Source organism: Tursiops truncatus, chromosome 11 (genome assembly GCF_011762595.2).
Source record: "Tursiops truncatus isolate mTurTru1 chromosome 11, mTurTru1.mat.Y, whole genome shotgun sequence".
NCBI lineage: Eukaryota > Metazoa > Chordata > Mammalia > Artiodactyla > Delphinidae > Tursiops > Tursiops truncatus.
Window position 1 is genome coordinate 77,239,021 of NC_047044.1, and position 144,179 is coordinate 77,383,199.

The 144,179-nt window shown below is 38.1% G+C and overlaps 1 protein-coding gene and 1 pseudogene across 4 annotated transcripts; both read left to right on the top strand.

Moving 5' to 3' along the window:
- The first annotated feature begins 1,142 nt into the window (after nt 1–1,142).
- IPO8 (importin 8) lies at nt 1,143–71,760 on the top strand. Of its 4 annotated transcripts, XM_073788877.1 has the most exons (26): nt 1,143–1,415; nt 6,961–7,042; nt 12,088–12,244; nt 15,249–15,407; nt 16,397–16,553; nt 21,531–21,620; nt 23,116–23,210; nt 23,653–23,737; nt 26,045–26,179; nt 28,041–28,140; nt 30,428–30,504; nt 30,796–30,912; nt 32,079–32,168; nt 33,477–33,642; nt 34,693–34,853; nt 35,673–35,798; nt 37,740–37,806; nt 41,015–41,140; nt 41,744–41,841; nt 46,683–46,778; nt 56,790–57,010; nt 59,345–59,550; nt 65,924–66,127; nt 68,561–68,677; nt 69,764–69,900; nt 71,394–71,760. In XM_073788877.1, the coding sequence occupies exons 1-25, from the start codon at nt 1,332–1,334 to the stop codon at nt 69,859–69,861; spliced, it is 3,114 nt and encodes a 1,037-aa protein (XP_073644978.1). In that variant the 5' UTR covers nt 1,143–1,331; the 3' UTR covers nt 69,862–69,900; nt 71,394–71,760. The 4 variants fall into 4 exon arrangements, with proteins under 4 accessions (XP_073644978.1, XP_019791300.1, XP_019791308.1 ...); XM_019935741.3 differs by having other exon boundaries at nt 69,764–71,760; XM_019935749.3 differs by having other exon boundaries at nt 6,990–7,042; nt 69,764–71,760.
- A 20,927-nt stretch (nt 71,761–92,687) lies between these two features.
- LOC117314326 (homeobox protein NANOG pseudogene) lies at nt 92,688–100,861 on the top strand (annotated as a pseudogene).
- Nucleotides 100,862–144,179: the final 43,318 nt, after the last annotated feature.

Sequence of the window (144,179 nt, forward strand, 5' to 3'; positions counted from 1 at the left end):
GTTAGCTGAACCAATCTGTCTTAATTACGTGCTCCAGGAAAGATCACACGCCTTCAGATGTATTTTGCCCACAGTCATCTTCTTTACAAATGTAATTAAACTCTCTTTTTCTGGGTTAACTTCAGGAACAACTAGCTCCTTAATATTTTTATGCCATTGAAATTTTGGGGCCATATACGGCCACAGTGGGTGGAGACAGTATACCTTTTCTTGCATTTCACTACTTTTCTGAGAAGATCTGGAAGTATTTCAGAAACCCTCAGGCATAGAGTTAGTTTCTCTGATCTGGAACAGTTACTTTCTAAGTATATTTTTTCTGTTTACATTTGTCTCTTCTATCACATTGTAAGTTCCTTCATAGTAACCTGCATTGAATTCATTTTGTTATAATGTGGTGCCTAAGTATCGTAGTACTCTGGCCCCAAAATTCATGTTTAAAAAACGTTCAGTGAGGGACTTCCCTGGCGGTGCAGTCGTTAAGAATCCGCCTGCCAGTGCAGGGGACACAGGTTCGAGCCCTGGTCCGGGAGGATCCCACAGGCCATGGAGCAACTAAGCCCCCAGCGCCACAACTAATGAGCCTAAGCTCTAGAGCCCGCGTGCCGAGAGCCCACCCAACGCAGCCAAAAATAAATAAATAAGAAAAAACAAAAAAAAACCCGTTCAGTGAATGAATGAGTGAATGAATGAATGATGGCTCCCACAGACTGAGGGAGCCTTGTTCTTCTGTGGGCTAGATGATCTCAAGGTCCCAACAAGTCTGCCCTGAAACAGGCTCAGTTGTAATGCCCAAAGAGTGCTCAGACTAACAAAAAGTGCCACGCCATCCATATATGCTTAATTTGGATGTAGCTGTAAAGAGACCTAGCTAGCTCGTTTCCGGATCTCCGAAGAGGCGGTAGGCTCTTTTCCGTATGGTAGCAAGACTGTCGCCTACCGGAGCCAGTGAAACCGGTTTCCCTCCGGGAAAGAAGCCGAGACTACTTTCCGTACAGCAGCATGGTGGCCGCCAGCGGGGGCGGCCATAGCATCACGCCCGGGGAGAAGAGGCCGCCGTAAAGGAGGCGCCGCTTCCTCTTCTTACTTCTCCCGCCTCCCACCGGCTGTCGTAAAAGGGTGAATGGAGAGCGAGTTGTTGGGGGTAGAAAGGGAGGACAGGGGGCGCGGAGTCAGAGTGGCGCAGCAAGTGGCTGCAGGTGGCGACGGTGGCGGGGGGTGGGGAGTGAGGTAGTGCAAGGGTCGCGGAGGAGGAGGCTGAGAGGGTCAAAAGAAAAACTAAAGCTGCAGTCTGGCCTACTGGCCCGGGGGCCCCCGAGCCCCCGCCCGGGGAGATGGACCTCAACCGGATCATCCAGGCGCTGAAAGGCACCATCGACCCGAAGCTGCGGATTGCAGCTGAGAATGAACTCAACCAGGTAAGGAGCAGGCCTGCGGCGCCCCCCGCCGGCTCGCCGGACTCTCCCTCCTCGGCGCCCCTGATCTCCACCCCCACCCGGGCCCCGGGCCCCAGACCCCGACGCGTCTTTCGGCCGGTTCCACCCTCGCCCCAGCCCCCGCCCCGGGGTCCAGTGGCGCCGCACTCTCCGGATCTTTTCTCAACGGCTCACGCACCTGTTGGCCACCTTTGCATCTTTTCATGTCGTTTTCCTTCCCCAGTGCAGTTTGTTCAGCCTGCCTGGTCCGCAAAAAGAAGCTTTAGCAAGCTTTGCTAGTGTTTTCGGGATGTGATTTCTTTTCCTTAAGTACGCTGACTTGGTGGGAAAATTCACTTAAAATTCAAATCTGAGTTCAGCTTTTCTGCACACCCAGCTCTTTTTAGGTGTTGCTGTGGGAAACCCTGCCCATCGCCTGCTTCTGTGGGGTTGGCAGGACCGTTTAGACACTGATTGGCAGAGTTTTGTTGGAGCGTTGGAGAAATGCTGTCGGGAGAGTGCTCTGGGAAGAACAGGCAATTTTTATGGTGTTAGTGCTTTGCGAAAGACTCGCCGAGTAGTAAGTGTAGGGACTTCTTATAAACGGTAAAATGTGTGAGGCTTTCTTTCATTCCCCATTCTCTATTCTTACTAACTAGCCTTGACCATGTTCCAGCGATACTACCGACATTTCCAAATTTAATGATCCCAAACTCTAGCTTGTATTTTACTCCTCACCTGTAAGAATGAATCGGAGACCTCTCACTAAAAAGTACGAATTAAGGTCCACCCCCGGGATAGATTGACAGCTGTCTGAGGTTGCAGTAATCCTTAAAATGTAAAAGAATATACCTAAATTAGTGGTTCTCAAAGTGTTGCTCAGGATGAGCAACATGAACATCGTTTGGGAACTTGTTAGAAATGCAAATTATGGGGCTTCACTCTAGACTTAAAGAATTAGAAACTCTGGGGATGGGGCCCAGTTATGTTTTAATTAGCTAGCTAGGTGATTCTGTGCTTCCTAAAGTGTGAGAACGACTGTCCTAAGTAAATGTTTCTGTAGGAGTTCACTTAGGTTTTCCCTGGTTGGAGTTGACTTTAAAGTGCAAATATCCATTGTGAATCTCTGACAGGGATTATTTTAATGGGAAATCTGGGTGGAGTAAGTGTGAATCCAGGATTTCCAAGAGATAAGAGGGAGAGTGAAAACACTGACTCTGGAGGGAAGGTTGAGTTGAACTGAAGCCCAAAGAGAATGCATTGGTGCTTCAAAGAGAAAAGGATTCTCACTCAGAATAGGGGAAAATTAAAGTCAGTACCTGTCCCAGGCTTTGCAGGGTAAAAGTACTATATGTTGCTTGGCTAGAAGAGTAGTAATCCAGGCATTGGTTAGGAGGAACAAAGCAAGAGCTGAACTTGCAATCTACCAGTATGAACAGGCGAGTTAGCCTCTTTCTCTTCACAATGAGGCCAGATGTTATACTGATAGTGTTGACAGGGATTATGTCTTTGCTATCATGTTGTACTACCCTGCCTCTGTTAGCCTACCCTTGCTTTGTTTCTGAGTCATCAGTATATAAGTGCAGTTGAATTTATAGAAGTGGAAAAGGTAGGTAGGAAAGCCTACAGAACTGCAAGAGACATTTAGGATCCAATTCTACCCTTTTCTTCGTGGTATTTCAATCCAAATCCATTCCAACCTCACTCTGCCCTGCCCCATATCCACCCAACTAATCACAGACCACAATTTCCTCTGCAACTTCTAAAAGTAGCTTATTGCTATGTCACTCATTTAGCATTTATATTTAGTATAATGCTTTGGATTGTAATATGCTCTAAGTATTTTTTTGAATTGTAAGTAGAAGACCAAAGTATAATGTCATATAACCTTTTAATAAAACATGGTTTTAATGTCGGATTTTGTATGTTTATCCTTTACCACCACTGTAACCTCCTTTTTTGTTGAATAAACAGGTGGGTAATCTACCATAAATGATTACGGTCCAGCTCATTTAATATTTTAGTCTAGGTCCCCCCACGATAAATGTTCTCTGCATAGGAAATAGGGGCAGTTTCTATAGTGTACTGATTGATTTGTCAGTTGCCATTTAGAAGAGTAAGCAGTTTCAAAACATAATGGCCTGTGTTCCAAAGGATAAATTCTTTTGCACCTAGATTTTTTTTTTTTTTCGGTACACGGGCCTCTCACTGCTGTGGCCTCTACCGTTGCGGGAGCACAGGCTCCGGACGCGCAGGCTCAGCGACCATGGCTCACGGGCCCAGGTGCTCCATGGCATGTGGGATCTTCCCGGACCGGGGCACTAACCCGTGTCCGCTGCATCAGCAGGCGGACTCTCAACCACTGTGCCACCAGGGAAGCCCCAAAGGATAAATTCTTATTTGGAACTATATTTTTCTGTAGCCAACATCTTTCTGTTACCAGTGACTGGCTCCTTGACTGCTATATCCAATATTGTTTCTCTGGAAAAATGTGTTTTCAGTTTTATTGAAGGATATTAAGAATGGATCCTGTACACATTCATCATTGTCTTTAAACCCAGCAGTCCCTTTAGCAGCAGCATAGGGAAGTAGGAATGGGTAGATATCTTTTTCCAGTAACTCATCCAGAAAGATGTCTTCTTTTAATAAATCATGGCCTCAAAAGGGAAATCAAGATATTTACTTTCATTGCCACACTTTGGAATCTCTCCTTTTCCATGCATCTGTATGTATCATTTTTATTGCCCTTTAAGAGAGTTTGCTTCTGTGAATAACATATTTATCGGGTTATTTGCAGGCACTACTACAAGACTCTGCTCTCATGGACCTTACCTTCTAGTGGGGGATACAGAAAAGTAAATAATACAATTTTAGGTTATAAGTGCTATAGAGAGTAAAGCCCTAGAGAGAGCGTTGGAATGTATAAGTAGGGTGATCAGTCTCTGAAGAATGGCATTGAGCAGAGACCTAGATATTGTGAAGAAGTGAACCAGATGAACTGGGAGAGGAAGAAAGGGAAGAGCAAATTCAGTAAAGGCCTTCAACTTGGTGTGTTGGAGGACTGGAAAAGTTAATGTTGAGGGAGCAACGAGGCAGAGTGGGAAAACATCAGGTTTTGCTTTAAATGAATTCTCATAAAATGCAGAATTTAGCTAAGCAAGAAAGCTTTATTTTCAGAAAACTTCACAGGTATGAACCAAAATCCTCAAGAAATCATTGAGAGATAGTATTATTATTATCTTTTAGAAACTTGAAGCCCAGGGTAGAAAATTGGATAAATATTTGCAAGGAAAGTAGTATGAGAATATATCTGAATTTACCACTGAATGTTTTAGCTGGTCAGATTAATGTTGATTGAATCAAGGCTGAAAGAAGACAAAAAGTTGCAGAAGTTCTGTGAAATGTCAAACAGTTGTAAAAAGAGGAGTTCCAAAATGTGTACAGTGGCAACAGTGTTGAAATAAAGTCTCCACTATAACTACTTCCAAATAAGTAGTATTAATCTAAGTGTAAAGGTTATTTTGTACTTATGTATAATAAGTAAACTATGTAGATTAGAACTAAACAATATATATGTTTCAATCATTGATTCACTACAGGATCTTACAGTATCTCAAAAGTTATAAACGTGAGTTATTTTACAAGAATATAAATGTAGAAGGTGAGACTGAGCTAAATCTGTTTTAATTTTGACTCCTGTAAACTGCTATTAAAAGAAATCTGTTTTCTTAAAAACTACTTTAAATTTCTGGTGGTTTCAATTTACTTTATATACAACAGATTTAAGATTTTGAGGTTTATACAGGATGAAAGGAAGAGCAATTATAAGATAATTTAAAATTTTACTGAAGGATATGGAAAGACTTGGAAAGCATAATGTTCCTGGATGGAAAGAAGCAATGTTTTAAAGATGCCAGTTTTCTCCAAACTTTTGGTCATTTATCTTTTTTTTTTCCCATATGTATTTATTTGGTTGCACCGGGTCTTAGGTGTGGCAGGCGGGCTCCTTAGTTGCGGCACACAGGCTCCTTAGTTGTGGCATGTGAACTCTTAGTTGCGACATGCGTGTGGGATCTAATTCTCTGACCAGGGATCGAACCCCGGCCCCCTGCATTAGGAGCGTGGAGTCTTAACCACTGTGCCACCAGGGAAATCCCTGAACATTTATCTTAATAAATGCTATTACATATAATAGGAAAGGTGATAAATTTAAAAAATGGAGTGGTATGCATAAACCTAGTGGTGTACTGAAAGGGATGCACCATAGATCCAGGCTCCTGGGAGGAGGTAAGCAGAAAAGACTCTGCGTCATGGTCTGGCTTTAGCCTCACTGAGTATGAGTCTTTTCTGGGGATGTCAGTCGGCAAGGCCGAGTGTAAGCTCTGGGAATGTGGCAGGCCTGTACTAGACAGGTACTAGGTCCAGGTACTAGACATCTGGAGGGTATATGATCAGAAGGAATAGGCTGCTCTCTTTTTTTTTTTTTTTTTGCTTCTAAAGTTACCATGGCCAAACTCAGGAATAGGTCAAAATAGAACATGTCTATGGGGAGAAATGGCCCAGGCAGCAGGCAGTTCATCAGCACAGGCTCACTTGGGCATTGTTAAATTTAAAAGCTGCTCTGGCAGGGAAGAGATATGGGAACATATATATATGTATAACTGATTCACTTTGTTATAAAGCAGAAACTAACACATCATTGTAAAGCAATTATACTCCAATAAAGATGTAAAAACAAACAAAAAAAGATGGCTAGAACATAATCAGTACTCAATAAAATTTGTTGAACAGATAAAAAAAAAAAAAAAAGATGCTCTGGCAACAGAGAGCAGCTGGTGACGACAGCTCTCAACACTGTCTTGTGAAGCACACTGTTCCAGTCTGGACTGGTTCCTCTCTATAGCTCATGCACAGCCATTGTCCATTTTCTGTGTTGGATCTCTTGTTTTCTGTAGCCCATGTTTTCCTGTTTGTCAAAAATACCGTAAACAAAATTGAAGCACAAATAAGCTGGAAACAAACACTTGCAATGTATAAGTCAAATAAAAATTTGAGATTAAATTCATAAAATAGCTCCTAGAATTTATTAAGAATAAAACAAATATTCCATTTACAGAAGGGTGAGGGGATAAAGGAATTTGTAGAAGAAAACAAATAGCCAACAAACAGGAAAAAAAATTCAAGCTAGAATAAATGTAATTTAAAATATGAATAAGGTTTAAAAGTTTTGAAGGAATGATATATTAGATATATAAACACACATATTCTACTCTTGGGAGTGTAAATTCCTGCACCCTTTCCGGAGAGCATTTTGACAATATATGTCCAAAAAACATAAAATTGTTCTTACTCATTTATTCATCAATTTATTCTAAGTAAATTTTTCTGACTTGGAGTATTTTAGTAATCTTCATTTGGCTTTGGAGAGTTTCTCTCACTGTAAAAGTTTTTCTTTTATTTGGACAGTAATGTATTCAGAAACAGAGTGCTAACAGTTATTCATTTATATTGCCCTATTTTTTAATAAAATATTTCTTTGTAATTTCAGTCTTACAAGATTATCAATTTTGCCCCCAGTTTACTTCGGATTATAGTCTCTGACCATGTGGAATTCCCAGTACGCCAGGCAGGTGAGTTGTTTTTTTTTTAATCCTTTATAAGTTTATTTATGCGTAAAAGTAGGACTAGTGTTTTATTTCATTTCTAAATATCTGCTTTCTTTGAAAACATAGGAAACACACATGAAGTATTTCTAATGGCTTAAAATCTCACTCTCTTTTTCCCTGGAAATTTAGAGGTCCATACTGAGCTCTTAAATCTACCATAGCTTTTTCTTTCCTCTTCTCCCTTCTAGCTTCTAGCTACAGTTCCTTTTCTCTGTAACCTTGCCATTTTTCCCTCTTAGCTTTCCCAGTTTTAATAGCTTTATCTCCCTAATTTTTAATGATTCCTGGTGGCCTTGCCTTTGGGCCCACAGATTAAGACCATGAATTTGTATATATTAATGTGGTTCCATTCATGCATCAGATCATGGAGATAAGGTTTGCACAGGTGTTCTTAACCACATGACTGGGGAGCAGGACTTTTGTTATAAACATGAAACTTACTTTTGAGTCTGTGGGATCTTAGGGTAGTTCCCTGATGTGTATTATTCTTCTTTTTGCTTTTTTAATGAACTGGTAGTTAGAACCCAGAAGGTTAAAAAATGGAGAAAGTCTTAGAGTGTAATGAGTCCTGGAAAGAGAATAATTTCATGATAAAAGGGGTAAAATGATAATACCTAATTTAAAAATATGTAATTGAAGAGACTTAAAGAATTATGTAAGTGATATGTACTAATAAATAATTTAGGCAATATAGAAAAATAGAAACAAAAATGTAGAAAAAAATTACCTGACATTGATCACTCAGAAATGACCATCATTAACATTGGGTGAACGTTAGTCTTTGCATGTGTTCAGGTAGAAGGATAGATGAACAATATAGAAATGGGATTATACTATACATACTGATAAAAGTATTTAGTTTTACTTGAACATAACAGAATAAAAATGTAGGGATCATTAAGTTTTGGAAAAATATGATTTTCTAAATGATCCATTTGTGGTTAAGAAAAACCTATGGAAAAACATTCACGGTGGAATTATTTTTTATTTTAATAAGGTTTATAAGACTTCTATGTAAGTTTTTTGAAACCACAATTCTCAATTTAATCTTTGTTTTATAAAATAGGGCTGTTTTGAAACCACATTTTGCTAAGTGAAACCTATTTTAATAACCTAAGTGTTTATAGGGCTATTGTGAATTTCCCATAAAGCTTTGCAGAAACATTTTTAAAGATGTTAAAGCAATTTATTAAATTAATATGTCTTCTTTATATGACATATAAACATTACAAAAATACAGTTTATATTATTAGATTCCTCTTAATCCCACCCCCAAAGATACCTACCGTCAACTTTGGTGCATGGTTCTCTAATTCTTTTTTTTCTGTAGATAGGTTGGTTTTAAAAAGTAACAAAAATCTGTTTGTATTACACATGCTATTTTATAGTTTCCTTTTTTTTCATTTAACCTAATACCCTTGGGGCATCATTCCATGTCAGTACATATACTTCATTCTTTGTAACAGTTATTCAATATTTCGTTGAATTAGAACTGCCATAGTTTATTTAAGCAATCTGATATTAGTGGACATTTCCTTTATTGTCCCTTTTTGTGGGTTTTTTTTTTTTTGGTACGCGGGCCTCTCACTGTGTGGTCTCTCCTGTTGTGGAGCACAGGCTCCGGACGCGCAGACTCAGCGGCCATGGCTCACGGGCCCAGCCGCTCTGCGGCATGTGGGATCTTCCCGGACCGGGGCACAAACCTGTGTCCTCTGCATCGGCAGGCGGACTCTCAACCACTGCGCCACCAGGGAAGCCCCTTTTTTGTGGTTTTTGATAGAGGCAATGCTGAAATGAACATCCTTGGACACATATCTCTGGATGCTCGTGTGGATAGTTTCACAGAATAAATTTTAACAAATGGAAGTACTAGGTCAATGATATTAACAATATTAACATTTAGAATTTTGAATCTTATCACCAAGTTGCATTTACTTGCTTTTTCTATCAACAGTGCATTAGAATGCTGGGTTCCCCATGTCCTCACCAACTGTATACAACTTTAAATCTTGATAACTTAGGTAATTAAGTTTTGATATAAAATGTAAATAGCATTTAAAGGCAATTTTTTTCTTCATAGTTTATGTAGATTTCAAATCTGTTAGCCACATGACAGGGTTTGTCTTGGTGGTTGATCATGTCCTAATTTATTAGGACAACTTTCTACTTCAGAGCATCCATTTTATTAGACAGTCTGAAATATACTGTGCAGACTTCTACATTATCATCTAAATTTAAGTGCCATTAATAAATTTTCTGTTCTATTTAATCTGTTATTAAAATACAAAAGCTCCAAGAATCTGATGGTGACACCCAGACAGATAATTTATCATTTTAGCATGACATTTAAAGAAGAATGATATGATCTTTGATTAAAAAATATCAGCCTGTATAAAAAATTATGCTAATATTAAGTGGAAATACTTAGTTCTGCAAAATATTCAGTGCTTGATTATTTTGTTTGTGGGAAATTCTAAAATATTCTTGCTATTATCAAGCAAGCTCATTAGTGAATGTCCTTTATTACCTTACTGTGAAGAAATAGGAAATAAATGTAATATGTTGATATTGGCAAGCCAAACAAAATAAATTTGGATGTTTGCTCCACTGTTTTCCTTTTGATTGGTAAGCTTAATAGCATTATTAAGGTTAACCTCAGTGTTCCAGAATACAAAACCTAGAAATAAGCAGAAAGTTGCCTCTGATCAGTCCAGAAGCACTTCAAGAAGCTCTTCTGTTAAAACTAATGTGTCTTATTTGTAGGATACTCAGAATCTATTTAATCTTGTTTCAGATATATAATATATACACTTTGTTACTTTATTTCCTAGCCTTTAACAGATTAAAGTAATAACAAGGGAGAGAAGGAGAGAGGGGCTACCAAATTACTATGAAAAATGGAAAAGCTTAAAAACATCAACTTAGAAAAGCACAGCATTCTGCTTCACAGAGTTTAATGGCATCCTTTCCCCTTTGAGGTTATGGAACCCAGTTGATCTGTGTAGTGGTGGCTCTGGGTCCAGAGGATAGAGTGTGTGTGATGATTTATTGTGTTTGAGAAGGGGAGAAGCGTTTGTATGTTTTAAAACTAATTTCAAACTTAAGATGCTTGAAATTGTGAGTGGATTCTGCAGAAAAGCAAATTTTAATACTTAATTTCTTCATGAATGAATTAAGATATTTGTATTTTCTTAGCTCTGGCAGATGTTAGATACTTGAATTAAATGATTAAAGGGAGATTTTTAGATTACTGGTACAGTTTCAGTTATTTTTGGTATATTTCCTTCATTATCTTTAGTAATCCATGATTATCTATGAGAGTAATTAATATTCTCTTTTCAAATTATTCATTAAGTTCAATTTTATTTTAACTAATTGCAGATTTATTCCAACATATACAAATTTGTCAGTGTGCCTTTTATATAGGCCATCTCTTGTGGTGTCCCATAATAAAAATATTTTTTAGTTATAAAATTAATAGCATTTAATGACTGAATTATGAGTAAGTCCATGATTTTACCATGTCTGTATCTTTGCTGTCTGAAAGTTGTTTTTTATTTTCAAGACTAGTTCTATAGGGATTAAAACGGTGTGTATAATATATTGATTTTTTGATTTTTCTTTTTGCAAAGATTAATCTCATGAAATCGGTCTGAACTGCTGACAGGTTGGACCATATTCTTAGATCATTTATTCATTTTTTTCAACAGTTTATGTATTTTTATTGCTGATGACTATAATATTAAAAAATAAATATACTGGGATAAACGATGGTACTTAGTCCAGAGACTGTGTGGTCTGAATTAAAAAAAGACAAAAACCCAAACTCTCTCACATATAGACACATTTTCTCTCTCCCTCCCTCCCTCTCTCCCTCCCTCCCTCCCTCCCTTTCACTCTCTCAAATAATTTTTGTTTTTATCCTAAAAAATGGAAATCCTAGGTGAAATTGTCTTTTTCAGACCTGTGTTGAATCAAAACTAATGAAAGAAGACCTTGTAGGATGTCAGGTTTATAATTTCATTGGGTTTCTGTTGTATTACAGCCAATGTAGAACATATTGGTTTATTCTCTGTGGTATAATGCTTTTACGAGCCAATTTAGTTTATGTTAAAATTGAGATGAAGGGAGGATTGGGTGGAGGGGAGAAGGGAGAGGAGAAACTTAAGGGAAGAAAGTTATAATGCTTTGCAGATCACCTTTCTTTATTCATATATATTATGTATATGTAAGAATATGACACTATAAGTAAGTATTAATTTACATTCAGTGCTCAGCTGGGATGGTTAGAAAACTTAACACCCCCTATCAAAATTCTGTAGCAGTATGTTAGCTTCTTTTAGAAGTCTTTTGTTAAATGTTGATGATTAAAAAGAATAGGAACAGAATCATTAATTATGTGTTTTGATAGAAATAAACAGGTAAGAAATTTCCTGAGATTTTTAAAAAATATTTGAAAGCTGATGTCCTTTTCTTTATTGTTATATTTACAAGTGGCAAATATTTCAAAAGGGTTAGATAAAAATTACCAATACTATAGGTATTTCAAAATAGTAGTGTGGGATAATAGCCAGTGAAAAGAAAACAACAAAAAAAGCAATCTCCATGAAGGACTGTAGAATTTCATGTGTTGTCAGTTCAGTATGAGGCATTATGAACAGTATGACTCTTATGGTCTCAAAGTACTTAGTAGAGTTTCATTTAGACCATCTTGTGTTTAGTCTAAGGATGCATACTTGAGTTCCTGGATCATTTTTCTGTCATGTAAACTCTGGAAGCTTGATTTAATGAGATGTTTTCTGCTTAGACTTGCTTTAGTAGCTAAAGAGAAACTTTCAATTCTTATCCATTTTCCCTTCCCCTCTTGGCTATTTATAACTGTAAGATTTTCCATTTTTGCTGCGTATCATGTTTAGCATTGAAGGGTTTAGCCTTTCATGCTCTGTAAAGCTGAATGAAAGCCATCTTTTTGATACTGCTACTTCAGCATTTTTTTTTCTCTGACTTAGCTGCCATTTACTTGAAGAACATGGTGACCCAGTACTGGCCGGACCGAGAACCTCCACCAGGAGAAGCAATATTTCCATTTAACATTCATGAAAACGATCGCCAGCAAATACGTGATAATATTGTGGAAGGAATAATTCGGTCTCCAGATTTAGTGAGGTACATTATACTGTTTCTATATGCTTAGTAGGAAGCCCAAAATATATGAATGGGGGAGGTTGGATTTAATCATCAGCCTCAAGTTTGTTTTTTAAAAGAGATAAAGTAATGAAGATGGGCACTCAAAGAATACAGTTTTAGTTGTTTGTTTCTGCATTTGTAATTCTTTGCCTCAAAATATTTTGGAAAAAATATTTAGTTTCTATAAGTTGTCACAAAAAGAGTGGAGGCAAAAATCTAACGAAAATTGTTGTATAGATCCTGTGAATAACCTATGTTCTTAGTTATGAGCTCTTGACTTTTTACTATCTGCTTTTCTTTTCCCTGATACATGGTAATTGACTTCTGGGGGTTTTAACCTACCAGTTTTTGTAACACTTTACCTATCTTTTTGTTTGTTTTTATGAACTGAGCTTCTTTTCCTTTGAAGAAGACAGGATAGAGAAAATATAAACTAGAAGAATTGTCTCTGGTTTTTCAAATTTAGATTAGATGCTATAAAGCAGCACTGTCCAATAGAACTTTCTGCAGTGATGGAAATGTTTTATATCCACACTGTCTGATATTTAGCCATGTGGCATAGAAGCCAACTGAGTACTTGAAATGTGGCTAGTGTAACTGAGGAACCGAATTTTTAATTTAATTTTGATTAAATTATGGTGTGTGCATGTAGCTGGTACCTGCCCTTAGTGGATAGCAGAGGTGTAGGTCAAAAAAATTATGCAATCTTAAAAGAGGAGAAACAAATTCTTTTCACCATGAGCAAGTGATTAGGTTGCTTTTGAAAATGTGGGAGGGAAATAGATGAAATTCAGGTAGGGGAATGAAATCACTTAACTTCAAGAGATTAGATGTAACCTATCCCTGAGTGTATAATGTACATTGGCATAAGCAGAAGAAAGGGAAGAAAGTGTGAGGATAACAGTGAGGAAGGTGGACAAACATTGAACACCTCTTTGTGCAGTTGTTTGGGTAAGAAGAGAAAATAGGGGTATTGATGAAAGAAAATCATCATTCTCATTGGTTGCCCAAATGCCATCTGGCACTGGCTTCCCTGTGGTACCATCATGTGTCCATTTCTTGTCAAAATCTTTACATTTTCAAATCTCTCTGAATCTTGCAAGCAATGCTTCTACACTTTAATATATGAAAGGATGGCTGTTCATAAACATCCTTTGCTTGGCTTGGAATTGAGAAAGAATTAAGAGGGTCAACCTAGGGGCTTCCCTGGTGGCGCAGTGGTTGAGAGTCCGCCTGCCGATGCAGGGGACACGGGTTCGTGCCCCGGTCCGGGAAGATCCCACATGCCGCGGAGTGGCTGGGCCCGTGAGCCATGGCCGCTGAGCCTGCGCGTCCAGAGCCTGTGCTCCGCAATGGGAGAGGCCACAACTGAGAGGCCCGCGTACTGCAAAAAAAAAAAAAAAAAAAAAGAGGGTCAACCTGAAGATGAAATTAAAAAAATGAAAAGTTTCAGTTTTATTGAATACAAATATGACCTATTTGTTGTTTAGAACAGCTGCTGGTGGCACAAGAGGTTATCTTTATCTTTATTATGAGACAGTTCTTTGTGGCTTTGCTTCTTTTATGTCCTGAAGGCTTAACTGTAACTACTCTTTTTTTCTTTTTGGTGCGCGGGCCTCTCACTGTTGTGGCCTCCCTCGTTGCGGAGCACAGGCTCCAGACGCGCAGGCTCAGCAGCCATGGCTCACGGGCCCAGCCGCTCCGCGGCATGTGGGATCTTCCCGGACCGGGGCACGAACCTGCGTCCCCTGCATTGGCAGGCAGACTCTTAACCACTGCGCCACCAGGGAAGCCCTGTAACTACTCTTAAAGAAATATTCTCAAAGTTTATTTAAGAGTATTGCAAAGGATCTTTTGCAATTATATTTGGAAAAGATCCTTTGCAAGGAAAAGGCATTATTTGTTTGTTTCATTTCAGTGAGATCAAGTTATTGGCTGTTGAACTGAACACATATCTTTTTCTTGGCACTGTGGAATCCTAATTTAGCTAGATTCACTCTCCATCCATTTGCAAGTGACCATGTAAGGACATACTAATAGTTGGTAGAAGAGAAATTTTTTTCGCCTCACTTTCTTTTCAATACCAATTATAGTTGTATCCAATTGAGGAAGTGATTACTGACCTAAGTGTTATGAGATCACATCTTTCATAGCTTCACTTTGCAGTTTCATTAAAGAGGTTTCTTCTTCTTTTTTTAATGTCTTTCCTGTTGCTTTTTTCTTTGTTTCTTTGGAAATAGTTCTTAGCATTCCTCTTCAGGAATTACCAGCTAATGCTTGTTACTTCATACAAAAATTAGGATCTCAGGAAGCTGTGATAGGTGCAAAATACTGTGTGACTGGGAACAGATGATGAATGGTTCCAGGCTTTGGCTCACAGAGATGTTTCCCAGTGTTATGTAGGCCTCCATTTTACTTACTTTGACCATTTTTAGGCTAAGTTTGTCCAGTTGAAATGATAAAATACTTTTTTGGTTTTGTCTCCTCGTTAGGATATAATAACCAAAATACAAAATATAACAAGCTGGGAAATTTTACAGAGCTGGGCTGGATTCATTGTCTTTTTCTTGGAAAATTTTTTATGAATTTATTTTAAGTTTTTTTTTTTATGGTGTGGACCATTTTTAAAGTCTTTACTGAATTTGCTACAATATTGCCTCTGTTTTACGTTTTGGTGTTTTGGCCACAGGGCATGTGGGATCTTAGCTCCCCGACCAGGGATCAAACCCACAACCCCTGCATTGGAAGGTGAAGTCTTAACCACTGGACCACCAGGGAAGTCCCTGAATTTATTTTTAAATTCTTTATAGGACTTTATAGGTTTTTCTTTATAGGACTGCTCTTTTTCCCTCCACCCCAGATAAATATCTATATAATGTAAGTAAATAGGAATCAGAGTGTTTTTATGTACAATATTAGAGGTCTTTGAAGCCTGATATTTATAACTACTTAGATTTTGGACTTTTTTCCCCCCACTTTATAGAGTCCAGTTAACAATGTGTCTCCGTGCCATCATTAAATACGATTTCCCTGGTCACTGGCCAGCGGTAGTCGACAAGATAGACTATTACTTGCAATCACAGAGCAGTGGAAGCTGGCTTGGCAGTTTATTATGTCTGTATCAACTGGTGAAGACATATGAGTAAGTTGATTTCTATTGGCTGAAGATACCAGCCCCCTGTTACTTAGGAGAATTACATTGCATAGAGGGGTCTGCTATGGGTGTTCTACAGAATCAGGTTAGATTGGGAAATGTTGGATTAAACATAGTTAAACATGTTTATTTACTACAGTTTTTCAAAGAATCTTTAATCTGCTAATGTACTAATCTCTAAGTTAGTGCTTCTCAAACTTATTTGTTAGTTTCAGAGGACCATTTATTAACAGTTTTCCTTGGAAATTTTGATGGAGAGGTACCTTAACATTTATATTTAAGTAAGCACATCATTAAGTAAACCAAACATTTACCTTTTTGGATGCAAGGTAGAAAATGTTCAAGTTTCTTTGCTAGTGACTTTCTTTTCTATAAAAGTTGCTTGGGAGGTGTGGGACTAGTGTCACATTTAATAGCATTGCTTTCTAGCTTCTAAGGGGATTGCTGCTTCTGCATGCAAAGTCCTGTAGTCTTCCTTCTAAAATGATTTTTAGAGTATATTTTAGATTTATACCTGTTAAAATGACCTAAGAGCACCTAAATTTGTAAACTGTTTTAACTTCTCAAAGTAGGGTGGTAGATGGACAAATGTTTTTCCACCACATCATTTGTTATATAATAGGAATGTCTATTTGAACTGTTTATCAACTTGTATTTTATAGCAAGAATTGTGGTATGTGAAAATTAATTTAAGTACTAGAAAAATTCATGTAGGAAAGTTGCAAAACTGTTTTGGATTTTTTTGAACTAGTCTAAATCTTTCTAGAAAGATTTTAGGTATTCTGCCTAAAACAGGGATATGCTTTTTCAAAGTTCCTTTCAAGTTTATTCTAGCAATCCAAACAGAAAATGTAAGCTAGTGTTTGGAATGTTACAGCTTTATATAGTTTAAAAATATTATTTTTCATTCATTGTTTATAGCTCTTTTGTGGGGGGGGAGAAATTATTGTTCTCTCTTTTTGTCTTTGCTCATGTAGATATAAGAAAGCAGAGGAAAGAGAACCTCTTATAGCAGCAATGCAAATATTTCTGCCTCGTATTCAGCAACAAATCATGCAGCTCCTTTCTGATTCCTCACATTATTCTGTATTAATACAGAAGCAGATCCTGAAAATCTTTTATGCACTTGTGCAGGTAAGTTTCTATAGCAGAAGACAAATACTGTATTTCTGCCTGATACATAGAAAGTGCTCAGTAAGTGTCAGTTATTGTTAAAAATTACATATTGTATATTCTCACATGTATTTCTTTAAAAAAATCCTTATGAGAGAACAGACTTTGAGAGGTCAACTTAATTGTCCAAGGTTATCTGAGCGGCAGAGCTGAGATTCAGTGTCCATATGCCTTTCACCCCCAGTGTCTGAAGTCTGGGTATGGAAGAAACAAGGTAGTTAACTTCCCTGAAACCTGATAATTTGACTAATCTGTCCATAACATTCTGCCTGTAGATTAGTTATGATTATAGGAGAAGAGGAAGGAAAAGAAGAGAGTTCCTTTTTTTTTTTTTTTTTTTGCGGTACGTGGGCTTCTCACTGTTGTGGCCACTCCCGTTGCGGAGCACAGGCTCCTGACGTGCAGGCTCAGCAGCCATGGCTCACGGACACAGCCGCTCCGCGGCATGTGGGATCTCCCCGGACTGGGGCACGAACCCGTGTCCCCTGCATCGGCAGGCGGACTCTCAACCACTGCGCCACCAGGGAAGCCCTGAGAGTTCCTTTTTTTAATTGGGAAATCATATTGATGGTAGTTTCTTTGCATTTGACCCATTTAAAGCTAACAAACAAGATTGAGTGCCTCATTTACCTTCATTTAAAATACTTCCTTTTTCTTACCTGAAAGCTATAAAGAACATTAATATGGAATGTTTTAAATAAAAAAATATTTAAAATTTAATCCTCAAAAGACTTGGGTAAGTTATTTCAATCTGGGTGGAGAAGAATAATTGTTGTCAGTTTAAACTGTTTGATGTTGAATGGATTAAGGCTTTATTTCATGCTTTCTAGTTAAATTAGTCACGGCAAGAGGGTAGTTTCATCAGGCTGGAGAGCCAAGATAGTTTGGTTTTGTTCTTGGCTTCTCTCTGACTTAAGTATTTTCATACTGTTCTAGAATATTTCACTTGAATAAAGATTTATATTTTTAGCCTCATCTTTTAAACTTTTAATAGAGATAGTCCAAGGCAGATTTTCCTTGTTTTTCAGCTTAGCCTTTTTTGGGGGAGAGAGAAAGGGAAAGGAGGCACATCTGAGAAAAGAGAAGAAACTAGACTACTAGGAAAACATTCCTTCATCCTCTTTTTTCTTTTTTTAAAAGTAATAAGGTAGGAAGATGTATGGTGCTTTTGTTTTTGTTTTTCTGTTCAGAAATCTTCCTCAGGAGAATCACTTTTTGGCAAATATTTTTTATTCAGTGAGATGTTTTGCCATTAGATATAGTAATATCCCATTTATTCGGAGCCAGACTTCCCTTTCCCCATTGGGAGAAGCATAGCCAGGAATCAGTAAGTGAGACAGAGGCTGACGAAATAGTTTTCTTAAAACCTCTACTTCTACTTGGTTTGCTAAGAGAACAAAAATCTAAAATTTTTTTTCTCAACATGTATGTGCTAAAAACCTAAAAAACCAGAAAAAAAACCCTCATCATTTTAAACCAGTTTAGTAATCTATTATGTGCTAATACAGTAATATTCTTTAGTGGGAAATCCTGGAAGCAAAAATTTAGAAGGCTTTAGGAGGCACAGTTACAGTGTTTATGGAAGTAAAAAGTGATTGTCTAACAATTTGGGATGAGGCAGAAAAATTTATGTTTTAGAAAGTATGACGCAATGAAATTGATTTTGTCTAAGCATTTATTAAATATTGTGTACAGGACTGTTGAATATTCCATACATATTTCAGAACTCGTTTGTCCAGAAGTGAACTCATTGTTACTTTCCCCCAGCCCTTAGCCTGCTCCTCCTATGTTCCCCATCGTAAAGCCAACTGACTCCCCACTGCATTTAGAACAAAGTGTTAACTTTTTCCCATGGCCTATAAAACCCTTCATCTCTTGCCTCATCTTATACCATACTTAGCTTTAGCTTTGTTCTTTGCACTCCAGCCATATGGAAATTCTTTCAGCTTCATGAGCAGGTCATGTCCTCTGTCACTTCTGAGCCTTTAAGGCACTGTGTTTCTGCCTGGAGCATTCTCCTTTCCCTTTATGCCCTGGTCAATTTGTGCTCCTCCAGGTCTTGGCTTGCATATCACTTCTTCCAGGAAGTTGTCTCTGATAGTAGCAGGCTGCATTAGGTGGTCCTCACGGGTGCCCTTATCAACATTATACTGCTTTTATCTGTACTATTTATCATACCATATTGTAATTCCTTGTTTAAATGTGTTCCCCCTCACCCCCCCCCCCAACTAGACTGTGAGCTTTACTTAACATTATGTCCTTAGTGTGTAGTAGGTTTTGGACTGCATGGATGCAGAGGTGCTATGCCTCATCTCCTGTAGCTCAAGGTGTAGTAGGGGTGGGGTTGCACACTGTAATACAGTGGACTGTGATTTCATGCCACAGTGTAGAGGAAAGTAATTGAAAAAATGTTTCTTGGATGTTTCATGATGTAAAGATTTTCATTAAAGTCATTAAAATGAGTTTCCACCACAAAAAAAGATAATTATGGGAGGAGAAATTAAGGAAACACCCCTATTTACAATTGCATCAAAAAGAGTAAAATACCTAGGAATAAACTTAACCAAGGAGGTAAAAAACCTATACTCTGAAAACTATAAAACATTGATGAAGGAATTTAAAAACAATACAAAGAAATGGAAAGATATTCTGTGTTCTTGGATTGGAATAATTAATATTGTAAAAATGTTCATACTACCTAAAGCAATCTATAGATTTAATGCAATCTCTATCAAAATACTGATGACATTTTTCATAGAACTAGAACAAATAATTTACAAAAGACCCTGATTTCCCAAAGCAATCTTGAGAAAAAAGAACAAACCTGGAGGTATCATGCTCCCTGACTTCAGACTGTACTACAGAGACACAGTAATCAAAACAGCATGGTACTGGCACAAAAACAAGCATATAGATCAATGGAACGGAACAGAGAGCTCAGAAATACACCCACACACCTATGGTCAATTAATCCATGACAAAGGAGGCAAGAATATACAATGGAGAAAAGACAGGCTCTTCAGTAAGTGGTGCTGGGAAAACTGGACAGCTACATGTAAGTGAATGAGATTAGAACATTTCCTCACACCATATACAAAAATAAACTGAAAATGGATTAAGACTTGGAAACCATAAAACTCCTAGAAGAGAAAATAGGGAGAAAACTCTTTGACATAAATCATAGCAATTGTGTTTTGATCTGTCTCCTAAGGCAAGGAAATAAAAGCAGAAATAAACAAGTGGGACCTAATTAAACTTAAAAGCTTTTGCACAGCAGAGGAAATCATTGACAAAACGAAAAAGACAACCTACTAAATGGGAGAAAATATTTGCAAAGGATATGACTAATAAGGGGTTAATATCCAAAATATATAAACAGCTCATACAACTCAATATCAAAAAAACAACCCAATTAAAAAATGGGCAGGAGAATTGAATAGACATTTATCCAAAGAAGACATACAGGTGGCCAACAGGCACATGAAAAGATGCTGAACATCACTAATTATCAGAGAAATGCAAATCAAAACCACTGGATACCACCTCATACTGGTCAGAATAGCTATCATCAAAAAGTCTACAAATAACAAATGTTGGCAAGGATGTGGAGAAAAGGGAATCCTTGTACATGTTGGTGGGAATGTAAATTGGTACAGCCATTATGGAAAGCAGTATGGAGGTTCCTGAAAAAACTAAAAACAGAACCACCACATGATCTAGCAATTCTCCTGCTGGGTGTATATCTGGAAAAAAATGAAAACACTAATTTGAAAAGATACATGCACCCCAGTGTTCATAGTGGTATTATTTACAGTAGACAAAATAAGGGAGCAACCTAAGTGTCCATTGATAGATGAATAGATAAAGAGGTGGTGTGTGTATCTACATATACACAATGGAATATTACTCAGCCATAAAAAAGAATGAAATTCTGCCATTTGCAACAATGTGGATGGACTTAGTGAAATAAGTCAGACAAAGAAAGACAAATACTCTTATCACTTATATGTGCAATCTAAAAAAATAAAACAAACGAATGTATATAACAAAACAGAAACAGATTTATAGTTATAGAGAACAAACTAATGGTTAACAGTGAGGAGAGGGAGGTGGGGAGGGTTGAGATAGGGGTATGGGATTAGGAGACACTAACTACTATGTATAAAATAAATAAGTAACAAGTATGTATTGTACAGCACAGGGAAATATAGCCATTATTTTGTAATAACTTTGAATGGAGTATAGTCTATAAAAATGCTGAATCACTCATATGCCCGAAACTAATATAATATTTTAAATGAAGTATACTTCAGAAATAAAAAGATAATTTTATGAGGTAATGGAAGTATTGACTAACCTTATTGTGATAGTAATTTCATAATGTATATGTGTATCAAATCGTCTTGTTCTATACCTTAAACATACATAGTATTATATATCAATTATATCTCAGTAAAGCTGGAAAAATGAAAAGTTTGACACACAAAGGGGTAAATGGTAAAAAATCACTTATCTAGAATCTCATGTTGAACAAATGATGCCTTATTGTATTATTATAATTTTTTACTTAAAAAAGTAGCTTAGGGACTTCCATGGCAGTCCAGTGGTTAAGGCTCCACACTCTGAATACAGGGGGCACAGGTTCGATCCCTGGTCAAGGAACTAAGACCCCTTGTGCTGCACAGTGCGGCCAAAAAAAAAAAAAAGCCTAGAGAAATAATTCATGGCATGTATATTTTCTAGATTTAAAAAATTTAATTTACATACATATGTTTGTAGAGCTGTTTTAAGTTAAATTTTAGGTTGAACCACCTGAAATTACTAATTTCACGGTCAGGTGTTAACCGTTTCATATATTTCAACCTTTCAATATAGATAAATTGCTGATTTTTTAGAGGGGAGGAATTATTGTCTGATGTTGTTGTCCTTTGTTTTCAGTATGCATTGCCTCTTCAGCTGGTGAATAACCAAACCATGACAGCGTGGATGGAGATCTTCCGAACTATTATTGACAGGACTGTTCCACCTGTAAGAAAGGGCTTCTGTTCCTAAGAAGAATGGGGAAAACTTGGGTTTGGGTTATTTGTGGTAGATTGATTTATTATACCAGCCTGCTATTTAGAGAAAAAAAAATTACTACTGTAATAAAAGTAATTAATGATACATACTCATTTTTAGAAAGTTCAGATAAAATTAATAAAATAATAACTAATCCTACTAAAAATAACCATTTTTAAAACTTGGTATTTATTCCTCTTGTCTTTTCTTCTCTACATTTATATACAACCATATTTTTTTTCTTTCTACAAAAAATATTGCAGAATCTTTATAGGAAGAAGTGATTAAAAAGGGTATGCTGACAAAATCTTATTAAAAAGTAATTTAAAAGGGTATACAGAAAAAGGAGCATTAATGAAATTTGTTAGGAGGAGCAATCATATTTTATATTTGTAAAAATGGTATAGATAGGTAGTTTTGAAGTTCATTTTTCACTTAAAATCTATTGTAAATATTTTGTATGATTATGAAGTTTTTTACATTGTGTCATTTTTGTTGAATGCTTCATTTGCTAGATATTTAGGTTGTTTTAGTTTTTTAGTGTTTTAACTATAAGGATGTAGTTAAATTTTTATGCACATACATGATTATTTTGTTTGGATAACCTCTTAGCAGTGTTTAAGGCTTTGACAGATCTTTAATTAATTAGTTAATCAATTAATTGAAGTATAGATATACAATATTAGTTTCAGATGTACAGCGTAGTGATTCAGTATTTTTATAGGTTATACTCCATTAAAAGTTATTAGAATGTAATAGCTATAATTCCCTGTGCAAGACTTTGACAGACCTTGCAAATGGCTTTCCAGAAACAGTGCACTGGCTTATACTTTAATAAGCAGTGACTGAGAATGTCTGTTTTGTTAAATTCTAAGTTTGCCGGTTTGATAGGTGAAAGATGGTGTCTCATTTTTATCTGTAGTTACAGTGATACTATATTTCATCTATCAGATTAACTCAAATAATCAAATTAACTAAATTAAAATATATCAAATGTTTAAAATTTTGAGCTTGTCTCCAAATGTGCAGTATTCCTTCCTTTGCCCATATCTTGGGACAAATGATGTTGAGGTTTAGTTTATACACATAAATGCACAGAACTTAGTGAACAGTTCAGTGAATTCTGACAAACATACGCTTGTGTTACTATCACCCAGATCAAGATATAGAAATTTTCTGGCATCTCAGAGAGTTTCCTTGAGGGATATGGTGTTTTGTGTTTTCTTTTCTACTTATTTGGGCCTTTTAATGATAGAAGATAAAACAACAGCACTGGTTGGTTGAAATTTGCTTTGCTTGTTTAATTCCTACCTAGCAATCTATAAAGTAAGAATTTGCATTTGTTTGGCAGTCTGAATTCACATTTAATTTTACTTAATTTGTATCAATATTTATTCTGCCTTTGTTAGTCACACAAACCTTTTCATTATGTGGGAATTTTATCTGGGTGTTTTTGTCCTCCTAGGAGACTCTGCAGATTGACGAGGATGATAGACCAGAACTAGTCTGGTGGAAGTGTAAGAAGTGGGCATTACACATTGTAGCTCGTCTCTTTGAACGGTAATTCTGGTTATTAGATTTACAATCTATGGTTGGTATTTCAGTATTGGATATAATAAAATTGAATAGGTCCCTTGATGCTCTACAGTATATGATTATTTTTCTTTAGAGCAGCAGAGGGCAAAAAGTCACCCTCTGCTTTGTTTTAAAGCAGGCTTAACTGTGATCACTGGCTTTGAGATCATAGTAAGGTGAACAGTCTTCTCTGGATCTTTCTATTCTCTGTAAAAAGGATCGAGAAATGATATTTCTGTCTGAAATTTTAAGTATGGCCTGGAGTCTAAGTACAGCTTGTCATAATTTCATTTTGGGGCTTGTGAAAAAAAGGTAAAATGTTAGTTTCTGTCCCAATAGAATACATCTTTCAACAAGTATTTAAACTGGTGAGCATGCTTTGTTTCTAAAATTTGCAGTATTTAAACATTTCTCTTTGTATTTTAAGATATGGAAGCCCAGGAAATGTCACAAAAGAATACTTTGAATTTTCCGAATTCTTTTTGAAAACTTATGCAGTGGGAATTCAGCAGGTAATAAACTTACATTTTTTAAATAGAAGGGTGGTTACTACTGAAAGTAGTTAAGTCACTTCTATCCATTTAATAGTAGTTTACAAACATGTTAATACATATTTATAGGGGATGAAATGGCAGCTCTGGGAATCTAATACAGTGCAGTCAGTTTTAGAACCAAGTGTCCTAGGGTAGCTACTGCAAGAATGTCCCTTCTAGACTCCTAGATGCTGGACTGAAACCTTTCAAGTCTGTTGATTGATACTTGTGTAGCAGTTGCCAGTATTAGATCAGGTTCTTCAGTTAACTTCCTGATCTCACATGAGTTTCTTACCCTCTATTTGTTGGAGCCCCACCTCTTTGTTCTAAGCTTTTATATCAGAAGATTTAGGTAATAGGAATTGATCTATTTCAAGAGGAGTTGAGCTCAGAAGTTAAGACTTTCAGCTGAGAAGTTACACATATTTGTGGAAGTTTGGGAACCATTCTGTACAGTGAAAATTAGGAGTTCTTGAGAAATACTCCAAGTTGATATTAATATTTACAAACTACAAAGGATAGATGGGCGTGAAGACTATCTGTATTGCCATTTGAATCATGAAATTTTTGTTTTCTATTTCAACAAGTGAAATTCAGTAGTGATTGAGCATTGGCTGTGTCAGGGCTATATTAAGGAAGCAAAGATTAATCAGACATAGTAAAAGGCTTTCATGATACAAAGGGTGTTTCTAGATTTTTATAAATCTATGCAGATTAGTCTTCTTTACTGTCAGTGATAGAAAGTTCAAGCCTGTCATCTTAGATGGAATACTTCCTTTTATGGATTATCATTTTGACTAGTATCATTTTTTGGATTATCATTTCTAAAAATTACCTTGCAACAATTCAGGAAAGCTATGGCTATAATTTTCTCACAGATTATTTTGTTGGCCCATGAGAAAGTCTGTGGGGAAAATTGGTGAGTGATGAATAAAATTATATATTCAGCCATTCATTTTGGATACTAGGATAATCAGGGAGCTGGTTAGCTCTGTCTTCTGCTCTTTCCACTGCTGTTAAACCCCAGTAAGCATCCTAAAGTTGATGCCCTCTTCTGGTGTGTTCAGTAGAGGTTTTCCAGTGTCACATAAACATGTATGTACACACACATTTAAATTTCATGCTGTTGCATCCATGTCATAAACTGTTTGAACCTTGGTCATTTAAAGTATATATTCCTGATATTTTAAAACTTTTTTTTTTTTAATCAAAAACTGTTCTCTTCTTTACTATTGTGTCTCATCTGCGACCACCTCCACTTTGTGTGAACAGCAACTGTATTAGGAAGAACTGTGTTTAGTAGCATCCATTTTTAGCCTGCATTGCAGAAGGAGTTTCTAGGTGATAGTAGGACTTCTGACAAATTTTATAAACCTGAACTTTATATAACTTGAGCTGAATTCATGTTCTGAATTTATAAATTCTGTACATGTTTTAAAAGAACCCCTTTTACTTATTCAGCAGTTCAGTGATAAGCTTGCTGTAGTGAAGGGCTCTGGAGATCAGGAATTGGAAGACTTGGACTGTGTTGTAGTGCAGCCTCTGACTGCGTGTCCTTGGGTCCTCACAGCTGCTTTGGGCATGGTTTTTTCCTTAGAAACAATCTTTTTTTAAAAATCAATATTAAAAAAAATAACTTCTCAGTTTTGTGGTATTTCTACAAAGACTTTCCGTGGTCTGAGATTATAAAATAAAAATTTTCCACACTCTTTTTTAGTTACTATGTGGTTTCATTTTTTGTTGCTGTTGAAATATTTCCCTATCTGGAATTTATTTAGGTGTGAAGTTTAGTTAGGGAGCCACCTTAATTTTTTTCAGAGGGCTAGTCAGCTGTCCCAATACTGTTTTTTGGATAACTTACCGTTTCTCTTCCAGTTGAAATGCACCTTTATCAAATATTAAAATATGTTTATGGTGTCTCTTGCTATATGGATGTTTTCAGTGTTCACTTAGTCAAATCTGTTACTATTTGACAGGAGTCTTAATTTATTTGAAGAGCTAGTATGTGGAAGAGCGTATAGACTTATTTTGAGTAGTTCCACAGGTTAGAAGCAGGATAAATGGCTGAAAATCACAGTGAGACACCCTTCAGTTCAGTATTGCAAGGACCTATCTAAGAATTAAAACAGCTTGTGTGCTGTCTCACAAAATATTTACTTTCTAAAAATCTGTTAATTTTTATCTCTTGACTTCTGCGTTGGTTTTATGTCATGCCTAAAATGCGCATCCTGTTAACTTTAAAATTGTTTATGTTTTCCTATGTTTTCTCTTCCTATTTTCCTGTAGGTACTACTAAAAATTTTAGACCAGTATAGGCAGAAAGAGTATATAGCTCCCCGTGTTCTTCAGCAAGCATTCAACTATCTCAACCAAGGCGTTGTTCATTCTGTAACCTGGAAGCAGATGAAGCCGCACATACAGGTTAGTGTCAGGGAGCAGCTCTCGGAAATCATTCTCTGGTTAAATTTTCTGGACAGGGTAAGTGTTAACTAATCCCATATTTTATATTTAATATGTTTTTGTTTCCATTAATAATTTCGAATGAATGCAGTCTTATATCTGATATGAAGGACCTGGAAATTTAAGTATTTGAGAAGAGTGAAGTTTTCAAGCTGTGTGAATTGGAAGACTTGGATTTAGTTAATCTTGCTTGGAATCTTATTTAGCCTCTGTTTCTCCTCTGTTAGGTCAGATAATATTTTTCTCCCCTTCTTACCTAAAGGTTGCTAGGATCAAATGAGGTATTTTGTAGGATAGCATTTTGAAAACAGTCCCCAGGGCTCTACTAAGTTAGTGTTATTTTGCAGGAAATGCAGCCTGATACATGACCATTTTCTTTTGTGGGTATGAGCAAACAAGGTTTTTATTTCTTTTTGGATTGTTAAATACTATAAAAGAGTTAAAGTTTTCAGTTTTTATATCAATTGTGTACTTAAAGGTAGAATCAGCATTTTATTAAAGAATAAATCAGAATGAAAAATTATGGACCATTAATAAATAAATTAATATTTACATACAGATAATTTTGGGTAATTCAAAGATGTTAGGAACGGGATTTTTTCCTCTCAAACTATGAATTCTTAAATTCTGTAATCTCTAAGATGGTATCTAAAAAGTAAAGCAATTCTTTTACTTTGTCTTTGGTGTCTAGGATAGAATTTGTTTAGTGTTATCTTATTATAGGTCTTACAGATATTAGATCTTTTGCATTGTTTTCTGTGGACATTTTAATAATGTTTGCCTAATTCCCTTGATCAAATAGTGATTGGTTCTTTGCAATTAATAAAGATACAGATTTCATTTTATTTTACTGTGTGCCTGTAAAGTAAGGGTGAACTGTGATAGCATTTTTTTCTACTTGATGCCTTTGGCCTTATTTTTACATGGCTGTAATGTAGGAGTAAGAAAACTCTGATTATTAGGCTGAATTTTTTTCTCTTAGAATTACTTAATTTGGAAGAAGTGATAAGAGATAATTTTGTTCTTACATATGTAATTGTTAGAGCACGGAAGGGCTTGGTAGAGCATTAGCGGCAGTGAACATAGAGGCTGTTAGATGTGATTTTTTTTTTCCCCCCACTGAAGCCTGCGCTTGTAGGGTAGGAAATTAAGTTGTTGAAAATGGAAAAAGAAGAAAATGTTAATGTTGTTGAAATATTGACATTTAGGATCAAAATGGAAATGTAAAAATGTTCACAATAAGTAATATAATAGTAAATATAACCTTGGTTTGATATTTATTTCTCTTAAAGAATCAAGGTATGTTTAGGTATGTTTAATATTGATAGTAAAACTTTTATCCCCGCTCTTGCTTCAAAGAATAGCATTCATCTCTTTCTCTGTACCTTTAATCAATTGTGATTTAAAAACAATCTTATGGGCTTCCCTGGTGGCGCAGTGGTTGAGAGTCCGCCTGCCGATGCAGGGGACACGGGTTCGTGCCCCGGTCTGGGAAGATCCCACATGCCACGGAGCGGCTGGGCCCGTGAGCCATGGCCGCTGAGCCTGCGCGTCCGGAGCCTGTGCTCCGCAGCGGGAGAGGCCCGCGTACCACAAAAAACAAAAACAAAAAACAATCTTATGTTTAACTTCTTCTGCCCCCACCTCTACCCCTTACCCCCAAGGCTTTTGCTTTCCTTCTTTCACTTTAGCCAACGCAAACTTGACAGAAAGATTAATATAACAGTTTGGAAAACTAACTTCAGGAAGGCTTTCATTATTTGTGTTCCCCAAATGTGAATAGTCTATACCCATTTGTTGTTTTGTTTTTTTCTTTTGTTAGAATATCTCTGAAGATGTGATTTTTTCTGTGATGTGTTATAAAGATGAAGATGAAGAGCTGTGGCAGGAAGATCCATATGAGTATATAAGGATGAAATTTGGTAATGGAGATGATTTTAGTCCTCATCAGTTCCTGGCTACGTAAAGTAATAGAACTAAATTTATACTTTTAAGCAGATTTTACTACTTTGTTAAATTCCCAGAGTTCTGCTTTTCACGATAAACTCAAACTCGTGAGAGTTTGATGTTCTGTCGAACCGATGGACTTGAGATGAAAAGCTGCTTTATTTGTCCATCCCTCTCATGGGTGCTGAAGCAGTCATGGAACCATCTATGTATAACTCTTTCTGTTGTGATGCTGATCTGCAGGGACCATTCCTTTCTGTGCCTTTTGGGATACCTATTTGTAGATTGGGTTGTTCTCAGTCTGGGAGATCCTTTGCATTTCTGCATATTTTAGGAGCACCTCAATTTAGTTTGCATCCTTAACCTAGGGACTGAGTATTCCACAGGGGAATGAGATTACTTCTGATGACCCCACTGTGTGGCCCAGTTCTCTGTGGATCCTTTTAGCCTTGGATCTTCCAGGAAGCTGTTGAATTGTGTAGGTTGCCTCAGTTCATTCCCTTTTGTCACCAGTTTGAATTAAGCACTTCCTGGAGTACTCAGGCACTTAGCATAGGAAGATGTTATTTGTGTACCTCTGTTCCTCCCATGGTGAAGAAGCTATCTGAGGGCAGGGACTTTATCTTACTTGCTTTATTTTGTATTCTCCACCCCTTCTACACCCCTACATTCCTCTGCAAGTTCTTGGCCCTAGTCTGCCTTCAGTGAATGTTGAAACAAATAATTGATAAGACTCGCACTGCCCAAGGCATGCTGAAGGTACTGTGACCACAGTGCTTTCCCCTTGTCGGGCCATATGTCTCTAGTTACTTGAGTTAAGCCTACTAATATAGATGCTAGATTATTGGGCTATGTTGTTTTCACAGTGCTTTGTGTTTAGATTCTTTGATTCAGTAAGTGAGGAAGCACCTCTTTCCTTTGGAGACAAAGTACAGGAAAAGCAAGTGAATGAGAAACAATATTTACCACTGCTTTATCCTTCCATTCTATCATTTCTATTTGAAAATCATTGTACATATGCATGATTTATTAATTCCCCTTCCTAATGCTTTTGTTTTCCTAGTTTGCTTTGACAGAGCAGAATGATTAACTGGTCTTTCTTCTGTCTTTTTTAAGGCATTTTTTTAGTGTCTAGCTTTTCTATGTTACCTGTTTTATAATGTGCAGTGTATTTGTTTAACTTTCAGAAGGCTACCATTATTTTACTTATTCTTCATATCAAATAAGAAAGTATCTCAGTTTTTAGAAAATATAATAGTTAAGAGCTGTGTGTGTTGATTGATAGAATTTACATTTTATTGATTAAGAGAGAATATGGATAATTCAAGACTAGCTAAAGTGCCTTTTTTCCTTAATCATTTCCTTCTGTAGAATGCAGTGGGTATTACTTAATATGTGTATTTTACTTTTAGATAACTACTGGGGAGAACAATTACGTTATTAGTTTTCTTTTTATATTTTTGTCATGTGCAGTTATTTATGTTAACAAAATACCCCTGTCTAAATGTATTGACTGATATTAATAATGGTGTTTTTAGATTTGGTAAAAACTGAAGGAGCTCAGGCTTTGATGTTAAGACAGCCTGGATGTGAATGCTGGCCTGGTTGCTTACTCACTGTGTGACTGTGGGCAAATTACTTAACCTATCTGAGATGGAGTGTTTTCAGCTATAATATCTTGTGTGTGTATGGGTGTCTCTATGTGTATTATCAGTTTGTTTGTTTCTCTTACTACGTAAGCTCCATGAGAACCATTTTTGTTTGATATTTGTATCCCCAGAGCTTAGAACAGTGCCTGGCACATAGTAATCACTAAATAAATTTTTATTGTTTTTTGATAGAGGTAAAGCATTTTTCCTATCCTCAGTGAAACAGATATGCCTAATATGTATTGTTTGTTTTAATGTGATTATTTAAAAGGACAACCTTTTAAATAACTAAGTATTTTAATAAACATTTGATATTTATTAGAATAAACATATTTAAATATGTGTTTATTTTAATAAATATCAAATAAAATTTAAATATTTAATAACATTTAATTTAAATATTTAATAACTATTTAAAATATTTTAAAAACATTTAAAATAAATATTGTGCATGAGAGCAGTGATGATATATCTTTAGCTTTTTTGTGCTATAAACCAGTGTTATATGTTGACTGTTTTATTTCTTGGTTTTGGAATAGTGGTCAATAAGGTTTAAAATCTATAATAAGTAGTTGTATTTTTGCTAACATGGTTTAAACTTTTAAAATCTTAGATATTTTCGAAGATTATGCTTCTCCCACCACAGCAGCCCAGACTCTCTTATATACTGCTGCAAAGAAAAGAAAAGAGGTATATAGTTATTCTTTTTAAATACAAAACTGAAGGGTGGCCTGTGTTCATTTGACACTCTAATGAATGCCCCTAGTATTTGAAAAATTATGTTAGTAGTTATAATCTGTTACTTTAAAAATATTTTTCTATCCTTGTAAGGGAAAAGGAATATTTTGTTTTCTTACTTATAATTGCTTGATAGCACACAATAAAATGGCTTTATTTTTGAAAATTTGTACATCATATTTAATACAATAGTAAGGCAGTAAAAGTTCATATAGACTAAAATGGTTTCTTCTGTTTCTTTAGGTGTTGCCAAAAATGATGGCATTCTGTTATCAAATCCTAACAGATCCGAACTTTGACCCTAGGAAGAAAGATGGAGCCCTGCATGTGATTGGTTCCCTAGCTGATATTTTATTGAAGGTTAAGCTACTCAAATTTAATTTACTTAATAACACTGTGTAGCAGAGGCAAATGAGAGAATATGAAAGTTATGGATAATTTAAAACTGGTGACTTTCTGCATAATTGAATTGACTAAATATTTTTCTTTCCTTAATTAAAAAAATGACTTTTTTTGATAGTTCCATTTTTATTTATTTATTTATTTTTAACATCTTTATTGATGTATAATTGCTTTACAATGCTGTGTTAGTTTCTGCTGTATAACAAAGTGAATCAGCTATATGTATACATATATCCCCATATCCCCTCCCTCTTGCATCTCCCTCCCACCCTCCTTATCCCACCCCTCTAGGAGGTCACAGAGCCACTGAGCTGATCTCCCTGTGCTATGCGGCTGCTTCCCACTAGCTATCTATTTTATATTTGGTAGTGTATATATGTCAGTGCTACTCTCTCACTTTGTCTCAGCTTACCCTTCCCCCTCCCTGTGTCCTCAAGTCCATTCTCTATGTCTGCGTCTTTATTCCTGTCCTGGCCCTAGATTCTTCAGAACCATTTTTTTTTTTTTAGATTCCATATATATGTGTTAGCATGTGGTATTTGTTTTTCTCTTTCTGTCTTACGTCACTCTGTATGACAGAATCTAGGTCCATCTACCTCACTACGAATAACTCAATTTCATTTCTTTTTATGGCTGAGTAATATTCCATTGTGTATATGTGCCACATCTTCTTTATCCATTCATCTGTCGATGGACACTTAGGTTGCTTCCATATCCTGGTTATTGTAAATAGTGCTGCAGTGAACATTGTGGTACATGTTTCTTTTTGAATTATGGTTTTCTCAGGGTATATGCCCAGTAGTGGGATTGCTGGGTCATATGGTAGTTCTAAAAAAAAATGACTTTTTAATCATCACTTTTAAAATATGAAAATGTTGCTGTATAAAAAAAAATGATACAAAACGACTTGTGTTATTTATTTCTAGAAAGATCACTCAATATCAAATTATATCTAAAGTACTATTTCTGTCTTGTTTTAAAACATGCAATATGTAGGTAAAATTTTACAAAATTGTAAATAGAAGTATATTGTGTAAGTCAGAACAAACGTATTTTATTAGGAAGTGATTTTTACATATGAAAAAGACATTGGTAAGTTAAACTTAATTTCTGTTTCCTAACAGAAGAGTTTATTCAAGGACCAAATGGAATTATTGTTGCAGAATCACGTATTTCCATTATTATTATCTAACCTGGGATACCTTCGAGCCAGAGTAAGTTTTCCATATTTCCATTATAGTATCTCGAAATCTTCATTTGTAAGTTAATTATTGAACTAAATATTTTTGAATAAGTTGACCTTTTACCACATACTGAGGCGAAATGAAGGCAATTAGAATGTCTTTTATGGTCACATAAGCTGAATAAAGAGCAAACTAGTGAATAAAGGAATTTATAGATTTTAATTCCAGCTGTTTGTTTCCCCTAGCCTCACTTGCTGCATATGCAAAACATTCAGTGAGAGGGATGATGTTACAGCAATGGTACAGTGTAAATTCATAAGCTGATTAGTGTCCAAACACTAATGGAAATTATATTTTGGCTAAAAACTTGATTATGATTTCCAGTATAATAGTTAGATATGCCTTAATAAAATGGAGAAAATAATAATCCGTGTAAATTTATTTGTGTTCTAAGTGTATATTATTTATAGAAATAATATATTTTATGGAGAAATAAAAATAGAACTTTAAGAGCCTAGTACTTATTTTTATAACTGTATCAACCCAACAAAATGTCTTGCTAAAACCAATATATGTTAAAATGCCTTGTACACTCTAAAGCATTTTATAAACAGAAGATAATAGTCACTAGGGAAATACTTGTGTGAATGTAGCTTAGCGATGTGGACGGCACACAAGTATTTTTATAAGTAGACTGTTATTTCTGCAGACTCTGTGAATTGTATTTCTCTTGTTCAGTCTTTAGTCATTCAAATTAATTACTGTCAGTTGTGTTTTATGCACATAGAGAATTTTAAAAAATAATATGATTCTGTGGTCTAATAGTTTAAACTTTGGTAATTTATGCAAAGTTAAATTTCTTCGTGTCTTGTGTGAGTGAAAAAATCAAGTTTGTTAAGCCAGTTAGTGTAAGGGAAAATAATATTTCATTCATTTGTTGTTAAGACCAGTAAGTGAATATCAGCATTGGTTGGTTCATAGTGCTTTTGCATATAAATAATAAATAAGTTATGAATCATAATATTTATTAAAAGCATTGACATGATTTCTTTTTTCAGAGACACTTAAATTTGGCTCTGTTTTCTTTTTCCTGTGAATAATGATATTGCATAAAGGTAATTTAGAAGTAATAAAACTGCCTTTATTATAAGAAGTCTGGGAAATCCAGAAGTTAGCAACTAAGGCTAATATGCTTCTCTCCAAAAACAAATAAATAAACAAATAGCACTTGGTAGAATTAATGATATTTTACTTAGTAAGAAGTTCTTATATGTGTGACATTATTACATAATGCCATAATCCTAATAGTTTCCTACTAACTTTTTTCTTGTAACATAGTCCTGTTGGGTACTTCATGCATTCAGTTCTTTGAAATTTCATAATGAGCTCAACCTAAGAAATGCAGTTGATCTAGCAAAGAAGAGCCTGATTGAAGATAAGGAGATGCCTGTCAAGGTTGAAGCTGCCCTTGCTCTTCAGTCATTAATTTCTAACCAGACACAAGGTAAAGACAAAATTTTTAAATTTAAAAAATTTAAAATAAAAACACACCTTTTAGAGGGTGTATTTAATTTATCCTTTTGACATGGTCTTCTCAAGTAGTTTTGTTCACTTCCTACCCTAACAAAGATGAGTCCCTAAGTCTTAAGGTTCAGGGTTTGGATTTTTGAGCTTTTGCCCCCTCAGAATTTTATAGGAGTTTATTCTTGCCACTTTTAGGAGTGTCTGTTGACTGTGGTTTCCAGAAAAATTTTAGATTAGAAAAGAAGTTGATGATTGGTAGATGGGGAATCAAGACACCTGGGGGTCTAGTTTTGATTGTGCTACCACCTTGCCATGTAGACCTGGGCAAGGCCCATGATCTGTTAAGACTTAGATGCTGTATGTTTAAATTTAGGGGGATTGGACTAGATGGCTTTAAGATTCCTTTCAACTCTAGGATTCTATGATTCCGCTAGTTCTGAAAGTAGCAAGTAGCATTTCTAGTGAGTGATAACACATATCTCATTTGTTTGTTTAGAAGAATGTTCTATTCAAAATTCAAATAAACCTTTGAAAGTAAATTCGGCTTTATGAAGAACATGAATCTTTACCTCTATTCAACAGTGTTCCAGTGGAAGGACAGTATTGCATAAGCACATGTGGGGAGAAGGGTGATTAGAGATGGGGTGGGGGAGGGAACAGGCACATCAGTGTTGGGCATAGTCTTTATGTACATGATTTTTTATACTTGTGTCATGATAACATATTCGTGTTTGATAAGTCATGCTGATGACAGAGCACATGTGTAATTAGAATTTCTCAGTGGGTGCTATTGGCATTTTGGGCAGGACAGTTCTTTACTGTGCTGAACTGATTATCCCTATGTTACTCATGGGAAAATTGATACATTGGTGAATATTATTTTGGTACAGCTTTGTAACTTACTCACTGTGAAGCAAATATGTTATCTAGAAGCTATTACTCTGTGTTATTTACCTTGTGACCAAGTTACTTTCCTTCACCACTTGTCAATGGCTAATTTTTTTACTGAGTTTGTTTTTTATTGCATTAGCTAAGGAATATATGAAGCCACACGTGAGGCCTATTATGCAGGAGCTGTTGCACATTGTTAGAGAGACAGAAAATGATGATGTTACTAATGTTATCCAGAAGATGATATGTGAATACAGTCAAGAGGTAGCCTCAATTGCTGTTGATATGACTCAACACTTGGTAAGACTGGGCAAAGTTTTATGTTAGTTGGTATAAAGGCTTTGAATAATCTAAATAAATTAAACTCCAAAATCTGGAGTTCAGTTTACATGTAATTGAAATGCTAATATAAAAATATTTGCTCTGATAATTCTGACAGTTAATAATTTCTATATATACTTTTAAGTTTTCCTAGATTTTGGATTTATTTATTTAATGACAACCAGAAGTTAATTATTTGCTATCTGATTATAATAGCTAATATATATTCCACTTTAGTGACTAGATAAGGGAAAAATGCCCATGTTTAAAACATGACAGATTCTATCATTGATTCACAAAGTGCATATCTTAAAGTTTGAGCAATGCTGACATTTGGATGTGTGACACTCCCCCTTTTTTTTTTTTTAAAGAATTTATGTATTTATTATTTATTTTTGGCTGTGTTGGGTCTTCATTGCTGCACATGGGCTTTCTCTAGCTGCAGCGAGTGGGGGCTACTCTTTGTTGTGGTGCGCAGGCTTCTCATTGCGGTGGCTTCTCTTGTTGCGGAGCATGGGCTCTAGGTGCGTGGGCTTCAGTAGTTGTGGCACACGGGACTCAGTAGTTGTGGCTAGGGGGCTGTAGAGTGCAGGCTCAGTAGTTGTGGCGCACGGGCTTAGTTGCTCTGCGGCAGGTGGGGTCTTCCTGGACCAGGGCTCGAACCCATGTCCCCTGCATTGGCAGGTGGATTCTTAACCACTACACCACCAGGGAAGCCCGACACTGCCCTTTTGCTAACTTATAGAGAAGGGCGGGTATAGCAGTACTAATTGTTGAATGTGTTTGCTATTTTCATAGGCTGAGATATTTGGCAAAGTTCTTCAAAGTGATGAATATGAAGAAGTCGAAGACAAAACCGTAATGGCTATGGGAATTTTACATACCATTGATACTATCTTGACAGTTGTAGAAGATCATAAAGAGGTAGGATTTCTTTGTGTTTTATTATGTCATTATAGTAACTGAAATTTATATGATCACTGGTGATGAATTTTAAAGTCTTAACCTTTAAATTGCTATTTATGTTGCTGGATTTTAAAAATTACCCTCAAATTTTAAAGAAAAGTATTAAAATGATTGAAGGGAAATATTACATGTGGTTTTAAAGTATGTAGTATATCTCTTTGTGCTAACCTTAGTTCAGTTCATCACATCTGCTATGTGCCGGGCTAGGTTTAGGGGGATATCAAATTGAATAAGACATGAGCCCTGCTTTTTGGAATCCATAGTCTGGTCTTCTTGGCAGAGAGAGACTACCATTCAATCATGGTGGCAAATTTTAAATAATGGAACAAAATGCTTATGTAACAGATATCTGAGAATGGAAGGGAAGAAGAGCTTAAAACATCATCTTTCCTAAACTGAGTTCCAGAACAATATTGGGATAAGAATTTGTGTAAACATTTGTTAAGTGCTCTCATATCCGTTAGCTGATAGAATGTTACTGTGTCACCCTGCCATACAGTGCGTAATGGTAGTGTCCTTTCGCAGAAGCGGAAAACAAGGTTCAGGTAGTATCAAGAGTCTGAATCATGTTCATAGAGCTAGTAAGTTGTAGATTTGGGGTTGCAGTCAGTTGATATATCCTGATAATATGTCAGTTAATCCCTACCTAAAACCTGCTGCTCTCTTCCCCAAGTATTATATATTATATAGCCTCTACTTGACTGAGATTAGATTTGTGTTCATTACTGCTGTGAGCACGGTTGACTCGTTTGGCAATGATGGCAGCTCTCATTTTGTACAGTGGGACTTAGGAAGCAGGTGCTGGTTCTTTAAATAGCATTGTTAAACCCTGTGGCTGTTGACTTATCCTGTGTTTATCACATACCAATGGACACTTACCAGGTTCTTAAAAATGGTTCAGTTTTCTTCTCCTGGGCAGGGCTTCCTTTGCCCAAAAGGCTTAGTGTGAATTTTTTTTTCCATATTCATTATTGTTTTGTTGTGTCCTTGTTGAAACAGTATGGGCCTATCAGTAAAAGTGAGATTTCCAAGTTAAGTTACATGTATACTTAAGGATTATTCTTTCACTTTATATGTAGAACTTATATTTTAAATTTGAAGAGAACTTAGACATCGCCTTGTCAAGTTTTCCCAAATATGTGTGTGTGGAGGATGGGCAGTAGTAGAATGAGCAGCAGGGTTAGTTTGAAGACAAAACAGCATTTTATCTTTTTGTTTTAATTTTTAAATTCTTGATATTAATTTTATTTTGAATTTCACATAAAGTTAAAGGAGCATGTGACCTTATTGTGATTATCAAGGGAGGCATGGGTTAAAATTGAGATGCACTAATCAAATCCAGCTTCCTTAACCTGCAGATGAAAAAACTTAAAGCCTTCAGCTAAATGGCTTTACCAAGGTCATAGGTAACTAGAGGCAAAACAAGGACTGGAATCTTGGTCTCCTGACTACCAGTCTTACGATTTTGAACTTTGACTTACTGAAAGCAAACTTTGAAAACAAGATTTCCTTAAAAGGAATATTTACACGTGTACAAATACTTAATGTATGAAGAGCAGAATTATAAATCTGGAACAGATGCTTAGTATTTTTATGGCTTAAGCCTTCACATTGAAATCCTAGATATATTAGGAATTAATTTTGGTATAAAATATGAGATAAGGAAGTAATTTAATTTGTAATTTTATTATGAATTTAACTGCCACTTCTATCATGAGTCTACTTTTCAGAATTTCCTGGTTATTCTTGCATGTTTAATTTTTCACGTGAAGTTTAGAATTCTCAATTTCTCTTCTCAGAAAAGTCCTGTTGGTATTTTTATTGGGATAATATTAAAGTTATAGATTAAATTAAGAGTTATGATGAATTTTAAACTAAATGTTTAAAATTTGTCTTTAGGTTACTCAGCAGTTAGAGAATATCTGTCTACGGATCATTGATCTTGTTTTACAGAAACATGTAATTGGTAAGTTCAAACATAGAATAAAAAGGTAAATCGGGACTCTTTAAATTTGATGAAAAATGCATTTTAGCCCTTCAAATTCAACAAGATGGACAGTTTTGAGAAAGAGAGACTTGCATTCTGTTCAATTTGTAGATATACTTTCTGATTATAGGCATCCAGATTTTCATTTAGAGGTAGGCTTAACATAGCCAGTTAAGAATTTTTGGTCTTGGAGTTTTTAAAGAACAGAGTATTTAAAGTTTTTTAGAAAGGAGGAACTGGGATGAGGTTCAGGTGAGGTTACTTTAATCTGGGATTGAAAAATGTGAAATGATAGACATATATCCTATCAGAAGTGTGAATTAATTGTTGTTCTCTTATCTGTTACGGTGCCTGACTGCTGAGTAGAATCAGTAGCTAATGCTGGATGTTATACACTGATTGGAATTTGTAGAGGAGACAATTTTTTCATAGTATCCAAGCATTTTGAAGATGCCAGCCCCAAATCTTGTGGGCATGAGGGAAATGCAACCTGTATAGTGTATAGATAGAAAGATGGAACAAAAGCATGCTACTGCCTAAGAGCAGTTGTTTCCAAACTTTTTATCATTCACACCATTAGTAAAAAATTGAGCCTGTACTTCTAATGTATGTGAATAAAATTTGAATACCTATTTATAGGCAATATACATGTTACTATACTACATTTACATACATAAAAATAGAAATGTAAAAACATGAGATTAAATATAAATATATATGTATATATTCACTACGTGTTCTAATAACATTCTTCTCCCATCTCAGTGGATTATCCTGCACCCTGCCAAGGGTACTCCTTAGTTTTGAAATAGTTGCTGTAAAGCAGTAGTTCTAAGACTTCGGTGTGCATAAGAATCACTGAGGATCTAGTTAAAATGAAGATTCCTGGACCATAATTCCAGAGATTCTGATACACTCAAAAAGAGTATATTCACTTATGTCCTTATTCATGGAAGAGATTGTAACTGAAAATTCTCCATTAAAAAAATTTTTTTTAAGGACTTCAAACGTGAATTTTTAAATTGACTTACAGTATTATAATAGTTTCAGGATTACAATGTAGTAATTTGATATTTTTATAGAATATGCTACATACAAAGTTATAAAATATTGACCGTATGCCCTGTGCTGTGCATTACATGCTTGTAACTTATTTATTTCAGGTGAAGGGGATTAAGAGATACAGATTACTAGGTATAAAATAAATAAGTTACAAGGATGTAATCTCCATTTAAATTTAAAGTAAAGTAATCTTGAGGAAAAAACTGTAAAGTAAAGCAAAGGGAAGTAGTTTATACCAACCTTCTGTAATCTGCCTACACCAAATATTTAATTTGAGCAATTACAACATCAGGATGTTAAAAAAAGGAAAGGGGCCTATTTCTTGGGTGTGGTGGGCAGAGGAGAAAGCCATGGTTTCAGCTGCCTGTCTCCTCTAATCTCATCCCTAGTCCCAGGGTGATAGCTGATCTCTCTTATGTTTTCAGCTGTGATGCACATAATGTTAGTGGCCCTTTTTGAACCAATATTTGGCTATGCAAGATCTCAGATTAAAAAACAGCAACCACCAAACTTGTTCTGGAAGATGTCATGGGCTGAATCTGTTAATCTAGGACCCCCGCCACAGTAGTCTGATCATGTTATGTCCGTGGGTCCAATCTCTTTCCATTGTCCCACTTCTCCCTCCCTCCTTTGCCTGTTTTCATTGCTAATTTACTCATGAAGTTGATTTATTATTAGAAGCCAGGCTTAGCTGTTACTGATGTAACTGTTCTATCTTATGCAGTAAGTCAAAGTTAGTAAAACCATCCTACCCTAATAGTCAGTCTTCTTGGTTGAGAATAAATGAAAAAACTTCTGGTCAATTTAAGCAGAAATGGAATTTAGCGGAAGGATAGTCGTAGCACACCAAAGCAGTGGGAAGGCTGGAGTTGGCCAGAGCCAGCCAGGATTCTGCCGTAATAGTGGCCTGCTTAGAAGGCCAGTGCTGCCTTTGTCAACACTGGGTCCTAGGCTGCTGCCTACCATAGTCCAGACTCCAACACAGACCCTGTCCCCCCCACCCCTGCCCCCCAAAACTGGAACAGCTTTGTGCCTTCTAGTTTCTCCCTCAAGATTCAGAGTCCTGGTCTTGAGCATCTGAGTAGCCAGGTAATGTACACATGCCGTAGCTGTCACGAATGTGAAAGGAAATATTTCTACCTTTTAGGCTTCACTTTAGGGAAGAGGCATTTGCTTTCCTGAACAGAACTCTCAGAAGTTTTATATTCAGACAATTGGTTGTATTTCAAGTGATTGTCTTACATAACAAATTATTTCCCAGTATCTATGATTTCCGTCTTATTTTGCTTTTGGTAAGGCATATATCTGTATTACTAGCTTTTGAATGTATTAAGTTTTAAATAATGTTACAGAAAAAAACTTTATTCAAACTTCCAGGGTGAATATTAGTTCCTCTTAATAAGAAGGGAAAAAAATAATTAACTTTGAAATTAAACTTTTTTGTTCAGTGACATGGTAGGAATTATTTGAAATTTTTGTATTGAGGTTTGTGTTTTCCGATTGTATGTTTAGATATAATTTGCTTTTGAGTGAGGGTAATAATAATAAATATGTGTACAAATGCAAGCACATTCCCTTTGAACTCTTCTACTTTGAGTATAATTGTCTTGAGGTAAATTAAGAAATACTGTACAAATTTTACAAGCTTTGTAAATTGACGAAATACTGTCCAGTATATAGTTTGTAAAAATATGTGAGACAGACAGATATTTTCACCTAGATTAATTAAGCTCTCTGAAGAACATTATTTGTAAATTTAAAATCCTGTGTAGGAGCCACGTACAATAATCTGTTCCTTCTTGTATTCATTTCTAATATAGTTATATATATATATATAAACTATCTATATTAAAAAATATAAAAAATATAATTTTTCAGTATTATAAGTAAGTTTAGTAAAAACAAATCTTTGGCTTGTCTTATTGAGTAGGGGGCAGATCTTGGTAAGAAATGGAAGGTGGCAAATAGATGTAGCTGAAGATGTGAATGCTGAGAAACAGATGCTCAAAAGTACATTAGATGTAAAACATGTGTGAGTGTATAGCCTAAATCCTCTTCTGAGTGGTCTTTGTGTTTAATTTTTGCTATTTCCTGGGATTCTAACTAGAGATTTTCTTCTTTCTAGAATTCTATGAAGAAATTCTTTCACTGGCATATAGTTTAACCTGCCATGGTATTTCTCCTCAAATGTGGCAACTTCTAGGTATATTATATGAGATTTTTCAGCAGGATTGTTTTGAATATTTTACAGGTATGACTTTGACCATGTAACAGTTTTGCTTTTCTGTGTCTAAATAGATATTATTTTCGAGTAAAGGGTGGTGCTACCATAGGAGTGTTTTTCAGCCCTAGGAATAGAGGTAGTAGGAGGGAAACCGTATTGCCTACTGTATCTTAAAATACTTTGCAGTCAGAGTATATATCCATATATTTATTAATATCTTCTGAATATTGACTATATTCCAAGTATTGTTCTAAGCTCAGCAATACATCAGTGAAAAAAATAGACAGCCCTTGCCCTTTTGACACTTCCATTCCAGTGGGGGGAGGGAGAGGGTAGGAAACACACAGCCAAGTAAGTAAATATACAGTATGTCAGATGGTGATGAGTGCTATGGAAAAAAAGAAGAAAATTAATAACAATCACTATAATAAATGATGAGCATTTTAGTCTTTCTGATCCACATTTTTCTCATTTATAGAAAAGGTGGATTTAACACTTTCATTTCTAGCATTTTGTGGTTGCAAGGGAAGATAGTAATGTGTGGGTGCTACAGAAATATGCTTTCAGTGGTAATAATTTATTTCTACTTCTGTTACTCATGTCTCACTGGGATTTTGAATTTTTTTCCAGACATGATGCCTCTTCTGCATAATTATGTGACAATAGATACAAATACTTTACTATCAAATCCAAAGCATTTAGAAATACTTTTTACAATGTGTAGAAAGGTAAGCATGTCCTAAACATTTGTCATAGTGATTCTTACTAATGGTTTACTTACTAACATTTACTTACTAATGTTGTATTTTACTTCAGGTACTGTCTCAATTTGTTTCTTATACATTTAGTTCTGTATTGCTTTCATCAACATATATTTGTCATTTTGTATTTTCAAATGGAGTTTGGAATTATCTGAAAATTTCATATTGTGTGTTATACTTAAGAATGTTTGCTACTTTTATAGCTGTGTACTTTATAATGCTTAGGTAAATAATTTTCTTCGTGTTTTTTCTTTCAAAAATGCAGACTTGCTCCTTGATTAAAAAAGAGTGCTAGGAAAATACCACACAGTTTGTCAATTATTGATTTTTCTTTTAATTGAATGTATATATTAGAAGACACTAGATATAGGTAATTTGAACATAAATAACATAAGACAAAAAATTGGAATAGTTGGAAAAACAGCATCATTTAGTTCAATACAGGATAATTGGTAAGCCACATAATGGCTACTGTTGTATTTATGCACAAACATGATTGTCTACTATGTTATCTTTGTCACAAGTTAGATTTGGCCCTCTTGGTTATATCTGGGAATCATTGTTGACTAATGCTTTCCTCCTCTTTTAGGTGAATATATGTATCAATATATACATAAATATAAAACTGTATTGCATAGAGATGGCAGATTTTAGAAAGCTCAAATAGCCAGAAACCTAAGTTTGGCCTTGGAGTTGGGAGTAAGATAGCTAGTGTACAACCTATTTTCCTCCCTAGAAGAGATGTGTACCAGACTCTGTTAAAAGCGCTGAACGGATAATCAGTTTCTCTGATGGAGGTCTCAGTTCAGTTATAAAGAGCCTGGGAGATTTTGGGAAGTCACTAAGTTTCATCACATGTAAACAGCAGGAGTAGAATCACGATTTTTGAAGACTCATATTGCTCTGTAATAACCCAGCTTGTTAAGTCATAATTACCTGGCTGTCTTCAGTTTTTTCCTAAGTTATAGAGACAGCTGCTAGTGAGGGAAAGGGGAAGAGAAAGCAAAGGTAGAAAACATAACAATCTTACATGGTCCTTTATAACTCACAGTTGCTCTGTATTATAGCAGATATAGTAAAAGTGACGTTCACAGTGATGGCCTTCTACTTGTCAAGTAGTTAAATATATTTATTTCTGGTCTTATTATTGAACTCTTACTGTACACTGGTATTTCCTAAGCACTTTATACACATGAATTTATTTAATCTTTACAACATTATATCACCTTTTGTTAAAGAGGAGACAGGCATTTTGCATTGTGCCTGAGGTTTAGAAAACTGACCTAGTCACATAGCTGTTATGTGTTGGAGCTAGATTTGAATCCTGGTAATCTGGCTGCAGAGCCCATTTTTTAAGCTACTGTACTATATTTTGTTTCTCTTCCTTTTGTGGGGGGACAAAACCTCAAACCAACAAAACCAGCAAACAAAGAAACCAAGTCAATGCAATTTTGGGAAAAGGGGCTGAGTTTTTTCTTTCTGTATCATATAATCCTATGACATAAGTATATTACTATATTTCTATTTACAGCTGGGGACTAAGGTACAGAGAATAAATATTGGGTGGGCCAAAAGGTGCGTTTGATTTTTTCCGTAAGATGTCTCTAGTAGCATTTAGTTGTCTTTAACTTCATTTGAAACAATTTTGTTAGATTGTATGTGACAGCTGTCATATCACCATGAGTTTAAAAAAAGACTTATCAAAATTGGTGAATTTTTATGTAGCCATTTTAATATTGAGGATGGAAGAAAAAGGGCAACATTTTTGGCATATTAAACTTTATTATTTCAGGAAAGGTAAAAACGCAACTGAAATGCACAAAAAGATTTGTGCAGTGTTTGGAGAAGGTGCTGTGATTGATCAAACGTGTCAAAAGTGGTTTGCGAAGTTCCGTGCAGGAGATTTCTTGCTGGCCGATGCACCACGGTCAGGTAGACCAGTTGAAGTTGATAGCGATCAAATCAAAACAATAATTGAGAACAATCAACGTTATACCATGTGGGAAATAGCCGACATACTCAAAATATCCAAATCAAGCATTGAAAATCATTTGCACTAGCTTGGTTATGTGAATTGCTTTGATGTTTGGGTTCCACGTAAGTTAAGTGAAAAAACCTTCTTGACCATATTTCTGCATGCGATTCTCTACTGAAACGTAATGAAACGTTCTGTTTTTAAAACAAATTGTGATGGGCAATAAAAAGTGTATACTGTACAACAATGTGGAACGGAAGAGATTGTGGGGCAAGCAAAATGAACCGCCACCAATGGCACCAAAGGCTGGTCTTCATCCAAAGGAGGTGATGTGTATATGGTGGGATTGGAAGGGAGTCCTCTATTACAAATGTCCCGAACATTTTTGGCACCAGGGGACTGGTTTCGTGGAAGACTGTTTTTCCACGGACCGGGGGCGGGGTGGGGGAATGGTTTTGGGATGATTCAAGCACATTATATTTATTGTGCACTTTATTTCTATTATTATTACATTGTAATAGGTAATGAAATAATTATACAACTTACCATAATGCAGAATCAGTGGGAGCCCTGAGCTTGTTTTCACGTGCCACTCACTGATAAGGTTTTGATATGAGTCTGCGTACAATTGATTTATTATGGTCTCTGTGCGGACAAACCTGTCTGCTAATGATGATCTGTATTTGCAGCTGCTCCCCAGCGCTAGCATCACTGCCTCAGCTCCACCTCAGATCATCAGGCATTAGATTCTCATAAGGAGCGTGCAACCTAGATTCCTTGCATGCGCAGTTCCCAGTAGGGTTCACGCTCCTATGAGAATCTAATGCCACCGCTGATCTGACAGGAGGCGGAGTTTAGGCGGTAATGCGAGCGATGGGGAGCGATGGGACCAGTGGACCGCTACTGGTCCGTGGCCTGGGGGTTGGGGACCCCTGCTCCTTCCAGAAAACCAAACCATTAATTGCAACAAGTACTGCTCCCAGTTAGACCAACTGAAAGCAGCCCTCAACGAAAAGCATCCAGAATTAGTCAACAGAAAACACATAATCTTTCATCAGGATAACGCAAGAGCACATGTTTCTTTGATGACCCGGCAAAAACTTACAGCTTGGCTGAGAAGTTCTGATTCATCTGCTGTATTCACTAGACTTTGCACCTTTGGATTTCCATTTATTTTGGTATTTACAAAATCTCTTAATGGAAAAAATTTCAATTCCCTGGACTGTAAAGGCTGTAAAAGGCACCTGGAATAGTTCTTGGCTCAAAAAGATAAAAAGTTTTGGGAAGATGGAATTATGAAGTTGCCTGAAAAATGGCAGAAGGTAGTGGAACAAAAGGGTGAATACGTTATTCAGTAAAGTTCTTGATGAAAAATGTGTCTTTTATTTTTACTTAAAAAACTGAAGACACTTTTTGGCCCACCCAGTAGCGTTTCTAAAAACACAGCTCGTAAATGGTAGAACTAGGATTTAGACCAAAGCATTCTGGTTCTAGAGCCCACATGTTTAGAATCTAGATCTAGAAACACTGCTCTTGAGGTAGAATTTTAAGTTTATGTAAATAGGGTTGGTTCTTGGTTTTGCTAGCTACCTGCTTATGTTTCAGCTCACTGATCCATCTGTTTTCCAGCTTCTACAATTTTATAGCTGTCTGTTTTTTCCTTTATCTCTGTCTTTGTGGATATATGCTTCTAAAATATCTTTACCTTTATTTTAATGGCCTTTGGGAAGGGATAAAATTGAATGGCGATGTTCAATCTGTCATCTTTAATCTGGAATATCTTTTAAATTCAGTTTTCTTAAATTGTATTTGTCTAGGAAATTATCCAGGTCATCTAAGTTTTCAAATATATAAGGAATATAATATTGTTCATAGTATTTTCATTTTTAATCTTTCCTTTATCTGTATTTATGTCTTTCATAATGTTTTAAAATTTTGCTTGCTTTGCTTTTTAAAAATAATTTTGGCAAAAGTCTACTTAAGTCTTTTTTTAATGAATCTATTTTTGATTTCTGTTTGTTTTACCTCTTTTTGTTTATATTCCTAATTTCTATCTTACTTTTATTCTCTGGGTTAAGTCTGTTCTTTTTCTTATGTCTTGTGTTTGAACCCTTATTAATTTTTCCATATTTCTTTATTTCTAATATAAGCATGCCTCTACTCTATAAATCTCTCTTCTGGGAACCTTATTATAAGGCTGCCGTATTAGGTGTATGAACATGTGCACTGTATAATTGTTCATATCAGTGAAAATACAGAATTGACATTAGGGGAACAGGCTGGTAAGCTTTGTTATACTCATCTTCTGTAATACTGTATAGTCCTAAATGGTTATAATGTCTATGGAAAGTAGTTCAAATTATGAAGTCCAAATGAGGAAATTAAAAGGTGTGTAATATTAAATTTATGGTTTCATTATGAAAAAATGGGTGCATATAGACAAGAATTCAAAAGGAACAGAAAAACACAGGGTTTATTTAATTGTTTAAGAAGAAGGTTATTTTGTTTTCTTTTGATTTCATTGTATTTTATTGTTTTGATGCATTACATAAAGGGAAGCTTCATTTGTCTAGATAGTTAACTCATATAGCCTATTTTATTAATCCAAAGTTAAATAAGTGAATTATTACACCTTATGAGGTATCAGAGTAGATGAAGAAGATAGATGAACTTCGTTTTGAACTTCCTTCTTTGGGTTGGCAAGGTAAACTTATGACTCAAGCAACGCTGAGATTCTAATGGCTGAATTTTTATGTGATATTTACTTCATGTAGACTTGATTAAATTTTTTGCAATTGCTATTTACTGCTGAGTGAAATTTTAATTACTGCAGGTACTATGTGGAGATGCAGGAGAAGATGCAGAATGTCATGCAGCCAAACTTCTTGAAGTCATCATTCTTCAGTGCAAAGGAAGGGGAATTGATCAGGTAATATATGTATAGAAAACATCCTACTTGATGTTTACATTTAAAATGTGCATGTCTGATTGATGTTTATATTGTGATGGAAAATTATAAAGATAGCCTATAGTTTGTGTTTACTGGTAGAAATCCTATGACAAAAATACCCAATGCAATTTGGCATCATATTTAAGAAATCATTGCTAAATTCAAGTTCACAGAGATTTTCCTCTAAGAGTTTTATGGTTTTAGCTCTAACATTTAGGTCTTTAATTCATTTTGAGTTAATTTTTGAATATGGTTTGTGGAAGGGGTACAAATTCATTATTTTCCACATGGATATCAAATTGTCTCAGCACCATTTGTTGGAAAAAACCTATTCTTTCCCCATTGAATTATCTTGGCACACTTTGTGAAATCAATCGACTGTAAATGTGAGGATATATTTCTGGATTCTCTTTCAGATTTAATTAATTTTTTTGTCCTTAATCCAGGACTGCAGTATCTTTATTACTGTAGCTTTGTAGTAAGTTTTGAAATTAGGAAGTTTGTGTCCTCCAATTTTGTTCCTATGTAAGATTGTTTTGGCTATTATGGTCCCTTGAATTTCCATATGAATTTTAGGATCAGCTTGTCCATTTGAGCAAAGAAGCCAACTGGGATTGTGATAGGCATTGTGCTAAATCTGTAGATCACTTTGGGAAGTATTGTCACTTTGAGAATATTTAGTCTTTCAATCCCTGAACATGAGATGTCTTTCCTTTTATTTAGGTCATCTTTAATTTTTTTCAAAAATGTTTTGTAGTTTTCAAGTACAAGTTTCTTTCATTAAAATCTTCATAAAATATTTCATCCTTTTTAATGCTATTATAAATGGTATTGTTTTCTTAATTTTATTTTCAAGTTGTTTATTGCCTGTGTTTAGAAATACACTTTTTCTGTATTTATGTTGTTTCTTGCAACCTTGCCGAATTGCTTTATTAGTTTTAATAGAGTTTCAGAGAATTTCTTAGGATTTTCTGTACACAAGGTCATCTCATCTGCAGATAGAGTTTTACCTTTCCAACTTGGGTGCTTTTTATTTTATTTTTCTTGCCTAACTGCCTTGGCTAGAACCTTCAGTGCAATGTTGAATGGATGTGGCAAGAGGAGACATTTTGTCTTGTTCCTGATCTTAGGGGGCGAAGTATTCCTTTCACCATTAAGTCTGATGTAAGCTGTAGGTTTTTCATAGATGTCTTTTATCAGATTGAGTGTGTTCCTGTTTATTCGTGGTCTGTTGAGTCTTTTGATCATGAAGTCGTGTTGAATTTTATCAAATGCTTTTTCTGCGTCTATTCAGATGATCATGTGGGTTTTGTCCTTTATTCTGTTGATACAGTGTTTTGCTTTAATTGATTTTCAGATGTTAAATCAACCTTGAATTCCTGGTGTAAATCCTTCTTGATCATGGAGTATGATCCTTTTTATATATTTCTAGATTCAGTTAGGTGGTATTTTTTTAAAACTAGTTTTGTACCTGTATTTATAAGAGATATTCATCTGTAATTTTTTTTTTTTCTTGTGGTATCTTTGTCTGGCTTTGGAAACAGAGTTATGCTGGCCTCGTGTGGAATGAGTTGGGAAGTGCTCCCTCCTCTTCTATTTTTTGGAAGAGTTTCTGAAGGTTGGTGTTTTTTAAATGTTAGAATTTAGCAGTGAAGCCATCTTTGCCTGAGCTTTTTTTGTGGGTAGTTTTAAAATTACCAATTCAATCTCATTATTTGTTGTAGGTCTACTTGTATTTCTATTTTTTTTTTTTCTTTTTTTGTGGTACGTGGGCCTCTCACTGTTGTGGCCTCTCCCGTTGCGGAGCACAGGCTCCGGACACGCAGGCTCAGCGGCCATGGCTCACGGGCCTAGCCACTCTGCGGCATGTGGGATCTTCCCGGACCGGGGCACGAACCCATGTCCCCTGCGTCGGCAGGCAGACTCTCAACCACTGTGCCACCAGGGAAGCCCTCTATTTCTTTTTTTTTTTTAGCGGTACATGGGCCTCTCACTGTTGTGGCCTCTCCCGTTGTGGAGCACAGGCTCCGGACACGCAGGCTCAGCAGCCATGGCTCATGGGCCTTGCCGCTGTGCGGCATGTGGGATCTTCCCGGACCGGGGCACGAGCCCGCATCCCCTGCATTGGCAGGCGGACTCTCAACCACTGCACCACCAGGGAAGCCCAAGCCCTCTATTTCTTTTTGAGTTAATGTAGGAGTTTGCATCTTTCTAGGAAGTTGTCCATTTCATGTAAATTAACTAATTAGTTGGCATGCAATTCATAATGTTTCATTATATTTCTTTTTGTTTTTGTAGGTTGGTAATAATGACCCCATTTTGTTCCTGATTTTAGTAATTATTATCTTCTCTTTCTCTCGCTCTCTTATTTCCCCCTTTTGTTAGTTGAGGTAGAGGTTTGTCAATTTTGTTCATCTTTTCAAGGAACCAATTTATGATTTTGTTGTCTGTTTTTTTGTTTGCTATTTCATTAGTTTTTGCTCTAATCCTCATAATTTATTCCCTTCTACTTGCTTTGAGTTTAGCTTGCTCTTCTTTTTCCAGAGTCTTGAGGTGGAAGTTTAGGTTATTAGATTGAGATATTTCTTCTTTTTTAATATAGAGATTGATAGCTATAAATTTCCCTCTAACCACTGCTTTAGCTACATTCATAAGTTTTGGCATGTGTTCATATTCATTCATCTCAAAATATGTCCTTATTTCCCTTGTGCTTTATTCTGGACCCACTGGTTATTTAGGAGTGTGTTGTTTAATTTCCATATGTTTGTGAATTTACCAGAATTCTTTCTGTTAATGATTTCTAATTTTACTCCATTGTAATTGGAGAACATACTTTGTGTGATTTCATTCCTTTTAAATTTATTGAGGCTTATTTTATGGCCCTGCATATAGTCTGTCCTGGAGATTGTTCCATGTGCACTTGAGAATAATATGTACTTTGCTGTTATTGGGCTGAGTGTTCTGTAGATGTTTGTTAGATCTAGTTGGTTTATAATGTTGATTAAGTCTTTTATTTTTTGCTGATCTTCTACCTAATTGTTCTATTCGTTATCAAAAGTGAAGTATTAAATTCTCCAACTGTTACTGAATTATCTAGTTCTCCCTTTATTTCTGTCAGTTGTTGTTTCATGTATTTTAGGGCTCTGTTATGTGTATGTATGTTTATAATGGTTTTATCTTCCTGATGAATTGACCCTTTTATCATTAAAATTGTCTCTCTTTATCTCTAGTAACACTTTTTGTTTGTTTTGATGTTGTTTTTGTCTAATATTAGTATATCCATTTCAGCTTTCTTATGGTTGCTGTTTGCATGATATATCTTTTTCCATTCTTTTACTTTCAACCTATTTGTATCTTTGAATTGACCCATTCACATTTACTGTTGTTACTTTTACACATAGATTCAATCTGTCATTTTATTTTTTATTTATGTCTCATGTTTTGTTATTGTTCCCCTATTCTTTCTTTACTGCTTTCTTTTGAATTAAGTACATATTTTCTAATGTCACATTTTAATTCTTTTTAATTTTTTTTCCACTATTTTAAACATTTTTCTTAGTGGTTGCTCTAGGGCTTACCATATATACCTTACCTTATCAGAATATACTTCAGATTGAGATTAACCTAATTTTTAGTGAGATATAGATGCATTACTCTTATATAGCTCTATTCCCTCTTTCCCCTTTTTGTACTACTGCTGTCATATATATTGCATCTATATATGTTATAAATCCAACAATACACTGTTTGTAATTATTTCTATTTGTAATTTTATTTCAAAGAAGCTAAGAAAAAAGGCAACCAAGTATATATCTACAGGTATATACTTGTTATATTAGCCTTCTTATTTACCATTTCTCAGTTCTCTTTATTTGTTTGCTGTGGGTTGAAATTACCATCTGGTGTCATTTCCTTATTCCAGTAGAATCTTGCTTCTACATCCTTTGTATTGTTAATGTTGAATATATTACATTTTATAGTTTCAACAATACAATTATAACATGTTATTTTATGTGATTGCTTTTTAAAACAGTTAAGAAAGTGAAAGAAATACTATTTTTACTATTTTTTATAATTACATAATTACCTTTACTGGAGTGTGTGTGTGTGTGTGTGTGTGTGTGTGTGTGTGTGTGTGTCTTTCTTTGTCTTTGAATTACCCTCTGGGTCACTTGCTTTCAGCCCAAAGAACTTCCTTTAGTATTTCTTGTAGGATAGGTCTGCTAGCAATGAGTTCTGTTTTTTTTTTTTTTTTTTCTGAGAATGTCTTTATTTCATCTTCAGTGAGGTTGAGGTTTGAAGGTATTAGTTCTGTTCTAGGCAAGTAGCATTGGGAGTGGAAGATTAGAACAAGATTCATAGTGGGAGTCATTGCAGACATTGCATAGAAAACACCAGAAAAAATAAGACATAAAATGAGGACAGGGAGAAGCCTGTGAGCACAGGTTTACCTTGGAAAATAGATGATCTTTTTCACAGAAACAGAAAGTGTAGATACCAGGAGATGGGAATAGAGTGATATTACTCAAATGGTGACCATCTAATGGTGTCAGTCAGTAGGTGTTCATAAAAAAGTGTATTCAATGGTCTGGGGAAAACTGGATAAAACAAAATTCATTTCATTATTGCTTGAATTCTTAGTGCCTTTATCTGGAAATGTGCCTAAGGGAGTGGTTAGTATTCTGTGTTTTCCAAATTAATTAACACTGGAATCTTTTTGTTTTCCAAACCCAAGGAACATCTATTAACTGTTGTGACAGTGCCGTTTAGATAATGCTGATATAGAGATCTGTCTTGAGGTAGAAATAAGGGATGTGGAAGCTTAAGTCCAACGGCTTTATTTTTGCAGTTAAATAGGAAGAGTTGTAGAAAATGAAAAAAGTTGAAATTTCAGTTTGGAGGAGTCTAGTAAGTAGTAAAGAAAAATTGAATAAAAGAATTGCTTTTAGCTGGATACACTCATTTGAAGTTAGCAAGTAAGAATTTCATATGTAATGTATGTACAGTGGGTTTCTACTCCTAAAACTGGGTTGTTAGAGGGATTGGAAAGTTGGTACCCAAGCATTTCTATATCAGAAAGTTAAGTGAGTTAACTCACTGTCTAATGTTAGTGAAGTTACCATTACTGTGCTGAAGGATTGTAATGCCTTAGAATTAAATTCCTCAATATTTCCTGTAAATTGGTAGTTAGATCTAGAGATTTGGTTGGATTCAATTGTGATTTTTTGGCAAGAATACTTCATAGGTGGTGGTGTGTATTTCTACTAGGGACAGAATGGTTGTCTCTCGTCTTATGATCTTAGTGTTGTTGGTGATGATATTCTAATTCTGTCATTCCTTCTTCATTTATGAGTGGAATTACTTCTATGAAGAGAAATGTTTTCTCATCAATTATTAGATTACTCTGAGGAATAGTTTGAGTATTTGCCTTTATTTGTCATGATTGAGACAATATGTTGTTTCCTTATGCTCCATCTTTGGAGCATCCTCCAAAGATGACCAGTGAGGTGTTTTTTATGGTTTTTATTTTTTGGCTTTTTAGTAGTATTTGACCTTATAGATTCAAATTTATTTGATACACATCAAATATATTAAGTATATTTAAGGTGTACAAAGTTCTTTCAACTTAGGCCAGTGGGAGCCTCTTGAGTTTGCCATATGAGTGCTTTTGACCTGACTCTCATAGCCTTTGGAAGTTTTCTGCTATCTGGTGTGATTAGATGTTCCAGTTTCATCTTGTACATTTCCTGCCCTACCCTGGGAAATGGTATTCCAAGACTGCACAAGGGATATTCCTTGCTATTGAGTAGGTCTTTATTTCCACAAAAGAGAACCAGGAAATGCATATTATATTATCTTAAGATTAATGCATCATTAGTAGACACAGATATTTCCAGTTTCAGACTACATTATTTTTACTTAAACTAATTGATCCTAATCAGTATCTCCCACACCCAAAATCCTGGTTCTCATCATAATTACTCACTTACTTTACCCCACTAATATGTATATATTATCACCAACATACGATCACTATTAACAGTTTAAGATTTTTTAGTAGCTCCTTCTATCTCAAGGGTATATTCATATGCTAGGGATATTTATAGCCAAACAAGTCAAATCATAAATTTTAAAGTAATTTAACATAATCCCTGTTTGTTTGATTATTTATTTCATTTTATTTTAACTTTTAGGGATTGCTTAAATTTTTTGTGAATATAACATATGCATAGTCTAAAGTCTAATTTACAAAACAAGGTATATTCAGGGGAATCTAGCTTCCATTCCTGTCCCCTCTACCATTACTTTCTTTCCCCATTTCTACCCTCCCCCACCCCCCAGTTTTTAGTTCATCCTTTCATTTAAAAACAAAAAGCAAATAGTTATATCCGTTCTCTCCTCACCTTCTTAAACAGTAGCATACTAAACATATTTTTTTTCCATCTTGCCTTCTTATCTTGCAGATCACTCCATAGTGGTATATGGAGATATTCTGCATAATCAATCCCCATAATTGACTTTATTTTAATATAAACGGATAATTTTGGTTTTACTAATTTTGAAACCTCAAAGTTTCTTTGTATTCTTAATGGCTTTGCATGTAATAGTAGATATTTGTTAAAATGAAGCTTTGTTATTAAAACATATCAAAAAGTTTTTCAAACTTAGTTTACATTTTCTTTTGGCTTCATTGATTCACAATAATTATTTAACTGTAGTAATAATTTTTAATAGAGCCTATGTCCTATATATGCTCTATATCAGAATATGAGACAAAATCAGTAGAGTTAATCAGACTAGTCATTTCTTTATAAAAATCTCAATCTTAAAAGTTCCACATGTAGTCATGTGTTTTGATATTATATATTATCCTAAACAAGTCTAGTATTCTTCTGATACTAATGTACTTACAGTTTGGCTTACTAAAGGAAACATACTGAATTTGTCTTAAATTTTTACATGAAACTCTGATTATTTTTTTAATAGGTTTTATTTTTCAGAGTAGTTATAGACTCTCAGAGAAATTGAGCAGAAGATATAGAGATTTCTCTTGTACCCCTTACCCCACACATGCATAGCCTTCCCCATTATCAACATCTCCGCCAGGGTGGTGCATTGGTTATAACTGATGAACATACTGACACATCATTATCACCCAGAGATCGCAGTTTACACTAGGGTGTACTCTTGGTGTACACACTTTATATGTTTGGACAAATGTATAATGACATGTATCTACCATTATAGTATCATGCAGACTAGTTTCACCACACTGCCCTAAAAACCCTCTGTATTCCACCTATTCATCCCATTCTCCCCTGAAACTTTGATTTTTAAAGTTTAATTTAAAAATGAACTTATATTAAGACCTCAGAATTTTATTTTACACAAATCATTTTAGCCCATCCCTTTTTAAAAATTGAATTATAGTTACTGTACAATATTGTATAAGTCACAGGTGTGCAATATAGTGATTCACAATTTTTAAAGGTTATACTCCATTTGTAGTTATTATAAAATATTGGTTATATTTCCCATGTTGTACAGTATATCCTTGTAGCTTATTTTATACCTAATAATTTGTACCTCTTACTCCTCTACCCCTATATTGCACCTCCCCCTTCCCTCTCCCCACTGGTAACCCCTAGTTTGTTCTCTATATCTGTGAGTCTACTTCTTTTTTGTGATATTCACTAGTTTGTTGTATTTTTTAGATTCCACATGTAAGTGATATCATACAGTTTTTATCTTTCTCTGTCTGACTGATTTCACTTAGCATAATGCCCTCCAAGTCCATCCATGTTGCTGCAAATGGCAAAATTTCATTCTTTATTATAGTTGAGTAGTATTTCATTGTGTATATATACCACATCTTCTTTTTTTACATCTTTATTGGAGTATAATTGCTTTACAATGGTGTGTTAGTTTCTGCTTTATAACAAAGTGAATCAGTTATACATATACATATGTTCCCATATCTCTTCCCTCTTGCGTCTCCCTCCCTCACACCCTCCCGATCCCGCCTCTCCAGGTGGTCACAAAGCACCGAGCTGATCTCCCTGTGCTATTCGGCTGCTTCCCACTAGCTATCTACCTTACGTTTGGTAGTGTATATATGTCCATGCCTCTCTCTCGCTTTGTCACAGCTTACCCTTCCCCCTCCCCATATCCTCAAGTCCATTCTCTAGTAGGTCTGTGTCTTTATTCCTGTCTTACCCCTAGGTTCTTCATGACATTTTTTTTTCTTAAATTCCATATATATGTGTTAGCATATGGTATTTGTCTTTCTCTTTCTGACTTACTTCACTCTGTATGGCAGACTCTAGGTCTATCCACCTCATTACAAATAGCTCAATTTCGTTTCTTTTTATGGCTGAGTAATATTCCATTGTATATATGTGCCACATCTTTATCCATTCATCTGATGATGGACACTTAGGTTCTTTCCATCTACGGACTATTGTAGATAGAGCTGCAATGAACATTTTGGTACATGACTCTTTTTGAATTATGGTTTTCTCAGGGTATATGCCTAGTAGTGGGATTGCTGGGTCATATGGTAGTTCTACTTTTAGTTTTTTAAGGAACCTCCATACTGTTCTCCATAGTGGCTGTACCAATTCACATTCCCACCAGCAGTGCAAGAGTGTTCCCTTTTTTCCACACCCTCTCCAACACTTATTGTTTCTAGATTTTTTGATGATGGCCATTCTGACTGGTGTGAGAACCACATCTTCTTTATCCATTCATCTGTTGATGGACACTTAGGTTGCTTTCATATCTTGGCAATTGTAAATAATGCTGCTATGAACATTGGGGTACATGTATCTTTTTGAATAGTGTTTTTGTTTTTGTTTTTTTGGATATATACCCAAGTGTGGAATTGCTGGGTCATATGGTAGTAGTATTTTTAGTTTTTTTGAGAAATCTCCATCTGTTTTCCACAGTTAGCCCATCCCTTTTAATTGAAAGTAACTGTTAGGAAATATTTCTAATAAAATTAAACAATATTGCACTTGAGAATTGGAGTCATAGGATTTTAATGTATGAAATCCACTATGTTTCTTCAGTCTTATACCAACAGGAATTTTCTTTTTCAAAATTTTATTGAGATATATTTGACATATAAAATTATCTTAATTTCAAGTATACAACATGATTCAGTATTTGTATATACAGTGAAATGATCATGACAATAAGTATAGTTAACATCCATCACCATACATAGTTAAAAAATTTTTTTTCTTGTGATGAGAGCTTTTAATGTCTACTTGTTCTTAGCAACTTTCAAATGTACAATACAGTATTCTTAAGTTTAGCCACCATGTCGTTCATTACATCCCTATGACTTTTTTAGGAATTTTTTTTCTCAAGAGAAATTCTGATCACATCATGCTTATTTTTAGTCTCATTTTTTTTTTACACTTGACCCTTGAACAATGCAGGAGTTAGAGGCATTGACCCTCTGCACAGTCAGAAATCCACGTATAACTTACAGTTGGCCCTGTGTATACACGTTTGCTCCTTATCCGCAGATTCAACCAACTGTGGATGGTGTAGTACTGTAGTATGCACTATTGAAAAAACCCTGCATTTAACTGGATCCATATAGTTCAAACCTGCGTTGTTCAAGGGTCAACTGTATTTCCAATATGATTTATCAAAGAAAAATTCCACCCTAGTCATTTTAACTCAAACATGGACGTGACTAAGTCTACATTTGGATTATTGCCATCATTTGAGCGTGGACTCTTGTAGAACAATCTTCAACTAAATGTAATCTTCACATAAAATGGAAGGAGACGTTTTGGCACTACTGTAGGACCTCTTTTTGGCCATTTAAGCTCTCTAGGTTTAATAATTCTAAAAATGATTTAAACAAGCAAACGTTTCACTGTCATTAAGAGTATCTGATTTATTGATAACACTTTACCAACATTCAGCTTTCTATAAAAGTTACTTGATTTCTCTTTTTCTTTTTTCCTCTAGTGCATTCCACTCTTTGTTCAACTTGTTTTGGAGAGATTAACCCGAGGAGTCAAAACTAGTGAGCTTCGTACTATGTGTCTTCAGGTTGCAATTGCTGCCTTGTACTACAACCCTGATTTGCTGCTACATACTTTAGAACGAATTCAGTTGCCTCACAACCCTGGACCTGTAACTGTACAGTTTATAAATCAGTGGATGAATGATACAGATTGTTTTCTTGGGTATGTATGTGTCTTTTCGATTTTACACTACATTTCTATTCTGGAAAGTTGACTTATTAATATGTACATATAATAGCATATTAAGAAATAATTTTTATATCTTAAGAATTATTATTATTTTTTATTTTTGGCTGCTTCGCTGCTGCACACAGGCTTTCTCTAGTTGCCGCAAGTGGGGGCTACTCTTCGTGGCAGTGCACGGGCTTCTCGTTGCAGTGGCCTCTCTCCTTGCAGAACATGGGCTCCAGGCTCGTGGGCCTCACCAGCCATGGCTCGCGGCCTCCAGAGCACAGGCTCAGTAGTTGTGGCGCACGGGTCCAGCTGCTCCGCGGCACCTGGGATCATCCTGGACCAGGGCTCGAACCCACGTCCCCTCCACTGGCAGGTGGATTCCCAACCACTGGGCCACCAGGGAAGCCCTTTAAGAACTATTTTTAGTGCATTGTTAACATAATATTAAATTCTTAGAGAATTAAGAATGTGTTTCAGCAGTATAATCTAGTGGAAAGAACGCAGGCTCTGAAAATTAGGTATAACCATTCCCCGCTTGTTTTTGACTTATGTGTATTGCTATATCTCTAGGCAACAAGAATTAAGTGTCCACTTGGATTCCATGACTATTAAGTGTCTATGGATAACAACATTCTAAATAGAGTCATGTTTCTAAGGAAAGTACTGGTCTGGTAAAGATATAAAGACTTCAATGGAGCCCGTTTTCAAATGTGAGGTCAGAAGATTGTTAGTTGTAGTCCTGGTCCTACCCTGGTAGGAGAGTTTGGCTTTATGTGAAGCACTCTCCTAGCTTCCCAGCATAGGAAAAGTGAGATCCTAAGTAGTAGTTATAGGCCCACCTCAAGTGACCCAACACATATAAGTGACCCTGTTGTGCTAGAATTTGAGCTAAACTGCTGATTAATTTGTTCAAAACATTAGAAATAACTAGTGTTCTTTTTAAGTTTTGTAAGATATCATTTAGAAAAATTTACTGAGGGGAAAATAATTTCAACAGGAGTAGTCAGGACATTGCCAAGTGGTGGGGAGATGATGGAGGGGCTTGAATTAGGATGGTAGAAAAGGAATGGGGGAGCATATTTATAAGTTGCTATGTGTATTCTAATTTTTCTACTTGTAGGAGACTGGAATTTGTCCCTGATTTAGATTTCTTACTAAAGCTTTGAAAGGAAGAGCATACTTTAAAAAGAAATTGTGCTTAAAGTTATCTCTGACAAAGATTTAGAGAGTAGAGATTTAGTCATTCACAGTTATAGTTAGTAGCATCTATAAGCAATTTTCCAAAAATAGAAAATCCATCTCAGCTATTGTATAGATTGGGCATGCTTGAATTGTGCTCCCTTGGATTCTTCAGAGCCCCACTTGATAATCATCTCCTGTACTATGATCCATTTGACACCTGGTGTGCACTGCTAGTTAGAGGCTACATGGATGAGAAAGTCACCAGGTCAAGCACAGTCCCTGTTACAGTATACTATACTTTGACATTAGTAACTTGAATCAGTCAAGCAATGGAAATAATGAAGAATAATAGAAGCTAGTAATATATTTGTCATTGGATATTACTCTCATTTTGAATCCCTGCCAGTGAATTTTTTGTTCATGCCTGCAATTTTAAGTGTTATACTAATATAGAAAATCTTTTAATTCTTAGTATTTTTAGTTTTAAACAATTTAGAAGAAACATTCATACAAAAATGTGTGTAATGTATATTGGTCAAACATTTTTCCTTCAGAATTAAATTTTCCTTATCCTGTTTTACAGAACAGGACATTTAATGATTTACTTATAGCTATTACATTCAGCTTACTAGATGCTGAGTTTGTGGAGGAACTTTTGGCACCTGGGTTAGTATACAGTGCCAAGATACCTTGTAGACCAATCCAATGAAGACAAAGTCTAAGGGACTTCTCATTTTTTCCATTGGATAGGAATTTTATGCTATCGTATACAGGTATTCTTGTTTAATAAATAAAAAGTTGTTAATAAATAATTTGTTTTATTTAATAAATAAAAGTTGTTACGCTAAGGCCCAGATACAGCATTTGTATTATCATAAATTGATATTACACAAGATTCCCCATATTAATTGCAGACTCCCATAGCTCTTTGATGATGATAATTACAATTGATAAATTGTAAATTGATAATTTACAAAAGTTGATTTACATAGGATTTCATATAGTACAAAATGGAGATACCTCTGTGTAACTCCAGTGAATGAACCTTAGAATACACCTTGGACATTTCTTTTTGTAATTTCTTCGGAATTTGTTCTCATTTCTCATGTGCACATTTTTTTTCGCCTTTATAATTTGTAGGCATCATGACCGGAAGATGTGTATAATAGGACTGAGTATTCTTTTGGAACTGCAAAATCGACCTCCTGGAGTAGATGCTGTGGTGGGACAGATTGTGCCCTCAATTCTTTTCCTTTTCCTTGGCCTAAAGCAGGTCTGTGCTACCAAACAACTGGTAAACCGGGAAGATCGCTCAAAAGCAGAGAAAGCTGATATGGAAGAAAATGGTAAAGTGTTCTAATTGAAATGAATGCTAGAATTGATTGTGATTTGAGTATGTGTTTTCTTTGAGTTTTAGTCTATTTGGAAACATTAAACAGGTGTACATTTCTTGGCCTGTTAACACGTTTAACAAATATTTTGGGTTTGTTTGACTTAATTATAGTAGTCCCTTCTTACCACAATTTTGGTTTCATCGTTTCATTTGTCTAAAAATACTAAATGGAAAATTCTAGGAATAAACAATTCATAACTTTATTTATCTATTTATTATTGAAGTATAGTTGATTTACAATATTATGTTAGTTTCAGGCGTACAACATACATAGTGATTCACTGGTTTTATAGATTATACTCTGTTTAAAGTTATTATAAAATGTTGGCTGTATTCTGTGTGCTGTACAATATATCCTTGTGCTTATTTATTTTATACTTAGTAGTTTGTACCTCTTAATATTCTACTGTTTTACCCCTCCCACTTCCCTCTCCCCAATGGTAACTACTAGTTTTTTCTCCGTATCTGTGAGTCTGTTTCTGTTTTGTTATATTCATTTGTTTCTTTTATTTCTTATATTCCACATATAAGTGTGACATACAGTATTTGTCTTTCTCTGACGTACTTCATTAAGCATAATATCCTCCAGGTCTATCCATGTTGTTGCAAATGGCAAGATTTCATTCTTTTTTATGGCTGAGTAATATTCCATCACATATCTCACCACATCTTCATTATCCATTCATTTGTTGATGGATATTTGGGTTGCTTCCTTATCTTGGTTTTTGTAAATAGTGCTGCTGTGAACTTTGGCATGTGTGTATCATTTTGAGTTAGTGTTTTTGTTTTCTTTGAATATATATCTAGCAGTGAAATTGCTGGATCATACTTTTAGTTTTTTGAGAAATCTTCATGTCGTTTTCCGTAGTGGCTGCACCAATTTACATCCCTACCAACAGTGTGCAAGGGTTCCCTTTTCTCCATATTCTTGCCAACATTTGTTATTTGTTGATGGCCATTCTTACTAAGAGGGGTGAGATGATATCTCATTGTGGTTTTGATTTGCATATCTCTAATGATCAGCAATGTTGAACGTCTTTCATGTGCCTGTTGGCCACCTGTATGTCTTCTTTGGAAAAATGACTATTCAGGTCTTCTGCCCATTTTTTAATTGGGTCATTTAGTTTTTTGACATTGAGTTGTATGAGCTGTTTATATATTTTGGATATTAACCCCTTATTGTAGCATATCATTTGCAAATATTTTCTCCCATTTATAGGTTGTCTTTTCATTTTGTTGATGGTTTCCTTTGCTGTGCAAAAGCGTTTAAATTTAATTAGGTCCCATTTGTTTATTTTTGCTTTAGTGTCCTTTGCCTTAGGAGACCCCCCCAAAATACTGCTACAATTTATGTCAAAGTGTGTTCTGGGGCTTCCCTGATGGTGCAGTGGTTGAGAGTCCGCCTGCCAATGCAGGGGACAGAGGTTTGTGCCCTGGTCTGGGAAGATCCCACATGCCGCAGAGTGGCTGGGCCCATGAGCCATGGCCACTGAGCTTGCACGTCCGGAGCCTGTGCTCTGCAACGGGAGAGGCCACAACAGTGAGAGGCCCGCATAGCGAAAAAAAAAAAAAAAAAAAAAAAAAAAGAGTGTTCTGCTTTTCTTCTAGGAGTTTTATGGTTTCTGGTTATACATTTAGGTCTTTAATCCATTTTGAGTTTATTTTTGTACATGGCATGAGAAAATGTTCTAATCTCATTCTTTTGCATGTAGCTGTCCAGTTTTCCCAGCACCACTTATTATTGAAGAAACTGATATTCCCCATTGTATATTCTTGCCTCCTTTGTCATAGATGAATCAACCCTAAATGCAGGAGTTTATTTCTGGGCTGTCTATTCTGTTCCATTGATCTGTGTGTCTGTTTTTGTGCCAGTACTATACTGTTTTGATTACTGTAGCTTTGTAGCATAGTCTGAAATCAAGGAGCATGATACCTCCAGCTCTGTTCTCTTTTGTCAAGATTGCTTTGGCAATTCAGGGTCTTTTATGATTCCATATAAATTTTAGGAAGATTTGTTCTAGTTCTGTGAAAGATATCATGGGTATTTTGATAGGCATTAAATCTGTGGATTGCTTTGGGTAGTATGGATTTTTTTAGTGATATTCTTTCAATCCATGAACATGGGATATCTTTGTATCATCTTTCGTTTCTTTCATCATTGTTTTATAATTTTCAGAGTAGAGGTCTTTCACCTCCTTGGTTAAGTTTATTCCTAGGTTTTTAATTCTTTTTGATGCAATTTTAAACAGGATTGTTTTCTTGCTTTCTCTTTCTGCAACTTTACTGAATTCATTTATTAGTTCTAAAAGCTTTTCATTGGAGACTTTAGGGTTTTCTGTATATAGTATTTTGTCATCTGAAAATAGTGACAGTTTTACTTCCCTTCCAACTTGGATGCCTTTGATTTCTTTTTCTTGTCTGATGGCTGTGGCTGGAATTTCCAATAGTATGTTAAATAGAAGTGGCGAGAGTGCGTATCCTTATCTTTAGAGGAAAATCTTTTAGCTTTCACTGTTGCGTATGATGTTAGCTGTAGGTTTGTCATAAATGGCCCTTATTATGTTGAGATATGTTCCCTCTATACCCACTTCTATGAGAGTTTTTGTCATGAATGGATGTTGAATTTGGTCAACTGCTTTTTCTGTAGCTCTTGTGATGATCATGTGATTTTTATCCTTTCTTTTTTTTTTTAATGTGGTGTATCACATTGATTGATTTGTGAATATTGAATCATCTTTGCATCCCTGGAATAAATCTCACTGGATTGTGGTGTACCATCCGTTTCTATAAATTGTTGAGTTTGGTTTGCTAATATTCTGTTCAGGATTTTTGCATCTATATTCATCAGAGATATTGGCCTGTAACTTTCTTTTTTTGTAGTGTCTTTGTCTGCTTTTGGTGGCCTCATAGGATGAAGTTGGGCGTGTTCTCTTCAGTTTTTTGGAATAGTTTGAGAAGAATAGGTATTAGCTTTTCTTTATACATTTCATAGAGTTCTCATGTTAAACTGTCCAGTCCTGGACTTTTGTTTGCTGGGAGTCTTTTTATTATGAATTCAGTTTCACTGCTAGTGATCTCTTTATTCAGATTGTCTATATCTTCCTGATTGGGTCTTGGAAGATTGTATGTTTCTAAAAATGTTTCCATTCCTTCTAGGATGTCTAATTTGTTGGCATATAAATATTTGTAGTATTCACTTATGATTTTTTGGTATCTCTGTGATATCAGTTGTAATTTCTCCTCTTTCATTTCTTGTTTTATTTATTTATTTATTTATTTATTTATTGGCGGTACGCAGGCCTCTCACTGCTGCAGCCTCTCCTGCCGCAGAGCACAGGCTCTGGACACGCAGGCTCAGCGGCCATGGCCCATGGGCCCAGCCGCTCCACAGCATGTGGGATCTTCCCAGACTGGGGCACGAACCCGTGTCCCCTGCATCAGCAGGCAGACTCTCAACCACTGCACCACCAGGGAAGCCCTTTTTTTGCATTTTTTTTTAAACATCTTTATTGGAGTATAATTGCTTAATAATGGTGTGTTAGTTTCTGCTTTATAACGAAGTTAATTAGTTATACATATATATATGTCCCCATATCTCTTCCCTCTTGCATCTCCCTCCCTCCCACCCTCCCTATCTCACCCCTCTACGTGGTCACAAAGCACCGAGCTGATCTCCCTGTGCTATGCGACTGCTTCCCACTAGCTATTTTACGTTTGGTATTGTATATATGTCCATGCCACTCTCTCACTTTGTCCCAGCTTACCCTTCCCCCTCCCTGTATCCTCAAGTCCATTCTCTAGTAGGTCTGCATCTTTATTCTCGTCTTGCCCCTAGGTTCTTCATGACCATTTTTTTTTTTTTAGATTCCATATATATGTGTGTTAGCATATGGTATTTGTTTTTCTCTTTCTGACTTACTTCACGCTGAATGACAGTCTCTAGGTGCATCCACCTCATTACAGATAACTCAGTTTTGTTCCTTTTTATGGCTGAGTAATATTCCACTGTATATATGTGCCGCATCTTCTTTATCCATTCATCCGATGATGGACACTTAGGTTGCTTCCATGGCCTGGCTATTGTAAATAGAGCTGCAATGAACATTTTGGTACATGACTCTTTTTGAATTATGGTTTTCTCAGGGTATATGCCCAGTAGTGGGATTGCTGGGTCATATGGTAGTTCTATTTGTAGTTTTTTAAGCAACTTTCATACTGTTCTCCACAGTGGCTGTATTAATTTACATTCCCACCAACAGTGCAAGAGCGATCCCTTTTCTCCACACCCTCTCTAGCATTTATTGTTTGTAGATTTTTTGATGATGGCCTTTCTGACCGGTGTGAGATACCTCATTGTAGTTTTGATTTGCATTTCTCTAATGATTATTTATGTTGAACATTCTTTCATGTGTTTGTTGGCAATCTGTATATCTTTTTTGGAGGAATGTCTATTTAGGTCTTCTGCCCATTTTCAGACTGGGTTGTTTGTTTTTTGATTCTCTTGTTTCTTGAGGTAGGCCTGAATTGCTATAAACTTCCCTATTAGAACTGCTTTTGCTGTGTCCTGTAGATTTCAGAAAGTTCTGTTTTTATTTTCATTTGTCTCAAGGTATTTTCTGATTTCCTCTTTAATTTCTTCATTCATCCATTGGTGTTTTAGTAGCATGTTGTTTAGTCTCCATATGTTTATGTTTTTCCCATTTTTCTACCTGTAATTGATTTCTAGTTTCATACTGCTGTGGTCGGAAAAAATGCTTAATATAATTTCTTTCCCCTTAAATTTGTTGAGACTTGTTTTGTGGCCTAGCATGTGTTGTCTCCTGGAGAATGTTCCATGTTCACTTGAAAGAATGTGTATTCTGCCATTTTGGGATGTAATGTCCTGTAGATACCTGTTAAGTCCAGCTGGTCTGATGTGTTATTTAAGACTACTCTTTCCTTATTGATTTTTCTGTCTGGATGGTCCATGTGATTTTTCTGTCCAGTGATGTAAGTGGGTTAAAGTTTCCTCCTATTATTGTATTATTGTCAATTTCTCCCTTTATGTCTGTTAATATTTGTTTTATATATTTAGATGCATATATGTTAACAAATGTTATATTCTCTTCTTGTATCGATCCTTTTATCATTATATAATGCCCTTTTTTGTCTTTTGTTATAGCCTTTGTTTTAAAGTCTACTTTATCTGATATGCATATTGCTACCCCTTCTTTCTTGTTGTTTCCATTGCATGAAATATATTTTTCCATCCCCTCACTTTCAGTCTGTGTGTGTCTTTAGCTCTGAAGTGAGTCTCTTGTAATTGTTTATTTTGCTAAATATATGCAGGCAATCACAGAATTTTTTTCAGTATGTTGCATTCTTTATAATTTCTTGCTTTGCTCTCTAATGGGTTATAATTATTATGACTTGAGGGAAATTTTCTAGTAATTTCCCAGACTTTCTTGTTGAATTTCCTACTGAGGTGTAGGATGATTAACCAGTGAAGGTTTCTCTTGCTGTCTTTGTTATTCTACATATAATATATATATATATATATTTTTTTTTTCCATATATGTGGTCAAAACTATGGTTTCTTGCATTATCCCTAAAACTACCTTGCAGTTGAATCCAGGTGCTTCAGTATGGTGCGTTTTATAGAACTAGGTTTAGATTAATATTGCCTGTTTTGGGTTTACTACAGGTTTCTCCTCTTAGGTTGATTTCGTTCTGCATTTACTGTCTTCCGGTTATTTATAATACTGGACTAACTGCTTGGAACAGACCAGCCCTGAAAATAGAAACTGAATCTATGGGGATATACAATTCAGCTTTCAATTTTTTTAACCCACATATAGCTAATTATTTTTCCTCTGTATTTCTATATTTTTCTGTTTCTATTAGCAGAAATGACCTCTTCATTTGAGCATTTCCGAGCAGTTCATAATCAACTTAGTTAATTGCTAAGAGACTCAAATTCTCAGTGGTAGGTCATTGTTATTTAAAACACATGCACTGAATACATAATCATTTTATGTCTTTTTTGACAAAAAAGTTAATTTGGGAATCTGTGGCTAAATAGTATATATTAATGGATGTGGAGCAGCCATAGTGAAACAGTAATAATGTTCATCTTTAGAGATAGAAATTGTTTTGAGTGAGGAGGATAAAGTCATTTTCAGTTTAGCAACTACAGTAAAGATAAGGTTTATTTTTATAATTTTACATAAAATTATTTGGTCATTTTTCCATTTCTGGAATGTCATTTATTATTTTTATTTTCTTTATGGAATTTATATTTTGTCCTTATGTGTTTGATTCCTTTTAAATAAATAATGGATTCACAGAAGAGATTTCAAGTGATGAAGAGGAGACGAATGTAACTGCTCAAGCAATGCAGTCAAATAATGGAAGAGGTGAAGATGAGGAGGAAGATGATGATGACTGGGATGAAGAAGTATTGGAAGAAACTGCCCTTGAGGGATTCAGCACTCCACTGGACCTTGACAATAGTGTGGATGAATATCAATTTTTTACACAAGCCCTGCTGAGTATGTTGTTACTCCCTGAATCTTCAGATATGTTTTTCATTTCCATCTATTAGAAGTTGTTTTGGGATCTTCCCCCAAATTGGTTTAGATTCCCTTTAAATTTTTAATTTATTTTTAATTATAGAAATCCCCAAACATACACAAAATGAGAGCAAATAGTATAACATCCATCACCCAATCCCAGCAACCTTAATCGTTGTAAAGTGGCAGGGTGAGGCTGCAGGGTATCCTCACAAAAGTAATTACAGGCAAGAGTATCTGCATATATTGTTCATCCTCTAGATATGAATTGCAGAATGAAGTATCTCACATATGTTGCTTAAAAATTGTGGCCATATTGGGGCTTCCCTGGTGGCGCAGTGGTTGGGAGTCCGCCTGCCGATGCAGGGGACACGGGTTCGTGCCCCGGTCTGGGAGGATCCCACATGCCGCGGAGCGGCTGGGCCCGTGGGCCATGGCCGCTGGGCCTGCACGTCCGGAGCCTGTGCTTCGCAACGGGAGAGGCCACAACAGTGAGAAGCCCGCGTACTGCAAAAAAAAAAAAAAAAAAAAAATTAAAAATTGTGGGCATAAACTTATTAGCAATTCAGAATCCCCATGTGAATGAACAGAGTCCAATAGAGAGTAAATTTTTACTACATAAGCAATTTACCAATTTGTACAGCAAAGGACACTAGAAACTCAAAGATTGGGAGAAAATATTTGTCATGTACATGTCATAGGCTTAAGACCCACAGATTACAAAGGCCTTCTATAAATGAATAAGACCAATAACCCAGTAGAAGAATGAAAGATATAAATGGAAAACTTATAGAATTAAAAATAAATAATAAGCCAATGAAAGCACTTAGAAAATTATTATAAACAAATTATAATGAAAAAATCCCACTAAATAGGTTGTTTTATAGTTACATCATATTTCTCTGGTAATACCATAATTTAGCTTATTTCCACTGATGGACATATAAGATATTTCCAGGGTTTTTCTTTTTTACAAGCAATATTAAATTGAACATCCTTGTGTATAAAATATTGCTACTAACAAGGCAATGGTAGTGTAATATATTGGCATTATTTAGTATGCCAATGTATTGGTTGTTACAAATACCATTAATGAACCACCTCTATGATTTATTGAAATTCAGCTGGAACAAGAGGTAGAGAGTACAGGGAATGATATTCCAAAGCATGAGGAAGATAAGAGTGTAAATGTGGAGACTGGAATGTGGAGGGTATGCTCTAAGGCAGTTACTTCCAGACCTGGGTGTGCATCATAGGCAACAAAGAAGCTCTTAGGTCTTGAGTGGTTTGAAAGTGCTCCTCAAGAGATAGGCAGCCAGCTTTGGCTCAGTCAGCATATAGGGACCACTGCTTAAAGTCTCTGTGAAGTAGTAAAATTGTACCAGCCTTGAAATCTGGTGGGGTTTTTTTTTCCTTTTTCTTTTTGGCCGTGCAGCATGCGGGATCTTATTTCCCTGACCAGGAATTGAACCTGTGCCCCCTGCAATGGAAGCAGGGGTCTTAACCATTGGACCGCCAGGGAAGTCCCCCAATCTTGAATTCTGGACTGAGATTGTCTTTATCCCATTTCCCATTAGAGTGTTTTTGAATGTTTTTCTGTAAAGAGGTGACCTTGGGGATATGATAATTTCCTTCAGGGGTATATTATCTGATGATGATGTCCAAAAAGAACTGAAGGAGGCTAGACTCGGGAACCAAGCGTTAGGAAATTACTTTATTGATTTAGGAGTAATAGGGCCCTGGAGTGGGAGGATGGCATTTGATGGGACAAAGCGTATCAGTGAAAGACATCAAGAAAGCAGCACAGAATTGGATGTGGAGAGAGCATGATTAAAGATGTTAGGCATTTACAGTGGTTGACTAGGAGACTGATAGAACTAGTGATGGAAATGGGAGATAAGGAGGGTTTGGGAGGTAAAATGTTAAATTTGGTTACAATTGTACTGAGTTTGAGGTGAGCTATCCAAAGTAAAAGACCAGGAGGCTTAGGGAACAGTTTTGCCTAAAGGTACAAATTTGTGTTTTTGGCATAGAGGTAATGCTGAAGGAGCAGGTAGCATGAGAATTCCTGAGGAAAATGGTAACAAGTGAGTAAGGTGTTTCCCAAGATCTGGATTTTAGGCAGCATTCATAGTTCGTAAAAACCCAGGAAGAAGAGGAGATGGGGAGGGAGCAGAGAACTAGGCAAAACAGAGATTTGTGATGTCCCAACCTTCCTTTATAGCCCCACGTAGGTCGAGTACTAAAGTGAGTACTCAGGAGTAGTCCTTTGTTGGAATAAGTTTTATCACCTATTGTCTGTGATCATTTCATTGTAATCTGATTGTGTTATTAGTTATCCTCTGAAATAATAATTGTCATTGGACTCCTTTATTTTTCCTTCTCCCTCAACACACCCCCAAAATACAACAGCTGTGCAGAATCGGGATGCTGCCTGGTACCAACTGCTGATGGCACCGCTCAGTGAGGATCAGAGGAGGGCGCTACAGGAGGTGTACACACTGGCCGAGCACCGAAGGACGGTAGCAGGTCAGCCAGCATGATTTCTAGATCGGAGTGCATGTGTCAGAGTGCCCGTATTCAGCTTTTATTTTACGAGCCTGGTGGCACCTAAATACTGTTCTAAAAATTGTTAGAGGCCAACCTTTCAAGATAATAAGGAATTATCATTATTGTATGATCTTTTTAATCATCCATGATATATTAGCTCTGTGAAACACCATGTGTTAATGTGTCTTTAGTGGTGTTCTTATTCACACCCTTATCCTATTTTGGAGCCAAAGGTAAGATGTAAAGGTTGGGATGAAACTTGCTGAGGGAGAGTTAATCAGCTGGGTCACCCACCTAAACATCTAAACAACAGATGGGTCAAAAGCATTTTATGAATTCTCGCAGGGCGCTTGTATTCCTAGAAATTGAAATACTCTCCATTTCTATTTGTTGGGCTTTATGTGTTGGTGATTCTTGTTGATTTTCAGTTTTTGAGCTGGAGAAATTGTTTTACACAGACGTGTAAAACACTCCTAGAAAATTAATGGAAGATTTTGTAATTACAAAAGTATTTTAGTGGGGAACATCATGGAATAGGAATCTAGAGTTTAGAACCCAGCTTCTTCTGCTTGGATTTAGGCTTTAAGTACAGATTCTGTATCGGCCCTCCTGATGTGAGAAGTCAGTGTGGCCTTTCAGCAATAGACACTAGCTTTGAGCCTTGTTTTTATTTTGCTCAGTTTTAGCAAATAGTCTTTCCAAGATAGAAAATATAACTACAGTCTTCCTTCGGTATCTGTGTGTGGGGGATTGTTTCCCTGACCTGCCTTGGATACCAAAATCTGAGGATGCTTGTGTCCCCTGTTAAAATGGTGTGGTGCAGTGGGCCCTCTGTATCCGTGTGTTCCATATCTGCTAGTTCCACATCCCCAGACACCAAGACGATGGTACTTACTGACATGGGTTTATTAAAGGCTAATGTTCAATTGGGCAGAATAATTAATACCACGATTCACATTCCTTCACAGTACTAACTCTAAAGAATCTGGCCCCTTTGAGGTTATTTCCAACTTTGTCACCTTAAATACTCCTCTCTTTTCTCCCCTTTCTCTTGGCAAATGCTAGAGGCAAAGAAGAAGATTGAACAACAGGGAGGCTTCACCTTTGAAAACAAAGGAGTCCTCTCTGCATTTAACTTTGGGACTATGCCTACCAACAACTGAAAGACGGAAGATTAACCGACCAAATGTCATCACTACGTGGTACGTCAGCCGGAAGGAGAGGGTCAAGGGGAGCGGGGGCTACTCTTTGTGCCACCTGCTGTGCCAGTTACTGCCTGGCGTCCGGCATCACCTTTCTCCACCCCTGCATCCCCTTTGACCTTTCTCACCCTGAAATATATATTTTAAGCAGCTACTGTAATGTATGAAATTAAAGAACAACAAAATCATTGGACTGCAAAGGACAAAGCATATGCTCCAAAGGATGAATGACCAAGGTGGTTTTAGAGGATTGGATGGAATTGCACGTCTCAGGTTTTGCCATGCAGAATCAATGGATTTATGCGAATAACAGTGCCTTCTGTTGTACATGAATTATCTGAAAAAATTTTTTTGGAGTGCATTGCAATTTTTTTTAAGGCATAAAACATATTTCTAGATAAATGTAAACCTTGGCTATATGTTGACTTATTCTGCATTTCACTATGTGAATTTACTGTTAGGACGTTAGCTACAAGTCACTCTGGTTTCAAAATCATCACTGCTCCCCTTGCTCTCCACTGCTGCTGGGGGTTTTCTTCAGGGGTTGTACAATATGCACTGGCTCTGGTTTTTCATAAGGTGTTTTTTCCTAAAGATGTGGCTTTCCTAAGAAGTGTCTTATTCTCTCTTCCATCATATTTTTCAGCCCTGGAAGGGGTGGTATTTCTTTTGAGTCAGCCTATATGAATATCGATTTCATTCATAACCTAGTAAGTTCAGGACTCAAAAATTTCTTGGCAGCGAGTGGCAGGGACTCTTTTCATCACTGGAATTAACAATCAGTCCAAGTATATTCTGAATCATTCACTTAATTATGCAGTTAATTGACAGTTATACTAAAGCACATTGGACTTCTATGAGAAAGGTGCTACATAAGCACACTGTCTTTCTGGATGGGGGCTTGCATTTTCAGTAACTTATCATTCCAGCTGTGTTGGACCCGGGTCCAAAACATTTTGTAACAATATTTTTTATCTAGGAAAAAGACCCAAGTAAATCTTACTTCTTGCTTTCTCACACATCTGAATTTTCTCCTATCTAATCTGTCCTAGTTTTTATTATAGCTCAGTTTGGCTTCTTATATTTTTCAAGGGTTGGGGATATCAGTCAGCTGCACTCTGACATGGTAATGATGCAAGATAGCCCATGATAAATATCGCAGATGGAGGTTACAGCTGTTTTTCTGAACTGATTCAACACCAGAACATGGGTCACAGTGTTTTCATTCAGTAAAGCAAAAGTGAATTTTCAGAATTTAATATATTTCTGGATATGATGCAGTTGTCCATTTTTGTGAAATGTTTGCGGCTTATATTTTCCATCAGTCACTGGAGGAATTTTCTCCAGGTGCTTTCTATATTACCATCCCTTGTTAATATGAATTCTTTTTAGAATTTTAGGTTATTTAAGTAGTTTTTTACAGAAGTAGCCCAAGAAGCCATGAGTTTCAGAGTTAAATGATCCCCTGCTTTCTTCTGCCCCCTCTTCCCAAGGCATTGATGCTGAATGTGCCAGCTGGCGGTTAGAAGAGAAAGATGGCATGGGGGAGACTGTAGACATCGTAAGCTTTGAAGCTCTTCTTTTTCTCCTCATGTCCCAGATGGTTTAATTTTAACATAAGTAACATGCCTTCACACTGGACTGTAAAAGGCATGTGATTTTATTTTTGTGATGTATTGTCTTCTGCAGTATTAAAGGGAAAGAAGTGTTAATGTGTATCATCCTATCTTGTTTTTGAAGCCAGGGTAGTTGTACAGTTTTGTTACCAGCAGTGCTAACCTGAATGTGATATGATTACCTTGGAAAGGCAGGAACTCATATGAATGTACTGTAAAATAAAATGCGGACTGATTCCCAGGATCTTGAACTCCTCTGTGTGAAATGTTTTCTGAAATGTGGAGGTGCTAAAGCAGGTGATAAAAACCCATCAGTGTGTGTTTTCCTGACTCCTGGGGACCTGGAGCAAGGTGACCATAGGTCTGGGAGGGTAGCAAGGGCTCATCAGGAACAGCTAAAGACTGGGGAGTGGTTGGGGGCTAGAGCCCCCAACCAAGGTGTCCAAATAAGAGCTGCAGAAGCTCTGAAAAAGCAAGGTCATTCAACCACATCAGGACCTTGAAGGAAAGGAAAAAATGCCTGAGGTGGAGCCATTTTCTGATGGGCTGCCATCAAATTAGGAGTGGAATGGTAAGCGCTGGCCTTTTGATTCTCAAATGTTTACCCAGCATGACAATAAGCTCCTCCTTCCCACCTCTAATTTATGTTAAGACCACACTGAACCAGTAAATTGTTAATCAGTGAAAATTCTAAAGAAAGAAAACAATGAAATTATGTCATTTATTTAATAGTGTGAATTACAGTCCAGTTTTCTATTCAGCAGGGGAGACTGAAAATTGTAATAAATTTATGGAGGAAATCAAGGAAAACTTGGCCATGTGATCAGAGACCACCAGCATTTGTATGTATGTATACATGTGTGTATGCATGTGTTTTATCTATAAAAAAAAATCATTTCAGATAAGCCTTAAATGGTAAGCCTTCCTGTCCCCGTTTCACTCTCTCCATTGAGATCAGTGTACAAGTGGGTTGGAAACTTCTCAGACAGCCCACTTGTGAGTAAGGCCACAAAATCAATGAAAAAAGGTTGGACTATGTTTTTAGGAAGAAGCATAAACGGCGCAACTGTGGCTGATCCTGTAGAGGTGTGTATGCAACAGAACTTTGAGTGGCTGGGCAGCAGGAGAGTCTGGGGCAGACAGCAGTGCTGGCAGAGGGAGGAGAGGTGTACAAGGCTCTGACCTCAAGTGGGGAGGTGAGCGAATGCACATGCTCCCTGCAGGGTACCTGAGGGGAAGTTCACCTTGGAGATCACCTAATTTGAAAAAAAGATTTCACAAGTACATGGGGGCCTCTCAAGAGCTAGCAGTTGGCGGCTTCCCAGAGTGTTCGGAATATGCCTGGAGCTGAGAGCAACTCAGGCAGGAGTAACCTCATGGAGACTTTTTTTCCAAAAGACTTCCTTGGGCATGAAGGGAAAACCTGGGGAGGATGAGAACTACCCAGCAAGGCCTCCTGGGCACCTGTGTCCCCCACAGAGCTCTTAGTTAAGAGTGACACACCATTCTCACTGCCTAGTGAGTGAGGACAGTCCCCTCACTTCTCCCCCTTTGCAGTCATTCTCTCCTGCTGCAGCTTGACCCTCACCCCTTAACTCCGCTCTTATGCCCACCTCCCTGCCCTTACCTAGTCACAAGATAGAATGATTTTTCAAAATGCAAATCTTGGTTGTATCACTAACCTGAGAGATTAAGACCTCTCAGCGGCTCTTAGGATGCAGATAAAATCATTAACGTGGTCCCAAAGCCCCTGAGTGATTGGCTCTACCTCAACTCTCTCATCCTTTTCTCACTGCCTTCTTCCTCCAATTCACTGGGTTCTTCTCCCTCCAGGCTCACTGATGCTCTTTTCTCCTCTTCCCTTCTGTCCTTTACCTGATAAATTCCTCTTCATGGAACATAAATATTACTTCCTTATGGAAGCTTTTCTGGTCCAAGGGCCCCTAAGTCAACTTTGAATCATGTATCCCACTTATAATCAAATAATGTGCAATATAAGCTGTTAGAGCCAAATCTGTGTCTTCCTCACTCCTGAAACCCCAGCACCTAGCAGAGTGTTTTGCTTACAGTGGGTTTATCATTGGTACCAGGGCCCCCCAAAGAAGACTCTGGTAATAACTACATTGGAGAATTCAGGAGGACTCAATATATCCCACCTAAAATCTAATTATTTACTTTCCTGGCTACAGTCAAACAAATATTTTTTTTTTTAATTGTTTTTTTGCTGTACACGGGCCTCTCACTGTTGTGGCCTCTCCCGTTGCGGAGCACAGGCTCTGGATGCACAGGCTCAGCGGCCATGGCTCACGGGCCCAGCTGCTCCACGGCATGTGGGATCTTTCCGGACCGGGGCACGAACCCGTGTCCCCTGCATCGGCAGGCAGACTCTCAACCACTGCGCCACCAGGGAAGCTCCGAACAAATATTTAAAGGAGGCCAATAATTTGATCTCCCCTTTAAGTATTTAAGTACTTTATTTAAATACTTTAAGTATTTGCTCTATTTATTTGGTGGAGTTGGGGAGAAACTGATTTTTTATTAATAAAAATCATATACTTCTATTTTCAAAATAAGAAACTTTATGCATTTATTACAGTTTTCCAAGCCAGATAACCTAATATTGGTCATTCCCAGTAACCAAAACTACAAATTCAATTTCCTAATTTTTAGCTCCCTGCAGCTGCTGACGTCGGACAACCCTCAGCTAGGTGGTGCCAGGATTGGGGGCATTTTCACATAAATTAGAATGTTCGACATTGGTAGATGCCAGCAAGAAGTATTTATTTTTTCATGAGGGTGTTGTCTACGTTGGTGGGAACAAGACTAGTGTTCATTTCCTAGTTAAAGCAGGAGTTGTATTTGGAAAGGTTCATTGCCTGGAACCATGTTTCCCGTGTGTCCCGGTGAGGTTTCAGCCCTCCTTACAGCGGGTGCTCCAGGCCACTCCCTCTGGCCAGCCCCTTCATGGGGTTGTGGTTGGGCACTATCGCCAGAGATTCTCTGAAGGTAGAGACAAGTTAAATAAGCAGATTATTTACTTTCTCATTGTGCCTGCTTCTGACAGGCCTTCAACCTCTCTTTTCAACCAAGATTTGAAGAATATGGTACAGCCTAAACTTTGGATCTAGAGTTGTGTGACTCCAGTTGGATTCTTCTTTGCTTGTGGTAGCCAGCCTGCATGATGACCCCCAATGAACTTTGATATCCCTTGGGTTGTTCTTTCTCACACTGTCCCATGGTTGGACTGTGAGAACAATGGCATGTAGGAGTTACGGTACGTCACTTCCAAGATTAAGTTATGAAAATCTATGACTTACATCTTGGGTGTGTTTTCTCTCTCTCTCCTCCTTTCTCCATGTGCTCTGGTGGGAACCATGTCATGAGCAGCCCAACGGTGAGGACCACATGGTGAGGAACTGAAGCCTCCTGCCAGGAGACACATGCGTTAATTAGGAAGCAGATGCTTCAAATTTGTCAAGTTTTCCGATGCCACAGGCGTAGCTGGCAGCTTGACTATAACCTCATGAGGGACCCTAAATCATAATCATCCAAGTAAGCTACTCCTGGATTCCTGACTCTCAGAAACCGTGAGACAATAAACAGTTGTTGTTTTTAGCTGCTAAGTCTGGTGACAGTTTGTTATGGTGCTGTAGGTAACTAACACACTTTACAAAAACTCTCCTATACTTTGTACTATGAATAAATAATATACCCTGGATTGGCAGGAAATAGAATGCTGACATCTGATATGAGGCAGAACTAGGTAATCTCCAAGATTTCTCCCCACCCCAAGATTCTACAATAGGTTGAAACTGAAGACTGCCTATGATACCCAAATTTCCCTAAAATAGTCTAGATTTTCTACTTTCAAACTAAGCTATATTTAAAAACAGATATGACAAAATCTGTAGCTCAGATTCAGTTTACATCGTGTTTATAGACGTGAGGCATTTGTTCTCAAGTATTACCATTTATCTTAATTTTTAGTCAGCTTTATTTTTTAACATGCAAAACTTTCTATAAATGAAAAGGCATGGTGTAATTTATAGGCTATATTTTAATTGTCATAAAGCACATTTGAAACCATGGCTGAATTATTTTTTGACATATTCAGGCATTATCTTGAGTTACACTGACTCAGTGGGTCAGCTCTACCGAACTCATGAAATGAGCCTGCTAGAAGAACTGCTGCAGGATGACTTGGATTTTAAAATTTTTAATATTTTAGGGAACAAAAGTATTAGAAGTGTTTCTTCCTTTGGAAGCTGAAAGCTTGATAGCAGTTCAAGAACAACTTGGAAATACCAATCGTTTGGTTATCTTTATTTTTGTTTCCAAAATTGCAGATGAACTTTGTGGCCTGGGACTCTCAGAAAACTGCCAATTTCTGTTTTGATTTTTTTGAAAATCAAAGTAAAAGGAGGAACAGTAAATGACTATATTTTTGGTTTTAGAAATTATGCCAAAGTGTCATAGTAATATCTCATCAAAGAACAGTTTCACATTCCCCATTTGTTAATGGACTTAGCCATTAACACAAGAATTTCTGTTTTACAGAATATTTATTGTTGTAAGTATTATTATTATTGTTAGATATTACTAATTAATTGATAGCCAAAGTTGCTCAGGCAGGAGAAGGGTAATTTTTTACACAACGTAAGTTTAGAAAATCTGAGTCTCTGCATTTAGCTCCTGATTTTCACACTGGCCTGTTAGGAGTTTCTTTATCTGTAGAACAGGGTAGAGGGAGGCCTGGCTGCCTTGGGAAATTTTGTCCTCATAACATGAGTCTGATATTTTATAAAAGGAGAATTGTCTCTCTTCTTAGTTAAAAAAAATTTTTTTTTACCTTGTAATTCAGAATTAGAAACAGAAAGGAAAAAGAGGGAACTATGTAGAAATTATTTTATACTTCATTTTAAAAACCAAGTTATGTTGTTTTCTATTTGCAAAAATGCTATATTCTTCAAAGGTAATATGGTTCTTGAAAAATAGTACAGCTGTGCCTCATATCATGCTATAAAAATTTTAGGAAACTACAATCATAGAGGAGCTAAAAGACAAGACACTTAGTAAATGCCTCTTTAAGGAGCAAAAACAAGTTGAAATTTTGAAAGTAGTTAACTGAGAAACTGCTGACTGGTTCTGGGGGTGGAGGTGGCCATAACTGTGATTTTTGATTAGGTTTTTATGTTCTTAAACCTCTATTGTCTCTTGTTGTGAATATAATTTCCCCCCCCTTCTGCTAGGCTATGAAGAGAAAAAGGAATTTTGAAGGGCAAGTGGTCCTTGCCCCTGACAGAGGGGGGGAAGCTAAAAGTTGCGAGAACTCCAGGAAATTCATATGGTTGCAGGATGGCAGCTGGGAGGTCAGGATGGGGGAGCTTGGCTGTTTCCTCTGCTCCTAGTTCTAAGATGCACTTAGGGAAAACTCTGTATAGATCTTTTCCTTCCCTAGCCCCTCTGTGTATTTGTTTGTTTCTCTTGATAATTAGTCATATGGTTCTTATCTTTGCATGCTGAGTAATTCTTATTTAATACTGGAAATTGTGTAAAAAAAAAAAAAATAGAGGCCCGGGAATTCCCTGGCGGTCCAGTGGTTAGGACTCCATGCTTCCACTGCAAGGGGCACAGTTTGATCCCTGGTCAGGGAACTAAGATCCTGCAAGGCCAAAAAAAAAAAAAAGAAAAAGAAAAAAGAGCCTCCATATGATGATGACTTTCAATGGAGAAAGTTCAAAATTTTCTTTAAGATAACAGAGTGGAAGAAGGGGGAACTCATTGTAATACAATCAGAGACTGGTCTGGGTTGAGGTTAGATTGCAGTTTGGGTAAGATTCAGTCTACTGCTTGTTTGCCCTGTACCTAGGGCTTGGCCCTTCAGAGTTTCAGTTAAGAGATCAGTAGGTCTGGGTCTCCTTAGTGCCAAGAACTATGGGAATTTCTGCCCTGCTTTTCAGTGGTTTTCAGCTTAGCTCTCTCATCTCCCACCATGCACATCTTTAGAATTAGCTGAGTGCCTTGATGGGGGAGACCAGATGTTAGGTCTCCAACTTTGGCATTCCAGTCCTGAATGCCCACCCAAAGCTGTTTCTGTCTCCCCAGCAGAGACCTTCTGTCTGGACCTAGCCTAGATCCTCAGTCTTCAGCCCATGCTCAGAACTGGCAAATACCTCTTGGAATAGTCAACTGCCAATTCTCAGCAACTTTACAAATGTTCTGTCTCTCAACCTCTGGAATTTTAGTCCCTCCAGTAGTTTGCTTTTGCAGCTCTCTGATACCTTACTAAACATGACTTAAAAAGTTTATCTGGATTTTGTAGCTCTCAGTGGGAGCATTTTCCTGCCATGAATTCCATCATATCCAGAAGCAGAAATATACCTTTTTTTTTGTCCATTTGATCTGACCTGGACTGAGAGAAATGAAGTAAAGTCTTCCACTACTGTTTGCACCTGTTTCTCCTTGTGCCTCTATAATTTCTGCTTTTATCAATATTGTTGCTCCATTGTTTAGTACAGAGGTATTCAGAGCTGTTACGTCTTCATTTTGGTTTGTATGCTTTGACACTATAAAAGTGCCTTTATTATTGCTTTTTGGCCTGATTTCTACCTTCTCTAATATTTTATTACAACAGCCACTTTCTTTTTGTTTTGCTTTTTCCTGGTATGTCTTTGTTCATCTTTTTATTTTTAACTTTTCTGAATAATTTTGTTTTCAGTGTTACTCGTATATAGCCTAGGAATTGGGTTTGTGACCTAGATTTGTGAGTCAATCTGAAAATCAATCTTTTTCTTTTATTAGGTAAACTAAACCTACATTTATTGGTTAATTTTAGATCTATGATATGTGTAACATTTTATTATTGTTTTTAAATGCACAGCTCCTCCTTTTTTATTTTTTATATTTATTTATTTATTTGGCTGAGCTGGGTCTTTGTTGTGGCATGTGGGATCTAGTTACCTGACCAGGGATCGAACCCGGGCCCCTGGCATTGGGAGCACAGAGTCTTAGCCACTGGACCACCAGGGAAGTCCCTGTGTAACATTTTCAAAGTCTGTTCTATGTAGTCTCTTTCTTTCTGATAGTGACTACATAATTATATCTTTAATACCTTTATTCTCTTTTTTCTTTAGAATAATATCTAGAATTTTCCTGATATAAGCAGCATTAAAATTGCTTGTATTCTCTTCTTTCCCTTCATCCCTTGCCCTCCATCCCACAATTTTGGTAAATAATGTTATCTTTCTTAGTGCTGACTTTTGTACTGTCAAGTATGTTTTACTTCTAAAACTTAATTTTTCAACTTAAAATGTCTCTTGGTTTCTCAGTATTATAGATGAAGCAGTCAGTGAGCTTATTCTTTTTTCAACTTTCCTTCTTATCTTTCCATTTTTTTAGGTTATCTTTTTTAAGTTGTCAGATCACATACCACATGTATTCTATTCTGTCACCCTTATTTTTCTCTTTTTTTGATCTTATATCTATGGGTAGATATATTTGCTGCCCATGAGAAGTCTTTTTACTGAGGCTTCCTCAGTCATCCCTTGACTGGTTACAGTTTTTCCTCTAGTAGTTTCCTTGAGAAGAGCTCACACAAACATTATTCCCTGAATTCTGGAATGTTCAAAGCAATTTGGTAGTATTAACTGTTGGAAGGAATGTGACTAAAAGCTCTATTTCTGGCAAGAGTATAAATTGGTACAACCACTGGAAAGCAGGTTTGCCACAACTCATAAACATTCACTACTCTAGGACTCAGAAATTTCATGTCTATTCAGGGACAACTCATGCACAGGTATACCAGGAGTCACATAGAGGGCTGTTCATAACAGCACTGTTTATAATAGTAAAATCTGAATGACCACCAAAAAACAGATAGATAAGTAAATCAAGGTATATTCCTCAAATTAAACTTTATACACCAGTCAAAATTAATAATCTATAGTTACACTCAATAGTATAGACAAAATCTTAGCAATGTGCTGTATTTTACTAATTCTCATCTTTGTCATTTTAATATTTGTAAAATTGTGATATATCTTACAATTGATGGCATGTCATCATTTAATTAGAAGATATTATTTTTTCTTATTTTATTACGTAAAATAATGCTGTATCTTACATTTGATGGGACCTTATATTCAATGACATATGCTAATAATGTGTGACAAAATGAAGTGTCAGAAGATTACATAAATATGATGCCCTCTGTGTAAGGCTGAAACAACGAAAACTAAGCAGTTTTTATTTATGAACACATATATGACAATACTATATGTGTTCAAGGGAATAATAAAAAAGTGTCAGGATGGTGATTCCTTCTGGTGGGGTAAGTTAAATGGATGGGATAGGAAAGGTAGATGAAGGTTATTGTTTGAGTTCTCATGTTGGTTTCATGGGTATTTATGTTATTATTTAACATAATGGCTTATTTTAATAATCAATAATTAACATAAAATTACCATAAATAAAATACATATAATATTGATACATAAATGAGGACATGTATGGACTAAGAATGCAGATATGTCATAAACCAAGAATTCTGACTAATTTTATACATCTTAGATTGAAACTTTATATTAGAAGTAAAACTTGGCTGGTTCATACTGTCCTTGAGTATAAGTGTTGAAACTATCTTCTGACATTGAATGTTGCTTTTGAGTAATCTGACGTCTGCCATCATCCTGATTTCTTTTTCAAATGATATAATCATTTTGCTTGGATTTCCAAATGATTTTCTGCCTGTTTAAAGACAATGGCTTTACTAATACATGTCTGTTTTGTTGGAGCTGGATCAAATTTCCCTGATATACAGTGTGCCTTTTCAATAGGTAGGCTTAGATCATGTATTTCAGGACTATTTTCTATAATTATATTTTCAAATACGTATTCTATTCCACTGTTTTGTCTTTCTTCTTTTGAACTCTGTGCATGTGTGGGATATAATTTACTTGTCTTCTATATCTATAATTTTGTCTCGAATCCCTTTGATTTCTTTCTCTATTTTGGTTTAATTTTGCTTGCTTTCTCCACTTCTTTCCTGCCTATCTCTTACTGTGCTTTCCATAATATCTATTTTCCTTTGTGCTTTTTAATAATTTATTCTTTATATTTGATTTTGGTTTTCTTTCCTGAGTCCTGACAGCTCCTCTTTCTCTTCTTCCTGTTATTGATCATGCCATCAACATCTGTTGTCTCTTCCTTTCTTCTCTTAGTTCTTCTATTTCTGCTTTGCTCTCTTCCTTCATAGTTGTGATTTTATTTGAAAACAGTTCTTATCTGGTCTGTGACAAGTCTTTCTGGTGGATTTTCTTATTTATAGGAAAGTTTTGCTGTGCTTTCCCACATTTTCTTATTGTACAGAATTTTTATAGACACTATATCAGTTATTTTTGTAGTTTATATTTTCCTGAACTAGCTACTGGCAGGTGATCAGGGAAGTGTAGGTAAGCAGGCGCAAGGGTTATCTCCTTTGTTGGTATAGTGAAAGACTCTTTTCTCCACGTCTCATGTGTTTTCTCAGTCCTCCTTTATCACCTTCTCTTTTGTTAAATAGATATTCTGGTGTACCATTTAGAATAATACTAACTTAATTCCAATGGTATATAAACATATATGTATATCTACATATACACACACACATACATACATATATACATTTTGCTTCAATATAGCTCCCTTTGCTCCCTCCTCCCTTGCATTGTTATTGTGTATTATTTTACTATCGTCATAGTGATTACATCTTTATTAGAAGTACATCAATATAACAGTATCATTATTATTTTATACAGTTGTCTTTTAAATCAGTTAAGAGAAGAAATAAGTAAAAAATACATTTATGTTGTGTTATACATTTACCTATGTGTGGTAGACAGAATAATGGTTCCCCAAAGATGTTCATGTCCTAATCTTCAAAACCTGTGATTATGTTTACATGACAAAGGAGAATTAAGTTTCCAGATAGCATTAAGACTGCTCAGCAGCTGGCTTTAAGACAGGGGAGGCTATCTTGGATTAGCCAGGTGGATACAATGTAATCACAATGTTTTTAAAAGTGGAAGAGGGAAGCAGAAGAGAAGATCAGAGTGATAGGGGAAGGACTCAACCCACCATTTCTGACTTTGAAGATGTAGGAAGAGGACCACAAGTCAAGGAATGCAGGGAAATCATAGAAGCTGAAAGAGGGAATTCAGTGGATTTTCCCCTAGAACTACCAGAAAAGAATGCAGACCTGCTGACACCTTGATTTCAGCTCAGTGAGATATGTTATGGACTTCTAAACTTCATGAGATAGTATATATGCCTTGTTTTAGGCCACTAAGTCTTTGGTAATCTGTTACTGCAGCCATAGGAAACTAACCCACTATGTGAAACTAACCCACTATGTAATTATCTTTACTGTGTTCTTAATTTATTCATGTGAATTCAAGGTCTAGTTTCATTTTTTTTTCCAGCCAGAAGGATTTCTTTTAGAATTTATTGTAGGGGCAGATCTGCTAGCAACAATTTTTCTCAGTCTTTTAAAAATCTCGGTATGTCTTTATTTCACCTTCATTTTTGGATAGTTTTGCTGGATATATACTTTTTAGTTGGCTTTTTCTTTTCTTTGAGCACTTTATCATCCCACTCTCTTCTGGCCTCCATTGTTTCTGATGAACTCAGCTGTTAATCTTATTGAGGATCCTTTGTGGTGGATTGCTTTTCTCTTGCTACGTTGAAAAATTTCTTTATGTCCTTAGTTTGATTATGATGTGTTTAGGTATGGATCTGTTTGAATTTATCCTACTTAGGGTTTGTTGAGCTTCTTGGCTGTGTAGATTAATGTTTTTCATCAAATGTGGGAAATTATCAGTCATTTCTATTTCAAATCTTTTTTTCTGCCCCCCTCCCCCTGCCTTTTTCTCTTTAAAAACGGCACCTCTGTGTATGCCCCTCTGAACTTCACCTGGTTCAGTATGGTGTCTTCAGCCTGTTTTTGTGCTCCCCTGGTTGCTTCACCCAATGCTGTACCTACCTGAGAAGGTGATCCCTTCATTTTGGCTGCTGCTTTTGATATTTGCTACTCTTGATACCTCTGGGCACCTTCCCTCTTTCCCTCTCTCTCTTCCCCAGCACTTGAAAACTATTCAAAGTCAGTCCTGTCCACAGCAGGTCTCATTCAGGTGAGGTCCTCCCCTTTCACTGGTGATTTCTGAGGTCTATTGCTGCTACATCCCTCTGTGCTCTCCTGTGCTCTCTCATTTCTGCCTTCTGCTCAGCAGCTTTTTAAAACACTTCCATTTCAATTTAGACTTAGTGGGTTTTCTGTTTCCCAGTTTCATGAAAACTGAGTTTGTGGCTTTAAAAACTCTGTGGTTTTTTTTGGGCTTCCCTGGTGGCACAGTGGTTGAGAGTCCGTCTGCCAGTGCAGGGGACGCGGGTTCGTGCCCTGGTCCGGGAAGATCCCACATGCCGCGGAGCGGCTGGGCCTGTGAGCCATGGCCGCTGAGCCTGCGCGTCCGGAGCCTGTGCTCGGCAACGGGAGAGGCCACAGCAGTGAGAGGCCTGCGTACCGCAAAAAAACCAAAAAACCAAAAACTGTGTTTTTTTCCTGTGGTTTTCAAGAGAAGTCATGGGAAGATTCATTAAGCGACCACCATATTTATACCAAATAGCCTCCAAGTATGTTAAAAAAATTTTAGCGTATTTTCAAAATCTATTTAGTGTTCAGAAGAAAGACAAGACAAAAACAAAGTTGGCCCAGAGTTTCAGTCAGATGTTATGTCTGTTGTTTTGTTCACTTCAGTGCACAACATTCAAGGGGTTGGGGATCGGTGTGATGTTACAGGAGGTTGGTCACATGTCTAAGTTGAATTTTGAGCAAGTTTGGGAAAACCCCTTAATAGGACCTACATCAAACATGAAAGTATTATAGTTTCTTGGTGATTTTCTTCAATTAATCTTGGGAAAAAAACGAGATGCAAAGAAAGAGAGAAGGCAATGGAATTTTGCAAACACAATAGAAGATGCAAGTGGAGATGATGCTTTGGACTAATGAGTAGGATAGAAAAAAAAAGATTTCTTTCTCTGATTAGATAAGCAATCACATAAAAGTGGACAGATGGGTTTTTGATGTAAAACATAGTTTGAGAGCCTGTGATAGTCTCAGAAAATTTTCATTTTAAGTTTGTAAACCAAGAGCAAGTCAAGTTTCAATTGATAAAGCGGTATCATGTAATTCTAAGTCTTGTTATATACGTTATACTGTGTATCTAGCTAATACACATTTTAACAGAAAAGGCATAAGTGACTGGATTAGGAACCTCATCGTGTGTCAGTTATCCATTCCAAACTCATGGCATTTCTAGTGCTGAATGCATCACCATCCACCAGATGACAGGGTCAGCTCTGCAAGTCTTGTGCTTTGGAAAAAGAACAAACAAACCTATTTAGCAGCAAAAATATCAGGAAGTCTTCAAGAGCTTGGTTTCAGATATCCTAATAGAAGGTAGAGGAGATCTGTTTGTAGAAGGGGATCCTTTGCATAAGCCTCCAAGTCACAGGCTGTTTACTAACTCTCGGCTGCTGAGGCTAGTCCTAATAACTCCTGATAAACGCACCCAGACAAGATGGGGAGGCCCTACCGTGAAATGCTGGGATGGGATACAAGAGAGCGACAGCAATGGCTGCTGCTGGAATGTGATCTCTCCAGATGGATTCTTTCATCTCAGGTAAAAAGTTCAGTCCTACGATCTCATTCTTTTTTTTTTGCAAACATTGCAATGGTTGACTTTATTATAGGGATTAAAATCTATGATTAAAGTGAGGTAGTGTCAACAATCCTTTCTTAATCCTATATTGATTCAACAACTGCTGTGTATATGCTTTGGTTCAGTTAAGTATGATGGACTAGTTTGTAGACCCCTGAATTCCAACAACAGCAACTGATATACTTACAGTGCAGCTGCTGAGCTGATAACCCTTCTTTATGATAGTGTAATAGAGTGGAATGATATTAAGTTACTCTGAATACAACAGGCATGACTCTTCATTTGTCTGTACTATATTAATATATATTCGTATTTAAAAATCATGTAGTTTTTATTTTGAAAACACTCAAACTTTGTGTTACAGACCAGATTATTTCATGACTTTTTATGAAACTTTAAAATATAATAAATAATATAATCCACGGATGATTTGTATCAGTATTAAAAATGATTATTTCAAGGACTTTTATAATCCCTTAGTGATAAGTGATGCCTACATATGCATGCTGCTCTTGAAATGGGCTCAGAGTCATTTAAAAAAATACTAGTATGGGTGTTTCTCTTCCCTCACTGGCTAAATTCTGGATCAACACACTCTGAGTGGCAAAGCTGAGAGAACATAGTGGAGAAATAGTGAGTGGGTGAGAAACAGGGGTAATTAATATAAGTGCTCGGAAGTCCTGTGATGCCTGAAAGGATTTAAAACAAAAATGTAAGAGCACCGGAGGAGTAGGTTTACACTGTGCCACACCCTCCCCTCCCACCCCACCCCCCGGCCCCTCCCCAACACAAAACACAAGCCTGTATACTTATTACTTCGGGAAATATAGCACGATAGCAGGGTTACTTGTATCATCGACTTTGCAGTCACAGCCTCTCCCCCTCATTTCCCCACCACACCCATAGTCCTTTTCTGATGAAAATGAGGGAGCCCAGATGCCTCTGTGGGGTTTTGGGCAAAACCATATTCTATAGAGGAACTCCATAGGGGATGGTGACAAGCAGATCAATTTGATCCTTTCTTTATGATAAATATGGATTCCACAAGACATGCAGAAACAGAAACTGTATCCCAGTGTTTCCTGAGATGTGGGCTGGTGCTCCGTGGGGCCTGCTGTTTAGCCAAGTCTTTGGGATCAAGAGTGACTGAACAGCCAAGGGGAAGATGATAACCTGTGAGACCTAACATGCTCCTGAATCTTTGTGAGAGACCCTTGTCACTGAAGGTGGCCAGGCATGTCTCTTGTAATCCTGAAAAGCCAGAAACTAAGTTTCTGCTTTAGGGTCTCTGTCTGTATTCCATGTTTCTCCCCAGACCAGAGAGGGCAAGAGGTTGCAGAAAGAACAAAGAGGACATGCTTTGGAGTCCCTGGGTTCAGATTCTTGCCACTGAGCTGAATATCAGTCACCGTCAGATCATTTATTTCAGATAATCCAAATATGACTTCAATAAAGTCATAACATATCAAACATATGAAGATTATTATTATTATTTTTGCGCGGGCCTCTCACCGTCGCGGCCTCTCCCGTTGCGGAGGACAGGCTCCAGACGCGCAGGCTCAGCGGCCATGGCTCACGGGCCCAGCCGCTCCGCGGCATGTGGGATCTTCCCGGACCAGGGCACGAACCCGCGTCCCCTGCATTGGCAGGCGGATTCCCAACGACTGCGCCACCAGGGAAGCCCTGAAGATTTTTGAACGTTGTAAATGGTTGTAAAATCTTATTGATTATATTTCATCTCTTAGCTCATCAAATATCCTCGATATTGCCTTTTATATACCTTACCTCCCCTGGGCTCCACAGTAAGATGTGGGATCCCCAGAAGGTGTTTAATAAATGCTTGTTGCATGTATGACCATCCTAAAATGCTGACCCTTGTGGTTCATTCAGGACTGGAACCATGTTCAAGGAACAGAACAAACAGGAATTCAAATCAAATGCAGAACTCTAAGGCAGCTCTTACTAAAATCCCCTTTCCCTCCTGTTTAGCACTTTGCAACTCCCAGGCCCGTCACTGTTCCCCCACAGAAGGACCCTCTCCCTCACCCTCCCTGACCCACCCAGTAGTCTCTCTAACTCACCCCTAGCCCACCCCTCCCAGCATTGCCCTGGGCCCTCCACACCTCCACATGTGAGACTCCCCTGGGAAGTGAGGCTCCTTTTTACTGTCACTCCTGTTTTCACTAGAATAGACCTTTCATTCTCAACTCCTTTTCCTAATTCTGCCTCCAAGAACCCAAATCTTGCTTAATCCTGCTCAGGGGAAGAGGGGGGAAGGAACTAAGCAGCAGATGGAAACAGAACCTAATTTATTTGGCAGGAAGAAGGATTGGAAACACTGTTTTTATCCCATTCCATAGATGGAGAATAACAAAGTCAGCAAGTATCTATTACGTTCCTGCTAGGAAGCTGGCTCCAGGGATGAGCCAAAAGGAGAAAGCTACACTCCCTAGTCATTGATGACTGGGTGGGGGAGAATGGGAGGGGTGTTTCTCCAGAAAACTTTATGGATGCTTGAGAAAGTGAAAAATACTGCAGCACTCAAAAAATATTCAAGCGTAATTTACATAAAATAAGTCCACTTTCTTAAGTGTCTAGTTCAGTGAATTTTTGGCAAATCTATAGTCATCTAACCATCATCCCTGCAATACTGCCTTTTCTAGAATGCTATGTAAATGGAAATATAGATAGAGTATGTAGTCTTTTTATACATGTATTAATAATTCTTTCTTTTTATTGCTTAGTAGTATCCCATTGTACATATATATCAAATGTGTTTATCCATTCTCCAGTTGATGGGCATTTGTGTGTTTCCAGGTTTTGGCTACCAAGAATAAAGCTGTTATGAACATTCATATAGAGGCCTCTGTGTGAACGTAGATTTTTGTTTCTCGTGTGTAAATACCTAGGATTTGGATTGATGTGTTACATGGTAGGTGTATGATTACTTTTACAAGAAACTGCCCTGCTGGTTTCCAAAGTGACTGCATGAGGGTTTCAGTTGCTCCACATTCTTGCTGACACTTGATATTGTCAATTGGTTTGATTGTGGTCATTGTATTGGTATGCAGAGGTATTTTGTGGATTTAATTTTCATTTCACTGATCATTAGTGACTTTGAGCATCTTTTCACATGCTTATTGGCCATTTATGTATCTTCTTTGATAATATATCTGTCCAAATCTTTAGCCCATTTCTAATTGGGTTGTCTTCTTATTATGAGTTGTATTTTTCCTATTCTCCTTATTGAGTAAAATTTCTGTACGTATTCTAGACACAAGTGCTTTATTGAATGTATGTTTTGCAAATATTTTCATCCACTCTGTGGCTCATTTGTCTTTTCACTTTCTTCATAGTGTATTTTTTTTTTTTTTTTTTTTTTGCGGTACGCGGGCCTCTCACCATTTTGACCTCACCCGCTGTGGAGCACAGGCTCCGGACGCGCAGGCTTAGCGGTCATGGCTCACGGGCCCAGCCGCTCTGCGGCATGTGGGATCTTCCCGGACTGGGGCACGAACCCACGTCCCCTGCATCGGCAGGCGGACTCTCAACCACTGCGCCACCAGGGAAGCCCTTAATAGTGGTTTTTAAAGAGCAGAAGTATTTAATTTTGATGGCATCCAGCTTATCAATTTTCTTCTTTTATAGTTTGTGAGAAATCTTTGCTTAACTAACACAAGGTCACTGTTATTGGTTGAATTGTGTCCTCCCCCTCCCACTCCCCCGGCCCCAAATTAATATGTTCAAGTCTTAACCCCGACTACCTCGGAATGTAAACTTATATGGAGGTAGGGTCTCTGTAGAGGGAATCAAGTTAAAATGAGGTTATTAAGGTGGGTCCTATCCAATATGACTGGTGTCCTATAAGAAAAAGAGGAAATTTGGAGATAGACAGACAGACAGACAGACACACACACACACACACACACACACAGACACATGCACACACACAGGGAGAATGCCCTGTGACCATAAGCCAGAGATTGGGGTGATGCATCCGTAAACCAAAGGATGCCAAAGATGCTAGCAAAGCACTAGAAGAAGAGAAAGGCATTGAACAGATTCTTCCTCGCATCCCTCAGAAGTAACTAGTCTTGCTGACACCTTGACCTTGGACTGTCAACCTCTAGAGTTGTGAGATAATAAATTTCTCTTGTTTCAGCTATTCAGTTTGTGGTACTTTGTTACAGCAGTCCTAATAAACTACTATAGTCACTAAGATTTTCTCCTACTTTTTTTCTAGAGGTCCTGTAGCACTTTTGTAAGATTAATCTGGCAGAGATATGAGAGAGTTCCTGAGTTCAAAATGATTTCAGAACGAGTTTAAGGAGCTGGATGATGCTTGTAGCAATAAAGTTTTTATAGGAATAAAGAAACTCTGCCTTGGTTTTGGCAAGCAGAGAAGAAGATTTCATCTTTGTGAAAACAAATTTCACTGAACTAAGAAGCCATAAAAGTTGGGCACTGTTTCACTATAATTTAATGAATTGGAAATATATATATTTTGGACCAGAAGATGCAGTTTGCCAAACCATTATTCTTTTGTTCCATTCTGAGGAAATTCATTGCTTCTTCATAGGCAGTGTCCAAATCCAAGGTTTTGGAATTAAGGAGCAAAGTGCTAAGTCGGGTATTTAGTAGCTATGATAGGCAATGAGCTTGTGTTAGATTTTTCGCAGAGGCCACTCGCTGAATTGTGTCTCAGGTCTCAGCAGTGTTTGGTTACCAACCTCTATTTAATCTATCTTCTTATAAACATAGGGAATTGAAGAAATTCAACTAGAAATTATGGACGGCTCACAGTATACTCAGCATTGTCAGGATAAGTAGAAACCTATGAGTTGAAGACCCAGTGCTTCAGAAATATTCAGTGAAATGGATTCCAGCCACTGTGTTTATTAAGGACACCACTCCTGCATTCTCCTGGCTTTTTAAGGTACTCTTGGGGGATCAGTGCCCATGTTGGGACCCTCAGTAAAGAATTAGAAGAGTGCTAGATGGCAGAAGATGCCAATTTATTATAAAAAGAAGTGCTGCAGCATTCAAAGAAAACACACGATACGTGGATGAGGATGATGATATCTCATTTCTGTGAGTTAAATAGAAAGGGATATTATAATCATGTTTTACAAATGAGGAGACTGAATTAGAGACAGGCTAGAAGGACATATTCAGATATACCAGCGATATCTAGACAAGGTTTTCAATTAAAGGTTTTTTTTTTAAAGTATTATTCTGGTCACAAGTATCTTCTTTACTATTACAAAATCTTGGTTCATCAGGAATGTATGGAAGATTACTGCTCCACAAACTTCCAATCCCTCTCTTCCCCCAACCTCCGTGGGTGCTGCGCCTACCCTTCCCATCCTGCTGTGCTTGACTCTGGACTCGGCCACCTGAATTGATTTAGGCAATTGGATGTCAACAGATGTGAGCAAAGGCTTGAAATGTGCTTGCACAGGTGGGTTTGCTCTCTCAAACTCTTGACTTTCACCATGAGAGGAACATGATGTGGACACTGCTCATCTAAGGAGGATGAGAGATATGGAGCCGACCTGGACCCGGCTGACAGCTGGGAGTCAGGCCCAGCTAAGCCAGCCCACAGATGTGTGAAGTGGCAGCATGCTGAAGTTTCCAGGTTATTTGTTAAGTATCTTTGTTTGCGTAATACTACATTAATACATACTTTTGTAAAGTGCAAAATGGTTATAGGTAGCACAATGTAGCCCACTGTGAGTGTACTGCATAGACTGGAAATAGTAAGAATTGAGGCTGAATGGTCTGAAGAACCGGCACAGGACTGGAAATCAGAAGACCCGGGTTGCAGTGGTTTTTCTACCTTTAATGATAGTAGCTTATCTTATGAAATGCTCACCAGGTGCCAGGCATTTTTCTAGCAGTTTTATTAACTCATTTAATCCTAATAACAACCTTATGAGGTACATTTATTGATATTCCTACCTTAGAGATGAGGAAACTGAGGCACAGAGAGATTAAGAAGCCACCTGAGGTCTCACAGCTAGTAAGTGGCTGGACTGAGATTGGCACCTTGACAGGCAGTGTAATGGATGCTGTCGTGCGCCACCCGGGTGCCTGGTCACAACGGAGGCACTCGTTTTCCCAGATGCTGAGAGAGTTGGCACCTGATATTTGTCAGCTGAGTCCCTCTCTGGGAGTTGTCCTTGACCAAAGGGAGCTGCCTCACTCAAGTTACATCCTTTCTTGGGGATAGCACATCCAATGTCTGGTCAATATGGGACCAAAAGCCTGGTCAAAACTTCTTTGTCTACATTAGGGACAACTTGAAGTCCCTTCCAACTCAGGAGCTCTCTGCAGATCAGACTAGTCCTTTGAAGCTACTTCATCATCTCTGCTCAATCCTGCTTCCCTCATTTCCTTACAGGAGTTGGTTTCTAAAATGCTCCCTAACAAGCCTGCATACAAATAACCATCTCAGAATCAAATTCAAGCAACCCAACCTGAGATAGCTGCATTCCAGAGTCTGAGTCTCTAGACACTATGCAGTATTGCAAGGTATCTTCTTGGAGTTTCATTATAAAGTGGGGACGATAATGCCTGTCTTATTGAGAGGGTTAAAAGTGGTAGCATTTCACATTCATTTTTCACTCTGCAGTGTGGCGATCTGCCTTCTGCCCCACCCTTTCCCACTCCATGGACGCTCTTACCACTATGGTCATCAATGACTTTTAATGACAGAACCCAACAGATATTATTTATACTGGACTCTACTGCATTTGATTTTATCATCACTTGTGAACTTGGTCTTCTGACGATTGTTTTCCACAAGATTCCAACTCTCCCTTTCTTATTCAACTATCTCCTGCATATTCGTGACTCCCTATCCCAACTTCTTCCCCAAGCTTTGGAATAATTGTTCCACAAACAGTTGAACATGCGTTGCTACTTGTTTTCTCCAAGTTCCTCAAACTCAGCATTTCCAAAATGGAAATCATCATTTTCTCCAGCAAACCTGCCCTTCCTTCTGTAATTTGCTTTCATTGGTGATACCATCCTTCCAGGCCACCATTCAAACAAAAAGGTGTTTTTCTTTAATAGTTCCTCTTTCTCACCCCCACATTAAATAAGCCTGTCTAATTTTCTCCTTGTCCCCAAACTTCTCCACTGTGTCCCTCCACTCTATTCCTTCTGTCATTGCCCCCCTTAAGACCCTCATCAGCTCTTGTCTGAGCAATTGCAATAGCTTCCTAAGTGGTCTCCTTGCTTCCAGCCGTGCTTTCTCAAATTCAACATCCAAACCACAGTGTATATGATCTACCTAAAAGGAAAATCTGATTATGCCATTCTTCTCCTTAAAACTCTTCAGTAGCCCCCATTTTCTACAGGATGATGCCAATAAAAAGCTCTTCATAATCAGAATCAGTGCAGTGGCCAAGATGTGGGTTTTAGAACCAGGCAGTTGGAAAAGATCCCTGGCTCCTCTGCTTATTACTGGTGTGGCCTTGGGCAATACCTTTAACCTTGCTAACAGAATGGAGATATAATAAAGGTATCTACTTGAGGCAGTTACTCACCAATTTTTCTACATACTATCTGATGTTTTCCAGCCTTTCTTGAGATTGGATTGGGACCATGAGATAATCTACTGGGAGTGGCATTGATGTGAGGCCTGTGACTTGCCTCCTTTTTCCTCTTTTCCTGCTGTGACAGCTTTGGAGGCCACACGTCCAGGGTGGCTCTGGACCGTGAGCTCCGTGAGGACACATAGCGCTTCACTGTGGCACCTCCAGCACTAGAACAGGGCCTTGTCCATACCAGGTGGTCAACAAATGTTTGCTGAATAAATTGACACCCACTTTGAACTTTGGAAAATGGAATATCTTTTTCTTAAAAATATGCAGAATAGATTTAAACCCTCGTATTAATCAAGTAGGACTGCCATAACAAAACACCACAGACTGGGTGGCTTAAACAACAAAAATTAATTTTCTCAGTTTTGGAGGCTAGAAGTCCAAGATCAAGGTGTTAGCAGGTTTTCTTCTGAGGCCGCTCTCCTTGGCTTACAGATGGCTGCCTTCTTGCTGTGTCCTCACATGATCTTTCCACTGTATATGCAAGTGTCTGGTGTCTCTCTGTGTCCAAATCTATTCTTTCTATAAGGACACCAGTCATATTGAATTAGGGCCCACCCTAATGACCTCATTTTAACTGAATTACCTCTTTAAAGTATTTATCTCCAAATATGGTTACAATTTGAGGTAGTAGGTGTTAGGACTTCAACACATGAATTTGGGGGGACACAGTACAGCCCATAAGAACCCTCATCTGTAGACTACCCTGTTCACTTTAACAGACCAGAGGATCTTTTCCTCTCAGGAGAAAAAATCTTGTAATAAGAATGATCAAGACAGGAGAAAGTAACACTTGTTGCGGATATGACATGACAGCAGCCCACACCTACTGTCGGTCCACTCACTATGTGCAAGGTCTTATGCTAAGTTCTGTAAGTGAATTGTCTCTTTCAATCTCAAAATTGAAGTACAGGAAGATAGAGGAAATTGTCTTAGGACATACAGCTGATAAGTGGTAGAGCTAGGATTTTAGGATTTGAATCCACTTATATCGCCCTACTCCCCATCTCAGCTAATTGTCACAAGTGCCCTGTGAGAGAGTATATGCTTTTTCAAAAAAAACTGATAATAAAATAGCAAGCATTTATATACTGTTCTCTACATGACAGGTACTCTCAAGTATTTCACATAAGCTAACTCATTTATAACCTCATAATAATGCCACGAGGTGACGGCATTATAACCATCACCAGTGCCATCACTGTCGCACTGCCAGGAGTCCCAGCAAGGAGGTGACACAGGGGGATCTGAGCCTAGGAAAGTCCACCTGCCACACTCAGCTGCTGCTTGGGACGCAGGTTAAGTAACTTGGCCAAGGGCATGCCTCTTAGAAGGGAAAAGATTGGGCCTTGAATCTGGGCCTCTCTGGAGACCCCGCACTCCCTTCATTACTGTGCACCGTGCCTGCTTGCGCCTGCCTGTGCGCTGTGTTTTCCTCCACAGCCTTGGTGATGTGAGCAGCTCTGCCAACACTGATATCAAGGAGAGGGCTTTAATGCTGAAGAAAGAAGAGTTGGGGGAAATCCTCCTTTGCAGTGTTATTGGAGTAAACTCTCATTTCCCTTTGATTAGCTGCGTGTTTAATATTTCAAAACGCAATGGTCTTTAACAAATCTGACGGGTTAAACCTGGAAGGGGGTGGGAATCTTTAGCACAGTGGCAGTTGGGGCAGACTGACTTTTTATATTTATAAAAGTTGTGTCTGTCACAAGGCCTCTGAGAACACTTGCACAATTTAAAATACAAACTGGAAAAATACGTTGACATGATTGTCTGTCTTAAGGAATTTTTCCATAATCACAGTCTTAACATAAAAATTCCCGCTTGGTATCCCTCCCCAGGCAGAAGTTGGAGTGTACACGAGACTTTCCTTATGCTTAGAAATTAGTCTGAAATTCTTTATCCCAACAGAAGCTCATTTCAGACCAGAGCTCCCAATAGACAGCATCTCCATCCTTCCTTCTCCTTCTGCTTTTCCCCAACCTGGAGCCTGACGCTCCGCCCACTCCCCTTCCCCACCTGCAGGCATCTGTGCTGTCCCTTCTTGGAGTCTTCAGGGGTGCCTCGTGCCCACCCCTGAGGCCATAAGACCCCGTCAGGATCTGGATCCAGCCAACTGCTGACCTCCTGTCGTCCCCTCCTCCCCTAGGGCCCCCGTGGTGCCCCCACGTGTGCGTCTGCGCTGTCTCGATCCACCGGTTACTCCCTGCTGCTGCCCGGGATCCACCGGCTGTGCTCCGGGGCCGCCAATCCGCGAGGACTCGATGGAGCCCCTGTTTTGTTTCACTAAGCCTGCGATGTTTCATCTGCAAGTTCGGGGCCCTTTTATAGAGTCCTCGCTGTTATTGGTGTTCATTTGTTGACTTCTATCTGAAAATACCAAGGAAGGCAGGGTCTGGAGGTAAAAGCACCACCTTGTCCACAGTAGGCATCAATAAAAGGAGATCGCATCTCTTCTTTTACTTACAAAAAAAGAGAAATTACCCACGTTGCCTGACTTGTCAAATGAAAGACTCTAGTGAGGCAGAAATTGTTAGAGAGAAACTTGGAACAATTTTTAAAAATGCTTTTATTGTGGTAAAATACACATGGCATAAAACTTACCATTTTGGCGATTTTTTAAATATACAGTTCAATGGCATTAACTCCATTCACAACGTAGTGCGGCCATCCCCACCACCCATCTCCAGAGCCTCTTCACCTTCCCCAGCTGACACTCAAAACACCAACTCTGCACTCTCATTACCTCCCCACCAAGCCCTGGTAACCCATAGTCTCCTCTCCGCCTCTATGAATTTGCCTCTTCTAGGCACCTCATAAAAGGGAGATCATACAATATTTGTCCTTTTGTATCTGGCTTATTTCGCTTAGCATGATGTTTTCAAGGTTCTTCCATGTTGTAGCATGTGTCAGAATTCATTCCATTTTAAGGCTGAATAATAGTCCATTGTATGTATATACCACACTTTCTTTATCCATTCATCTGTAGTTGGAAAGTTAGGTTATTTGTGAACCTTGGCTGTTGTGAATCATGCTGCAATGAATATGGATATGGGAGTGCAGATATCTCTGCAAGATACTGACTTTAATCCTTTTGAGTATATTCCTAGAAGTAGAGTTGTGGGATCATCTGGTAAAACTATGTTTAATTTTTTGAGGAATTGTCATGGCCTCTATTTACCTCTTTACTCTGTGCTTTTCTTCATCTTCACTCTGTTCACAGGCCACCTTCTCTGTATTTCTGCCTTTTAAGCACCCCAAGAGGGAGGATAAAATTAGTTTAGAAAGCACTTGCTGGGCAGAGCATGCGAGGCAGGCCTCTGGTCGGCCGGCCTTTAGATGGAGCCTTTGGTCGAGAACCAGTATTTTTGGATGAGTTGTGTCCACATTATCAGTGTCACATGATAAAACCACCTCTGAACAGTGGACTGTGGATATTACAACATTCCTCAAAATTAGGCCATATGTAGGCACTCCAGGAAACACTAGTTCACAGGGAAAACCCCAGAGGGAATTACAGACCAGTGAGTATTTATTCCCCCTTGGGCATAACTTACTGCCTTTCTACAGACTTGTGCCATGGTCTGTCCTTATCTTTTAGTCCAGCTCTTCACTACTTGGCAAAGTTTGGTGTCATTTGGAAACGTTGAAGACTTCATTGAGCATTTCTTCCTGAAGCTCATATCCTGAATGGATTTGTGAATCCTGAAGATTCATAAATTAAAATGTGGAGTTCAGTATATTATGCAATACTTTAATCTTGATTTAAAGATGACTTCTCCCCCCTCCCCTCCTCACAGCCTGTAGCCTGTGCTCCTGGGAGCGTGAGGCAGTCGGTCCCTGTCTCTTTCCCGGTAATTTCATTCCAGAACATGAGAAGAAGCAGGGAAAAGGGAGCTGAAAGCTCTTACTTGAATAGTACCATCAGATGATGGCTTCGTACTCCTGGGCCTCGGAAGAAGTCTAAAACTGACTCCTGTGGGTGCCTTCCTGGTTTACTTGGTTAAAAACTCGGATTACAGCCTTCTTGACATGGGTGGTCTATTCCCTTTCTCTTCTACAATTCTCTCCCTCAGCCCCTGTTTTTCTGATAGTCTATTCTGCATAGGTTTTCACTGTTTGGATTTCATTACCCTCTTAAGCAGTGGTCAAAATGACTCCACTCACCCCTCTCCCTCATGGTCCATGGGAAACACTCATGCATCCCTTGCTCTGATAAATTCTGAGGCATGGGCTTGCTCCTGATGTGGCCCTCTGTTCTGTGGCCCACTTTTGCTGTCCCTGTCATGAATCAGGCACAGTCCTTTGTGCCCCCATAACTGCAGGGACACATAAACGTTCTCCAGGCGTCCTGCTGAAGCTTTTAACCCTAGGCTTGAGCTGAGGGAAGAGTACCCATCCCTTCCCATAAGAATAAGAGTCACAGGGCATCAATTGTTTTCTCCAAAGAAATATGTTGAGGGTCCTTTCAGCATCAACACACTCTCCGCTCTTTGAAATTACCACATTAGGATGGTCTGACACTCTGTTAGCATTCATTGTATTTTGGTGCCTCAGTTGAAACTTCTAATTTAACATCTTATTATACTTATTAGCTTTCCCTTTATCTGTTTTGCATCTAAAGCATTTCCCAAACCATAACAAAGCTCCCCCCACCATGCCATTATTACTGTTCTTTCCAGTTGTTTTTGAGGTGGAAACCTGCCACAGACTTGTTGAAAATCTAAATTGTTATAGCACAGTATGTAAGCTACCTTGCACAGTGTCTAGTAGGTAGTGAGTACTCAAATGTTAGTTCCTTGTTTCCTTTGATACTAATCAAGAAATCACATACACTGATGTCACCAATCTTACAAAAAAAGTCTTTGAGCATGGAAAAACTGATGATAAATACAAATAAATACGATTAATACAATTTTTCCAAAACTCGATTTTTTGCTTGAAAAGCTGGAATTTTATTATTGGCAACAAATACAATCAGTGATTTCCTTGAAATGATGGGCTCACTTCGTATATTTTGGAGAAACTGCCTGCCAAATACCCAAGCCTGAAAAACCATGTATCTGTCAGTAGTTCTGTCATATAAAATTGTGTTACATGAAAAAAAGTGACTAGTTCAAATGCAGTTCGAACAGGTGCACAAGGGATTTTCCTTGAAACAACCATTGCTCTTTGGCTCACAGAAGTGTTTTAGAAGTGTCGTTCCTATTTTGCCACACAGAATATTAAAAAGATGTTTACTCATGGATTGAAATTTCATAAAATTAACAATTTTGGTGGGTTCAAGTGCATTGTTAAGTGAAACTGACATTTTAAAAAATTGTGGGACCTCTTGGAGAAGAATATGACAACTTGTAGTTTGGCATCGTGTCTTTGATTCATGCTAAGGTGCCAGAAGTTTTAGCCACCAGTACTTTTGCACTATCCATGCAAATCTCAACACAGTGAGAAAGGCAAATTATTTATTATTATTATTATGAAAATAGTTTTGATCTTGTGGACTCCCCAGGAATCCACAGACCACACTTTGAGAATTCCTGTTCTAGAACAGTCTGTTCCCCAGGAACAGACTGCTGTTCCCCAGTCTCATGGAACCCCAGGAATCCACAGACCACACTTTGAGAATTGCTGTTCTAGAACAGTCTCTCAATCTTTTCCTAAAAATAATCTTTGTGAGATTGACATTTTGGAAAATTCAAGTCAATTCTTTTATAAAATGTCCTACAATTTGGATTTTCTGATTGTTTCCTCACGTTTAAGATTCAGGTTAAATTTTTTTTTTTTTTTTTGCGGTATGCGGACCTCTCACTGTTGTGGCCTCTCCCGTTGCGGAGCACAGGCTCCGGACACGCAGGCTCAGCGGCCATGGCTCACGGGCCCAGCCGCTCCGCGGCATGTGGGATCTTCCCGGACCGGGGCACAAACCCATGTCCCCTGCATCGGCAGGCGGACTCTCAACCACTGCGCCACCAGGGAAGCCCCAAGTTAAATATTTTTGACAAGAATACGATGTAGGTGATGTGTTCTTCCTATGCTATTGCATCAAGAAGCACTTACTGTCAGTTTGTCCCATTACTGGTGATTCTGTGTTTGATTACCTGATTAAGTGGGGGGGGGGGTGCCTGACAGATCTCTTTATAGTAAAGGTACTCTTTCCCCTTTGAAATTAGTAGAACTAAGAAACGGACACATACTCACCTGTGAAATCATTCTTGAAGACCATGTGGATATCTCGTTCTGCAAAATGGTTTTAGCATCCATTGATGATCTTTGCCTAAAACATGATTACACTGGAGATTGCAAAACGGTCATTTTTGAATTCTGTCATTCCTTTTACATTTATTAGCAGGAGTTGTTATGTAAAGAAGTGTTGTCTCTTCACTCTACCTCATTCTCTTTATAGATTCATGGATTCTTTTTTTTTTTTTTAACAATTCAATAAATTAATTGGGCAAATGAGAACCCTTTTAAAATGCAATTGTGTTCTTTTCACTTGTCTCCATCAGTCTTTAAGCACTTCCTTGCTTTCTGGTATACAATAGTCAAGATTCACTTTCTATTTTCCCTGGACCAATCTTGGAACCAGCCATTTGTCCCAAGAGTTTTGGTTCCTTTTAGTAGGAACAGTATTTAGAAATCAAGATCTGGGCATTATTTGTAGTCATTGTTATTAGGGGTGTCCTTGTTTTTAGACCCATGCAGTAGACAAAGCTACAGTGTATATATTTTTTAAAATAATCAATTCAGAATTACTCATACATGCAACAACATGGATACATTTCAAAAACATTACACTCAGTAAAAAAAAAGCGTCAAAAAAAGTCCTGTAGAGCCAAACCAGAAGCCTGGGGTCCAGCCTGGCCCCACTGAGCCCAACCTAGAACAGCTGAGCCACAGCACACTGTCAGATCTGTAAGTGAGAAATAAAATGGTGTTTTTTTCAAGCTACTGAAATTTTGAGATTGTTGTGCATTGTTACTGCAGCCAAAACCTGAGGTATAAGAAAGAAAGCCAAGAGAATACTATGTGTTTTGAAAGTTAAGGAAATGCTTCAAGGAGGGGTAGCAATGGATGGTTTCAAATACTGCTGTTAAATCTGTTACACTGTGAGCTGGGAATGGACACTGAATTTAGCTACATGGAGTTAGCGATGAACTTAACAAGATCAGTATCAGGTACCTGGGAATGGGTGGATGGAAAGTCTGATTAGAGCAGGTCTAAGAGAGAATGGGAGATGAGGCATGAGAGACAGTGAGTTTAGAAAAATCTTGTTAGGAGTTTTGGTGAAAAGAAACAGCAGGAGAAGTACAGTTCAAAGAAAGTTTTATTTTGTTTTAAATTTAAGATGGAAGAAATAGCAGCATGTTTGTATGTTGATGGGGGCAGTCGGGAGGAGAAGTGATGGTGCTCTTAGCAAACAAAATTTGGGTCCACATGCCCACGTGTGCAATAAAGCCAATCTACTGACACTGTGTTGTGGTGAAGGAAAGGGCAACGTTTATTTCAGGGCGCCAAGCAAGGAGTCCAGGGCAGCTAGTGCTCAAAAGACCTGAGCTCCCCAAAGGCTTTCAGGGAAAGGGCTTTAAAGACAGGGTGAGACAGCTACATGTAAAAGAATAAAATTAGAATATTTCCTAACACCATACACAGAAATAAACTCAAAATGGATTAAAGGCCAAATATAAGGCTGGACACTATAAAACTCTTAGAGGAAAACATAGGTAGAACACTCTTTGACATAAATTACAGCAAGATCCTTTTTGACCCACCTCCTAGAGTAATGAAAATAAAAACAAAAATAAATAAATAGGACCTAATTAAGCTTAAAAGCTTTTGCACAGCAAAAGAAACCATAAACAAGAAGAAAAGACAACCCTCAGAATGGGAGAAAATATTTGCAAATGAAGCAACTGACAAAGGATTAATCTCCAAAATATACAAACAGCTCATGGAGCTCAATATCCAAAAAAACCCTGAACAACCCAATCCAAAAATGGGCAGAAGACCTAAATAGACATTTCTCCAAAGAAGACATATGGATGGCCAACAAACATATGAAAGGATGCTCAACATCACTAATCATTAGAGAAATGCAAATCAAAACTACATTGAGGTATCACCTCACACCAGTCAGAATGGCCATCATGAAAAAATCTACAAACAATAAATGCTGGAGAGGGTGTGGAGAAAAGGGAACCCTCTTGCACTGTTGGTGGGAATGTAGATTGATAACAGCCACTGTGGAGAACAGTGTGGAAGTTCCTTAAAAAAGTAAAAATAGAACTACCATAGGGCCACGGCTGCAGACAAGAGTACAGAGAAGAAGGAAGAGAAGGTCCTGGTCAAGAAGCAGAAGACCAGAACCGTGTTCTCTCAGACGCAGCTGTGTGTGCTCAATGACAGATTTCAGAGGCAGAAATACCTCAGCCTCCAGCAAATGCAAGAACTTTCCAACATCCTGAACCTTAGCTACAAACAGGTTAAGACCTGGTTCCAGAACCAGAGAATGAAATGTAAGAGGTGGCAGAAAAACAACTGGCCCAGGAATAGCAACATTGTGACTCAGGGCCCAGCAACTACAGAATACCCGGGCTTCTATTCCTACCACCAAGGATGCCTGGTGAACTCTTCCGGAAACCTGCCCATGTGGGGTAACCAGACCTGGAATAACCCAACTTGGAGCAACAAGAGCTGAAACAGTCAGTCCTGGAACAACCAGAGCTGGAACAGTCAGACCTGGTGCCCCCAAGCCTGGAATAACCAGACCTGGAACAGTCAATTCAACATCTATGTTGAGGAATTCCTGCAGCCCCAGATCCAGTACCAGCAAAGTTCTCCTGTCAGTGATCTGGAGGCCACCTTGGAAACTGCCGGGGAAAGCTATAACATAATACAGCAAACTGCTAAGTATTTCAATTCCCAACAGCAAATCATGGATTTATTCCCAAATTACCCTCTGAACATACAGCCTGAAGATTTGTAACGATGGCTGTATTATTCAATCTCAATTTGAGCCGTGACTGTATTACTTCCCTAGAATTTTTCTTTTACAATTACGTCTCTCTCTGCCTTGATAAGCTGCTTTTCATTGTGCCTTTTGTGTCAATTTGGGGGTGTATGACTGGTGTCTAATCAAAGAGGTTTCAGAAGCATTGGCTTCTACGGACAACATGATAAAAGATGACTGGCGGCTATAGATAACTAGGTTATAATACTATTTTTCGGATATCTTTAGGATCTAGAACCTAACCTCAAGAATAGGGAGCAAAAGTACAAAGATGTGTGATGAAGGATTATTCGTATTTTCTGGGATGGGGAGGCTTTACTTGTTAAGAACCTCAGTTGTTAAGGTGAAGGGTTAAGCTACAATGTGCTTCACTGATTTCCTCTACCCCTTTTTGCTTATTTTCCTTACAACCCCTAATTTTTTCCACCACTCTAGTATTTGTAGAAAGATGTTTTGATTTGTCCACATCATAATACTACCAGTTGGCTGGTAGTATTTATAAGTACAAATAAATAAAAAAGCTACCCATTTAAAAAAAAAAAAAAAAAAAGAACTACCATATGACCCAGCAATCCCACTATTGGGCATATACCCTGAGAAAACCATAATTCAAAAAGATACATGTACCCCAAATGTTCATTGCGGCACTATTTACAATAGCCAGGACATGCAAGCAACATAAATGTCCATCAACAGATGAATAGATAAAGAAGATGTGCTACATCTATACAATGGAATATTTTTATTAAAATTTTTTTTTTTTTATTTTTGGCTGCGTTGTGTCTTCATTGCTGCACACGGGCTTTTCTCTAGAAGCGGAGAGTGGGGTCGAATATTACTCTTCATTGCAGTGCACGGTGGAATATTTCTCAGCCATGAAAAGGAACAAAATTGAGTCATTTGTAGTGATGTGGATGGACCTAGAGTCTGTCATACAGAGTGAAGTAAGTCAGAAAGAGAAAAACAAATACCATATATTAATGCATATATATGGAATCTAGAAAAATGGTGCTGATGAACCTAGTGGCAGGGCAGGAATGGAGACCCAGACGTAGAGAATGGACTTGTGGACACAGGGGGTGAAGGGGAAGCTGGGACTAATCGAGAGAGTAGCATTAACATATATACACTACCATGTGTAAAATAGATAGCTAGTGGGAAGCTGCTGTATAGCACAGGGAGATCAGCTTGGTGCTTTGTGATGACCTAGAGGGGTGGAAAGGGGAGGGTGGGAAGGAGGCTCAAGAGGGAGGGGATATATGTGTACATATAGCTGATTTAATTTGTTGTACAGCAGAAACTAACACAACATTGTAAAGCAATTACAATCCAATAAATATGTAAAAAAAAAAAGGATGAGGGAGAGGGGTCGTGGGGTGTGTGATCAGCTCGTGGACATGCTTCTGATTGGTTGGTGGTGAGGTAATAGGAATTCAACATCATCATCCTGGTTCCAAACTGTCTGGGGTCAACATGCTTGTGGGCAGCATACAGTTAACTTCTTCCACCTGGCGGGGGTTTCAGTATCTGCCAAACAGCTCAAAGACATGGCTCAGAATATTATCTAGAGCCCTTGAGGAGGAAATAGAGGTCCTTGGCTTTGTTTAATGGCTAAATTATCATTATTTTGTCTTGCTTGACTGTTTCCCTTTCTCCATGTTCTTACTTCTCTGATTAAATTTATTCTTTGACTGAATGAAGTTCTTCTACAGGCAGGTGGAGGACATGGGGAGGGGTTCCTGTTCTGGGAAGGCCCCATGGGGTCCTGCTTGGTTACAGTGCCGCTGCCGGGACTGCCGGGGATTGCTGGAGTGATCTCCTGCAGGAGCGGGAGTGCATGGGCTCCTGCTCGCCAGGCTTTTCATGGGCAGACTCTAATGAGTCACTGTCCATCCCGCATCGTCCACAGTGCTTGTTTCTCCATGAGCTATAGCTGACTTCACTGGAGTTGAACATATTTTCAAAAAGACTGGTGAACAGCCGTATGGTACCAACATTACTGGGCCTGAAATCCAATTCAGTTGATGGCTCTCAGCTCAAAATTTGGTGCAGGTCTCATGCCTGGTAAATACTCAGCACTTTTCTCCTTAATTCCAAACCCTTCCATTTGGACCACCTATGAACAAGTGGCAAATTTCATCCAAATAGGGGGAAAAAAACAAATAAACAATGGGCCAGCAACTGCAGCTTGTAATCCATTAAATTGCAGTGGGACACACACCAAACTAGTATGGATTTTTTTAGTTCAATCAGATTTATTTCCCTCAAAATGGAATTCCTATCTCTCTGCAGAATATCTTTTCTTTTTTTTCCCAGAAAAACTTTATTACCAGGATCATCTGGCTCTCTAAAAACAATCTAAAATCACTGTGATCTGTAGCTGTTGTTTCCTACACACACACCCCCCCCCCACAGTAATCTTATGAAAGTCCCACAGCATCATTCATTCCCTCAACCATCTACAAGGATTTGGGGAGTGACTGCTTTGCACTAGGTGCTGGGCAAGTTTTCTGGGTACCAACTCCTCAAGGGTGGGGTGATGCAACTTACTTCTTTCATATCATCACTGGAGCCAGATTCCCAGTAGGAAGGTGACACATGTTGACTTGAATATTCTCCATCTGGTTGTTCCATGGCATGGGACAAAAATGACAAATATATGGGTGAGTGTTCCCAGCTGAAGGAGCATTGCCAGATTTACAACAAACAATGAAAAGCAGAGTACCTCATTAAATTTGAATTTCAGATAAAGAATGATCATTTTTCAGTATACGTATGTCTTAAATATTGCATGTCTCTTGAGACTCAAATGAGCCTTCTCTTGGTAGCATTCCCCAGTTGGCTTACCCCTAGAGGACTTGCCCACTTCGAAACATCTCAGAATGTTTTAAGAATAAGTGCTCTGCCTTTGTAGTATCCAAGCTCTTGTATTTTTGGACATTAAAGGCTGAGGGATGGAATTAGATCCCCTGGTTGCAAGTGTAGGAAAAGGTATGAGTAGAAGTTTAAGTGAAACCAAGCATAAATGGATAAAACATTAATTGTCCGCGCCCCCTCCCTAGCTGCCCTTTATATTTTCTGCTGCAGAGATGCAAGTGTCTCAGCAGCAGAGTTACCAGCATATGTCCCCAAATATGCCACCGTGAATTCAGAGTGAGAGGAAAGTTTCGCTGGTTGTGCCCTGGCTGGTGTGCAAGCAAGGCCTCCATCACTTTTTTCTTTTCCAGAGGCACTGGAGATGTCTCACAAGACAGGTTCTGCAAGTGCAAATGTTGTCTAGGTGGGGAGACTCATTTCCGGTGCTTCCTCCTCCACCCTCTTCCCAGAATCCTCTAGCCCTGTCTGTTTTGTTTAATTCTCAAGAGCTCAGCTGAGCTGGAGAGAGCTGAGCTTCCAGGTGTGGGAGTAGCTGACCGAGATGACAAGCCCGCATGAAAGAAACAGTCAAACCTTTAAACATTTGCTGTGACAGTATAAGCAAGAAGCTAAACCAGGGAAAGTGCCGACTCTCCCTTGCTCTATTTTCTCCATGGAAGGGCATGCTGGTGGAGGGACCGGTGGATCCCCCAGATCTCCCTGTTGAGGAAGCCCTAATGAAAGTCTCCTGCCATATAATGGGGAGGGGGCAGTTGGGGAAAAGGAGAAGGGGAAGGGTTAGGAGTGGACAAGTGTTGAGTATGGAGTGGAGAAAAATGGACAAAAGATGGTGAATCTTCAGTTTTGTTAGATAGATCCAAAATAATTTGTAGCCCTTCTTGGCAGGAAGATCCATCAAAGGTAGTTTTTGTCTTGAAAAAAAAAAGGGGAGAAAAAGCAAGATTATTTACCAGTAAAAAATCAGGAAGAAAAAAAGAGATAGATATAAGAAATAGGAAAATAGTATTTAAAGTAATTCTCTACTCTTGACATTTGAGAAAACTATGATAAAAACCAGCCAATAGGCTTTCCACTAGGACTTGGGTTCACGTGAATTAGTTTGTAGTTGCTGCGTAATGCTTCCTGACCCATATGATTCTAGTTGTGATCAGTAAAGTCATGGTGCTTCATTAATACACTTTAAAAAAAAAAAGAAGAACGAGGGATTCATGATATTCAACATCCAGATACACCCATCCCTCAGAGAGGCCATTCACTGTCAACACAGGGCCTTAGTATGTGTTATTTTGCTACATTCTTTTCTCTGGAGCTACTATTCATCACCCAGTCCTCATTTCCACATCACTCCACAGGAAAATCTGACTTTCCAGGCCACTCAGGTCCACTGATTATATGCTCTTTAGGGACCAGGGTGCTCTTTATGACATCAGAGAGCACGGCTGTAATCCTACATTGGTTTTGTGATTACTTGTTTAATACCTATCTCCTCCTCTGGACTGTAAGCTCCATGAGGATAAAGGCAGTATCTTTTTTCTTCTCATTGTTCAATTCTTGGTGCCCACAGAGTGTCTAGTACATAACAGACATTCAAAAATATTTATTGAGTTTGTTCATGAATTTATGGTTGTATGGCTTTAAAAATAGAGATAAATAATAACAGCTTCTACAGAAGGTGATTCACCTGCTTTGAAGGATTGTTATCAAGACTAAACGTATCCACATGGGGATGACAAGCTACATGGTGCACAAATGCTAGTCTTTAGTTATTATAGAGATCACCAAGGATAAGATAATTCCACAGAAAATCTTTAGATTAGAGGTGAGCTAAAAAATAATCATACCATTTCAAAGGGAAATTTAAGATAGATAGTTTATCTGTGAAAAGCTTCCACGAGAGAGAATAATATACCAATTGACAATATCCAGACTACTCAGTCTTTCCAATGTGCAAATTTATGAATTATTTATGTCACTTCTTTTTCTACTTCTGAGTCCAAACACAACTTCAAAGAGTGGCTTTCTTGAAGTGCTTTCTCCCACTTGCTGTGGATGGCGGACAGCAGACGATAGCATTCAAGGCACCCAGTCTCCTCTGACACAATGTGATTGTTGTCTTTTCAGCTTCTTTCATCTGATTCATCACTGTCAAAACCTGAGCCTGCAAAACCACCCTGACCTTGGCTTAGAAGGCACTCGGTTATTAGTTTATCAAATAAGGCATCCTTGAATAGCGGCATTGGAAAAATTCCTTAGGAACAATACATTACACGACAATGTATATGTTATATACATGCCCTATATATATATAATTTTTTATCCTGACAAAAACTTTCAGAATCTATTTAGTGACACATAGGGCTGTATGTACCACAGTTTACAGTTGTGTGCTTGTGTGCGTGTGTGTGCGTGACTAGCAATGATGGCCAAAAGGAACCCACAGAAATAGCTTGAGCTTTTAAATGAAAAGTTGACTAAATATGTCAAATCATGACCCAGAGCCACAGTACCAAATAAATTTTTATACTTTTCACACAACAGTGTGTTTGTAAGAAAAGTTTCATTGATTACATTTCTAATGAGAAGGAAGGCTTATTTAAAGAGATTTTTCATGAGATAAAACATTTTTTTGTGACTTGGCAAATGGATCTAACATGAGTGGCATATTAATATTTATAAAATAGATATACTACAGATATTCTGGTTCCTTTTTGAAGGTTACCAGAATCTCCCGATGTCACAAGTCATACCTATTTCCCCAGTCCCAGTCCCTTTTTCCTTTTGTTCCATTTTTTTGGTGGTCTTTTACTCGCCAGTGGCAAATGGGGTTCCCCGTGAGGAGCAGAAGAGCTGCAGCTTCCTGTGAATCTGCAGGGTCTCTTCACCCACCACTGTGGTGACATAGTGCACCCGAAATGGGTAATATCGCCTCTTTGTGTGCCACCTGCATCACATTTCATTTTTTAAAAGGTACATTTCCAAAAGGTCTAAATTTAGAATTAGGGAGGACTGTCCACGGATTGAGTCTTGTGCCAACACAGGCTTTGAGATTATGTGAAGAAAAAGGTAAAGGAAAATGTCATGATGTCTCCCTCTGTGTATAGGGAAGGACGCCTCTCTCTATTGAGCTACAAATAGGGATGTTCCCAACAAAGAGGATGAATGGATTCTGCCCTCTGCACAGTCTCTCACCTACCGCCATTGTTAAAGTTGCTAATACCCATCATGGAACTAATTCCAGCTTTGGGTTTATTAACCCCATGTTCTAACCAGTCAGTAGTTAGGATATCATTTATAATATTTTGTATGTTATTTATTTTTAGATTTTGGTATAATTGACATATAACATTAGATTACTTTCATGATTCAATATTTGTATATATTGTGAAACGATCACCACAATAAGTCTAGTTAACATCCGTCACCACACACAGTTACAAATTATTTTGTGTGTGATGAGAACTTTTTCTTTCTTTTTTTTTTTTTTGCGGTACGCGGGCCTCTCACTGTTGTGGCCTCTCCCGTTGCGGAGCACAGGCTCCGGACGTGCAGGCTCAGCGGCCATGGCTCACAGGCCTAGCTTCTCCATGGCATGTGGGATCTCCCCCGACCGGAGCACGGACCCATGTCCCCTGCATCGGCAGGCGGACTCTCAACCACTGCACCACCAGGGAAGACCTGATGAGAACTTTTAAGATTTACTCTCAGCAATTTCAAATATGTAATACAGTATTATATAGTATTATTAACTATACCTTGTATATAATGTATATTATATATTATTAACAATAGTCACCATGCTGTACATTACTGCTCCATGACTTATGTATTTTATAGCTGGAAGTTTGACTTCCTTCACCCATTTTACCAGCCCGGCCCTCCCTCCCTGGCAACTACCATTCTGTTCTCTATATCTATGAGCTCGTTTTTTCGTTTGTTTGTTTGTTTTTGTTTTTTTAAGATTTCACATGTAAGTGAGATAATATGGTGTTTGTCTCTCTCTGTCTGACTTATTTCTCTTAGCATAAAGCCCTCAGGGTCTATCCACATGGTTGAAAAATGGCAAGATTTCTTTCTTTCTTATGGCTGAGTAGTCTTCCATTGTGTATATATACCACATCTTTATCCGTTCATCCATTGATGGACACTTAGGTTGTTTCCATATCTTGGCTATTGTAAACAATGCTGCAGTGAACAAGGGGATGCATGTATATTATTCTTCTTGATAAAGAAAATCGATACTATCCAAATAGATGAAATTAGCTAATACCCTAAGAACACATCTCATCCAATTAATTTTTAATTAAAAAGTTGATGGGCAATGCTGAGGTCTCTGAACAATTTGCAAAGTGAATTTATCATTTGTACCATGTTTTGGCCATTATGTTCTTCCTCAGTGATCTGTAGAGTCTCTCCAGGTTTGCCATGGTCACCTGGGGATGACATGGGCTGTTTGATGGCCTGTTGATAATGGGCCACTGCCTTCTCTGGATCCTCTCTAACCTCTTATGGGTTAGTAAGAGCAAAACAGCCCTTATTTATAAAACTTTTGAGTTCTTTACTGTCTTTTTTGACACATCATTCTCCTCATTATTAAAGTCATACCATCAATTATTTGTAAATTAGCTTCCTTTAAAAATTTTTCTCCTTGCCACTGCCTACCTTTAGACCATTTTTCTATTTACTTCTATCCTCAAAGAAATTAACAAGAAAGCAACAACAATGAAGACAATAATTTTTGTGTAGAATAAAATTGCATATACAATAATATAATAATCAAGAAAAATTAAAACTAATCTCTTTTGCTTTTCGAGGTGTTTTAGTAAAAAATTTTTAATGGCCAACATCTTAGCTAATATGACATTTTTGAGATTATCAGTAACTCATTTATTCAAATACAGTATCTGTATCCTATTAATATGAAGAAAACCATCCTGAAGCAATTTCTAAGGGGCTTTCTTAATTTCTACATTGGAACACAGCAGTTGAAGATACTGCTTTAAGTAAGTATGTGCCAATTAAAGCCTGAACGTTTCTTTTAAGGCTACAATTTTATTTTAAAAGTATTTACTTAAGACTTTTAACCATATAATTAGAACAATGTTACTTTTCATATGTCTAGAGCAGCATATAGATTAAAACATTTGTGTATATGATCTCATATGATTCTAGTAAATTAAAAAAAATCATTTGGCTACCTAAAACCCCTTTGGGTTAAAAGAGATAAACCCAGATAGATGAAATTACTTTTTACAGATACAGAAGCTAAAACATAACGAGGTTTAGAATCTTGAAAAAGATCCCAGGGCAAGAGGAGGTCAGAGCGGGAAGTAGAATCAGGTCTCTCTATTCTAGGCAACTTTCTCCAAAGTAGCTTCCTAGAGTGATTTCTGAACTTGGATAACTGAACTTGGTATACATTTTCCCTATTGGAATGGTGATTCTTTGCATAGCAATTTTTTCAGATGGGCTGCCTTAGAATGCAAATTTGACTGGAAAGAGACAAGAGACACCCCACAGACAAATCTATATGCAGCAGGTGGCATATGTAGCAGGGCAGGAATTTCATAAACATGAAAACACAAAGCAAAGAGTCAGTATATTTTTGGTAAGATAAATAGAGTGGATAGTGAGTTGACTTGAAAGTTTGATTGTCTGTTGTTGAAATAGAAAGACTATTCTCTTGAGGTCTATTCTGGTTTTTAATTTCTTAATGTGTGTAACTCCTAATTTGTATTATGTTGCTTATAGATGAGTAGTAAGAATATCTAGCAATTTTATACACAAGAATAAAAATAGATTTCTTGGGCAGGTCAGTTTTAAATTAATTCATAATATAATTATGTTCTAGAAAACAGAGAAGTTTCAGATGTACCAGAAAATAAAAACTTCTTTGAACTTGTCCTGTTGAAGAAAAATAATTAATGCTGAATTTTACTGCAGGCAGCCAGTCTATTAGTTAATGAGAATGAAATAATGTTCTTGCATTAAATTCAGCACCTTTCTTTTCATGATTTATAAGTATTCATTACACGCTGACAATATATGGAGTTCTGCACAGATCATAAAAGATAGAATTCTTGCCCAATTATATTTTACATTAAATAAGATGCAGTTAGTGTATTTTATATAGCGTCTGCCATACAAAAGCATGCTATCAACTATCATATTGCTTGTATAAAGTATATTAATAAGGAAAGAGAAAAAGTACTGAAGGTTTGTATCATCTTTGGAAAACTAGTGTCTACCATGTCCTGGGACTAGATTTAAATGCAGGTTGGGCAGCATTGTTGAGATGCATTGCAAGACTGTGGATTTAAAAATTTGTATAAACGATGCTAAGAGCAGACCACTCTTTAAATCATCAAGACCACTTCCCAGATTCTGCAGAGTTTTGCTTAAAGATATGATTAGAACAGCTGGGCACATTTTACTGGGCTGAACTTGAGGATTTAGAGCAGTCACAGTCCAGAGGTACAATGTGATGGTCAAGAGTGCTCATTGTGACTGCCCAGCCAGTGAGGTTTATTTCTGGGACATTACTTGGGTCACTGCCCTTTTCTTGATAGAAAGACCTAATCAGCAACAGGTACTCCTTATTCTCACTTACGAGGCTTGGCTAACAAAACCCTGTGTTTGTTGTGTAAATCTGAGCTTTCTAGACAGTTCTTTACTCCAGCCTGATAAATTGCCTCAGCTTTCTAAACTTGCTCTTTACAGTAGAATAACGAAGAAAATGCAGGAAGGGTTAAAAAAATCAAGAATAAAATCAATTCTACTGGGGGAGGAAGGGTCAAATGGGAGAAGAATTAACCTTTACTGAGCACCTACTCTATACCAGGTTCTGTGATAATCACTTTACATGCTTTGGTTGCATTTATGTCGACATTAACCATAAAAACATCTATAGTTAATATCCATGTTTACTAGCTTTAAATTCAGTTATTAAAATGTATAGAGTCATTTTCCAACAAATGTCTTGAGAATGGATAATGTACTGCACATGCAAAATGAACTGCTTACCAGTTATCTTTTTTTCACGCACACATCTATTTCACTGCACAACTAGAGGAAAAAGAGCAGCACAGAGCTAATTCCTCAAAGATCTGGGCACAAAATCATCTCCCTAGAAGCTGTGACCATCCCTGTAAGACAACCTTATAAAGTATCAGGAAGGGAAAAGGAAAGAGACTGTAGTAAGGCTTGGGCCAAACCTAAGGCATCCAGTAAAGCAGTTGCTGTCATCTGCACTTCAGCAATGTCTGGGAGGAAGGATTTTCCTCTACCCTTCTAGGTTCCTCTGGCTGGTCTAAGAATTAAATTGACATAAGACATGTAAAAGTATGAAATTAGATCACTCCCTAACACCATACACAAAAATAAGCTCAAAACGGATTAAAGACCTAAATGTAAGGCCAGAAACTATCAAACTCTTAGAGGAAAATATAGGCAGAACACTCTATGACATAAATCACAGCAAGATCCTTTTTGACCCACCTCCTAGAGAAATGGAAATAAAAACAAAAATAAACAAATGGGACTTAATGAAACTTCAAAGCTTTTGCACAGCAAAGGAAACCATAAAGAAGACCAAAAGACAACCCGCAGAATGGGAGAAAATATTTGGAAATGAAACAACTGACAAAGGATTAATCTCCAAAATTTACAAGCAGCTCATGCAGCTCAATAACAAAAAAACAAACAACCCAATCCAAAAATGGGCAGAAGACCTAAATAGACATTTCTCCAAGGAAGATATACAGACTGCCAACAAACACATGAAAGACTGCTCAACATCACTAATCATTAGAGAAATGCAAATCAAAACTACAATGAGATATCATCTCACACCAGTCAGGGGTAAGACAGGAATAAAGACACAGACCTACTAGAGAATGGACTTGAGGATATGGGGAGGGGGAAGGGTAAGCTGTGACAAAGCGAGAGAGAGGCATGGACATATATACACTACCAAACGTAAGGTAGATAGCTAGTGGGAAGCAGCTGCATAGCACGGGGAGATCAGCTTGGTGCTTTGTGACTGCCTGGAGGGGTGGGATAGGGAGACTGGGAGGGAAGGAGACACAAGAGGGAAGAGATATGGGAAGATGTGTATATGTGTAAGCGATTCACTTTGTTATAGAGTGAAAGCTAACACACCATTGTAGAGCAATTATACTCCAATAAAGATGTAAAAAAAAAATTGACATGAGACAGATTAGCAGAAGAAAATCAAACAAAAGTTTAATAATATGTATACATGAGAGAGACCTAGGAAAACTGAGTAACTCACCAAATTGGCCAAAACCCTCTCCTTTAATACCACAAAAGAGGTTGTGGAGGGTAGTGGTTTGGGACTTCAAAGGGGAGGAAGGCAATTTACATGCAGATGGAAAAGCAAATGTTTGATAAACGTTTGCTTGGCTGTGCTAGAGGCAGTAGGTCACAGAGAGAAATGTTAAGAAACAGACCTTGCTATGTTCCTCCCTGCCCACACACCTAGATCATACTCTAGTTACCTATGGTGATGGCTTCCTTTTTGGAACAGGTCCTGTATGTTCTTTTTTTTTTTTAAAGATGTTGGGGGTAGGTGTTTATTAATTAATTTATTTATTTTTGGCTGTGTTGGGTCTTCGTTGCTGTGCGAGGGCTTTCTCTAGTTGCGGCAAGCGGGGGCCACTCTTCATCGCGGTGCGCGGGCCTCTCACTATCACGGCCTCTCTTGTTGCGGAGCACAGGCTCCAGACGCGCAGGCTCAGTAGTTGTGGCTCACGGGCCTAGTTGCTCTGCGGCATGTGGGATCTTCCCGGACCAGGGCTCGAACCCGTGTCCCCTGCATTAGCAGTCAGATTCTCAACCACTGCGCCACCAGGGAAGCCCCTGTATGTTCTTTTTAGCAATTAGTGGGGTCCTCTATCTACATTCTTTTAAGCAGTTAGTGGGGAGGTCAAAGTTTTTTCCTGAGTCCTTTGGGCCTTGATTGTTTTCAGCTCCTAATAATCCACTTTCCAGAGATATTTTGGGGGTGGCAAGTTTTGCTCCCCTACTGTGAGCTTATTGAAGCTCCCTCCTCCCCAAGGGCTGCCATATTTTCTCTTAAGCTCTGTACAATGCAAGTCCATTACACGCTTTGTGTCATGAAGATTTACCTGGCCTCGCAAAAAAAAGTTGAAGTCCTGGAGAGGACCTAGTGCACGTGCTGTAGAGCAGCAGCCAGAGTAATGTCGTGCTCAGAGAGTGAGGCCGACAAGCTTCGGTTTAGTGCACAAGGACACCTGGCTCTCTGGAAGATTTGTACCTCAATGAGCACACCTCTCTAAGAAAGGAAGGGGCTGGCTTCCCTGGTGGCGCAGTGGTTGAGAGTCCGCCTGCCGATGCAGAGGACACAGGTTTGTGCCCCGGTCCGGGAAGATCCCACGTGCCGCGGAGCGGCTGGGCCCGTGAGCCATGGCCGCTGAGCGTGCGCGTCCGGAGCCTGTGCTCCGCAACGGGAGAGGCCACAACAGCGAGAGGCCCGCGTACTGCAAAAAAAAAAAAAAAAAAAAAGGAAGGGGCAACAAACTTATGGTAACCAAAGGGGAAAGGGGAAGGAGGGATAAATTAGGAGTTTAGGATTAATAGATACACACTAATATATACAAAATAGGTAAACAACAAGGACCTACTATATAGCACAGGGAAGCATATTCAATATCTTGTAGTAACCTATAATGGAAAAGAATCTGAAAAAGAATATATATATACACACACACACACATCTGAATCACTTTGCTGTATACCTGAAACTAACACACAACATTCTACATCAACTATACATCAATGAAATTTTTAAAAAAAAGATAGGAAGGGGCTTAATGTATTTGGCTGAAAGGGCTACCCTCTAAGATGTGCGAGGCTTTTCTTTGCAGCCCTGTAGCTCCTGGATGCAGATGGGTGCCTGCCTTTGCAACAGTGGCAGCTCCACTAGGAGTTTTAAGGACCACCAGTACCTAAAGCTGCTTTTTCAGAGTTTAAAATTTTCAAATTCTCTTTTAACTTACATGGCACAATTCGTCTGGGAGGTGTTGTGTATGTATGGGGGCTCCTGCACATTCCTTACTGGGACATTTCCGGAGCCTGAATCTGGTGGCACATGAACTAACTGCACTCACAAAAACCAGCCTGTGCTTTCCCGATCTGGGCAGGACCCATGTCCCTCCTGACCCACTGCTCAATCCCACCTTCAGGGCCTGGATCAATGCCTCCTCCTCGGTGGACTGTTCGTTGTGGCCCCCACTGAAGGTCTCTGGAACCTCTATGCACTCTGGGTGTGATCACTTGATCACTTTCTAGTTCGTGCAACACAGGGGGCCCCAACCCCTGGGCCATGGATGGGTACTGGTCAGTGGCCTGTTAGGAACCGGGCCGCACAGCAGGAGGTGAGTGGTGGGTGAGTGAATGAAGCTTCATCAGTATTTACAGTCGCTCCCCACGGCTCACATTACCGCCCGAGCTCCGCCTCCTGTCGGATGAGCAGCGTCATTAGATTCTCATAGGAAAGCGAACCGTACTGTGAACTGCGCATGCGAGGGATCTAGGTTGCACGCTCCTTATGAGAATCTAATGCCTGATGACTTGAGGTGGAGCTGAGGCGGTGATGCTAGCGCTGGGAGCGGCTGCAAATACAGATTATCATTAGCAGAGAGGTTTGCCTGCACAGAGACCATAATAAATCAACTGCTTGCAGACTCATATCAGAACCCTATCAGTGAGAGGCAAGTGACAATTAAGCTGCATCTGGTGGCAGGCTTTATAGTGGCAAGTACTGCAATTGTACAGCTGCATCTGGTGGCAGGCTTTCAGTCAGAATCCGACACTTATTTTAGTCCTTGCTTGGCCCGCTCATTATTTATTTACCACTTCTGTCCGCGCCTCTTTCCTGCACTGTGCACTTGTCTCAGTCACAGTTTTGGTAAGCCCACAAGCGAATCCTAGCCAAAATGAGTAAAAAACAGACGTCGCTGGAGAGCTTCTTTGAAAAGGGGGAAAGACACAATGATGTGACAGCAGAAGCCTCCAAGACTGCCAACAAAAAGAAAACTGCATTTAAAAGAAAATACCAAGAGTCCTACTTAAATTACGGGTTCATTGTAACAGGTGATTCACATTCTCCAAGCCCGCTTTGTATAACATGTGGTGACCGGCTATCCAATGAAGCCATGAAACCTTCAAAACTGCTTCACCACATGGAGACCAAGCACCCTGCATTAAAAGACAAGCCGTTGGAGTTTTTCAAAAGAAAAAAACATGAACACAAAGAAAACAAGCAATTATTGAAGGCCACCACCCAATCAAATGTGTCTGCACTGAGAGCATCATTCTTAGTGGCTAACCGCATTGCTAAAGCTGAGAAGCCCTTTACTATTGGTGAAGAGTTGATCCTGCCTGCTGCTAAGGACATTTGTCGTGAACATTTAGGAGAGGCTACAGTTCAAAAGGTGGCACGTGTTCCTCTTTCGGCTAGCACCATAACTAGACAAATTGATGAAATAGCAGAGGATACTGAGGCGCAGTTGTTGGAGAGGATTAATGAGTCACCATGGTATGCAATCCAGGCTGACGAGTCTACCGATGTTGACAACAAGGCAACAATACTCACTTTTGCGCGATGTGTTTTTCAGGAGGACGTGCATGAGGATATGTTATGTGCACTTTTGTTGCCAGCCAACACCACAGCAGCAGGACTATTCAAGTCTTTGAATGATTCATATCAGGAAAACTGAATTGGTCATTTTGTGTCGGTATATGCACAGACAGAGTGGCTGCCATGACTGGATGGCTTTCTGGTTTCTGGCTTACTCAGGTCAAAGAGGTCACTTCTGGATGTAAGTCTACACACTGTGTCATCCATAGGGAAATGCTGGCTAGCCGAAAAATGTCACCTGAAGTTAACAACATTTTGCAGGATGTGATTAAAATTATCAACCATATTAAACTACACACCCTTAGCTCTCGTGTTTGCGCAGCTCTGTGAGGAGGTGGGTGCAGAGCACACATGTCTTCTCTGATACACAGAAGTGAGATTGCTTTCTGAAGGTAGATCACTGGCCAGAGTTTTTGAGTTATGAGAGCTGCTCCAGAGATTTCTTTTAGAAAAACAGTCACTGCTGGAAGCACATTTCAGTGACACAGAATGGGTCGCAAAACTTGCTTACTTGTGTGACATATTCAACCTGCTCAACGAACTCAATCTGTCACTTCAGGGGAGAATGACAACTGTGTTCAAGTCGGCAGATAAAGTGGCTGCATTCAAAGCCAAACTGGAATTATGGGGGCGACAAGTGAACATTGGGATTTTTGACATGTTTCAAACATTAGCAGAGATTTTGAAAGAGACTGAGCCAGTGCCTTCTTTCTCCCAGCTGGGGCATGATCACCTATCTCAGCTTTCAGAAGAGTTTGAGCGTTACTTCCCAACCACAAAAGACCCTCGAACTGAGAAGGAATGGATCCACGACCCATTTGTGAATAATCGGCTTTGTCCGTGCTAGAAGAGGATCAACTGCTTGAGATCGCAAATGATGGTGGCCTTAAAAGTATGTGTGAGACTTCAAATCTCCATACGTTCTGGATTGAAGTCAAAGTGGAATATCTTGAGATTGCCACAGAAGCACTGCAAAGCCTGCTTCTATTTCCAACATCCTGTCTTTCTGAAGCAGGGTTTTCTGCAGTGATGGCGACCAAAACGAGATTACAGAGTAGATTGAACATAAGCAACACACTTGGGTGTCACTGTCTCCCATCCCCCCCAGATGGGACCATCTAGTTGCAGGAAGACAGGCTCAGGGCTCCCACTGATTCTGCATCATGGTGAGGTGTATAATTATTTCATTATATATTACAATGTAATAATAATAGAAATAAAGTGCACAATAAATGTAATACACTTGAATCATCCCAAAACCATCCCTGCCCCCCGTCCGTGGAAAAACTGTCTTCCATGAAACTGGTCCCTGGTGCCAAAAAATGTTGGGGATAGCCGGAATAACAGGTATTGATGTTGTCTCTACCAGGAGTAGAATAACAGGTATTGATGTTGTCTCTACCAGGAGAGAATCATGCCCCACACCTCCTAGACCAGGGAGTGCACACAACTATAAATATAGCATGTTTGGTTTGGGCCACAGAATGAATGGACATTTTAACATTAGTCACAAAAATTGAGAAAATTTACACAAAATTCTAGCCTTTTGATTATTCTTGAAAAACTGGAAGATCTGACATCTCAAAATTCCCATCCCTTTAATAGACACACTTAGCAATGAGGCATATGCCCTTCATTTAACTTAAAGCACCTGCCTGCGGGTGTTAGATTGCATTAGTCCTTGTTCAGGCAGCTTTGCACAAGGTACCCCAACCTCATTGTTGAATGGACTAGGCAAACAACAAAGCAAGCTCATCTTCTCCTTTCCCAAGGCTCCATGTTCGCTTCTAGTACCTACCCCTTGGTGTAGGGCTTTTGAACAGCCTGAATAAACATTTGTCAATGCTAAATCTCTTTCCCTCCTCATTCAATTAATTTGTGTAGACCCTCACACATCAGAGGATGTGTCCCCTGCTGCTAATTCGTTTCAGTCACAGTCCTGCTGGGATGAACAGCAGCCTATTAACTTTCACAGTCATTTTTAACCACATCCTCTGGGTTTCTCTCTGTTCATTCATTCACTTTTGTAGGGAAGTTTTGAGTCCATTAAAGTGAGGCATTTTAAATAATCCTGATTTAACCAAGTGCTTGGCAATCTCATGCACACAGCTCTGCTCTTGTAGCCTCACTGTGGCAGGACAGTGTCAGGTGCAGGCGACAGACCAGGGCCAGTAAGCCACAGCTCCATGAATGTCCTGGGGCCACTCAAGACCACCACCTCTTACACTTACACCACATACCTGCAACCCAGGTCAGGGTGGAACCAGGTGTCCTGAAGAGGTCTACATTAGTTTTTCTTCAAAGAAAACTATGCCCTGTGTGGATGAGGTGCAGCTTCTCACATGGACCATGCCTCACCCATATCCACTGGTTAAATATATTATAAGAACCCTTATTGTATAAGCTTTTAGATTTCAAACTACTCATTTTTCACAACTAAGGTCATGTCATCAGATTTTTTCACCTCTACATGAGAGCTGAATTAATTGAATTTAATTAATTGAATTAACTAAAACTACTGAGGTTCAACCATGATGAAACAATTTCATGACTTCATAGCACAACTCTGAAGGGCAGGTAGAAGCTGGTGACCCAACATAAAGCCCAAGGCAATATTTTCTTTAAGATGCTCTGAGTATGGACATTGTCTATAACTTGAGGCCAACTTGCTACTACTGAATATTCAACAAGAAAAATGAAAAGGGAAAGCAGAGTGATAATTAAATTAACAATTTCACAGACATAACACCTTTAGCTTGTGAATAAAAATGTGTTAGAAATTGGCATCAAGCTCTGTGATGTTCCAAATGTCATCCCATCTTACTACACCTGTTATCACTAACCCTAGCAACACATGTAATGTAAGATGTGCTTAAAAAAATTCCATGGAAACCTTAGATTTCAAAAGCATCATTAGGCCAAATTCTGTTTCCTGAAAAGCTACATTAAAATCAATTCCCTCACACTGTAACAGTAAATATAACAGTAAACAACAGTTTCCAAGGACAATTTCAGGCTTTAATTTTCCTTTCCCCCACTTTTTTTTGCTGATTAAATAGGCAAAAAGCTCACATTTTTCACCTAAAATGTTTTGCTTCTTTTCTGGATTTCTGAGCTGGATTCCAATTTTGAAGTCCTGAAAGGTAACAAGGGATCCCAAATGATCATTCATAACAAGAGCAAATAATCTCTTTAGTCTCAAAATTCTGGTTCAACGGAAAGTGTTTTCCGTAGCCTGCTTTCTTTTTCTTTCATGATCCTAAATTTCAAGGAGTGATTAAAGCTCTACTTATAAACTATATGAATGGGAGCCACTGTAGAAGGAAAATACCTGATATGCATCTTATAGTTTATTTTTGTATTCTCTGGGAAGGCAACGCATTATTTTTAATAGTCTAAGTGTCTAGTTTTTAAGCCTTTTTGAATAGTCTAGAAATATTTAAGTAGTCAATTTCAAGCAGTTCATCTTCGGTTTAATTCATAAAGTTAGAAGGTTGTGTACCAAGCCTGCCCATTTGTGTTCTCTATCGACATTTTGAGTTCAGGAGGAAAAGAAAGTACATCTGGGACATCTTGAATTAAAAATGTATATATATATGTATAACTGAGTCACTTTGCTGAACAGCAGAAACCGGCACAACATTGTAAATCGACTGTACTTCAATTAAAAAAAGATGAAAAAAAAAACTTAAGAAAAAAAACGCATGTGATCTCCAGAACAGTCCTGACAGCATGCTGTCTGCTGTTCACCAGGGTCTCCGACCTGTCACTGCTTCACACGAGTTAGCCTTGTGGGTAGAAAGTCCAGGAGTAGCATTCTGCCGTGGGCTCCTCTCCAGGGATCAGAAACCTTCACAGTGGCGTGAAGATGAAAGTGAGCCATGGGGAGGGAACAGAACATAGGACACATGACCTATGTTGTAATCACCCACTCTACCATGGTTTTATCTTGAGGAAGAAAAAGTGAAAAGTAGATCTTCTGAAGAAGGTAAAGGACTCTTGAAAATTATTTTCTTTCTTGGCATAACTGATACAGTTGGAAAACTTTCCTTGTGATTCGAGTAGCAAGAGCTTGGAGGAGAAATGGGCATTTACTTAATGGATTGTGTATAATAAGGTATGCCTACAGTACAGAAGCAATAGGGTGTGGGATTCCAAGCTAATGAAGGGGAGATGGGCTTGTGGGCCACCACCCCTGGAAACTTTCCTCGTGTCCCCACATCATGGTCATGTGTCTGAACCATCTTCTGGAAATCCTTCCACTCTGGTTCCTGATGTGAGCCCAGAGTCCTGAGTCAGGCCCCCCCAACAACCAACTGATTTTCAAAGTACCACAATGCTAGGAAGTTGAGGACCAGGAAATTTACGTTTATGCTAATTATTTTTTCTAAGAAACATGCCATTCAAGTCCTACCAATTGAAACAATAAAGCAGAGATACCTCTTCTTTTATGCTCTCTACAAAACAGTTCTCCCACTCATCTGTCACCAATATGGACATTTTACGAGAAATACTTTTTGGTATTTGCTCACTAGTTCATCTTTCATGTACAGTTGAAATGAATAATTTAATCTGGCATTCTCCTCACCCACCTACCCAACAAATGTTTTTTTCCTAATCTGAGTGTTTCCCAGCACCCAGCAGAGTGTGGTCAACACAACACAGTGACAATTTAAGCAGAAGAGAAATATCACTTTAAAGAGGAAATGCCAAGAATTGTAAAAGTTAAAAAAAAAGTGTGACATGAGCCATGAGCCACAGACACAGAGGTATAGCCCTTTCAGGAAACCATGGAAATGGAGCCGTTGAAAGGGCAGAATAAAAAGAAAAACAAGCCATGTGACAGGTAATTGCAGCTTCCTATTTTTCCAGACCCATACTCAGACAGGTTTGCTTTCATTTTCTATACTTCCAGGAACACTGACCCTCTTTCTGTTCCTGGAATTCATAAAGCCAAACACACTTTATTTTGACTTGCCCACTCAGAGAGCAGCACGATCCTCTGAAAATATCCAAGGGGTTGTACTTGCAGAAGAAGAGAAATTGACCCTGGATACTTCAGTCTAGGTCTATACTGCGGACTTAGATTTTATCGGTCCAGCTTTCATTTTATTTTTGTGCTGGGTCATAGGATCAAAATTCATGAAAGGAAAATATTTGATTGCATATACCATTAAGTTAATTAACCTAGGTTATTATTATTTTTTTAATAGTTCACATGCCTGAGGCTAGTAATTTATACGTGGTCAGAGTCATAAAAATTTTTGATTTTTTTTTCTTTTACTGCTGATGAGTATCACCTGGGGCAGAGCTAGGCAGCTTATAATGTTTGTGGGCTTGTAAATATTTAAAAGTCTATCTGTGAAGCTGGGTAATAGCCGGTTCTCATTGCTGAAGGAGGATCAGAGAAGAATCCGTCGGCGGGGGGCCACCCCTTTTCTAAATCCAAGAGTTTATCTTCCTTTCTCAGTTTTTTAGATTTCTTTGCTGCTTTTTGACACAGTGGTGCTTTCTGTTTGGGAAAGTTTTAGTCTCTAATTTCTAAGGCAATGTTCTTTCATTAGTCTCTTTTATGACCTCCCTTTCTCTTCCCTTCCCCGCACCCCACCAGCCTCATTACTTGTTATTATATGACCTTGAGCAAACCATTTAATTCTGTGCACCTCATCTATAAAATGAGAAGTTACAAAATGTTCCTTTAAAGTTCATCTTCCAAAATTATTCTTCACTTTTATTCACTTCCTTGGAGAATTTCTGTTTAATTTTATTTGTTATTTGTATATGAAAAAGTCCTAAATCTATATTCACAAACTCAATTTCTCTCACTCTCGGTTGTTCATATGCCATTACAATATATATGTCCCATTAGCATTCAAGACTTCAGTGTTGAACTCTGCTGGTGGAAGTGAAACTTCCTCTTTTGGAAGCAAATTAATAACATGTCTTAAGAGTCATGAAATATATTCATATATGCTAACCCAGGAATTCTAATTCTAGGAATCCATAATAAGAAATAAATCAAGGGCTTCCCTGGTGGCGCAGTGGTTGAGAGTCCGCTTACCGATGCAGGGGACACGGGTTCGTGCCCCGGTCCGGGAAGACCCCACATGCCGCGGAGCAGCTGGGCCCGTGAGCCATGGCCGCTGAGCCTGCGCGTCCGGAGCCTATGCTCTACAACGGGAGAGACCACAACAGTGAGAGGCCCGCGTACTGCAAAAAAAAAAAAAAAAAAAAAGAAATCAAGATATATTTTTGGAAAGTATGTTCATTGCTCTCCCTTCTCCAAATTGAAAGGAACCTGAATAACCAATAGAAAGGGAATTAAGTAACTTATGATACATTAACTTGATAAATACTAAAAGAAACTATTAAAATGGTTTACTTCCTTATAGCCACTTTGAAAATGTGTGTAATATTATATATAATGTAATTTAATATAACAACATGTGAACTGAACCATCTACAAAGTTCCTTCAGGAGATATACCAAAACGATAATAATTGTGTGTTCAGATGGCAGATCAGATGTGAATTTTTATTTTGTTTTCTCTTTTTCCAAGCTTGCAATTATATTTTTTACCACTCTTGTAATTGAAAAAAAATCAATGTTGATCTTATTTCTTTTCTTCCTAAAATTTGCTTCTCCCCAGCTTCCCCACAGCTATGAGTATCTTCTCAAGTCCTCTGGGTGCTCTGCTCTGGAGTTCTTAATTTTGTAATTCTCTTCTCCTTTTACCTCTCATACTCAAACTATCCCCAAGTGCAGTGGAATCTTCTTCAACAACAGATTTTGTCCATTACCACCCTCTGCCCAAATCCAAGCTCTCAGCCACTATAGCCAGAATGTATTTAACAGCCCCCAATACCCTACGTAGTTCCTCTCCTTGCAAACCTACTTTTGCTCCCTATTATCTACCAATACCAAAATTGGACTCCAATGTTGATCTTACTACCCTTTTCTATACAGTCTCTGTTCAACTTCTTACTTTGTTTTTATATACCCCCATCTGAAATTCTCTACTATGGCCAGTAGGCTCTCTGAATTCCACTTTCATATTTTGTACCCATCAATGTTTTTGCTTTTTCCTTCAAAATTCACTCTCAAGTCCATATTATCTACCCTCTCCACATTTGGGGGTATGTTACTCCATGTATTCTCAATCCTTACAAACATGGACTTTCTAAGTATCCTATTGAGATCCAATTGTGTTAAAATATTTGAAATGTAGTACACAAATATTAGGTAATATGTTGTTAGAGTATAGCCTAATCTTTAGAGTATTATAGTTAATGGCTAATTTTTTTTCTAATTTAAAAAATGTTTGAAAAATTGGATCTAGAAATAATAGGCGACTATAATATCAGTTACAGAAAAATACTAGGAAGGTGTATGACACCCATGGTTTTGTTGTCACTGAGGACAAGAAATGGCAGTCAGTAGAAGCAATAAGAACAGGGCATTCTAGACTCATTTTGATAGAATTCATTAGCCTCGATCAGAGGAATGCTTTCATCACAGTATTTGACAAAGTATCTTTGACAACCTTGTGGACAAGCCTAAGAAATGTGAGCTGGAGGATAATTACTTGGGTAAAGTCATAGCAAGTTGAAAAACTATACCAAGAATCTTGATCAAGATAGAGATCAACTTGGAAAAAGGGTACTAAGCTGTCTGGTTCTGATCTCTTCAGGATTTTTATCAATGACTTAATGAATAATCAGAAAATATTCACAGCAAATTTGCTCAATTAAAATAGCTAGAGAGTATTGTTTATACAATGAATGTCAGAAAAAAAAAAAAAAAAGGAAAAACAAGTCCCCAAAAGTCTAAAATTTCAGACTAATGTCAGGAGGATGAAATAAAGTACAGATAAGTATGAATCCTTCAATTCAGGCTTAAGAAATTGGCTACACAACTGCCAGATGGGTGAGACCTGATTTAACGAAACTTCCCGTGAATACAAATCCCCAGAGGTTTCAGTTGATTTCATCCCCAACGTAAGCCAAAGTTGTATGGAGGCAAAACGAACAAACAAAAAAGCCATTTTGGGGTAGAAAAACAATATAGGGTCCAGAGCAAGGGAAGAAAATATTTTAACTTTACCCTGAATTTACTGAACCTGAAAAAATAGTTTAATTTAGGGTGCCCTATTTTAAGGGAGAAGGCTGACAGTTCAGAAGTAATAGAAACACTGCGAGCAGAAAGAGAAATGTAAGGAAATTAGGGCAAATGAGGAAGGGGTAAAAAGAAATGGGGTGTTGAGCTTACAAGAGATCATACAAGAAGTGCCATGGCAACTCTACTCAGATACATAACTGACTCTCAGGTGAAATAGAAAGTAAGGCCCCACAGAGGGACCAAGGTTTGAAAACAAGGCTTTAATGTACTGAGGGGCCTGAGAAGCTGGGATGCTGAATAGAGTGGTGTCACCATGAAATGAATTTCTTTGCTGCCAGACAATGAGTCAAATCAATTTTTCTTTAATGGCTTCTCTGTGCCTGGCGTGTGCATCTGCAGCATTCTGTGGAAGTCAACACGTGAGGATGAGAAAATGAAAGTTGGAGGTGGGGGGACTGTTCTGTGTCTTTGATGTTAAAATAAATTGTCTGTGGAGGTACAGTCAGAACTTTTCGTTCGGCTGTATTCAGAAATCTCAGAGCATTTTAGAGTCACATTTAACGTATGAAAGACTGGCAAAGATGTGTGACCTTTCGAGTTAATTAAAGGTTTAGTTTTATTAATACACTGTTTTTCTTTAAAATTGCTCACAATATAACTGTGTGAAATGCAAAACTTCTCATCAATTTACCCTTGTGTTTTATTTATTTATTGATTGATTAACATCTTTATTAGGGTATAACTGCTTTACAATTGTGTGTTAGTTTCTGCTTTATAACAAAGTGAATCAGTTATACATATACATATGTTCCCATATCTCTTCCCGCTTGCGTCTCCCTCCCTCCCACCCTCCCTATCCCACCCCTCCAGGCGGTCACAAAGCACTGAGCTGATCTCCCTGTGCTATGTGGCTGCTTCCCACTAGCTATCTACCTTACGTTTGGTAGTGTATATATGTCCATGCCTCTCTCTCGCTTTGTCACAGCTCACCCTCCCCCCTCCCCATATCCTCAAGTCCGTTCTCCAGTAGGTCTGTGTCTTAATTCCTGTCTTACCCCTAGGTCCTTCATGACATTTTTTTCCCCTTAAATTCCATATATATGTGTTAGCATACGGTATTTGTCTTTCTCTTTCTGACTTACTTCACTCTGTATGACAGACTCTAGGTCTATCCATCTCATTACAAACAGCTCAATTTTGTTTCTTTTTATGGCTGAGTAATATTCCATTGTATATATGTGCCACATCTTCTTTATCCATTCATCCAATGATGGGCACTTAGGTTGTTTCCATATCCGGGCTATTGTAAATAGAGCTGCAACGAACATTTTGGTACATGACTCTTTTTGAATTTTGGTTTTCTCAGGGTATATGCCCAGTAGTGGGACTGCTGGGTCATATGGTAGTTCTTTGGAGAAATGTCTATTTAGGTCTTCTGCCCATTTTTGGATTGGGTTGCTTGTTATTTTGTTATTGAGCTGCATGAGCTGCTTGTAAATTTTGGAAATTAATCCTTTGTCAGTTGCTTCATTTGCAAATATTTTCTCCCATTCTGAGGGTTGTCTTTTGGTCTTGTTTATGGTTTCCTTTGCTGTGCAAAAGCTTTGAAGTTTCATTAAGTCCCATTTGTTTATTTTTGTTTTTATTTCCATTTCTCTAGGAGGTGGGTCAAAAAGGACCTTGCTGTGATTTATGCCATAGAGTGTTCTGTCTATGTTTTCCTCTAAGAGTTTGATAGTTTCTGGCCTTACCTTTAGGTCTTTAATCCATTGTGTGCTTATTTTTGTGTATCCTGTTAGGGAGTGATCTAATCTCATACTATTATATATACCTGTCCAGTTTTCCCAGCACCACTTATTGAAGAGGCTGTCCTTTCTCCACTGTACATTCCTGCCTCCTTTATCAAAGATAAGGTGACCATATGTGCGTGGGTTTATCTCTGGGCTTTCTATCCTGTTCCATGGATCTATATTTCTGTTTTTGTGCCAGTACCATACTGTCTTGATTACTGTAGCTTTGTAGTAAAGTCTGAAGTCAGGGAGCCTGATTCCTCCAGCTCCGTTTTTCGTTCTCCAGATTGCTTTGGCTATTCGGGGTCTGTTGTGTTTCCATACAAATTGTGAAATTTTTTGTCCTGGTTCTGTGAAAAATGTCAGTGGTAGTTTGATAGGGATTGCATTGAACCTATAGATTGCTTTGGGTAGTAGAGTCATTTTCACAATGTTGATTCTTCCAATCCAAGAAAATGGTATATCTCTCCATCTATTTGTATCATCTTTAATTTCTTTCATCAGTGTCTTATAATTTTCTGCATACAGGTCTTTTGTCTCCTTAGGTAGTTTTATTCCTAGATATTTTATTCTTTTTCTTGCAATGGTAAATGGGAGTGTTTTCTTGATTTCACTTTCAGATTTTTCATCATTAGTGTATAGGAATGCAAGAGATTTCTGTGCATTAATTTTGTATGCTGCAACTTTACCAAATTCATTGATTAGCTTTAGTAGTTTTCTGGTGGCATCTTTAGGATTCTCTATGTATAGCATCATGTCACCTGCAAACAGTGACAGCTTTACTTCTTCTTTTCCGATTTGGATTCCTTTTATTTCCTTTTCTTCTCTGATTGTTGTGGCTAAAACTTTCAAAACTATGTTGAATAAGAGTGGTGAGAGTGGGCAACCTTGTCTTGTTCCTGATCTTAGTGGAAATGGTTTCAGTTTTTCACCATTGAGGACGATGTTGGCTGGGGGTTTGTCATATATGCCCTTTATTATGTTGAGGAAAGTTCCCTCTATGCCTACTTTCTGCAGGGTTTTTATCATAAATAGGTGTTGAATTTTGTCAAAAGCTTTCTCTGCATCTATTGAGATGATCAGATGGTTTTTCTCCTTCAATTTGTTAATATGGTTTATCACATCGATAGATTTGCGTATATTGAAGAATCCTTGCATTCCTGGAATAAACTCCACTTGATCATGGTGTATGATCCTTTAAATGTGCTGTTGGATTCTGTTTGCTAGGATTTTGTTGAGTATTTTTGCATGTATGTTCATCAGTGATATTGGCCTGTAGTTTTCTTTCTTTGTGACATCCTTGTCTGGTTTTGGTATCAAGGTGATGGTGGCCTCGTAGAAGGAGTTTGGTAGTGTTCATCCCTCTGCCCTATTTTGCAGGAGTTTGAGAAGGATAGGTGTTAGCTCTTCTCTAAATGTGTGATAGAATTCGCCTGTGAAGCCATCAGGTCCTGGGCTTTTGTTTGTTGGAAGATTTTTAATCACAGTTTCAATTTCAGTGCTTGTGATTGGTCTGTTCATATTTTCTATTTCTTACTGATTCAGTCTTGGCAGGTTATACCTTTCTAAGAATTTGTCCATTTCTTACAGATTGTCCATTTTATTGGCATAGAGTTGCTTGTAGTAATCTCTCATGATCTTTTTTATTTCTGCAGTGTCAGTTGTTACTTCTCCTTTTTCATTTCTAATTCTATCGATTTGAGTCTTCTCCCGTTTTTTCTTGATGAGTCTGGCTAATGGTTTATCTATTTTGTTTATCTTCTCAAAGAACCAGCTTTTAGTTTTATTGATCTTTGCTATTGTTTCCTTCATTTCTTTTTCATTTATTTCTGATCTGATTTTTATGATTTCTTTCCTTCTGCTAATTTTGGGTTTTTTTTGTTCTTATTTCTCTAGTTGCTTTAGGTGCAAGGTTAGGTTGTTTATTTGAGATGTTTCCTGTTTCTTAAGGTGGGCTTGTATTGCTATAAACTTCCCTCTTAGAACTGCTTTTGCTGCATCCCATAGGTTTTGGGTCGTTGTGTTTCTATTGCCAATTGTTTCTAGGTATTTTTTTATTTCCTCTTTGATTTCTTCAGTGATCACTTCGTAATTAAGTAGTGTATTGTTTAGCCTCCATGTGTTTGTATTTTTTACAGATCTTTCCTGTAATTGATATCTAGTCTCATGGCATTGTGGTCGGAAAAGATATTTGATACAGTTTCAGTTTTCTTAAATTTACCAAGGCTTGATTTGTGACCCAAGATATGATCTATCTTGGAGAATATTCCATGCGCACTTGAGAAAAATGTGTATTCTGCTGTTTTTGGATGGAGTGTCCTATAAATATCAATTAAGTCCATCTTGTTTAATGTATCATTTAAAGCTTGTGTTTCCTTATTTTCATTTTGGATGATCTGTCCATTGGTGAAAGTGGGGTGTTAAAGTCTCCTACTATGAATGTGTTACTGTCAATTTCCCCTTTTACGGCTGTTAGTATTTGCCTTATGTATTGAGGTGCTCCTATGTTGGGTGCATAAATATTTACAATTGTTATATCTTCTTCTTGGATCGATCCCTTGATCATTATGTAGTGTCCTTCTTTGTCTCTTCTAATAGTTTTTATTTTAAAGTCTATTTTGTCTGATATGAGAATTGCTACTCTAGCTTTCTTTTGGTTTCCATTTGCATGGAATATCTTTCTCCATCCCCTTACTTTCAGTCTGTATGTGTCTCTAGGTCTGAAGTGGGTCTCTTGTAGACAGCATATATATGGGTCTTGTTTTTGTATCCATTCAGCCAATCTGTTTCTTTTGGTGGGAGCATTTAGTCCTTTTACATTTAAGGTAATTATCGATATGTATGTTCCTATTCCCATTTTCTAAATTGTTTTGGGTTCGTTATTATAGGTCTTTTCCTTCTCTTGTATTTCTTGCCTAGAGAAGTTCCTTTAGCATTTGTTGTAAAGCTGGTTTGGTGGTGCTGAACTCTCTCAGCTTTTGCTTGTCTGTAAAGGTTTTAATTTCTCCATCAAATCTGAATGAGATCCTTGCTGGGTAGAGTAACCTTCGTTGCAGGTTTTTCTCCTTCATCACTTTCAGTATGTCCTGCCACTCCCTTCTGGCTTGCATAGTTTCTGCTGAAAGATTAGCTGTTAACCTTATGGGGATTCCCTTGTGTGTTATTTGTTGTTTTTCCCTTGCTGCTTTTAATATGCTTTCTTTGTATTTAATTTTTGACAGTTTGATTAATATGTGTCTTGGCGTATTTCTCCTTGGATTTATCCTGTATGGGACTCTCTGTGCTTCCTGGACTTGATTAACTATTTCCTTTCCCATATTAGGGAAGTTTTCTACTATAATCTCTTCAAATATATTCTCAGTCCCTTTCTTTTTCTCTTCTTCTTCTGGAACCCCTATAATTCGAATGTTGGTGCATTTAATATTGTCCCAGAGGTCTCTGAGACTGTCCCAATTCTTTTCATTCTTTTTTCTTTATTCTGCTCTGCAGTAGTTATTTCCACTATTTTATCTTTCAGGTCACTTATCCATTCTTCTGCCTCAGTTTTTCTGCTATTGATCCCATCTAGAGTATTTTTCATTTCATTTATTGTGTTGTTCATCATTGTTTGTTTCATCTTCAGTTCTTCTAGGTCCTTGTTAAATGTTTCTTGCATTTTGTCTATTCTATTTCCAAGATTTTGGATCATCTTTACTATCATTATTCTGAATTCTTTTTCAGGTAGACTGCCCATTTCCTCTTCATTTGTTAGGTCTGGTGCATTTTATCTTGCTCCTTCATCTGCTGTGTATTTTTCTGTCTTCTCTTTTTGCTTTTCTTACTGTGTTTGGGGTCTCCTTTTTGCAGGCTGCAGGTTTGTAGTTCCCATTGTTTTTGATGTCTGTCCCCAGTGGCTAAGGTTGGTTCAGTGGGTTGTGTAGGCTTCCTGGTGGAGGGGACTAGTGCCTGTGTTCTGGTGGATGAGGCTGGATATTGTCTCTCTGGTGGGCACGTCCACGTCTGGTGGTGTGTTTTGGGGTGTCTGTGGACTTATTATGATTTTAGGCAGCCTCTTTGCTAATGGGTGGGGTTGTGTTCCTGTTTTGCTAGTTGTTTGGCATAGGGTGTCCAGCACTGTAGTTTGCTGGTCGTTTAGTGAAGCTGGGTGCTGGTGTTGAGATGGAGATCTCTGCGAGATTTTAGCCATTTGATATTATGTGGAGCTGGGAGGTCTCTTGTGGACCAGTGTCCTGAAGTTGGCTCTCCCACCTCAGAGGCACAGCACTGACTCCTGGCTGCAGCACCAAGAGCCTTTCATCCACACAGCTAAGAATAAAAAGGAGAAAAAGTAGAGAGAAAGAATTAGTAGAAGTAGGAGAAAGAAAGAAGGAAAGAAAGAAAGGAGGGAAGGAAGGAAGGAAGGAAGAAAGAAAGAAAGAAAGAAAGAAGAAAAGAAGGAAAGAAGGAAAGAAAGAAAGGAGGGAGGGAAGGAAGGAAGGAAGGAGGGAAGGAAGGAAAAAAGAAAGAAAGAAAGAAGATACAGTAAAATAAATTAAAGTAAAATATAATAAAGTTATTAAATTAAAAAAGTAATTATATAGAAAAAAAGAAAGGACGGATAGAATCTTAGGACAAATGGTGGAAGCAAAGCTATACAGAGAAAATCTCACACAGAAGCATACACATACACCCTCACAAAAAGAGGAAAAGGGGAAAAAATCATAACTCTTGCTCTCAAAGTCCACCTCCTCAATTTGGGATGATTCGTTTTCTAAAGGAGGGAAGGAAGGAAGGAAGGAAAGAAAGAAAGAAAGAAGGAAAAGTAAAATAAGGTTATTAAAATTAAAATTAATTATTAAGAAAAAAAAAAACAAACGGATGGCTAGAACCCTAGGACAAATGGTGGAAGCAAAGCTATACAGACAAAATCTCACACAGAAGCATATACATACACACTCACAAAAAGAGGAAAAGGGGAAAAAATCATAAATCTTGCTCTCAAAGTCCACCTTCTCAATTTGGGATGATTCGTTGTCTATTCATATATTCCACAGATGCAGGTACATCAAGTTGATTGTCGAGCTTTAATCCGCTGCTTCTGAGGCTGCTGGGAGAGATTTCCCTTTCTCTTCTTTGTTCTCACAGCTCCCAGGTACTCAGCTTTGGATTTGGCCCCGCCTCTACATGTAGGTCCCCGGAGGGTGTCTGTTTTTCCGCTCAGACAGGACGAGGTTAAAGGAGCCGCTGATTCGGGGGCTCTGGCTCACTCAGGCCGGGGGGAGGGAGGGGCGTGGAGTGCGGGGCGGGCCTGTGGCGGCAGAGGCCGGCGTGACGTTGCACCAGCCTGAGGCCCGCTGTGCGTTCTCCCGGGGAAGTTGTCCCTGGATCCCGGGACCCTGGCGGTGGCGGGCTGCACAGGCTCCTGGAAGAGAGGTGTGGATGGTGACCTGTGCTCACACACAGGACCCTTGGTGGCGGCAGCAGCAGCCTTGGCGTGTCATGCCCGTCTCTGGGGTCCGCGCTTTTAGCCGCGGCTCGCGCCCGTCTCTGGAGCTCCTTTAAGCAGCACTCTTAAACCCCTCTCCTCGCGCACCAGGAAACAAAGAGGGAAGAAACAGTCTCTTGCCTCTTCGGCAGCTCCAAACCTCTTCCCGGACTCCCTCCCGGCTAGCCGTGGCGCACTAACCCCCTGCAGGCTGTGTTCACGCAGCCAACACCCAGTCCTCTCCCTGCGCTCTGACCGAAGGCTGAGCCTCAGCTCCCAGCCCCACCTGCCCCAGCAGGTGAGCAGACAAGCTTCTCGGGCTGGTGAGTGCCGGTCGGCCCTGATCCTCTATGCGGGAATCTCCCCGCTTTGCCCCCCGCACCCCTGTTGCTGTGCTCGCCTCCGTGGCTCCGAAGCTCCCCACTCCGCCTCCCGCAGTCTCCGCCCGCGAAGGGGCTTCCTAGTGTGTGGAAACCTTTTCTCCTTCACAGCTCCCTCCCACTGGTGCAGGTCCCGTCCCTATTCTTTTGTCTCTGTTTTTTCTTTTGCCCTACCCAGGTATGTGGGGAGTTTCTTGCCTTTTGGGAGGTCTGAGGTCTTCTGCCAGCATTCAGTAGGTGTTCTGTAGGAGTTGCTCCACGTGTAGCTGTATTTCTGGTGTATCTGTGGGGAGGAAGGTGATCTCCGCGTCTTACTCTTCCGCCATCTTCCCCTCCGCCCCTTGTGTTTTATTTAGATGAAACTTATCTGAATATTGATTGCTAGTTGCCATTTCTTAAAAATAAATGAGGTAAAAACGCATTTTTTCATCCATTTTGAAGTTCCTCTAGCAATAAAAAATTGTCAAGAGGAAGAATGAATGTAGAAACACAGCAGAACTAGACTAAAATCAATTTCAAGATGATCAATTTCCACATCTCAGTCATTTTCAAATAGTAACTTTTCATGAAGTTGCAGCTTATTATTTTTAAATCACTGATCATTTTCAAGGCTAACATTCACCCCTGTCCTCTATAAAACAAATACAATTAGAACTTCATGGAATTATTAAGAAAAACTTTTTTTCAAAAATTAACATTGTTATTTGTAGAGAAATTATAATACTAATTACAACAGAGATTTAAATGATTAAAGTATTGATTGGTTAGTTGATGTTGGAGATACTCAAAAATATTAAGCTAAAAGAGACGTTGTAAATCATTTAGCATAATGTTCATTTTTTAGATTTGGAGACAGACCCAGGAGAGGGCAGAGCCCAAGCCTGCACTGCTGGTTGTTAGAGGGCAAGGTTTAGAACCAGGGTCTGCCCAGTTCACAGTCAAGTGCTCTTGTATATCACACCACAGGGAACTGAAACGCAAAGTGAGTTATTGAGATGCTGTATTGAGCACCTGGTTTGTACAATGTGCTGCGCTATGCCAGGGCAGGACCGGGTAGCCAAAGAAAACCTGGCCCTTTTCTTAAAGAGACAGAGTCTTAGCTGGGAGACAAGCCTGAAAGCGTAACAATCCAAACAAGGTAGAGTCCAGTAAAGCAGTTCTGTGTAGGACCAAAGCAGAGAGGTGCCTATATGCAGCTCGCTAGTGATCTATCATGAGAAAAGAGTCAGGCTGAGAACATGGGCAGCAATGCTGGATGACATATTCTTCATATCCTTTATTACTTAAGACTGACCTTGTGTGAGAATGAAGCAGCAGAGCATTCCAGATCATAGAGCTGGTGAGTACGTGTAGGGGTCTGTGCTTGATTGCAAGGTATTGGGAGTTCCACCTGCGTGACAACCAGCCTGGTGAGGCAGGTGAGGATCCTCTTGTGACAATTAGGGAGCTGGGGCCAGGTGGGCTAAGGAATATGCATGACTAGGGACCATGTTTTCCTTAGAAAACCTGTTTCTGCTTCAATACACAATGGATGGTTGAGGGCTGACAGTATATATCATAAGGCATTGTTGCCAAATCTTGGCTCCCTGTCCACCGATGATGATGAAGAGAAATACGGAGACGGAGTTTGGAAGAAATAGAGAAGAGTAGCTTTACTCCTTTTGCCAGGCAAGAGGGGAACACAGTAGGCTAGCACCTCAAGAACTGTGCCCCACTTCCCTGGCGAATAGGGAAAGGTTATATAGCCCAGGGCTCGTGGTCTGGGGTAGGTGATAAGGCTCAAAGTAATTAAAGTCTTGCATTTCTTTTCTTTTGCAAATTCATGGCCAGAGCTGGCATCAGGCGGCGCAGCAACCCGGTCTGGTGTCCCTGAATATATCGCCGTGACATTCTTTCTGAGATGAAGAGTGCTACAAGGGAGTGTAGGGGGAGAAGAAATGCCAGGTGCAAAGGGTAATTCATAAGGAGTTAGAGACTAATCAGCTTTGTGAAGGACAAGTCTAGCTACAAGTGTTTGTTAGTAGTAACAGCTAAAGTATAACCAAGATTGCTTAACTCTTTTAGGCCTGTTTATGTTGTTTCCCCAGCCTGTTCATTGTTTCCTTCTTTTCCTTGTTTATCAGAAAAGTCTCATTTCTATTTTTGCTGCAACAAATTCCCCACTGCTAGTTTATTCCTTCCATATCAGTGGAGGAAGGGAAACAGGCATCGTTTTTGTCTGGCTGAGGACAAAACTTCAGCTTTGCTCCATTTGACAAACACTAGCTGTCTGGCCCAGGGGCCCATCTATCTCCTACTTCAGCATGGCCAAAATTATTTTAGTTTAACTGTTTATTTAAACTTGCATTAAATTCACTCATCACAGCCGTGGAAAAACTCATTAAAATGTCTGTTTGCAAGAGCTACCATATGATCTAGCAATCCTGCTTCTGGGTATACATCCAGAAATGAAATCAGGATCTTGAAGAGATATCTGTATTCCCATGTTTATTGCAGCATTATTCACAATAGGCAAACTATGGAAACAACCTTAGTGTCCATCAATAGATGAATGGTTAAAGAAGACGTGGCACAATAGGTACACTATGTGTGTGTATATATATATATATATATATATATATAAAATACACACCCACACACAATGGGATATTATTCAGCCATGAAAAGGAAGGTCATCCTGCCATTTGTGACAACAGGGGTGGACCTTGAGGGCATTATGTGAAGTGAAATAAACCAGACAGAGAAAGATAAATACTGTCTGACATCACATATATATGGAATCTAAAAAAGGAATGTATCAAAGGCAGGCAATTTTATACACGAATTATGTTGAAGAATGTGGAAGATCAGCTCTTCTAGCACCATATTTTTTACTGGAACAATCTGGTTCTGTCTCCCACTGTTGGCTCAGAGGGGCCTGGAAGTTAGCCAAGACCTCAAAGTTACTGCTTTCTCAGTGAAGAAGCTCTCCTGTGGGTGCCACAGGGAGCCATTGTCCAGGTAGTAATGTCCTTTCAGGGGTTGGTCGCTCTGCTACTACCTGAGCTGATCAAGCGCTGCCTGCGCACCTGCTTGGTGCTGGGAACTGTCCTGGGCACACAGGGTGGGTGAGAAGTGGAGCCTTCAGAACCACAGATGGCAAACAACCTGTGTTTACCATCCAGTCAGTAAGCATTTACTGTGCACTGGCTGTGTACGGAGTGCTCCCCCATGTTTATAGTAAGCTACCCATCAGTTCTCACAAGAATCCCATGAGGTGGGTATTATCGTCCTATTACTATTATGATGTCCTCTTCCCATGAGACAGTTGGGATACGGAGAAACTGTGATTCTTCTGGGGTCATGTAACCAGCCTTCAGACTCCAGGTTCAGTGCCTCCCTTCATCCCATAGCTGTTCACTCTGCCCAGCTATTCAGGAATCCCGTTTTCTTCTATGACTTTGCTACCTCAGTGTGGCCCATGGACCCCATCTCAGCACTGTAACAAAGCAGGACCCTATGGGGCCTTCCCGGGACAGACCCCCGCCCTTAATATCCCATGCTTTAGCTCCTCTCGGAAGTACTTAGATAATAGTATCTCATGCACATTTCCTGAGTTGTTTTATAGATGCTTAAAACCACCACCAAATGAGAGAACTTAACTGTTTGATGACCATGAGCACAGAACCTCCAGACTGGAGCCTAGGGATTGATAATGTGAACCTCTGTGACACAGCCCTGTTACCTCACCGTCAACCAATCAGAAAATCATGCACCAGCGGATCACATACCCTGGGATGCCCTTCCCTCACCTTGCCTTTAAAAATGCTTTGGTGAAACCCTTCAGGGAGTTCGGATTTTTTGGGGCACGAGCCACTTGTCCTCCTTGCTTAGCCCTGCAACAAACCTTTCTCTGCTCCAAACTCCGATGTTTCCTGTTGTTTGGCTTCACTGTGCGTCAGGCATACGAACTTGTGTTTGATAACAGCATCACCTGGGAGCTTGTTAGATATGCTGAGTCCCGGGCCCCACCCAGACCTACTGACTCAGACCCTGCATTTTAACAAGAAACTCTGTCTGTGCACTGAGACCTCAGCAGAGCTGCCCCAGGAATCATCAACCCAGCGGAGACAAGCTCCTGCTACAGAACCCCTCTGGCTCCAGTCTGCAGGATGAAGTTCTGCAGAGGGAAAACTAATTTTGACTCCATAAATTTTAGTTCTTTAGTGCTAGAGCAGCTTATCACAAGGCGATTTAACCTGGAAGGCAGTTTCCTATCACAGACATGAAAAAAAAAAATTTCCCACACAGATCTTATATTTAATGATTCTGTTTTGCAAGTATTTGCTATTGTCTGTTATTTGCCAGGCACTGAGGGAGGTACAGGTCTTAGTGATTTCCCATGGGACACGGCAGTCCGCGCTACTTCCAGCTTACGGCAATTCAGCCAATTCCTCATTTTAAAGTTGCATGTTTATAATAAAATTGCATCTGTACTTCTCTTAATGATGCTTTCTTGTTGAGTCATTCATTTAGTCAAATAACATATTTATTCAGACAACAAACACCTTTCACTGATGAAGTCCATTGTATTTATACATATGATGAAGTCCATTATATTTATACAGAGTAGTTGTGTTTCCATAAAAAGTTATATCCTGAAGCAATTCTTAGTGGGAACATATTTTTTAAAGGAAGAGTTTAAAAAATCATGCTAATTTTACTACTCTTTTATGGTTAGCAGAACTCCCCCTCTGAGGTTTCATAACTCTTCATCAACATGAACTTGGAAATTCTCCCAATGTCCCAAAGGCGGATGTAGACTTAGGAAACCAATGCTGAAAATTAAGTCTCTCAGGACATGTTGTTGTCTCTATAATTTAACTTGGATGCTATTCAAAATCTTCAGAGGAAATTTTTTTCAATATTTTTCATTTTCATTTCAAATGGAACTTCTTAAGACTACAGCAACTCTTGTAGAGTAAGAATTTAAATACTTGGGGCCTTCCATCTACATCAGATTTACATGCTGGGAATTCTGCTCCTTTATGGGAAACTAGTTCTAAAAACAGTTCTGAAAATCCCTTGAGGGGATGACACACTCCCAGGAAAAACACCTCTCTGGGTAATTTACTTTTATATGGGAGTACTAAAAGATGCAGCCTTCAGGCATAAGACTTATTTCCACACTGTAGGATAATTCTACTTCTGCTTGGGAATTTTTGGGGGATAATTAGTTATCAAGGATTAAGGCTTATTATACCTTGAAAAATGTTTAAAAATGCTTTTAAATGAAGTCATTGAGGTGAAGTTGATAAGCAGTAATTTAATATTTTATTTATTATTATTTTTTAATAAATTTATTTATTTATTTTTGGCTGCATTGGGTCTTCGTTGCTGTGCGCGGGCTTTCTCTATTGTGTCGAGCGGGGGCTACTCTTCCTTGCTGTGTGCCGGCTTCTCATTGCAGTGGCTTTTCTTGTTGCGGAGCACGGGCTCTAGACTTGTGGGCTTCAGTAGTTGTGGCACGTGGGCTTAGTTGCTCCGCGGCATGTGGGATCTTCCCGAACCAGGGCTCGAACCCGTGTCCCCTGCACTGGCAGGTGGATTCTCAACCACTGCACCACCTGAGAAACCCGATTTAATATTTTAAAATCAGCTTTATTGAGGTATTATATAAACACAATCAAATGTACATTTTAAGTGCACATTTCAATGTGTTTTTCTTTTTCTTTTTTTAAATTGAAGTATAGTTGACTTACAATTTTGTGTTAGTTTCTGGTGTACAGCAAAATGATTCAGTTATACATATATCCATAGATATTCTTTTTCATATTCTTTCCCATTATGGTTTATTACAGGATATTGAATATCATTCCCTGTGCTATACAGTAGGACCTTTTTGTTTATCTATTTTATATATAGTAGTTTGTACCTGCTAATCCCAAACTCCTAATTTATCCTTCCCCCACCCTGTTTCCTCTTTGGTAACCATAAGTTTGTTTTCTATGTCTGTGCAATTCAATGTGTTTTGACCAGTGTAACACCACTAAAATGAAGATATAGAACATTTCCATCATCCAAAGAAATTTCCTTATTTATTGCCAGGTACCTTGCTAAGTGACTTACTTGCATTATTTCTTTTAATTCTCATTAAATATTATAAAACAAGCTTTTATGGGCTGAATTGTGTTCCCCCATATCAGTATGTTGTAGCCCTTCCCCCCAATACCTCAGAATGTTACTATATTTGGAGCTAGGACCTTTACAGAAGTAATTAAGTTAAAGTGAGAGCTACCCAAGTGGATGACCCTTAATCCAACTTGACTGGTGTCTTTATAATAAAAGGAAATTGGACACATAGGGAGATACAGGGATGCACATCCACAGAGGAAAGACCACATGAGGATACAATGAAAAGGTGGCCTCTGCAAGGAGAGAGGCCTCAGAAGAAACCAACTCAGAAAATACCGCGATCTTGGACTTCTAGCCTCCTGAACTGTGAAAAGGTAAATTTCGGTTATATAAGCCACCCAGTCTATGGTATTTTGTTATGGCAGCCCTAGGAAATGAATACAATGTCTTTAGCTTTGCTTTTTAACAATAAAAAGCAAAAACAAAGAAAAAAACCAGGGCTTGGGGGTGCCATAGAATCTGCCCATGGTCACCCAGCTCCTCAGTCATCAGGTAGGGGTTGGATCCTGGTGTGTCTGGTTGCAATTCCGTGCTCTTATCCACTGCATGCGCTGACTTAGCAAGTACAGGACTGTTTGCAGGGTTTGAAATTGCAGCTGTGACGCTAGTCAGTCCCACCACCAAGCTCCCCTCAGCTCTCCCTCCCTCCAGCCACTCTTACATTTTTATGCACTTGACTGTGATCAGTGCATTGAGGGCAGAGTATGGATTTTATTAGTCTGACCCTACTATAATAATATAATAGCTATTGTGAGAATTAAATGATTTTTAGTGATTAGATAAGTGCTGAGCATATAGAAAGCACTATTTTTGTTTGTCTATTATTACCTCATTTAATTAAAAAAATCACCATTTAAAATTACTTGTCTCTTCTTTTATTTATTTTCCAAATTTAAGGAGAGTATAATGTGTTTTGAGAACCTGAAAAGGTAATATTCTTCCTTAGTTCAAACTGTTCTACAAAAAATTCAGGTTAGACAACAGAATGAGTTTTCCTCATGTCTGATACCACAGTAGATTTTTAATATAATAATCACCATTAAACATTCATAATAATAGTGCTACACTATACTAATTGTAAAATGACACCAGTAACAGAGTCATTACCCCTGAGGCCTCAATCAAAGACAGGTGCCAAGGTGAGGGTCCACTCAGCTGACATTAGCGCCCAGGACAGGAGTGGGTGTGCATTTTGTAGAGTGAATACTAAAGGTGAATATTTAGAGAAGAAATAACAGGATCCATTTGAAACCTCCACTTTAGGGAGACTAGGTAAGCTTCCTGGAAAAGTAGTTTTTCCAGAGTTGAATGTTAAAAGGGGGAAGGTGTGAAGGAGATTTCAGATAAGTATTATGCAATTTCTTAACAATACAAACAGCCTGCCTACTCTGACAATACAGATCACCCCTGGGATGGCATGAGGCACTGTTAAAACACCACAGTGTATTTATTTTGACTGTGTAATAAGTAATTTGGGGAAACCAGAAGCCAGTTATGGATCTAAATCCCATATATATAGGGTAATTCTGGTAAACACTTTGGCTGAGTTGACAGGCTAATTCGAAAGAGGAAATATTAGTAAAATAACATTCTTCTCTGAGCCGACAATCATGTGATATAGGTTAACAAGTCCACAGGTTGTTTTTCTATTTAATGAGCAAACCCTGAATTGATTTAGCTAATCAAAATGGGTGAAAAGCTGTACAAGTAAATATCACCTCAGTTCACACCCTGTTCAATGAGGCCCAGGTCCGCTTTAGCCCATGCGAGTCACAGAGAAGAATGTCCTGGGTCTTTTTTGGAAGTCATGTGAGACTGAGGGCAACACACTAGAAGTCTCAAAACTTCTGTCTGACACTGATGAAAATATTATGGGTTCGTGGTTGAATGACAAAAGCAGTTTAGGGTAAAAATAGCTCCAGGATTAGGCAATATTACTACCTTTTGGCATCTTCTCTATTTCCTTATCTGTTAAATAGTCATCAGATGATGATCTAGCATCCTCTATGACAGGTCCCCAAATTTTCTTACATATTAGAATCACCTGGAGAGCTTTAAAAAAATCCTCATGACCAGGTCACCCTCATGCCAGTTAATCAGAGTATCTGGGGGTAGAGGCCAGGCATCAATATTTTTAAAGCAATCCCTAGATTATCCTATTGTGTAGTAAACTTTGGGAACCACTGCTCTATGACCTTGGATTACTTTCGAAAATGCAGAATCCCAAAGAGTTTCACTAGGCCTGGGGTGGGGCCTTAGCATCAGCATTCTTAATAAGCAAGCACCCCTGGTGATTTTGAGGTGGGTGGTCTTATGTCGTATTGAGAAAAACTGCCTTGGTAAGCACGTGAGATTTGCCCCATCAATTAGCTTGATATCAGGCTAACTTGAACAAGATGCTAACAGCTAAAGAAGAGATTAAAGAAGCCTCCCTAGGACAATGTGAGCCAAGGCCAAAGATCACAGTGGTTGGCTGACTTGCGCAAGCGAGATACCTCGGGTTGCCAAGGTGACATGAGGAGGCTGGAGTTATGTCTTACTGAAATATTCTCCTTTAGCATTTTCTCTACAAAATGCACACCCACTTCGGTACTGGGCCTTAAAGTCAGCTATTTGTTGACACTGGGTGTGGCGATGGAAAGAGGCAGTTTTCTTTCATAGGAGCTCTGTTCTGAATGTGTACTTTTGAGCTAGTGCCTGTGGTATCCAAATAGGCAACACGACATGAACAAAATCTCCTACTATTTTGTAAGCCCCACTCTGTAAATATTCCCCAGGAATCTCCAAAAATTGGAGGGTTCAGGGCACAGGCATCGGACCAGTACTGACTTCATCATATGTTTTGTAAGAGCAACATTTACTAGAAATTAGATCTTATTCAAAGGATGCAGATTTTCTCATTACGCATCTGTCATCTTGCAGGGAATTTCCCCTGTGGTTATCAGCAGTGACACGGCCCTCGCCTGTGTTGAATAAAAGCTGTGGCATCACCTCAGTTTCCTGGCTGTTTCAATGACAGAACTTTAACAAAAGCAAATAGATTCATCACAGTTTCTTTTGGCAATTAAGGACTTGCTCATTTGTCAATTTAGGAAAAATTTTCAGCTTTCTCTGTCTGAGGTTTCATGATATTTTCATTTAAAGCAAATACTTTAAAATGAAAGTATTTTAAAGTAAATACTTTAAAAAGTATTGATATTTGGGGAGAATTTAAGAAACACCAGTTACAGAAGTGGACTTAGCAAACCACTTGGTGGCAGTAAACTCCCTGTTAACAACAGTATGAACAGGAACTGCTGGGTGGGCTTCTTAATTTCTATTTCTTTGTGGGAGTCCTTTTTTCTTTATTATGATTTTTGATCCCCCCAAATGTCTCTCTTAAATGAAAAAGGTATGGTTTCTTCTATTTTTCCCCTAACAGACTGAATTATACATAAAGATTGGATGTTGTGACCTCTTCTAAAAGTATTGAATATTGAGAGTTAAACTGTAAAAATTCTGAATGAGAAAATCTTGTTAGAGTACCGATTTTTCTATGGCTCCATCATCAAGTCTAAATAAATGGTTATGTACAGAGAAAGGATAATTGGATCCTATTCTGTGTATCCCATATGTTCAAAAGCCACAACAACTTGCCCAAAACATCTATTGTTCTACATGAATACCTTTCCATTTTCTCCACAGAATTTGTCACAGAAACTTCTTTATCTTGTATCCATTTAAGGGAAGAAGGGTGTGCCTAAAAAGTAATTTAATAATAATTAGAGTAACCAGATTAGGTGTCAACATATTTGGAACCAAGAAACTTGAGTTGGGTCAATGAAAAACCACAGTAGACTGGTTAATTATTACAAGTGGATTTAGTACTTATGCTAGTCCTGGTGAAAATAATAGTCATGTAAGTCTTTAGAATACTCAGATTCAGTCTGGAGTTTGTCACCAACTAGCTGTGCAGCAGCCTGGGCAGGCCAATTAAACTCCCTGACTCCCAGTTCCTCATCTGAAAGTGATTAGATTGGGCAGAAAGATCGTGGGAGCTTTTGTTTCCTGTCTTAAAAAAGAAATGTATATAGCTAAGTTTTCCAAGTGCATCCTTGGGAAATACAATGGAAATATAACATCTAGTATTTAGTTTTGGGGGATTCTTCTGAATAGACTTTATGTATAAGCCATATATAAGAACTATATACAGGTAATAACTATATTTAAGTATATACGTACTTAAGCATATAAGTGCTATATAAATATTTATGCGTAAGTAATACTTAAGTAAACTGTATATAAGGAAGCTATACATAAGTTATAACAAATGAAACTTTTTTCAGGTCAAAAATCACAGAAAGAGAAGAAATCATTTGTTTCTTCCTTGCTTGGATGATCAGTCTTCAGTATTGTATTTGTGTCATTGCAGCAACAGTGAGAGGTAGCCTGGTATTCCATCCTGCACAGTGTGACTAGAAAAGCTTTGGTTGCCTTAGGGCACTTCACTCTCCCCTGCTGAAGATGGAGGAATAGAATGACAGATCTTCCTCCACTTATAATGGGGCTTACGTCTTGATAAACACATTGTAAGTTGAAAAAATCCTAAATCGAAATGTATTTAATACCCCTAACCTACCAAATATCGTAGCTTAGCCTAGTCTACCTTAAACATTGTCAGAACACTTACATTAGCCTATGGTTGGACAAAATCATCTAACACAAAGTCTATTTTATAATAAAGTGTTGAACATCTCATGTAACTTATTGAATACTGTATGAAAGTGAAAAACAGAATGGTTGTGTGGGTGCAGGGAGGTTGTACCAGTAATTTACCCTTGTGATTGAGTGGCTGGCTGGGAGCTGTGGCTGCCACTGCCCAGCACCATGACAGAGTATCATACTACACATCACTAGCCTGGGAAAAGATCAAAATTCAAAGTACAGTTTCTACTGAGTGTGTTTTGCTTTTGCACCATCGTAAAGTTGAAAAATTGTAAGTTGAACCATTGTTAAGTCAGGGACCTTCTGTATTTAAAAGTTCTGACTCTGTAGATAAGAAGAGCAGAACTGGAGCTGACTCACAAAAGAGGCCTCACACAGGGTCTGACAGAGAGTAGGGACTCAGTAACATTAGTTCCAAGCCTCTCCTTATTTGTTCCTTTGAAATACCTGGTATTCACTAGCTCTTTGAGGCAACTGTTTCTGAACCTCAGCAGGCAATTGCTTGCCACCTTACGGGCTTGATAGTACATGTGGGGCACCAGTTCTCTGTTAAGAGTGACCTGACATGGTCATGGTGGGACGTTAGTTCCAAGTCTAAATTATTTCAAATGTATGCAAATATTTATGCTAAACTATTCTATGATTGGAAAGAAAGAATTAAAAACAATGTTCATCAGCAGAAAACACATCAACAGGAAACATACCACTAAAATTATACTTAATGGTCAAAGGCTAAAATTGGGAATGACGAAAGGACGTCTATTCTTATTACTCCAACTCAACACTGTACTAGAGGTCCTAGTCAATAGAATAAGGCAAGAAAAGAAAGTAAAGTTACACAGATTGGACAAGAAAAAGTGAATGGTCTTTATTCACAGATGACATGATTCTATAGGTAGAAAATCCCAAGTACTCTACCAAAAATAATAAAACTTACTAAAACTAGTAAGTTTATTTAGTAAGCTTGACAGATAAAAGGTCAATATTACAGAGATTGTCTTCTTATATACTAGCAGTACAGAAATAGAAAATGATATTTAAAAGATGGCATTTACAGTAGCATCACAAAAGCATAAAACTATTTAGGAGAAACTTTAACAACAGTATATATCATCTCTATGTTGAAACTACAAAACATTACTGAAAGAAATTAAAGAAGTGCTAAATAAATAGAGAGACAGACCAATATCATGAGTTGGAAAACTCATACTGTTAAGATGTCATTATCCCCAAATTGATCTACAGATTCAATGAAGTCCCAATCAAAATCTCAGGAGACTTTTTGTAGAAATTGACAAATTGACTCTAAAATATATATGGAAATGAAAAGTACACAGAAAGACCAAAACAATCCTGAAAGACTTAACTGCTTGATTTTGAGACTTAATATAAGTTACAGTAATCAACAGTATGGTATTGATATGAAGATAAATATTTAAATCAATGAACATAACAGAGTCCAGATAGACTCACACAAATATGACCAACTGATTTTTGACAAAAGCGAAAAAGTAATTCAGTGGAGTAAGGATAATCTTTTCAACAAATGGTGTTGAAACAATTGGACATCAATTTGCAAAAGACTAAAAATGTCAACCTAAACCTCACCCCTTAGATAAAAATGAACTAAAAATGGATCAGAGATATAAAAATATACTATAAACTAGAAAAAGTTTAGAAGAAAACACATGGAAAAACTTTCTGATTAGGGGTTACGTGAATAATTCTTAGATATGATACCAACAGTGCAATCCATAAAAGAAAAATTTGAAAAATTTAATTTCATCAAAATTTAAAACTTTCATGCTTCAAAGGACACCATCAAGAAAGTGAAAAGAAAACCTACAGAATATTTGCTGTGGGAGAAAATATTTGCAAATCATATGTCAGATTATGTGTTGTACCCAGAACACATAAAGAACTCCTACAATGCATCAATAAAAAGGCAGGTAAACCAATTAAAAGGGAGTGAAGGATATGAATAGATACTTCACCAGAGAAGAAATATGGATGGCCAATAAGCACATGAAAAGTTGGCTAACATCATTGCTTACTAGGGAAATGCCAACTGAAACCACAAACATTTCATCCCACTAAGATGGCTTTA

Coding starts and splice junctions, on each gene's coding strand:
- IPO8 (XM_019935741.3), top strand. CDS start 1,332: ATGGACCTCAACCGGATCATCCAGGCGCTGAAAGGCACCATCGACCCG. Junction 23,211..23,652: donor GTAGCTCGTCTCTTTGAACG/GTAATTCTGGTT, acceptor TTGTATTTTAAG/ATATGGAAGCCCAGGAAATG. Junction 23,738..26,044: donor ATGCAGTGGGAATTCAGCAG/GTAATAAACTTA, acceptor ATTTTCCTGTAG/GTACTACTAAAAATTTTAGA.